The following is a 144179-nucleotide window of genomic DNA, read 5'->3' as shown; positions in this document are numbered from 1 at the left end:
TACTTTTTAAACAACTAGAAAATCAGAGTCCTGAATTTTTAAATTATCCTAGATCTAACAAGTCTCAGGATAGACTTTCTCTCTGTTTTTCTATCATAATGTATTATAAGGTATTTTATTAGGCCTTATGAGGCTATAAAAATATGTTTTTATCCCTCAAGGAATTTATAATCTAAGAGGGAAGATGTGTCATTATAATGTGGAGTAGGAAATCATACATACCCCCTGTGGTTAGAGAGAAAACACTCGGGGAGTTCAGACCGGGTAGCGACATTTCCTACCCGAAGGATGGGGTGGGTGTGTCACTACAGTCACTTGCAAGAGGAATCAGCTGGAGTTAATGTAAGAAAAATAGCTAATTATGGAAGGAAGGAGTCACTGAGTCCTTTTCCTTTCAGTCACCAATGCAAATTTTGAATAAGAACCACCCTGTCCAGCCTCTCTCAAACCTTCGGCAAAGGAGGTCAAAAAAATGGGACTAGAAAACGTGTGGGCTGACCAAGGATGCTGGCACATAGGCACTGAGCTCTCCCAGGACCTGGACCAAACCAAACTTCAGGGGTGAAAGTCCTGAGAAAGGTGACAGCTTAACGACTTCACAGAACACCAAATAGAAGTCTCAGAATTTTACACGAAGTTCATGCACCGTCACAGTGAGAGGTTCTGTAAGTGGACGTGCTCTGGGTACAGGCTTTATTATTACTAACGAATATTTTGTTTGACTTTTTAAAGGGCACTAAAGAAGTCAGTCACAGAGCCCGAATTAGAAAGAACTCTTGGTTCTCAGTCCTATGTTTAGACTTATACTTAGAAGGTTTCCTTGCACACAGAGATACTCATGAAGTTGAAGTTTTTCCAAATTTTAAAATGACCCAGGTAGACTCTGACCATAACAATAACAGCTTCCTTCTACTCAGCACCTGCTCTGCTCCACGCACTATTAAGCACCACGCAAATACTATTTTTAACTCTTATAACAGTGCAACGCAGGCATTTGGGTCCACATTTTTTCGGATGAGAAAATAGAGGGTTAAAGCTTTTACTTAACATCACGTGGCTTGTAAACTAGAATTCATGCCCAAATAGACCTGCTACGCTGTGACTTTGCTACCAAGTTGATCAGTACGCATTTACGGAGGTTCTACTATGTTGAAAGCACTTGGAAAGTCATACACACTCTACCGGCAAATCTTTTGCTGCAGTGTAAGCTCTGCTTGCTCCTCGGTTTAGAGCCTCACCTACTGGGTCTGTGGGCCGGATGAGGCCAGGCTGTGCTGGGCACTGGCAGCGACTCATACCTGGGTTGGCTTCCAACACAACGAGGAAAGAGAGCCGCGCTCTTTCCTGTTATTCTCAGCCTGAACATAGAGGTGATGCTTATTTGTATTAACGGTAAGAACTAACATTTACTGAGTGTCTGCCATGTGTCAATATTGTTTCAGGGACTTATGCATTTAATTTTCACAAGAATTTCGTGTGGTAGGTATTAATGTGTCCCCCCGCCCCCATTCACATGAGGACACTGCAGTATAGAGAGGTCTAGTAGCTGGACTAAGACCACACACCAGGTAAGGTAGAGTAGCATTTGAATCCGATAGCCTGGTTCTAGGAACGGGGCTATGAATCACTGCTCTCCTTGTCTTTGCAAAAGAAATCTGGGTGGAGGCAGTGAGGCCCTTCGAGGATAAATCGTTATTAAAGAGACCAGGTACATTGACCTTGGCATTCCAATGCCTGAGGCACACAGAACTTTTACTTCCCTTCCATTTTCTGTCTTTTCCTGCATTGTTTAATTTCTTTCTCAAATTTACACAAATTACACATCAATACTTTGCTGTAAGTATTCATTGTTAGAAAAGTACCTAAAGAATTCATGGTCCCTCTGCTTCCCTTCTGCCTCCGTCTCTACCCTCGACCTCACCCAGAGGTGAGGCTCCATCAGAACTTTCTCCAGGAACACATGGATGTACTTATTCAGGTACACACTTTGGTTTCTCTTTTGGTGTGTTTACATTAGCATAAACGTAATAAAGCAACATGCGTATAGGGTCACTCACTTTTGTAAGAGTCCCAGCCTACCGCGTGGGAACATATTCATCTTCCTCATTCATTTTGACTGCTCTGCATATCCAAATATAGAGGTACCATAATTTATTTAACTATATATGTCTCTTTATCAGAGAAAGCTGAAATAAACACACTTGTGTAACTCTTCTGTGTGTGTCTATAATAATCATTCTTTTGAATAGACACTTAGGAGTAGAATTGCTGGGTCTAGGAATGCAATTGCAAATTTTAATTGAAACCACTACTTACCCACCAAATCGGCAGCAGCAATGCGTGTGTCTGAATGCCTACTTCCCCATATGCCAACACCTGATATTTTCTATTTTTTATATTTTACTCATCTGATGGCCAATAACATACAATTTTTACATGATTTTTATCAAGCTATCTTTTCAGATGTTATTGGCTATTTTTTTTTCTATCTTTGCATCTTTGGCCCATTTTTCTATTGGTTTGTTTACTCTTTCTTATTCCCGGAAGCTTTTATATTTTGCAGCTATTAAATGTGTATTTATGAATACACTGCTAACGTTTCTTCCCATCAGTTGCTGGCCTTTTAATTTTTTTCGGTTTTATTGAAGTATAAATGACAACTAAAATTGTAAGATATTTAAAGTGTATTTTAATTTTGTATGTACATAAATACACACTTTTCTTACTTTTTATACAGAAGTTTCTATACCGTCCAATCCATCAATCTTTTCTTGGAAAATGTTGGGGTTGTTTGTTGCTTAGAAGACCCTTCACTACCCCCAAATTATTTAAAAAATTCTATTTTCTTCCAATATTTGTACAAGTCACTTTCTCTTCCCATTTACAGATAGATTTTTTTTTAGTGATGTCAGGAGCCATCTCACGTAGCCTTATAGTCTTTAGAAAGCAATGCGAGCTTTCCCTTCTGACCTCAGCACTCCGGAGCTCGTGGTGGGGCTGAGGCTCTCAATCTACGTGCACATGGCAAGTCCCTCTTCTGCCGCAGGCCAAGATTTCAGCTCTTCCAAAATCAGCAAGTAAAACAGAGCGGTACGTGGCTTGGTTTTTCTCACGTTATTTGAGCATTACAGTGTGCCAATCACTGCTTTCTGGAAGTAGTTGGAAATACTTTCCAGTAGAAATTGTTCTCCTTTGATCTGGGGGCTGTGGGAAGGGTCATGTCTCAGGGCAGCTGTCACGGTTAAACTGATCTGAGGATGGGTTCCTGGAAATGACTTGATAATGATTTCAAGGGGAAATTGGGCCCGGGGCCTGAGGCTGGTGGGGGTACTCCACAGTGTTAGCACTGGAGGTCATCTTCTTCAGCCAGTTCAATGCCATTAATTCTATATGTCTATATGTCTAGAATTACAAACGAGGATACTGGGGTAAGAAAGCATCACTTGTCTAAGGTCACCTAGCTAGAAGGACAATGAGTAAACTAATATTGTACAGATGACGTGATGTGACAGTGAGCTTCGTTAGGGCTAGTAACAAACTCTGCATCTTTCTGTGCTGACCCTTCAGCACTTCTGACATTCGGGAAATATTTTAGCCTTTGAGGTTGTTTAGAATGCCATCCCCAAATGAAAGAATAACTATAACCCTGTACATGCACCCTCTAATTCATTCCTGTGATGGAAAAGTCTTCACTTTCCCCACACCCTGAACGACCACAGATCTCTGAGGTCCTACCTTCCATCAAAATTGTGTTGCTTTTTCTCATTGCAAAACACTTCCCCCAGCATCACCTCATTTGGTTCTTACTTGAATTTGCCTCAAAAAAATTTAAGTAAGTGAATAAATACACAAACATCCCTGAGGATTTGGGGTATCATGAGAACATACACTGATCACCACATAGGGCCGCTTTCCCATCTCCCCACCACCTTAGACCTTTCCTGACGCAGTATTCTCTCTCCTAGGGTGGCTTGTTGCTTCTCTCAGTGAAACCTTAAGGCAGTGCCTGGAGCACTGCAGGAAATCAATAAACTTTAAAAAACATGTGTTTGCCCTTTTATAGATGTGTTTATTTATTTATTTATTTATGAAGAGGTGATATTTCTACAAAAGGGTATACTGGAGAAGGTTACCCTCGACCTCATCCCCTGACCACCCCGTTGCCCTCCCACAGGGCTACTCCTGGCCAGCACCTAACAGCTGGTTCAGAAGCATCACGTGACTGGCTGTGTCCCAGCTACGGATTCCAGGAAACTCGTCAGTCTCTGCCCCTGGAAGCCCCAGCGTGGCTTTTGGGAGGTAATCAATGTTTAATTGAGTGTTTTTCAAACTTAAAAAAAAAAATCACAACCAACAGTAAGACCCGTACTTAAATAACACACACACACATTTTAAATAGCAGATACATTTCAGCAAACCATACTTACTCTTGCTATATAAGGTATACCCTCATATTTTCAGTTCTGTTTCATTTTTTGACAACCCACTAAACATGCACATAATATATTTTCTCTCTCTAACTCAATTCAATTTAATAATGTCTTATTTTTCTCTTTGTAAAAGTTAGAGAGACTTTGCTTAGACATGGGCTGATCCCTCAAGTTCGCCGGAGCTCCCCGGCCTTGCCCCCACCCCCGCATGATAAAGGAATTTAAATAAAAGGGCAAAACACAAGGGCCAAGAGGAGAAAATAGCAACAGCATTTGAAGGCTGGACAGCAGATGGGTAAGTGATAACAGATTCGGCCGAAGCCTTTCCCTGGGAAAAGCCCAGAAGCCGAATGTTTCCTGCAGGGAATCTGAGAAAGACGCCGGAAACGGAGGTCGCGCTGCCAGTGAGAGAAGGGCTGGAATCCGGCCCGGGCTCCCTCAGCAAGACCGAGCTTGGAAGCTGCATTTGCCAAGAGAGGGCGACTTTCCCAACAGGGAACCTTCTACGCAGGTTGAGGGAGGGGCATGACGTGGCTTAGACTCTTTTATATGGAGATGCCCAGAGATTCTCTCTGTTTTCCGTCCACTTCTCCTTCCTGCCTGCACCACACGACCTCTCCCGGGCTGGGGCTCTCTCTGGTTCCGCGGGGCTGCCTCTCAGCTTCCTGCCGGTTCTGCACACGTGCTGGCTCCGGCTGCCTCTGCCAGGCCTCACCAGCACTCTCTGCACCCGCTTTCTGTCTCTCAGAAACGGGGAGGTAGCTTTTGTTAGCTAAAGGCTCTTGTTTGCATTGTGCTCTTTTTTTTTTTTTAACTTTGTTATTATTATTACTATCAGTATTTTTCATTTAATGAGGATTTTGAAAGGAGATCAGGCAAAAGCATGTGCTCATAACTGACCGGATATTTGCAGGTAAATCTTTCGTTGGTTAATATCTGTACATACATGTGCAGGTTACAAAGCACAGTGGTAACCGGCGCCCTGACCTGAGAATTAGCGCTTGGACAATTCCCGCGAAGCTCCCTGATGCCGCTCCTCACATGCTTCTCTCCCTCCTTCATCCCAGAGGCAGCCGCTCTCCTAGATTGTGTTCACTGTACTTTCACTTTTCTTTTTTTTTTTATGGCTTTATCACAACTGTATATTTTTTTTGCTAATTTGGAGGTTTTAGAAACATTGAATCATATCGAATCTCTTGCAACTTACTTTTTTTCATCAAACATTTTTGCTTCTAAAATCGTCTCTGTTGATGTGAGTGGCTGTATTCTTTTATTTTCGCTGCTGTGTAGTGGGGCTACGCCGCCATTTATTTATCCACTTCCCTGATATGCGATCATCCCAAATGTTTCTTTTTTGTCTTTTTTTCTCTTTTCATTTTTTTAAATGAATAATGTTTCTACGAACATTCTTCTACATACTTTCTGATACAGATATGCAAGAATTTCTCTGGCTTAGGAGTGAAATTACTGAGTTTTACGATATTCACAGGTTCAGCCTTAACAAGATAATGCCAAATTGTTTTCCAAAAGTTTTTTGCCCTTTTATACTTGTAAAAAAAATGAGTACCCATTTTTCCATATTCTTGATAAAACTTTGCATAGCCAGCCCTCCTCTTTTTGCTGAGGAAGATTGGCCCTGAGCTAACATCTGTGCCCATCTTCCTCTACTTTTTATGTGGGATGCCTACCAAAGCATGGCTTGATAAGTGGTGCGTAGGTCCGTGCCTGGGATCTGGACCATCGAACCCTGGGCTGCTGAAGTGGAGTGCATGAACTTAACTGCTACGCCACCCGGCCAGCCCCATGGAAAGTGTTTTTAGATAAGATTAATAATTAAACCAGGGGCCATCCCCATGGCTGCAGAACTAGAATGACCTGCATCTAGGATACACAACTATGCACTGGGGCTTTGGGGAAAAAAAAAAAAGAGAAAGATTGGCACAGATGTTAGCTCAGGGCCGATCTTCACAAACACACACACACACACACACAAAAGCATTTAAATCAGTGAACTTTGAGCAAGCAGATTGCCCTCCATGATGTGAGTGGGCCTCGTCCAATCAGTTAAAGGCCTGAGTAGAACAAAAAGGCCATCCTCCGCAGGCAAGAGTGAGTCCTCCAGCTGACTGTCTTTGGACGTCATCTGCACTGTTGGCTTTCCTGGGCCTCCAGCTTGCCGATGGCAGATTTTGGACTTGCCAGCCTCCATAACTGCGTGAGTCAATTCCTGATAATAACTCCCTTTCTCTCTCATATATCACACATCCTATTGGTTCTCTTTCTCTGGAGAACCCTGACTGACACATTCGTCTTTCAGATTTTCCTTGTATAGTATCTCACGTAAGTCCTCCAGGGACTGAGGATTCAGAAGGGCTTGTTCACAAAGCAGCAGAGATTGTAGAGAGCGGAAGGCAAACATTTTAGAGAGAAGACAGCCATGGGTGGCAAATTAAGTCTTTGGAATAAGTGACAATGCATGGGAACTAGGAAGTTTGTATGATGAGAATCACATGATATTACACTAAATTACTCTTCTTCACACTGGAAATTGTAAACTTGAGGAGAGCATGGAAAAATTCCAGTGAATATGTGATCTAGATGCTGCGTGCAGCCTCTCCTGGTCCCTTCAGGAAAGAGCTCCTATCTGCCTCTTTTGGTCACGTCTAGAAGCCACAGGAATGGGGACTCCCCACTCAGCACAGGGCCTGCGGTGCACCAGGGCCGGGGTCTACCAGGCTCTTCAAACCTTCAAGTTCAGGCCTGTTAATCGCTGTGATGTTGTGGAAGAGAACGTCCTTCTTTGTACTTTCCTAAACATAGCGCTCCAGGGGGTTGCATCCCTGCTTATGCTTCTCAGGGTAGAGGAGGCCACTTTCTGGTCCTCCACCTCACAGCTACGGGCAATGACTGTCCCCTTTCTCGGTTCGTCTGCAGCAAGGCTGCAACTAGCATCTCCTCTTCAATCAGGACTCATCCATCTGGGAAACGTGGCTCATTACGATCCCCGTCAGCCACACTGGTGAGTAAATGGCTTGTCTTTTAGAGTGCCTAAGGGGCTCTCTTGACCCCCAATTTTTCCTGCATAGTCTATCACAGTGCCTGAAATTCCCACCATTAGTAATCACTTTTGGTGACAGCAAGAAAAATTCCTTCCTGGTCTCTATTTCCCAAGCCGATCATGTCAGATGGAGGGGGAGGAATGAATGAGGGATGGTGTTTGATTATACTTAATTATCTTACTTCCTCCTGCGGCCCATTCAGAGAAGGAAGAAACTTATTGTTTGACTCAATTGCTTTGTTCCCTTTTGTTAAAAAAGCTTAGTAATTCTTGTTGATAAAGATGGTGATGTTTTATCTAGGTGTTTCGGGTATTAAAAAGTCATCTATCGTTCATATTCTTATAGCAATACATTTTGCTAATAATACTTCTCATTCTATGCAAGTGTATAGTGCCATCAGCAATATTGTATAAAACCTCTAAATCAGGATAATGCAGTTCTTATGTCCCAATGGGACTTACGCATGAAGATTGCTTTAAGAAGCGTCAGGTGGGCATCTTCTCTTGCGCACATGCAGTTGCTCCCGCATCATCAGCATCATCTCAGTGCCCTTCCTGCTGCTTTGCTGCTGGGCAGTTATCTTCAGGGCTAAGGTAAGGTTAAGCCAGTATTAAAATGCAAAAGAGGAATAATCAAGTTATTATCAATTACTAAAGCCTTAGAAGTAAGTAGGTTTATCAGATTTAATCAGGAAGCAATCAGGAGTCTAGGTAATTGAGATCCAAGAAGGAAACACTTTGCTAGGAAATGGAATCAAAGGAGGTGGAGAAGACTCAAGGCCTGGAGTTCTCCAGGGAGGACAGATAGGGCGATGCCCCGCAGGAAGCCTCTGGGGAGCCCGGGCGGCATGAGCACCTGGACCCTAAGTGGGGTTTCTGCTGGGCAAGAGATTCCAGAATGCTGGAGGAGATGGAGGTAGACCCTGAACTGGGAACAACAAGAGTGACTTTCTTTCTTGTTCCGCGTGGGACCTGAATCTTCATTAACTTCATGCAGGAGTACTCTGGAAGCAAGAGCAGTGATTGCCTTAGAACTGTGAACTTGGTTCTGAAAATCCTTTTGCTGTCTGGGGTAGGGAGTAGGAGAGCAAGAAGAGCCAGTATAGGCACTATAGGTGAAGACAGAAGATATGCATTCTTTTTAAAGGGTTTAAGTTGGAGGTTTCTGAGACAGAGTAGAAAAGAAAATGAGAAGTAGAAATAAGGTGGTGGAAAGGAAGGAGACAGACATGATAATGCTAACGGCCAGGGGTCTTTTTGAATGGTTGAGAGGGAGAGGGAGAGAAAGAGAGCGAGAGAGACTCATTACCATAGGCCTGAAGAGCTCAGATAAAATCCCAGCCGCTGAGAAACTTCTCAGGTACACACACAAAATGGAAGTCTTAGAAACTACGCATTTGTCTGAATGGAAGACCAGCTGACATGATGGTCCTCTGACTGAATGAAAGCCCTGTAGGGCGTTTTGTGGTGTCACCAGCCCAGCAAGGCAATAAGCAGCGATCTATTTGATGTTCTCTATTTCTGACTTATCTAGTTCAATGATAAGAGATCTCTTCATGGAAAAATAATATTGTGGCTGAGAATACATCTCAAAAACATTTTACTAATTTCATACAACTTCTAAGTGAATTTCCCCAATCTATACACGTGAAGAATAAGAGGTATGGGATTAAGCTACTTTAATCTGTTGCATTTAATGGTGATTTAACTGACTCAGCCACCTCGTAGTGGATGTGTTTCTTTGTTTTATGCCCTTCCCCATTTTAGCACTAATAAAAATTTCAGAATAGTTCAGGAAGGTATTCTATTCCTCTTAATTTGGAGTTATGAACACTAATTACAGCTATTATCCTGCATATGTCATACCCTCATACCTAATGATACAATTACCTTTTATAGAACATTCCATCAAGGAAAGCTCAACACCTGGAGAGCCAAAACACAGAATTGGCTAAATTAAATGTGCACGGGAAGATCTAACCACAAGGAGACTCTGGAATGGTCTATACCAGAAAAGGATTAACCCCCGCTCCTACCCCACAAAAAAAACATGGTAAATGTGCCCTTCAAAAGTTGGCATAACCAATTTAGTATAGTCAGGAAATAGCTTAGACTTAGAATCACAGAGAATCCAGAAACTAGAGGTAGAAATAACTTAGAGTCAGAAAGGGAGAAAGAGCTTGGGAGGATATTTGGTGCAGCTGCGTGGCTGTATGAATATGAGATATTAATATTTATACTTGGAGGTGAAGAGACTGAGTCCTGGGGCCACCCAGCTAGCCAGTGGCTAAGGGAGGATTAGATCCTATGTTCCCAGCTTTGGTACATGTTATCTAGAGTTAATAAAAAATTTTTAAAAATTGTTTTATGATATTTTAGAAGAGCAGAGCCAAAACCCCAATGTATTAAATGAAATAGTTCAGAAGGGAGATTCAAGGAAAGAACAATTATTCTTATCAAAGGAATAACTTAGGGATTTATGGCTATATGACCTAGTTCAGGAGACATTGAAATAAGAAGAGTTTTCTTCAATTAAGGTGTGGGAAGGGTAGGAAGGAAGTACTTTTTAAAACAACTTTCTATGATCTGTGTTCATCCTTCAAATTTTTCTTCTATGTTATTTCGCCTAACCACAAATAGCTTTATAAAAGCACAGTGGAGTTCTTCACTAATGGATGAAACAGTTTGGCATTTCTTTCTCTCTTACAACCACATCACCCCTGAAAGTTTCCCTAGGCCATTGAGAGAAAGTGTGTTTCCCTTTTTCCATATAGCACAGATATATTTAATATAAATCTACTATCTGTTATCTGTTTTAAAATATCACTGATGTTCAACAGGAGGAAAGAGTTTTGAACACAATGACAAATTCTCTTTTCTGTTATACTGTGATGGAAAGATCAAATTTCTTCCTTGCTTAAAATAAATTTTAATATATTAATCAAAAGTAGTTGGATAATTTTTCTCTTTGTTTTAAAGTGAATTTCGTATTTCCCTTTTCCTTTTGTAAGCTTTGGAGTGAACTTTCCTAAGAATTACTGTGAACAGGACAAGATAATGTACAAAACTTGTATCTTCACAACTCAAAAGATTGAAATTGACCAAATGTTATCAGACTCAGAAGACGTGAAATGCTCTTTGGACAAACAGAAGCAAAGGGAGTTGTAGGACTTGAAGCAACCGCAAAGATCGTCTCTGCCCTTCCATAGAATTCTAACTCGACCTGAGGCTTTTCGATTTAAATGTAGAAAAATACATGCTACTCTGAGAATATTTGCTTCAATTTCCAGTTGGAAATGAAGTACCTAAGCCATTTTTAAGGGTTTGAAGGAAATAAAAACTGCTCATCCGTGGAAATTTTAGTGGACTAATAGAGTATCTTCACGAATAAGTTACATTTGCTGCCTATTTAAGATGTCTTTGAAAGAAGATGATGGCTAAGAAAAATTTTCTTCTCTTCAAATGACTTTAATTAATTTTAGATTGACTTGAATAAGAGTGTTGCCTCATATGATAGAAGATGAAAGAAAACCAGAATCTGGTTCCTGATAAAAATCCCAGACATCGGTTAATATAGCTTGCATTATTCCATTGTTTACATTTAAATTCACAAAACGTTTCTTTCAATTTTTATGTCATTTCATTTCAAGGCACCTCTCTTCTTGATAACCTCATCTTGGCGAGGTAGGATGTATATTATTTCATCCATTGTATAGACGGAAAAACTAAGCTACAGAGATGTCAGGTGATTTGCTGGAACTGATTCTAGATTATAATGTTCTCTTTTTCCTAACACACGATGTCTTTCTATTGAGTGGTTTTCAAACTGGGTCCATGGAGGTCACAGGCTAACCTAATATACACATATAAATATGTATAAATACACACTCTTGATCTTTTGGATGACTACTTTATAACTGAACATTCTCATAAGGTTTCAGCACCCAAAATTGCATTGGTATTTTTGTTTTCATTTGTGCCAAGAGAAAGCCAAAGGATTTTAAGGCTTGTTGTCAGAACAAAGGCTTGTGATGGTTGAATCAGAGGCAAGCACAGGGAGAACTGAGTCAGCACAAGGTCAGAACTGTCAGAGCTATGCCAAATTCAAACAAGCCTGCATTATAAGAATCTGTACCACATGCATTTTTGTTGCTGATGTACTGAGCCGCTTATAATTAACAGCAAGCACGGAAGTAACAGTAAACAATGAAAAGGTATTCTTATTGTGGTTTCAGTAACAATTGGATTAAAAACTGATTTAACACAGATTTTAATAAAACAACAAAGCTAATTTATTTATTTATTTTTCATTTTACTCTTTATTTTTTTATTGCAGTAACATTGGATTATAACATTATATAGCTTTCAGATGTACATCATAATATATTTTGAATTCTGTGTAGATTACATCATGTTCACCACCCAAAAACTAATTATAGTTCATCACCTCACAGGTGAGCCCAATCACCCCTTTTGCCCTCCCCCTCCTCACTTCCCCTATAGTAACCACCAATCCAATCTCCAATGCTATGTGTTTGTTTGTCGTTGTTTTTATCTTCCACTTATGAGTGAGATCATATGGTATTTGACTATCTCCCTCTGACTTATTTCACTTAGCATAATACCCTCAAGCTCCATCCAGGTTGTCACAAATGGCCGGATTTCATCATTTCTTATGGCTCAGTAGTATTCCATTATGTATATATACCACATCTTCTTTATCCATTTGTCCCTTGATGGGCACCTAGCTTGCTTCCAAGTCTTGGCTATTGTGAATAATGCTGCAATGAACATAAGGGTGCATGTATCTTTATGCATTTGTGTTTTCAAGTTCTTTGAATAAATACCTAGCAGTGGAATAGCTGGATCATATGGTAGATCTATTCTTAATTTTCTGAGAATACTCCATGCTGCTTTCCATAGTGGCTGCACCAGTTTGCACTCCCACCAGCAGTGTACAAGGGTTCTCTTCTCTCCAACACTTGTTTCCTGTCTCGTTAATTATCACCATTCTGACCGGAGTGAGGTGATACCTCATTGTAGTTTTGATTTGCATTTCCCTGGTAGCTAATGATGTTGAGCATCTTTTCATATGCCTGTTGGCCATCTGTATATCTTCTTTGGAGAAATCTCTGTTCAGATCTTTTGCCCATTTTTAAATTGGGCTGTTAGTTTTTTTGTTGTTGAGCTGTATGAGTTCTTTGTATATTTTGGATATTAACCCCTTATCTGATATATGGTTTGCAAATACCTTCTCCTAATTGTTAGGTTGTCTTTTCGTTTTGTTGATGGTTTCCTTTGCTGTGCAGAAGCTTTTTAGTCTGATGTAGTCCCATTTGTTCATTTTTCCTTTTGTTTCCCTTGCCTGGTCAGACATGGTACTTGAAACTATGCTGCTAAGACCGATGTCAAAGAGCGTACTGCTTATGTTTTCTTCTAGAAGTTTCATGGTTTCAGGTCTTACATTCATGTCTCTAATCCATTTTGAGTAGATTTTTGTGCATGGTGTAAGGGAATGGTCTACTTTCGTTCTTTTGCATGTGGCTGTCCATTTTTCCCAACACCATTTATTGAAGAGACTCGCCTTTCTCCACTGTATGCTCTTGGCTCCCTTGTCGAATATTAGCTGTCCGTAAACGTGTGGGTTTATTTCTGGGCTCTCGATTCTGTTCCATTGATCTGTGTGTCTGTTTTTGTGCCAGTACCATGCTGTTTTGGTTACTATGGCTTTGTAGTATATTTTGAAATCAGGGAGTGTGATACCTCCAGCTAGCAAAGCTAAATTTAAGTTGAATGAAGTGGATTTATGTAATTATTAAGAGACAATGAATTAAAATTGACATTTGAGGAGTGAGCACTGGCATGTATTAAGAGAGATTATTCTGAACTAGACAATAAAGCCTTGATGTTTTTAAACACAATTTTGCATATTCTACTTTTGTGAACAAGTATCTTCTGTATTGGTGTCTTGAAATTAAAATACAAATACAGATTGAAACTAGAAATGGCCAAGAGGGACAATGTTTCTGTTATTAACTTCAATGTTCTTGATTTATTTTCAGCAAACTACATATATTACATTAAATTAATATTTGAAAATTGACACACTGCACAAGTGGAACTCTTATGAAATAAATCAACCATATTTTTGTCTTGCATTGTTCCTTAAAGTATATTCGGTGGGGATGAACTTTTCCTTCTACGAGATGATGCATGAGGCCAGGGCTAGCCCCATAGCATATCATAGTCTACCGATTCACTCAAAGGTAATAAAAAGTCCTCTGCCATTTTGAGTTGCAAACACAGTCTCAATTTTATATTTAAAATGGTCTAGTTCAATATATTAGGTGGCACGTCAATCAGAAGTCAAAAGTGAGACCTCTAGTCAGTATATACAACACACACACAAACACAGACACACAGACACACAGGCACAGACACACACACAGCTACAGGTGGTAGACATGAAAGCCAGCATGGGGCAGGAGGAGAGGGCAAGTTCTTTACTCCTTCCCTTCCCCCTTTCCCACAGCTTCTAGTGGCCTCAGGACTGGCATGAGAAAGGATGAGGAAGAGGGGGCCCAGGAAAGTTCTTACTTGTCTGGTAGCTTTCTGTCATAAACTTGCTTTGGGATCTTGGAGCCTAGAAGAAATTTAACATGATCCTCTTGGCTCCCCCAGGACTCTTTGAGGCCTCCCCTCGGGCTCCTCCTTGGCCTGGACGATGTGCCTCTCCTTTTCCCTTGGTTCTACAAAGGTCCACTCTACACACTCTCATTGCTGGAGTACGCTTGCCCTCCCAGTTGGTTCTCCTGAACCGTGAATTAAAATGCCTTCAGTTCTGCTCCTACTCCCTCATGACCCACATCTATTCCATGGGAAAACTTATGTTCTCTTTATCCCACAGTAAGTGTGCTAATGGTTGTCACACCAGACATGCGAGCAGCTTTTGCCAAAGCAATGCTTCTTGACCTTTTTATGTAAGGCACACATGGAAAAGGATAATATTTATGTGGACTGCTGGGGTAAATTGGAAGGGATTTAGGGGTGTTATTTTAAGACAAATAGAATTCAGGCAGATGGCAAGTGCCTAAATTGTATAAGTTCTTGTAAATTATTTTTTAAAATATTGCGAAAACTTCTACTTACTCCATGAAGATAAATTTTGAATATCAACTTTAAATTTGGCAGTTCCTGATAAGGAATTTTAATGAGGATCTCTTAAAGTCCTTGAAGGACAGCTTTGAGGAGAAAATGAATGAATAGGTAATAACAAATTTCAGAAGAGAGTGGATTGCTTCTCTCATTAATGGAAATTCTTTTCTCATCATCAACTGGATTTTGGGTGATTCAGTCTCTTTATTGTATCTTAAGGGTACAATCATTCTTTACGCTTTCTTTTCTTTCTTCCACTGTTGAAATTTCAATTGGAATTCAAATCCAACTAAACATTTTCACATCAATTATTTCAAATTTATAATGATGTTGTTCTATTATACTTTATAATATTTCCTAAAGGATTCAGTTATCTTATTAACTAAATATTAGTAGAGAAACTTTTAATCTCATTTTCAAAGGTTCTTCAAAATTTCACAGACTCATCGCAATTTTTTGATTAAGTTCATTCAAGTGGTCAAAAAATATCAGTTAATAAAATTTTTATTGTTTTAAACCTATAATTATTCTTTCATATATCTACAGAATGAAAGCCATTCTTAGATTAATTTTTTTCTTTTAGCTCGTAAACTCTTGAAAAATGCCTCTTCTGCACAGCCGAAGCTCGTCAGCCCGAGACAGCAGAGGGTGTCTGACTTTATTCTTCACTTGAAGTTGAGATCAGACGAAACATTAAAAGTTTGGATTCATTAGATTCTCCATTTTGGTAACATTCAATGTGAAATTTGATCTACTGGCAAACTTTTCTTTCTTTCTTTCTTTTTTTTTTGAGGAAGATTAGTCCCGAGCTAACTGCCAATCCTCCTGTTTTTGCTGAGGAAGACTGGCTCTAAGCTAACATCCATGCGTATCTTTCTCTACTTTATACATTGGACACCTACCACAGCATGGCTTTTGCCAAGTGGTGCCATGTCCACATCTGGGATCTGTACTAGTGAACCCTGGGCCACTGAGAAGTGAAACGTGAGCACTTAACCACTGCACCACTGGGCTGGCCCCTACAGGCAAACTTTTATATATGAGAAGTTCTCTGTGAGTCAAACAATGCATTATTCAAGCCTCAGGTTTTTTAGCTCTTGATGTGGAACGGGCTTGTCATGGCAGCCACATCATCAGTGCGCAAATTCACCCAGCGTTTGTGTAACACCTTATTTCCTTCGAGTGTTCATTCGCCACTTTGATACCTTCTCCTCAGTTGTTTGTTTTGACTCCTCTTTGCAGAACAAATAATATTCTTTCAAACATGGCTCCTCAGGGACTCATGCTTTTAACTATTTACAGTTACTAATGTCTGTAAAGCTATCAATTCACAATAACATCTTTGATTTTATAATCTTCTGGATAAATGTGGCTTTTGTTTCACTTGATATGATGCTATTTTGTTGATTAATGGTATTATTTGAAAGGAGCTTCTTTTTATTTCTTATGTTTAACTGGCTCCAAATGTAGAATTAACACATTCCAAAAACTTATTAAAATGAGAAATTCTGCAAATTGGGTGAGACAGTTAATTGATTTTAGTAATTAATAGCCTGCTCTTAGGATTAGCCTACTAAATTTAGTAGAATTATCTTACTAAATCTGAACAGACAATGTTGTAATGTAACTGATCACGTAAAAGAGTTTGTTTCTTATTTGACACTTGCAGTGGCTTAAAAATGCCATTTTTTCTTCTTTGGATGGATATTTTCTGTTAAGATATCAAAGCAGTTTGTCTCAATCGCTTCATTTGAGAACTTTTCCATTTCAATAAGATATTTAGGCTGAGGAAGAGAAGAACTGTTGGATCACATACATACACCCTTTAACCTTGACCTTGCTAAAATGCTGGCAAAATGCAGGAATATTCGTCTTCTAACTCACATGGTTGAGGTATGCTGCAGCCGATGGCATGATTGCATGCTGATGAAACCTTGGTGAATTATCCTTCTTAATCACAACGTTATCCTGCAAAGCAATGGCTAAATGAATGAGATCAATAATCACTCCTTTATTGATCAGCTCAATAGTCATAGAATCCTTTCGGAGTTTTGTTCTCCTCTGTACAACTCTCAACTTTATTGGTATAGTTATTACCTGTTTTTTTCCCCTGAAATTTATGTCATATATAAATTCTTCTTTTTCTTTTTATCATTAGATCAACCACATTTGGTATTATTTTGATTCCATGAAGACTTCCTTAGTGTTGTGTCAAAAAGATTATAATTCCATGACAGTCCAAGAGAAATGAAATTAATAAGGAGTCAAGAAATGATCCATGTACTACAGTAACAGTGGTCATTTTTCTGTATCCAAGGCTTACCCTAAGTAAAGACTTAGGAACATTAGCTGGAATCACCTTGTTCTTAAATACCATAGTTGAAGATATCTAAATTATGAGTAATTTTTCCCTAAAGTGTACATCAGGATTCTGATAAACTGGTAGATTACTTCAAAAGAAATCCTATAGTTTGGAAGGGGTATTTTCTCACGGTTGTCTTTGGATCTTGTGTTGAATTTGGCATTGCTTGCAAGTGCTGCAATTTATTTGCTTATAATTTCTCAGAGGGGAGCAAATGCAATGATGATGGCCTCTAATATGACTTGAATAATTCCTGCTCAAATCTGTGATTAATTATTTTTATAAGCGTAAAGATGTTCTAGAATCTCCTGGACCATATGGTAAGAAGGCTGAGCCTAAAGGTGGTACATAATATTTTTAGAGTATCATACTTCAGACTCATTGGGATCTCACAGTTCTCTGTAACAGTTTTTTTTTTTTAAGATTTTAATTTTCCTTTTTCTCCCAAAGCCCACCAGTACATAGTTGTGTATTTTCAGTTGTGGGTCCTTCTAGTCGTGGCATGTGGGATGCCGCCTCAGCATGGCTTGATGAGCGGTGCCATGTCTGTACACAGGATTCAAACTGACAAAACCCTGGGCCACCGCAGCGGAGTGCGTGAACTTAACCACTCGGCCACAGGGCCGGCCCGTCTCTGTAAGGTTGTTAGCTAGCATCCAAGAATTCTGTTTCTTGTCAGCTCTAGAAGCAGGGACAATCTGACTCTCAACTTCTGCCTTTAGCACTGTAGACAGCAGTTTACATGCCGTTTATCCGGGTGATGCAATTTGGGGGGTTTGAAGCTCATTATTAACCATTATGCAAGCCATGCTTTGAAAACTGTTTATTTCAGCATTTTGGATTTTTGTTGTATTCCTGGATCACTCTAATAAGAACAGCCATGATATTGAATCAAAAAGTTATAACTTTCACAAATAAGAGGATTTGTCTTCGTTAATATTTGCCAAAAACTTGAGGTTCACTGGTTCTAGTAGCTTTGCACTATATGAATAAAGTTTTCCAGAAATGGCTGGATGCCTTGAGAATGAGGAGCCTTAAGAAGCTGCTCCAATGACTCCACAGCAATTAAAGCACAGCTAGGGTGATGTCTGACAACATCTCTGTTCAGTCTTTCTGGAGGATTGGAACTGTTTCAGTCCAGTTTCTCTGAAGCAGATATGGCATAAATTGCCTCTTGTCAGCCTTGACAGGGCCATTTTGTGGACCTTGAGGGAATGTGTTGCCCATCAAGCATATGTAATGAGGACACAAAGCACGACAGATGAGCCTATTCTGGCCTGGGAGCCAGAGCCACACTAGCTGCTGGTCAGAAGCTCAGTGGCGTTATGTCCCCTTGATGGGCAAGTGTCAGATCAAGGTACTCCAGACAAGGTGTAGGGCTAAGGCATAGGTGCAGTCTTCTCCGTACACGACAGGAAACTGAGTGCAGAAGCAGCTGTGGACCAGCAACCTGCCGTGTAATGCACTGGATGGTCTTGCACTCATGGACCTCAGCAGGCCGGCAGGCTCCACATACCTGCACACCTTGTTTGTTTGTTTTTATCTTGAAATTTTGAACTTCTGATTTGTTATGTTCTTTCATATCTATTAGGTCACGTTAATTCTATTTAATTTGTGCTGGAGTGTTGTATTCTAGTATTTTTTGTTTCCTGGATTTTTTTCTTTTTCTTTTTTTCTTTTTTTCCTCTCTTCTCCTGGTTCTTTGATACCATCTTGTTCCGTTAGGGCCCTTATCTTCAGCTGCTTTCTTCCTCTATTTGCAAAGCCTCCAAGGACCACCACTTGAAGATTCCTTCCTTTCTCCCGCAGGCAGCACCTTCCTGAGAGCCTCCTCAGGTCCCATACACATGGTGACCCCTTTCCTTTAATCCCCCAGTAGCCAGGGCTCTGATCCACCAGGTCTCACACCATCTCTGGGTAATTCTCCTTGAGGGAAGGACTCTCCCTCTGGGGTGTCCTCTTTGGTGTTGGCCGTGCTCCAGCACCACTGTAGCTCCAACCCGCTGCATTGACTTCTAGACCCTGCAAGCCCTGCAATCTGAGTGCAGCACCAGGCTCCAGAACAACCCCCCGGTCTCTGGTGTTTCATTCCTCACATGTGTAAATTGAAGACATTTGTGGTATTTTCTGTCTTCTAATTGTGCAGTAGGCATAAGGGCTATGGGTGATTTTATTTGCTTTCCTTGTTGATCTGTATGATTTTTGTAAGTTGTGTGAGAGAGATTCAGTTTTATGTGACTGTCATTATCCTATGGAAACTCAAAAGCCTCAATTATCTTTGAGAAGAAAAGTAACCGTAATCTAGAAAGATCAATTGTTAAGAACGTATGTTATCTCAAACCACTTTTATACCCTTTTATATCAATATCATTCTCTGAAAACCTTCAGAGAAAAATAGTCATTTCAACATGAGTGGATCAAAACAGCCTGTTTTGTAGTTGCTTTCAAGTGTCACTTTCTTCACCCTCTGTCTTACACATACCTTTTAATTTGGATTTAATCTATAAAATGCTGAAAATAACCTGGTGTTAATTGGCTGTGATACAGTATTTAACAAATTTTGGGGTCATTTGTTTGGAGAAAATCAGAATTGGAATTCATAGAGCTTTGTTAATTGCTGACCGCCCTTGCAGAAAGAAAAGGGACAGGGACCATCACAAATGTTGCTTTTCTTCTGGTAGCCTAGGAGATGAAAATCCTATTTACACTAGAACCATAGAACTCTATGAGTTCATATGTTTGAATTATTTCAGCCTGCATTTTTACTTCCAATGTAACCTCAGGTTCAATACTTTTTCCTTGGAAAATGCAATTTTAAAGATATTACTATAGCTAGGCATTATATTTTTCAAATCTAATTCCATACTCAGTGTATGCTAAAGATCTACTGATATTGAGGGAATTTAATTTTGAGCTTATTCAGGGTCTTTTTCAAAACCTATTGTTCACTGAAAGAAAATATTGCTTGAGTCTAACTGAAATAAAAAGATGCTTCAAATGTATTTAGCTTTTTAAAAACTATCCTAATGTATCTTTAACCTTAAAAATAATTTTAATATTTAGATTGGTTTTGTTCAGAGATTATTTTCATAGAGCGCAACTATGCCAATTATTCTCTAGTGCTTTTTGTAATCATTTAACACATTAAAAAACATTCAGAACGAAATCACTATAATCAAATGTTCCATTTATACTGATCTTCTCCTCCAAGAAAATTAGCATTTCTGTGTCATAGAAGAAGCTGTCTGATATACTCTCATAAACACCCAACATTCCAATCAATAGAAAACTATTGACTCATATTATATGTAAGGTGCTGCAAAGGATGGAAAGACAAATGCAACGTATGTCCTACCTTTGAGGGGCTGATAGTTTAAAAGGAGATAATCAAGGACTTAAATAGTTAAAAACGTGTGAATATGAATCTTACCATAATAAAGGGAGAAATAATATATTAAGGAAGGACAAAAGAGATACCAATCATTTCTGAGACGGAAAATTAGGAGATTAGGAAAGCATTTAAAAAAGGTAAGCAGTATAGAGTAACAACTAGTAAGGAGTCAGACATATGATTTAATACTTAATGTTTGCAAGATGAATAATAGTAATAGTGAAACATGTATTGAATGTTTACTACTTTTTAGGCCCCTTGCTAAATGCTGCACATGTATTATCTGCTGTAGTCCTGTTATCAATTGTTGAGATTGTTATTATAATCTCAAATTTACAGATGAGAAAACTGAAGGTTGGAGAAGTTAAGCAACTTGTTCAGGGTCACACAGAAAGCAAGATTTGAAGCCAGGAGCTGGGCTTTTAACTGCTCTAATCTACTGCCTTCCTATTATAAGTGTAGACAAGTTGGCCTCTTTGAACTCCAATTTCCTCAATTTTAAAGTGAGGATAAGAACACTCGCCTCACTGGTTTGTTAAAGATTGAGCAAAATAATCTTTAGAAAACCGCTAGTCTGGTACATGGAATAATTGCTCAAAAATGTTGGTAAAAGTATTATTGACAGCTTAGGAAAGACTAAAATTTGAGATGAAGCTTGAAGAACATGTGAAGTGCAGGTCGGAAGCGAGCTCAGTGAAAAAGATGGAAGAACACAAAACAAAGACTGAAGAAGAACCAATATGGGGCTGGAGCACAGGTATGATGAGAGATTGCTAAATTGATACCTTCCTGAGTAAAGTCTTGTGTCTGTTTGGAATATTTATCTTTCAAGTGTTCAAAACACCGACTCAACTGACAAAGTAAAAATTAATAAGTTAAATGGTCCTGGGGGAGATCCTCTGGATACAGGTTCAGCTTGATCTAGGACTCAAACACCATCTCCAATCTAATCTTTCAGCTTTGCTTTCTCTGTATGTGCTCTGTGTGCAGCTGGCTCTCTTGACTGGACAATGACAGAGCTGCAGCAGTCCTAAGCCACTTATTGTCATAGCACCAAGCCCAGCAGAAAAGAGTCCGGCAGATGCAGCCGAAGTCTTGAGGTTCCTCTTGGTTTGACCAGATTTAGTTTCCTGGTTTACTTTCTTTAGTTTTTCTCAAAGCTAATGGGATTGTCAGAGGAATGGAATATTCAGAGTCCACTTCTGTAATTGGGAGCAGAGTAAATCTCAGCAAACCAGATGACTAAAAATAGGGGATGGATTGTCGCTCAAAAGAGAATGAGGTACTCTTACGAGGGATGAGGAAGAATGGTTGCAAGTTGCCCTTATAGGTCTTTAGTCAAAGGCTGATAGTGCATTTGACAATAAAGAATCGTTGAAGATGGTTTTAATTTTATTATTTTTATTTTTTAAAATGGAGGAGTGATATGGTTGGAGGCTCTGTGAAGTGATCTGCTAACAGTGTGAGGATGTGTTTAATGGAAGAAGCCTGGAGAACTGGAACTTGGAAGCTATTGAAATATGGGTAAGAGATAATGAGACCTAGCATGGTAACAGTGAATGTGAAACAGATACTCCAGAGGCTGAGACCAGAAAGCTTGACAAGGGATTGGATGCAGTGCATCTGGTAACGTACATGAAATAATTATGGATAATCTGTTGGAGTTAGATTCTAAAGCTAAAGACAGACTTTGGGGAACTAACTAAATTGAGGTTGCAAGATAAAAAAGAAGAGCTTGAGAAGGAGGAGCCAGAGAAAAAAAGAAGAGAATCAAAAGCCAATCATTTTAAAATTAGGAGAATGGGATCTGGAATCAGTCTTGGACTCAAATACTGGCGCTACCACTTACTTATGACCTCAGGAAAATTATTTCTTCTCTTTTTGCTTTGGCTTTAACCACAACTCAGGGACAATGATAGCACTTAGTTCACAGAGTGCTGAGATTAAATGAGATCATATATGCAAAGTGGCTATGGAGATGCATTGAGTAGAAACTGCTCAAATGTGTTAGCTGTCAAAATAAACATGCAGTAGAAAGTTTTAGAAAGGGAATTATCCATACTATCAACTACTAGAAAAATATGAAAAAAAAAAATGTCCCTTGGTGATTTATAGACCTTGTGATTTTTAACAGGACAATTTTTAACAGGGTTAAGGTCATACTGACGATAGGTTAGGGTGTTTTGAAAAATAGAAACTATAAATTGTGGATTAATGAAGTTTTTAGCAAAAGGTAAAAATTAAGTATGAGGAGCTGACGTGAATTCATAATAACAGCTTAAGTATTACAAATTAATTGTAATTTCAATTGTAATTTCAGTAGCAATTTGTATAATAATTGCAGTATAATGGCTACCGATGTGCATTATAAAACTACTTTGGGTCAATATAATTTAATAATAAAATAGAATGAAATAACAGTTGATACAGAATCTGTAAGTCAGTGTTTGCAGTGTGAAACTTGGGCAGAAATGCAGATTCAAAGGCACTAACCGAGAAATGTTGAATCAGAATCTCGGGGGGTAGGACCTGGAAATCTGTATTTTGAATAAGGCGTTTTCCAGATTCTTCTTATGCACAATAGGTTTTGAGACCCTCTCCTCTAATGCAGTATGATTGTGCTTCACATAAAGTAACTGAAAAATAAATCTAGTGAGTGAATGCCTTCAAAGAACTCCCACCCAGAGGGCACTCCTTCATTAAGAAGTTGTCATTAAACTCAGAGGACCACCAGCCCCAGAAGCTCCTAGAAGAGCAAAATGTTGACTTCAGGTCTATATCTTGGAACGGTATAGGACTTTTATTATCCAACTTATATAAAATATCCTACTCCGACCATGATACTGCCAGCGACCATATTTTGAGCCTTCACAGGGCTATTAAACACTTCACATGCATTATATCGCTGAATCATCTATACAAGCCCATAAAAAATGATCAGTTTTTGGAAGTGGAAACAGAGGATTTGGAAATTAAAGCTTAAGAATTTTATTTCCTTGCCCAAGATCTCATAGCTGGTAGGTGGTGGAACCCAGAGCCATCTCACTCCAGAGCCCAAAGTCTGACCCACAGTGCTGTACTACCTTGCATTCTGTCAAAAACAGCAGAGCTGGAGTCCAGAAGAGCAACAACACTGCCAAGCAAATAAGTCACTAAAGCAGAGAGAATTTCCACATAAAGGAGATTTTGCAACACTTTTGATAAAACGGACCTTTGGGGGATTTTTTTCCATCAAAAATATAAATAAAGCTGTCTTCATTCCTCGTTGAGGCTACCAGAACTGACCATTTTGATTAAATTCCAAAATTGCTACTGTGTGACAATAGGGGAATGTTAATTTGTATAAAGGGGATCAATAAATAACGTAAGATAGAAAATATATTGCCATAAATCATTTCTACTTCCTTTTTCTGCCTACACTATTTTATTAAGGGAGAATTTACATAAAATAAAATGCACAAGTCTTAAGTGTACTACTCAATTAATTTTGGCAAATTTCATGCCTATGTAACTATTACCTAGATCAGGATTTAGGATATTTCTATTAGTCTAGAAAATTCCCTGGGGCTGCCTTTAAGTCATTCTACACTCCTTTAGAGGCAACTGCTATTCTGATTTCTTCATCTTAGCTTAATTTTGTATATTCTTGAAATTCATATAAATGGAATAATCAGTAGTATTCTTTTCCATCTGTCTTCTTTTGCAGAACATAATGTTCTTGAAATTGGCCCATGTTGTTGTGTGTATCAGAAGTAAATTCCTTTTTAAAGCTGGGTACTATTTTACTGTATATATACCAAAGTTTGTTCATTCATTCTCCAGTTTTTGATTGCTCTGAATGTAGTTGCTGTGAATCTTTGTGTATGAATCTTTTTTGTAGAAATACATTTTCATTTTACTTAGGTAAATGCCTAAGAGGGCAATTGCTGGATCGTATGGTAGATATATGTTTAATTTTATGTCATGGCTAAACACATCTCCAAAGTGGTTGCTCATTTTACACTCCCACCAGCAATAACGAGAGTTGCACTTGCTCCACACGCTCACCAATATATATTATTGAAAGTCCTTTTAATTTTATCCATTCTAGTGTGTGTGAAAAGTAATATCTCATATGCTTTTAATTTGTATCTCTTTGATGGGCAATGATGTGCATCTTTTTGTGTGATTATTGGCCATTCGTTAATCCTTTAATTTTTTTTTTAGAGAAGGGTCTGGTCAAGGCATTTGCCCATTTTTAAATTTAGTTTTTTTCCCTATTAACTTGCAATTGTTCTTCATATATTCTGGATGAAAAAAATATATGTATGATATTCCTCAGTATGCATCCTGTATTTTAATTTTCTTTATCAGTGTCTCCTGAAAAGTCAAAAATTTTAATCTGATGAAGTTGAATTTATTGATTTTTTTCATGGATAATACTTTTGGTTTCTTGCCTAAACATTCTTTGCTACATAAGGTAATTAGGACTTTCTCTTATAGATTCTCCCATAAGTTTAATAGTTTTAGTTTTTATATTTAGGCCTATAATCTGTTCCTAATTAATTTTTTACTTTGGTGTGAGGAAAATGGCATAGTTTATTTTTTCCCACATTGATATCCAGTCGTTTCAGCACTATTTACTTAGAAGACTATCCTTTCCTCCATTGAATTATGTTGTTGACTTTATCCAAAATCATTTCACCATCTGTGTGTGGGTCTACTTCTGGAGTCTCTATTCTATTGATCTACACATATGTTTTTAAGCTAATGCAAAACTTTCTTGATTACTGTGAGTTTAGAGTAAGTCTTGAAATAAGGTAGTATAAGTTCTCTAAATTTGTCCTTCTTTATTGAAGGTGTTTAGCTATTTAAGATCTTTTTAATTTTCATAAAAATCACCTTATCAATTTCTACAAAAAAGTTTATTGGAGTTTTCATTGGTATTGCATTGAATCTATAGATAATTTTGGGGCGAATGGATATATTGCCAATATCCAGTCTTCCAATTTATGGGTATGGCATAACTCTCCATTTATTTAGATATCCTTTAATTTCTCTTGGTGCATGTAGTTTTCAGTTTAGTGGACTTGCATATTCTTCATAAAGTATATTTCTGAATATCTTATGTTATTGGATGCCATTATAGGGTTTTAAAACATTTTACTTAACAATTACTTATTTCATGAATATAAAATCAAATTTTTGTGTATTTCCCTTTTATCCTGTGATCTTGCTAAATTCACTCATTAATTCTAGCAGTTTTTGGCAGGTTTTTGGGGACGTTCTACATAGAACTCAAGCTGTCTGCTATCCCTTCTATTATTTCTGATATTGGTAATTTGTATTTTCTCTTTTTATATCTTGAATAAATTGCTAGGAGTTTATCAGTTTTACTAATCTTTTCAAAGAATCAACATTGCTATAGACACATTCCGTAAATTTGATATGTTCTGTTCTCATTATCACTAAGTTTGAAATCTTTTCTAATTTCCCTTGTGACTTACATTTTGACCCATGGGTTATTTGGAAATGTGTTTTAAAATGTCTAAATAGAGGAGAGGTGTCAAGATGGTGGCATAGGCAGACTCTGATCTCACCTCCTCCCATGGACACAACAAATTTACAACTACTCTGGGAACAATTGCCTCTGAGAGAGAACTGAAAATTGGATAAAAAGAACCCCCACAACAAGGGACAGTTGTGACTTAGGTGGAAGAGGCAGAAATTCCTTTCTGGAGAGAAAAAATGCCACCTTCACAAGCTGTGGTGCTTCGTGGCCAGCAAAGAGCAAACCTAAGGTACACAGCCTTCCCTGGAGGAGAGGGGGACCTAAGCAGGGGAGCATTACTGCTATAAGCATCCTTTGTACTCAGCACAACTGAGACAAGTGTCATAATATCTGGCTTTGCTGGCTACTAACAACAATGGGGAATTACCCCCAGAAAAGCTATTGGACATAAGAGAAAGAAAGCCAGCTGTTAAAGGACCCATGCACAAATTCACCTATTTTGGAAGGCAACCTAAAATGACCAGAAAGAAAGGTGCAGTGTCCTTTGTTGGAAAGAGACTCACCTGATAGGCTCTAGGTGCATTTCAGTGAGAGGTGAGACCTCTCCAGGGACTGAGACGTTGGCAGCAGCTGTTATTGTGACCTAGTACAGGTGTGCTGACACAGACGCTGGCAGACACCATTGGAGTTCTTCCCCTGGCCTGTTAGTCCAGGGTCTGCCCCACCCACTAGAGCACGGATTTAATCCAGCTCAATCAGGGAAGGCAGCCTGCCCTATGGACTGGCCCCACCCAACAGTAAGCCCTCAGATAACTTGTGGGCCTGCCTAGGTTGGGTGCCTTGATCCTCTACAGCCGGGTGAGTGGTTCTGCCTCTGCAGGACAGGGTGTGTGTGAGGAGTGGATGGAGTGTGTGGGGTGTTGGTGGAGTGTGTGGGGTCTCTACAGTAGGGCAACTGTGCCCACTTCAGGGGGTCAGGGTACGTGCACAGGGCAGGACTGTGTTGACAGTGTGTGTGGCCCTGTGGGTAGTGGGGCTTGTCAGCTGCAGAAGACTTGTGCTTCTCAAACAGTCACATAGAGGATTAGCCCCATGTTCCAAGCCTGAAACAATTGGGCACTCCAGTGCCTGGGGCCAGGAACACTCAGTTGGAATCCTGAGAGAACTGACAAGAGCCTTGCAGGATGGAGGCCTACAGCAATTGTAAGCCCCTGAGCCTAGCAACCAGCCACACTGAGGGCCTACTCACTTAACAGAAAAACTGCAACAGGAATGTGCTATTAGACCTTGTAGCCAACTTTGCTGGGGCTCCCCACACCTGATAAAGTGACTGAAGGGTCCATAGCAGCCACACACAGCTTAGCATTACAACCAGCCTTCCAGGGGGACAGCCTAGTCTCTCCATGTGCCTGCAGCAAGAGTAACTCTGCCACAGCAGAAGGACACATGTAGCCAACACAGGGGTCACTCCTGGAACATTTGGAACTGGTGACAAGAGGGAAGAACACTGCTGGGCCTCAAAAGGTGTATCCTACATATGCCCACTTCTCCAAGATCCAGAGACCTAATACACAGACATAAGCACAGAGAAAGAGGCAAAATGAGGAGGCAAAGAAATACATTCTAAGTAAGAGAATAGGACAAAACCCCAGAAAAAGAACTAAATGAAATAGAAGTAAACGATCTACCTGACAAAGAGTTCAAACAAAAAGGCATAAGGATGCTCATTGGTCTTGAGAGAAGAATGGATGAACTCAGTGAGAATGTCAAAAAAAGAATTGGAAAATAAAAAAAGAACCAATCAGAGATGAAGAATACAATACTGGAAATGAAAAAATTCACTAGAGGGACTCAATGGCAGAGTAGATGATACAGAATAATGGATCAGTGAGCTGGATGAAAGACTAGAGGAAATCACCCAAGCTGAACAGATAAAAGAAAAAAGAATTAAAAAGAATGAGGACGGCCTAAGGGACCTCCCAGACAACATCAAACACACTAACATCTGTATTATAGGAGTCCCAGAAGGAGAAGAGAGAGACAAAGGGGCCGAGAATCTATTTGAAGAAATAATAGCTGAAAACTTACCTAACCCAAGGAAGGAAACAGGCATCCAGATACAAGAAGCACAGAGAGCACCAAAGAGGCCCACACCAAGACACGTTATAATTAAAATGTCAAGAATTAAAGATAAAGAGAATCCTAAAAGCTGCGAGAGAAAGGCAACAAGTTACATACAAAGGAAACACCATAAGGCTATCAGCTGGCTTTTCAGCAGAAAATTTACAGGCTAGAAGGGAGTGGCACAATATAGTTAAAGTGCTGAAAGGAAAAAACCAACAGCCAAGAATACTCTGCCTGGCAAGGTTATTATTCAGAATGGAAGGAGAGAGAAAAGTTTCCTAGACAAGAAAAAGTTAAAGGAGTTTATCACCAAGAAATCAGCCTTACAAGAAATGCTAAAGGGACTTATTTAAGTGGGAAGAGAATAAGGAATAAGAAAATTGTTAAAAAAAAAAAAAAGCAATAAAATCACTGGTAAAGGCAAAATACAGTAAAGGTAGCAGATCAACTACCTATGAAGATAATATGAAGGAAAAAAGACAAAAGTACTAAAATTACCTATTTCCATGATAAGAGGATGATGGATACACACACACAATGCTCTGCATTGCTTCAAGTTAGCACTAAAAATGACTGAAAAGCAGACATCTTGGTAGACAGAAAGGAAAAGCAAGGACCTGAGTGACTCTTGACGTGGATAATCAAAATTTTAAATAAGAGAAAATCTAAAACTCATTAACCCTAACCACAGAATCGAAGACATAGAGGAAAATTTGAAACTAACTAAAATCGTGTCTAAAAATCAAAGTGTACAATGTTTTACATAGTGAGACTACGTAAGATAGCCTTTTTCTTTAGAGTATGTACCATTTATACTTTTACTATGTGCCAGGGGCTTTGCATTTATTTTCTCATTTAAGCCTTGTAGTGGTTTTGCAAGGTTTATCCACATTTTTATAGAGGACAAATAGACTCAGAGAGATTAAATGGTCTCCCCAATGTAAAACAGCTAGTGAGACACCAAGCAAGAATTTTAAAGAACAATCTCACTCCACAATGTGCTCTCTTTCCACCATACTGTAGATTTTACAGGCCGAAGACAAAATGTTCTCCTTCAGATAATGCCCTGAAATTTTGAAAATGGAAAGTAATCAAAGAACTACCTCCATACAAGGTTAGCAAAGTAGAATTTGTTCCCAGAGCCAAGGATTAGTTGAGCAAGGATATGAAATATTCCCTTGTACTTTGAAACAACGTCATCACATATTGTACCATAATTTCAATCAGGAAGTTTCATCAATGTTTATTAATCAAAAGTTTTAAGGATTAATACTTACATTGAAAGAAATGTTTTCCCAACTTGCATATTAAATTTCAAGATGACCTATACTCTTTACAAGCGTTTTACATTCAAGAAATTTTTTATTTTATTTTTTAAACTACTTTATTGAGGTGTGATTGACATACAAAAAACTGTACATATTTAATGTACATATTAATTTGATGAATTTGGAGATAAGTATACACTCATGAAACCATCACCACCATCTATGCCATAAACCTATCCATCACTTCTAAAAGTTTCCTATCACTTTCTTACTTATTATTTTTTCTTTGTGATAAGAATGCTTAAGATCTACCCTCTTAGCACATTTTTCAGTATAGAATACAGTATTGTTAACTATAGGCATTATGCCACACAGTAGATCTTTAGCTCTTATTTATCTTGTATAACTGAAACTTTATATACTTTGACTAATAGCTCCCTGTTTTCCCTATCCTCCAGCCCCTAGCAATCACCATTCTACTCTGTTTCTATGAGTTTGACTATTTTAAATTCCACATATAGTGGTATCAAGTACTATTTGTCCTTTTGTGTCTGGCTTACTTCACTTAGCATAACATCCCCTACGTTTGTCCATGCTGTCACAAATGGCATGATTCCTTCCATTTTAAGGCTGAATAATATTGCATTGTATGGATATACCACATTTTCTTTATCCACTCATCTGTTGATAGACATTTAGGTTGCTTCCATGTCTTGGCTATTGTGAATCATGCTGCAATGAACATAGGGATGCAGACATCTCTTTGAGATCTAAATTTCAACTCCTTTGGATATGTATACCCAGAAGTGGGATTGCTGGGTCATACAGTAGTTCTATTTTTAATTTTTTGAGGAGCCTCCATCCTATTTTTTATAGTGGCTGCACAAATTTACATTTCCACCAACAGTGCACAAATCTTCCCTTTTCTCCACATCCTTGCCAAAACTTTATATCTCGTCTTTTATGATAGTCGTTCTAATAAGTTTGAGGCAGTATCTCTTGTGGCTTTGATTTGTATTTCCCTGATGACTAGTGACGTCGATCACCTGTTCATGCAGCTGTTGGCCACTTTGGAGAAGTGTTGTATGTCTTCTTTGGAGAAATGTCTATCGATGTCCTTTACTCATTTTTCAGTTGGGTTATTTGCTTTATTTCTTTTTTTGCTATTGAGGTGTATGAATTCTTTATATATTTTGGATATTAACTCCTTATCAGATATATGATTTACAAATATTTTCTCCATTCTGTTGGTTGCCTTTTCATTTTGTTGTTGATTTCCTTTGCTGTACAGAAGCTTTTTAATTTGATGTAGTCCTACTTGTTTACATTTAGTCTTTGCTTTCGGTATCAAATCCAAACAACCAGTGCTGAGGCTGATATCACGCAGCTTACCGCCTATGTTTTCTTTGAGGAGTTTTACAGTTTCAGGTTTTATGTTCACATCTTTAATTCACTTTGAGTTGATTTTTGTGTATGGTGTAAGAGAGGAGTCTAGTTTTATTCTTTTGTATGTGGCTGTTTAGTTTTTCCAACACCACGTAGTGAAGAGACTATCTGCTATAAAGAGATTTTCCTCATTCTGTATTGTGGACTCTTTTGTCATAAATTAATGACCATAAATGCAAGAGGTTATTTCTGGGGATTTTATTCTGTTCATTGATCTATATATTTATTTTTATGCTAATACAATACTGTTTTGATTACTATAGCTTTATAATATAGTTTGAAATCAGAAAGCGTGATACCTCCAGCTTTGTTATTTTATCTCAAGATTGCTTTGGCTATTCAGGGTCTTTTGTGGTTCCATACAAATTTTAGGATCATTTGTTCTATTTTTGTGAAAAATATCATTGAAATTTTGATAGGGATTGTATTGAATCCATAGGTTGCTTTGAGGAGTATGGACATTTGGACAATATTAATTCTTCTAATCCATGAGTATGGAATTTATTTGTGTTTTCTTCAATTTCTTTCATCTGTGTCTTAGAGTTTTCAGTGTACAGATTTTTCATCTTCTTGGTTAATTTTTTTTTCCGGAATATTTTATTCTTTTTGATGTATTGTAAATAGGATTGTTTTCTTAATTTCTCTTTCTGACAGTACATTCTGTAGTACAACTGACTTTTGTATACTGATTCTGTATCCTGCACTTTACTGAATTCGTTCAGTAGGTCTAGGAGTTTTTTGGTGAGTCTTTAGGGTTTTCTGTATATAATATCATGTCATTTGTAAATAGAGACAATCCTACTTCTTCTTTTTTGATTTACATGACTTTTATTTCTTTTTCCTGCCTAATCACTCTGGCTAGGAATTCCAGTACTATGTCGAATAAAAGTGGTGAGAGTGGGCATCCTTGTCTTGTTCCTAATCTTAGAGGAAAGTCTTTCAGCTTTTCACCATTGAGCATGATGTTAGCTGTGGACTTGTCATATATGACCTTTATTATGTTGAGGTACATTCCCTCTACACCCCGTTTGTTGAGAGTTCTTATCATGAAATGATGTTGGATTTTGTCAAATGCGTTTTCTGCATCTAATGAGACGGTCGTATGAATTTTATCCTTCATTTTGTTAATGTGGCATATCACACTGATTGATTTACAGTGTTGAACCATCCTTGAGATAAATCCCACTTGATCATGGTGTACAATCCTTTTAATGTGTTGCAGAATTTGATTTGCTAATATTTTGTTGAGGATTTTTGCATCTGTGTTCATCAGGAATATTGGCCTGTAATTTTCTTTTCTTGCAATGTCCTTGTCTGGTTTTGGTATCAGAGTAATTCTGGCCTCATAAAATGAGTTCAAAAGTGGTCCTCCTCTTCTATTTTTTGAAGAGCTTGAGAAGGATTAGTATGAATTTTCCTTTAAATGTTTGACAGAATTCACCAGTGAAGCCACCTGGTCCTGGACTTCCGTTTGTTTGGGAGGATTTGAATTACTGATTCAGTCTTCTTACTAGTAATTGGTCTGTTCAGATTTTCTATTCCTTCATGATTCAGTCTTGGTACACTTTATGTTTCTAGCAGTTTATCCATTTCTTCTAGATTGTCCAATTTGTTGGCATATAATTGTTCATAGCAGTCTCTTATGATCCTTTGTATTTCCATGGTATCGGTTGTAAAATCTCCCCTTTCATTTCTTTTTCTTTTTGACTCCCCCGCTTGTGAGCTCCACACTCTTAGTGAAGCAGTGAAGGCCACTGAACCCCGAGTGCCCCACCAGGCGCTAACCTCCTAACACATAGCGTGAACTTTTTTTTAGATTGGCCCTGAGCTAACATCTGTTGTCAATCTTCCTCTTTTTTTCCCCCACAGCCCCAGTACATAGTTGTGTATCCTAGTTGTAGGTCCTTCTAGTTTTGCGATGTGGGATGCTGCCACAGCGTGGCTCGCTGAGCAGCATGTAGGTCTGTGCCAAGGATCTGAATCTGAGAACCCAGGGCTGCAGAAGTGGAGCTTGTGGACTTAACCACTTGGCCACAGGGCCAGCTCATCCTCTTTCATTTCTGATTTTATTCATTTGAACCCTCTCTCTTTTTTTCTTGGTGGGTCCAGCTAAAGTTTTGTCTATTGTGTTTATCTTTTCAAAAAACCAACTCTTAGTTTCATTGTCCTTTTCTATTGTCTTTTTAGTCTCTATTTTGTTTATTTTTCCTCTGATCTTTGTTATTTTCTCTCTTCTTCTAACTTTCGGCTTAGTTGGTTGTTCATTTTCTAGTTCCTTGAGGTGTAAAGTTAGGTTGTTTATTTGAGATCTTGCTTATTTCTTAATGTAGGCATTTATTGTTATGAACTTCTCTCTTAGAACTGTTTTTGCTGCACCCCTTTTGTTTTGTTTTCCCACCTGGGCTCTGCTGCTAGTTTCTCACCTTTGGTTCATGGAACCAAAGAGATGATGCTTACGAATTTCTGGATTTTCTCCACCCTGGACATCCTCATCGTGGAGGCCAATCTAGAGCTATGTGCTCGGTGTGAAGGCTGCTTGCCATCCAGGTGCTTTGTGACACAGCCCTCAATAGAGCAACTGACTTCTAGTTTTAACAAATGGGTTGATAGAAGTGTAATTTTAAGAGCTAAGAGAAATCATCTTAGGAAAGAAACAGTGATTTTTTAGGAACACATCTTCATTATTTGGTTATGGAGAAGAAATCCCTGAGTATAGTGTGGATGCCTTGTAACAAGAAAAAAGGATTGAGAATGAGCAATGGGGGAAGAAAATAGGAGGAGATTAAAGAAGAGGACAGAATACCATGGAAGGAGGCTGAAGCTCAAGTGGGTGAGATGACTGATGAGAATCCCCCAGTGGGGGAAATTCTGCCAGACTTTTGAGAACAGGGTTTGCTAGTGTTCAGCTTTATGATTGCTGCATAGTTGTCATAGATTGGGTTTCCCAGATCTAGATCTTGAGGTAAGACTTGAAGTGCAAGTAGTTTATTTGAGGTGAAAGAAACGCCAGAGGAGAATAGGGAGATCCTTATCTTCTGCTTTTGGATATATACCACATCTTGAAGGAGACTGAACTGACTCTGGAGGGTGTCATTCCCAGGCTGATGTGTTGGCTGTGCCTTTGAGGACATTCAGATATTTTCTCAAGTTGGCAAATTCTCGATTGTGCCATGTAGGAGGTTTGAAGGCTGTGGGTCCATTATTGCCTTCTTCGTGATAAAAAAATTTCTGAGACAGAGATTCCCATGTAGGAAATTTATTGAGAAGTGCCCTTAGGATCAACACTTGTGGGAGCAGTAGGATTAGGAAGGTGGATGAGGTAAACATCCATGCAATGGCAACCAAGTCCTCAGCCAATCCTGCAGGGAATTCACACTAGCAAGGTGCTTCAGAGTTGGTTCACACTGAGCAGTTGGGGAATGCAGGCTGTCTCTGGGGAAGAGAGCAAAACGCCTTGGGCAGGCTTTTAAGGTTGAGGACAAGGCTCAGAGAGGGACTTAGCTGAAAGCTGTCAGCTGCTAACAGTCTCCGCAGCTGGGAGAATGAATGCCTCAGCCCTGAAAGGGAGAGGAAAAAGGCTAATAAAACTACTCAGCTGCAATCTCCTGCTATCCTTCCGAAGAGGACAGAATGGCTAGGTGGAGCCATGGGCTCAGAGTCTGGAACCTTGAGCTATAGAGAGTGCAGCCTCCAGTCACAGAGGATTTTTCCCAGCCCTTGAAAATTAATGAAGTTTGCTTAGCTGGATTTTGAAATTGCTTGGGACAGGTAAGTCTTTTCTTCCTTCCATTTTCTCTCTTTTGGAATAGAAATATCCATAACAATTATCCTATGCCTTTTCCATCATTACATTTTGGGAGCAGATAATTTGACTTCTATCTTCACAGGTCTGCAATCGGAGAGGAATTTTGGTCAATCATACCCAGAGTCTCACCCATGCCTTATTTGAAATGTGTGAGATTTGGGGCTTTTGAGATGCTAATATTTAGATGAGATTTGGGACCATAGAGTTGATGCTGTAATGGCTTAGGACCTTTAGGAATGTTAGGATGGGTGAAGATATTTTGTATGTGCAATGCACACGAATCTTTGGGGGCTTGAGGGTAGACTATGGTAGGTTGAAGAATGGTCCCTCAAAATGTCCACATTCTAATCCTCAAAATCAGTGAATATCTCACTTAACTTACTAAATGAGACTTTTAGATGTGAGTAAGTTAAGGATCTTGATATGGGAGGAATGTGCTGCATTGTGTGGATGGGCCCTATGTAATCACACGGGTCTTAAAAGCAGAGAACTTTTCCTAGCTGTGGTCAGAGGGAGATGAGACTACAGAAGAATGGCCAGAGGGATGCAATGTTGCAGGTTTTATGGTGGAGGAAGGGAGTCATGAGCCAAGGAACGTGGGCGGCCTCTAGATGCTGGAAAAGGAAAGGGAACAGATTCTCTCCTAGAAACTCTAGAAAGGACAGTGCTGTGACCCTGATTTTAGTGCAGTGAGATTTGTGTCAGACTTCTTACCTGGAGAACTAGGAGATGATACATTTGTGTTGTTTTAAGCCAATAGGTTTGTGGTATTGCTATAGCAGCAACAGGAGACAAATTCAGATTTTAGTAATTTGGCCTCTCTCACAGTCAGATCCTGGGCCTGAATTTCAGCACAGTTTGCTCACTAGGGGAGGTGGTTTCTTCACATGTGTCCACAGAGGCCCCTAGCTTTTATACGGTGCCCCGAATTGGTAGGTAGCTCACCTGAACTTGTCATTTTCTTCCTTCAGCACTTAAACGGCACTTAACAAAAACCAACGACCTCTACAGGTCTTAAAATCACCATTGGCCTGGGTTTACAAAATACTAGAGATAATGTAGAAGCCAGTGAATTCCCATCTACCCGTATTCCATCCCAATCTACACAGGTGAGTTTGGTAATTAGGATTCCATACCACGCCAGGTTTTACCACGAGGAAGAAGTCTTTGCTGCCATTTGGTCAGCGAGTCAACCCATCAGAATCTCATTCTGAGGATCTGCTTCCTAGGACCTCTCCTGGCATCGTCTTAGTTCAGTTTCCCAAGAAGAGAACACTAACATAAGAATTTGGGTGCAAGTAGATTATTTGGTAAGTGAAAAAAAAAAAATAGTAGGAGGGAACAGAAACAGGGAAGGGAAAGCAGCCAATATACAAAGTGCTCATGCAATGCATAGCTGATCAAGAAAACTTAGGTCCTGTTCATGCACCATTTTATAAGAAGTGCTGTTTCTCTGGTCCATCTATTCTGCTCATTGGAATGTTGATGGCACCTGCCTTGTTCAGTTACATCTGCTGTGGGAGACCTTAGTGGCGTCCACCAAACTAAGTGTTTCCAACTCATCTTGCTGGATACAGAGAAAGATTTCACTTTTTAGTTACCTTGTGCTTGGGTGGGGCCGTGTGACTAGTTCTGGACAACGATTTGTGAGTGGAACAGATAGAAATGCTGTGTGTCAGTTCTAGGCTGAAGCATTTAATTGCTACAGTGTGCCTTGGTTTATCACAGTGGTGTGCTGATAAACTGACTCTCTGAAAAAACAAAATAAAAAAAATTCAGCTCTGATTTACAGCATTTGCCAAAATATATTGCATAAGCACTCCCACCATGGTCAATTCCAGCCCTTACTATGATGTCCCTGAACAAGGAGTTGAGAAGAGAAGCACATAGTCAGCTCACATGAGGCAGTATGAGCTGGCTCCTTCACACTACTGGTTTGTTACCACCCCACTTATCACCAGCAACTGGGTCCTGTTGCCATGCACTGGAAAGTGAACCAATTCTAGAATCTTCTTCCTAGGATCACTTCTGGTATCAGGTCTTATTTGATTAACTTTAGGACATTTTATTTGATTAACTTTAGGAAATTTTTGAGACAATTAATTTAAAAATGCATATGTAGCAAGTGAATTATAAATAATAAACTTGGTTGTGGTGGCTTTGGTGTGATTATGGCACTATTTTTGTGTCTGGATTCATAGTTCCCAGCAGTTCGGGGCCTAGTCTCTCTCATTCTTTCATTCAAAATATATTAAGCACCTACTAATCTTCAGATACTAGAGAGAAAACAGTCATTTCTGAAGAGCTCAAGAAATGTGACATGTTGTGATGGAGAAATAGACTAAGTGTTTGGGGATCGCAGAAAATCAAACACTGAATTCTGTTTCAGGAAAGACGAGAGAGCTGAGTAGATGTTGTCAAGAAGTGGATGCGGAAGAGCTAATGGGACAGCCTGAGTCCCACCTGAAAAATCTTTCCCTTGCACCAGACTCTCCCTGTCCTTGCACCACCTTAAAAATTCCCAGTTCAACTTGCTGTGGGATAGGAGGGGAGGGGGTTTCACGTAACCACCCAGCTGTCAGACACCTCTCTGTGCTGTGCTCCTCTTCACCATTCCAGCTCCTCCCGGGGACCCCTGTTCTCTTTGGAAATGGTGTTGCTGCCTCCTCAGGGCTTCCCTCAGGCATGAAGTGAATGTGCTGATGGCCTGCCTCCTTTTTGTCCCTAATGCTTTCATTCTCTTCAGTTCTAAATGACAAGGCTGTACTGGCATATCAGGCTTTGCTGAATGGTTGGAGGTTACGAGGACAATTGAGGTGTAAGAGAGTAATTTTAAATTATAAGCTTGGTGACTCTTTCTGCTGTCCAAGGGAAAAGGGAAAACGGAATGACCTCCTTCACTCACAAGTGCACCACTTGTGGGCACATCCTAGGATTCTCTTACATCCACCTTCATGTCACCTCATGTTCCAATCTCCTTAGGGAGAATCTCTATCCAATTTGGGGAATCAGTTCCTCCTATTCACAAGGGATTTCATTTTTCTGCCAAACACACACTCACAGTAATGCTCCGCTGTTAAGACTTTTTTTCTTTACCACTTCATCTCCAATTCAAGAAGCACTAGGCTAGTCTGAGTTTAATGCATCAGGAAAGAGATGGGTTAGGAAAAAACAGGAAAAGGAGTTTTACTTAGGCTTGGGTTCTAAAAGTCTTGACCCTGAAGGAAAGAGAAAGGGCCCCAGCCATAAGCAAGAGAGTTGGAAGACCTTGAGATGATCAGGTAAGGCTTCCCACCTCAAAGGCTAAACTGTCCTGCCTTGGGAGAAGAAGGAGGGTCAGAGGAAAAGGGTAGATGCTGCTAAATGTCAGATAATGGAGTCCTGAACCGTCCCCCTACTCCTAACCCCACAGTGGGAAGTCCAGGCTCAGGCGGAAGGTAGAACACCCACATTTGCTCGTGGAGTCCAGGAGCAGAAGAGACAGACCTGAGCCCCCTTTCTGAGAAGAGCCCTAGGAAGGATGGAAAGATTTTTGAGAAGAGACAGCTGGAAGTGTGTCTAGGAAGAACAGGCCCAATCACGCGCTGGAGCTGCCAAGTGTTTCTTATGTTTATAATCTCTTGTGTTAATTTCTCCTTTTCTTAACAAGCAAATTGCAGAGATGCTTATTTTTGTGTGCAAAATAATTGCTTGTTTTGTGTGTAACTCTCTTCCTTGGAAGAAGATACAGTTTCAAAAATTCCTAATTCAGTTGTAGGGACAATACATACACATTTGGAGTAATGAGAAATGATATAAAGAAAGCACCATCACACAAGTTCAAAAGAAAATTTCATCAACGATATATGTAAAGCTCTTAATTCTCTAGGTTATTATCTGTAAAGCTGAATTTTAATTCCTTTTGGGAAAGAAAATAAATCTGTTGTTTAATTCTTGGAGGAAACAGAGATGATCTCATATTTTACTCTAAGCTTGCAAATTGGCACTTAGCTAAAATTTGAGAGAAAAGAGAAGAAACTCCTAATGATTTCTTTCTATAGCAATTTCTAATTTTTCTCTGCCTCCACTCACCTGCTATCTAAAAGGAGAAGTATTCCTTTGAAGTATATTATCCCAACTTTTTGTTATGTTGTTATGGGTGAGTGGATAACGACTATTCACAAATGTCAACTACGACGTGGTTTCCTCTTTTTGCTTCCTTTCTTGCTTGGAAACAGAGGTCTATGAGAATTGTGCAACGTGGTTGTGCAACATACACTACCACTGCATGAATTTCGAGATTTAGAATCATTTTTGTCTGTTTTCACACTCAAAACAAGGCAATCAGTCAAATCAGAACTTTTATAGCCTATTTAAAACTCTTTCCACTTCTTTCACATGGCCTAATCCCAAATGACCCAAAGACATTCATTTTCCAGTTATATCTACCTAGTGTGGGACTAACATTGTCACTGACCAGAGACATGGAAACTTTTATGGAGGTGTTTCCTGATTGACTAATGGCCTGTAGAGCCCGGAAGGAAAGGTCCTGTTTATGCACAAATGACGAGAACCCATAGTCTCTGTCTTCAAGGAGCTTATGGTCTAGCAAGACCAAATCTACATGCCCAAAGCACTTTGGGAGAAATTACACGTTGTTTTTTCCTAAATGCTAAGTGAAATTGCAGAGCAAATAAGAGCTGAAGGAGCAGAGAATAAGAGTACTTTGAATAGGGGTAATTTTAGGAGGCTTTCTCTGAGCACTTTGGCAAAAATAATTTTTAAACATTTCTACCACCCGTATGCTCCAGAGGGTATTTGAGTTGTCTCAAGGAGAATGTATAGTCCCTTTTGAGAGGCTTCATTCTCTGGTAGAACATTGTTTACTTAAGATTGGACTGCTAAGATTGGAAGACTGGATCTGATCCAAGTGAAATAACACCCTGCGTTTTTGTAAGGTTGTGACTTGAGTGGTTGAATTATACATATGTAACTTTCGAGACAGTTAATACCTGTGAGTCCTCTCCAAGTTGGCAGTTTCCCTTGCCTCATCTCTGTGTGGAGACAATCCAGGTCTGTGCACGTTCTGTGGCTAAGTTTTTACAGCGTCGGTTGCTCTTCAAGCTAGATGAAAATAGGTGAAGATGGTGTGATTGTGATTGTCTTTTCCTGAGGGCTGTACATCCTGTGTTATGGCTAATAAACCACCTAGTGGGTCCATTTTCTTGGGAATATAATATAATGGTTAAGAGTGTGTGTCTCAGTTCTGACCCTAAAGAAGTTAGTTCAGCACTCTGAACTTTGATTTCCACACAACAATTGGGAAAATAAGAGTATATACCTCTGTATAAGTTGTTGTATGGATGAAATGAAAGAATTCATAAAAGCACTTAGCAAAATTCCTGGCATATAATTAGTGCTCAAAAATTTTGTTATTATTGATGGGAGAATACCACGACTCTCACCCTGGGCATGTATGCTTCTGATCCTTTCTTCATGCTGTTCCTCCTGTCTGGAGCATCCTCACTTGCTCTTAGCTCACTTAACATTCTAGGCATTCAAATATCTACTCAAGTTCCATTGTGAATTTTTTATCAGCTGCTTTAGCCTGATTTCTTCTTTGTCTAACCTCGGACTGCATTTTCAATGCCAAGTGTGGCAGTTAAATGCAAGGCCTCTGAAGCCACACTACCTGGGTTTGAATCTTGGCTCTCCACTTCCTGGCTAGATGGTCTTGGGTAATTTAATTAACTTTTCTGTGTCTCTTCTGTTAACACCCATAGGGGTGTTGGGGTGATAAATTGAACCACACAAAGGGATTAGAACAATGTCTCATAAATAGTAATCACTAAATATATGTTAACTATAATCATTACCTTACATTATTGTACCAACTTGTTCTTTAATTGGTTCATATACTAGTTTCTGCTTCATCAATTATATCATCAGCTTCTTGAGATCAAGAACCATTGCTCAGGTAACATCACAGCAATGGGTACAAAGTAGAGTTCAATATTTGTTGACTGAGTGAAGTCAAACAAAGTTATATGTAAATTATTTAGAATGAGGGAAGAAAAAGAGAAACACCCCCATACTGAACACCACATGTGTGCATCACATACGTTATATCAATTCATCTTCATAGCACCCTTGTGTGAGGAAGGGTTTTCTTCTACATAAATAGAGTTTGCATGAAAATGAAATAATATTACATGTAAAGTGATCATCATAATGCTTGGCACATGGACGGCTCAATGAATATAACACTTATTAAATATCAGCAGAAAGGAAGAGGCCAAAATTTTCACCTCATTTTACACATAAAGCAACTGAGGCTCATAGAAGTTAAATCAATGACCTGAGATCAAACAGCTAGTAAGTAATGCAACCAGGGATGAAATCATGTCTTTGGTTTTACTACCTCTATTAGACCCCAAACTGTAAAACATTTCTTTGAAAAAAGGCTTTGAGTTTATGGTGATGGAGTGGGGCTCTTAAGAAATCTGTCCTGGATAAATGAGTTTAATTTTCTACTGTCGTAAGATGATCTATAGACAAGGAGCTGAATATTGGATGGATGGTAGGGTCAGAGAAAAGAGCAATGAATTAGGATCCAGAATCTAGTCATGACCTTGGCTTTGCCTTTCTATAACTGTTTGTGACTGAACTCCCTGGGCCAAAGCTTCCATCTGTAAGGGAGAAGAGTGAATTAGAAGAGAAAGGATCTCTCGGCTCCCTCTTAACACCTGACATTCAAAATTATGAACTTAGAGGATCTTAAGACATGGCACTCAATCATCTAAGAAAAAAATTTTTGATCTGCACAGTCAGAGTAGAACTTCTTCCTCTTTTCATGAAGAAGCTGAAAAATACTCTTTGAACTCATACATGTTTGAATGAGGTATTTTTTGTCAGGGTGATTGCTGATTCTGCCACGCTGTCCTTAGCTGCACGGATACAGAAACACTGAACTCATTCCTCATTAATGGTGAGGAGACCATTGAGGGACAGGTATCTATCTACTTTGCTTCCAAAAAGACAGAGTAAACACCATCTTCCAACCCGTTTCTGGGGTTTTCTCATCTAATCATATCAAGACATTAGTAATGTCACATAAGATTCCAAGAAATACCTGTTATCTCAGAAAAAGTGAGATGGGGACTCTGTAATGCCGTATGTCTGAAAGATGGAAAATAATGTTTATCAAGGAGATATTTTTATATATAGATACATGACATTTGGTGTATTTTTCTAGATGTTTGGAGTGGAGGAATAATGCTAAGTAGAGTAAAATATTCCCAAATGATGACCAATGATTTTGTATCAAAGTCACCGGAGAGAGCTATAATGAAGGAAAACATCTTGCTTTTAACTTGAAGGCAAATTGAACCTGTGATTTGCATTTTTGTGGCGTCCCTAGAACACCATTTACTAATTGTACTTGTGGGAGTAGATTGTAATAATGAATCCCTAAACTCTGAACGCAACAGAGAATGAAATTGCCCTGAACTAAATGTGAGATGTAGAAAGTGCCTTATTGAGAAGAGTATCTCTGCGTGTGCTCCCTGTGCATGCCTTCTGTGAAGACTGGCAAATAAACCCTGGTAAACCATTTGGCAATAGAAATGATTCAGACGGAAGTAAGAAAAAACAGGAGTAGACTAAGCCTATTATACTGCAACTTAATTGGTCTAATCCAAAGAAACAAGCCACTAATATGACTCCACAGAGCAGCAGCATTAAATGTTATTCAAAGTTGTTCCAATTGGTCTATTAAACCTGTAACTCCTAGGAAACTTGGATCGAATAGATGAGAATTAATAATGATAAAAAGGGAAAATCAGATCAAACAGAAACATCAAAAGTAGTGAGGTTGGCTGCAGTCTGAGTCACTTGGATACACTTTTGCTCCATGGATTTCAAGCTTAAAGCAAGTTCGACTTGGAAAGCCCTGGCACGATACCAGCTGGTGACCACTAAACGTGGACAGAGGGTGCCCAATGTGCAACCACCTGTGGGGACCATGACAGGCCTTCTAGTTCGGCTACATCCACTTGGCAGATATAGTTTTTCCTTTCAAGGGAGATTAGCAGAAGGGATAAGGGCAAAAAGGCCAAAACTTTCCATTTTTAGATCTACCCCAATCCGCCCCCCCATGTATATATACAAATGTGCTCTTTTCTTGATGTTCCTCTATTCCAGGTTTGTGCTAAGAAAATGCCTTCAACAAACAAAGTGGCTCCAGTGGGTTTCCAGTCCCTGGGGAGAGGGGAGAAAGAGAGAAAAGAATCACTTTCTTAAGGGGAAAAGTACAGCAGCCATGCCATTCTGAGGATTTACTACAGGATTAAATAAACTTCTCCACTTGAGGGGGACATGTTTGTGCTGAAGGAATAACATATTATTACTTTTTTTGGAGGTAAGTTTAGATTTCTTATTAATAAATCAAGTTTTTGTCTTATTTGGGGCTTAGTATGTGCTCTGAAATGTACTAGACCTTTCCGGAGCAGGACAAGGACGCATGCACGATTCCTGCACCCAGGAATAGCGTAGCTGAACACACTAAACTGGTGGGAAATAAAGCCGGATGCTAATTTGTGAGGTACAGATGGAAATACTTCCATGCAGTTAGAGCATTCAATTCGGGGTGAGCAGACAGGGCAGATTTTTACGGAAGAGTGGTGACTTGTGTTGGACTTCAAGTGTCATTTCAAGAAATGTACCAAGAAATATACAGTAACAGGAAAACGCAGTAACATTGTCTCATATTTGCTATTTCCTGATTCCAGGTCTTAGCTCATGACATTCTTTCTCACCTGGGTTATTGCTCGCGCCATGGCAATCAATCACTCCTTTCAAAATCTGGCTCAGAACACACCTCCACAGGCAATCCATCCTGCTACTCCCTTTGTACTTGATCGTTTTCAATCATTCCATCTGACTGTGCTATTTATCATTTTAATTGTTCTTAGTCATTGGCTCGGTGCACTGATTTGGTTGAACTTCAGCTACTAATGAGTGAAAAATGGAGCTTCTTGTTCATTCAATGTTATTTGTTGTTCTTTTCCTTTTATGATTTCAGCACCCGGTACAAGTTTCTGCATCTAGAAGGTTGCTTGTTTCATGGGAATTTATTTTTCTGAACTTTAAGAATGCGGTGGAGTTCAGAAAACCTCTTCTATCTCCTCACAGTTTCCTCCACTCTTGCCTTTTTTTTTCTTTTTTAAAAAAATGAGGACTTGTTTTCTGTGTTTTTCCTGCTCAGTTCCTTTCTCTTGCTTTGGTCTAGACTTTCACTTTCCTTTGTCCCTGCTGTCCCTAACTTGCTCTATATTTTAAAATCTGCTTTTTTTGAATTGTAATTTTCATATAATAAATCGCAAAATTAGATAGTTTTGACAAATTCATGCAGTATTGTAACTATTATCATAATCATGATTCAGAACATTCTATCACCACAAAAGTTCCCTCATGTCTCTTTGAAGGGACACGTCCCCTCCCCACCCAGCAATCTTTTACATGATTCTGTCACCACAGTTTTGTCTTTTCCAAAATTTTATACAGATGGAATTGGACGGTATGTAGCCATCCTTATGTTAAAGTTCTTGCTCTTTGCCTGTGTCTATTGCCTCTCTCTGAAAGAGAGAAAATGGTGAGGTAGTAGAAGAAAGCTGAAATTGAACCCGTTGCCCAGGATTACCTCTGGGCTGCCACGGGAATTCAATCAGGCCCCGTTCAGACCCAACAGCCTCATCACTAATCAATCAATCAATCAAAAAATTTGAGCAACTACTATTAATAATTATAAACAAGTGAAAGAGAGCCTGGGGATCCACAAATGAGTAAAATATGTTTCCTGCCTTCTAGCGCTTGCTGCTGGTAGGAGAGGTAAGACAAGAGCAGAACAGACTCTAATGTATCCTAAAGGAGAGGAAAGAGTACAGAAAAAGCATTCTGATTCGCTGGAGGAAGAGAGCATATTTCACTAGAGGAGTGGGAAAATATTTTTAAAAAGAGGTATCTTTGATCTTGATCTTGAAAAATGAGCGAGATTTCAAAAGGAGGTGATGGTGGGTGGTATTTCAGGGGGAGACAATAACATAGGTGTGGAACACAGAATAATGGTCTCCCAAAATGTGAATATGTTACCATATACGGCAAAATGTATTTTGCAGATGTGATTAAATTAAGGATCTTGGAATAGGGAGATTTTCCTGGGCAGGCCCAGCTACTCACAAGGGTCCTTATAAGAGGGATGCAGGAGGGTCAGGGTCACAGAAGGAGATGTGATGACAGAAGCATGGGGGGTTGGGGAGAGAGAGAGAGAGAGAGAGGCAGACAGACAGGAAGCTGTTATGTGACTGGCCTTGAAGATGGAGGAAGGAACCATGAGCCAAGGAATGCAGGTGGCCACCAGGAGCCGGAAAAGGCAAGGGAACAGATTCTCCCCTGGCCCTCCTGAAGGAAGGCAGCTCTGAGAACACATCGCTTTAGCCTGTGAGACCCATTTCTGACTTGTCACCTCCAGAACTGTAAGATAATAAATTTGAGTTTTTAGGCCTCTAAGTGGCAATATTCTTTTTTAGGTTCCTAAGTGGTAACAATAGCATTTGGAAACTAATACAATGAGAAAATACAGCTTTTTAGGAAATAGTAAGTAGTCCGTTTGGATGTAGCCTAAGGTATTTGTGGGGTAGGAGTGGGAAATAGGGCCGAATCTGAAGGCCGGGAAAGCAGCAGGCCTCCTGGCATGTAGTGACCACTCATAAATATTTGCTAAATGCATATATTGCCTATCTTAGGGCTTGAGTTTTGTCCCCCACCCCAATTCATATATTGAAGTCCTAACGCCTTGTACCTCAGAAGGTGACCTTCCTTGGACATAGGATTATTGCAGATGTAATTAGTTAAGATGAGGTTGTACTGTGGTAGGGTAGCCCCTAATCCAACAGAACTGGTGTCCTTATACAAAGGGGAAATTTGGACGCAGACTCATACACAAGGAGAACACCATAGAAAGATGCGGGCAGAGGTCAGGGTATTGCTTCTACAAGCCCAGGAACATTGAAGATGGCCAGCAAGCCAGCAGGAGCTAGGGAAGAAGCCTGGAACAGATTCTCCCTCACAGCCCTCAGAGGGAAGCCACCCTAATGACACCTTGGTCTCAGACTTCTAGCCTCTGGAACCGGGAGACAATGAATGTCAGCTGTTTAAGCTGCTCATTTCATGGTACTCTGTTATGGCGGCCCTGCAAAGGAATCCACATCTATTTAGGAAAAAGTGGGGAGGCATGCAAGGGGCCAAAACTGTGACTTTGGATAGCGATGGGGGTGGGCTGCAGAGTGGGAAGAGTCATGAGGCCCAATGAGAAGGCAACAGCATGTAGACAACTTAGAGTGAGCAGAGCAGTGCGTTTTGGTGATTAAAATTTCCAAAAGTCATGACACGCAATGCTTAAGGGGACAACAAGGCAGAAGATTTGAAATCACGGCTGTCCTGGAAAACCCAATCTGTGTCAGCAGTTCCCAAGTGTATTATACAGCACACCAGTCCCACAGAATGCTCTGAAAGAAAAACATTTTTCCAGTCAAATAAATTAGCAAAACTCAATACTTTTGACTATCAAGGGTTCTGAGAAATCTTGTGAAAAAGAATCAGTCAGCTTTGTATAATTCAGCCCTTTTCACACTTACAAGAGCATGCCACCTTTTTTTCATAGAACTCCTATTCATATCCAGGGAACATTCTTGGGACATCTTTCTCCAGGTGTGTCTCATTCTTTCAGACCTGTGCTGTCCAATACAGTATTGGTAGCCACATGTGGCTGCTGAGTTTTAGCAACTGTGGCTAGTCTGAATTGAGATGTGCTGTGAGTATAATATTCACTATATTTCAAAGGTTTAGTATGAAAAAAGAAGAAATTGTATTAATTTTTATAATGATTACCATATTAAAATAACAATACTTCGGACATACTAGGTTAAATAAAATATGTTATGAAAATCAGTTTCCCCTTATTCTTTTAAATTTTTTGTGACTACTAGAAGTTTAAACTTGCGTATGTGGCCAAAATTGTATTTCTGTGGAACACACTGCTCTCGACTATCCTGTTTGCTTAGCTCCCTGAGTCCCAGTTTCCATGAGCAATATGAAGATACCTACGCAGCCAAAGGGTGGCATCACAGGAGAGGAATCCCAAGCTTAGGAAAACCAATCTTCTACAATGATCTGTTAGCATGCCTACCCTGTGCTCCAAAGGGTGCATTATCCTTTTTATACTGGACAGTAAGCATATCTACCCTTTGCTTCTGGAAGAAGACACTGTCTCTATTTTCTAAGACTGTAAGTAAACCTGCCCTTTGCTCTGAATGGAGATGCTCACTCTATCTTTGCAATACAAATATCCTTGAAAAGATAATTTGGAACACGGGGCAGTCAGTGCCTCACCTGCAAGATGGGAGATAATTCTTATGTCTCTGCACAACAGGTCCTTCTCCAAGACTTTGTGACTAAGAAAAGATGTAGAAATGAAGACTACTCCTTGACTTTCCAAACTGGGCTTAAGAGATTAAAGATGACGAAAACCCTTAAATGGATATTCGGGAAAGAATCTCGTTCCCCAGTGTATAGGAGAATGTCAGAGTCTAGAAGGGGTTATGTTCTTCCTGCCACGTTTTTGTCCTCCTGGATGTTGTCTCAAGAGCTAGATGATAATCTTTAGCACTTGGTCAAGCTTCCTGGACTGCTCTGATGTGTGTGTCAGAGCCTGATGAGAGAGCTCGAGCATGCACAGGACCTGGCACTCCTACCTTTGGCCTTGGATGGTACCATGCCTTAATCACATGCCATAATCACTTTTTTCCTTGCATAAAAATAAAATACAATATAGTAGTAATAAAGCACTACATATGTAGAACATTTATCATCAAATATCTAAGCGCAATATTTATAGAACTTATATGGTCAAATATATAATATCCACCTTCAAAAATTCTTAGGGTAGAGGGACAGCCCTGTGGCCGAGTGGTTAAGTTCACGCACTCCACTTCGGCAGCCTGGGGTTTCACTGGTTCAGATCCTGGGCATGGACCTACACACCGCTCAACTAGGATATACAACTATGTACTGGGGCTTTGGGGAGAAAAAAAAAGAGAAAGATGTTAGCTCAGGGCCAATCTTCCTCACCAAAAAGCATATCTTAAAAAAAAAAAAAAATTCTTAGGGTAGCAGACACTAAATCCAACAATAGTACCATTGTGTAAAATGCCTTCTGCAATTATCTTCCGAATTTTCAGAATCTTGTTTTGGTTATTCACAATGGTGGAAATTTTTCTCCCTTGACAAATGGTTAGATTTCTGTAAAAAGTCATTCAGAGCAAAGAGCTGTGAACACGTTGGGTAATACTGTAGGGTATTACTACTTTTTAAAATAAGGGAAGTTTGATTTTAAGATTCTGTCTTATTGCTTAGAGCAGCTCATGAAGTAGTTTTAAGGCAATTTCAAAAGAGGAGTTCCAAAATTATTTTGAGTAAAGGCAGCATTTCCTGAATAAATAAACACCTTTATAAAGTGACTGATTTGAAAGTGTATGCTCTTTCTGGTTGCAGAAATGATAGTAATGATGTTTTTAAATCCTTCTTTATTTAACAGCCATGCCCTATTCCTTTGTGAATGTATTAATAACAATAGCTGGTAATTATGGATTACTTACACCGAGCTAAATACATTATATGTATTAACTGTCACAACAACCCTATTTACAGGGAGGAAACTGAGGCACAGAAAAGTTTAGTAACTTGTGCAAGATCACCTAGCTAATTTGTAGCAGACTCAGAATTTGAACAAGGGTATATTTTGCATATATACTATTTCATTGAGCCAAACAAAAGTGGCAAAGTTTGAAATATGCATAATTACATGTCAACTTCCGTATTCTCAAGAACATTTAACCAAAGGTTTGTACTTCTTGCGCTGAAAAGAGAAAGTCCTTTTACGGACTTTTATACTCTGTACTATATATATGGATTCCATTCGGTTTCAATAGCTCATTTTCCTATTCAACATAGCTCTTGAGTTCAAAAAGAATGTGAAAATCTCATGAGAGATGTAAATCTGGTTTCGCCTTTAAGTGTATTTTCAATCTGTTATATTTATATATTCAAAATAATAGACAAAAAGGAGATCTAAAGAAGCCTTTGAATTCTATTAAACCATGCATAAAAATAAAAAACCCTGCATACTCCTAAGAAGGAAATAAACCGCTTCGAAATCAAGGAGCTAAGTACCAGTTTTATTACATATTCTTTATAGGCTGCTTTGTGTAGAAATTTCTACTTATCGCAAAATTGTAATTGACATCATTCTTTGAAGTCTTAGAAATAGAATATGCATGTTTGTTCCTGATTTTGAAAAGCAGTATAAAAATGTATACCTGAAGAATAGCCTGGAAATAAGATTCATTCATTCGTTCAGATTTTTAATTCAATAAATAGTTATTTAGGGCATCCCATATGCATGGTGCAATGCTGGGGGATGCAGAGGATAAAAAGATGCCCGAGACAAGGTGCCTGCCTTCACAGTTTGCGATCCAGTTGAGGAAATAGAACATGTGCACAATTAACTAGAGTCCAAGGCAGTATGTGATCCCAGGAAATCCATTTCAGTTCAACCAACTTCACCGAGCACTTCTCACTTCTCTGTGTTTCCCTAGGCACTGAGGATACAAATATGAATAAAAAACTTGTTGTAATCTAGAAAATGTCGTGGAATAAAGTTGGTCTTTATGAGGAATGACCGTGAGCATTTAAAGCTTGAGGAAGAAGTAAGTTTCTTGTCATCAGAGGTGTGTTCATAGGCTGGTGGTGATGTATTGGGGACAGACAAAGGGAGCTAAAACAGACTGATTGGTTGCAGTATTTGACCATTACATTCCTTCAAATCTTGAGATTCTGTGACTCTGTGACTTTAGCTTCTGTGTGCTTCTTTCAGAGGTAGATAGATGTTTCAGAAATTTTCAAGTCATCACGTGTCTGCAGTTGCCTCTCCAGGTTTAGATGGAGTCTTCGTACCACGGAGGAGTTGAAAGGTTCCTTCAGAAGGACTAATCAGTGTTTTTAAACAGAGAAAGTCTCATCAGCCCGGAAAACACTGTTGTCGTGTATTCTTTTCTTTTCTTTCTCTTAAGCCTTATTGAAGGAGCATGTTTCTTCACTTAAAAAACTTTGACATAATCACAAAGGTTGATCAAAATTCAGTACACAGTATTTGGCCCTTTGAAAAATGGCTTCCCACAGTTTGTCCAAAATCAAAGCTTTTTTCTTTGAAAGGTTTTGACTCACTTCAAATAGGTGCAGCGAGCTTTACTTGGGGGCAACTGATTGGACTTATCAAAAATGAAGGGAAAATGGGGATCTGTCACAGCAAGAGCACGACGTGGTTACGATGCTCATTTCTAAGATACATTTTGAAGTATTGTCTTCTAGGGTGGCCTGTTCTCTTATTTTGGTTTAAAAGCTTGAGAGTAATGAAAATAAAGTATTCCCACATCCGAAATAGCAATGTAAATTTCCATTTTGCCTTTTTCCTATAGAGTTAACCATAAGTAATTGGATTTTTTAAAAAGTCTTTGAGATGTGGAATTTTCATTGTTAAATTTTACTTCTTAGTCTTTCTCCTAAAGGCTTCTCTTACAAAATCTTATCCCAGAAGCAAGAAGACTTTTCCAGTGATTCTCAAACTGTCACTGCCCGGGTTTCTAATGAGGAGTTTGGTCCGGTCGTGATCCCTCACCCAGGCATCTACTACAACAGACAATGTGAATCTGGTGGCAGACGAAGGGGTCTGGATGAGTCGGAGTTACAGGAAGAAATCAACCCCGTGTCTGAGTCATCTTTATCATGGTCTATGTGGATAGAACCCGAGGGCAATCTGAATGGCAACTTGGGTTGGCTTGGCTGCTTACAGACAGAAGATTAGAATGGGAAAAATGTTGGAGAGCTTGATTGCTTTTGTAAAGTGGGTTTGAAAGTTTGTTGCTGTTTTAAACTAATTTTTAAAAAAGCAGTATGTGGTTGTGACTAAGACTATAGATTGATAACCAGATTGGTTGAGTTCATATCCAGAACCTACTGCTTACTAGCTTTTTATTTCCTTTATAGACAAATTTCTTAACCATTCTGTGCCTCAGTTTCCTCAACTTTAAATTGGGGATAATATTATTACCTCAGTAGTTGTAAGGATTGAATGAGTAATACATTAAAGCGCTTTGACCAGTGCCCAGTATAGTAAGCACTCAATAAATTCTCAGCCCCATGAGGTAGGTGTAGGTGTGAGGGTTAATTTTATGTGTCAACTTGACTGGCTAAACGATGCCCAGATAGCTGGTAAACATTATTTCTGGACGTGTTTGTGAGGATGTTTCTCAAAGAGATTAGCATTTGAATCAGTTGACTGAGTAAGAAGATGCCCTCACCAATGCGGGTGGACATCATCCAGTCATTGAGGGCCTGAGTAGAACAGAAAGGCAGAGGATGGGAGAATTCGCTCTCTGCTTGAGCTGGGATGTCCGTCTTCTCCTGCCCTCAGATGCCAGCACTCCGGTTCTTGGGCCTTCATACTGGGACTTGCACTGACTTCATCAGCTCCTGGTTCTCAAGCCTGCACGTTTGGACTGGAACTGCACCACCGCCTTTCCTGGGCCTCCAGCTTGCAGTCTTCTCAGCCTCCATGATCGCATGAGCCAACCTTTCATAATAAATCTCTTTGTGTATATCTGTGTATATCCTATTGGTTCTGTTTCTCTAGAGAACCTTGACTAGTGTTAATATCAAAATCCCTACTTTAGGGTCCAGGCCTTGGGTGTAGTGGTTGAGTTCAGCATGCTTCACTTCTGCATCCCAGGTTCGCGGGTTTGGATCCCAAGTGCAGACCTACACCACTAATCAACCATGCTGTGGCAGTGACCAATGTACAAAGTAGAGGAAGATTGGCACAGATGTTAGCTCAGGGTGACTCTTCCTCAAGCAAAAAAAAATGAAGATTGGCAACAGATGTTAGCTCAGGGAGAATCTTCCTCAGCAAAAAAAAAAAGCTGTCTCCTAAAAAAAGAAAAAAATCCCGACTTTATAGATGAAGAAGTTAAGGCACAAAACAGTGAAGCAATTTGCCCAAGAGCACACAGCTGGTAAGTGGCAGAGCTGGGGTTTGAACCCAGGCTCTGTGGCTTGAGATTGTGTACAATGACTCTAGTTATATATGAGAAATTTTGGTTAAATTTTAGTGGCACTGTCAAGATTAGGTCTCAGTTTGTTAAAATATTGAACACTACATAAGAAAAATGCCTTTAAAAATCACTATTGCTAATAAAAACATGGTTAAGCCATTAAGCCTCAAGAGAAAAAGAACAAAATTTTCCTACAACTATGTAACTGAGTAGTACTTTAACAGATAAAGGGAGAATGTTGTTGTTAAGGCCATATTGAGAAGAAATTTGAACCAGTGGGTAAAGATGAGTGGCTTATTGTACAGCTCACTCACTTAGGAACACTAATCCAATAAAATTGAATAAATTCCTTCCATTATTTTTCTTGGCCCACAGGGAAGTCAATAAAAACTAAAGTACGATAGAGTCACATTAGGTCAGATTCAACTAAGAGCAGGGGTCTTGAGGAAACGGAATTTTTGCAAAGGTCTTTTTAGCTTCTCTGGGCTGGAGAGAGTTGTTTCCACTGACTTGACCGTCTATAAGTTCCAGCTGGACGTATTTGCTTCCTGAAGCACATGACCATGACACAGGACAGTGGGAAATTGCCATTCTGACATTGCAGTAAAGCCCAGTGATTTAAGGGCACTCTGGTGGAGTCCAGGGGGTTCATAATCCGGGTCTGCCTCTTCCTTGCTACATGACATTGGACAAGTTACTTAATGACTCTGTACTTCATTTTCTTCATGTACAAAAGGGAGATAGCAACACTCACCTCATGGGGTTATTGGGAGGATTAAATGAGATGACAGGAGTAAATCTTAGATGGAGGAGCAGCACGGAGAGAAAATGTTGGAAAGGCCAGCTCTTGCTAATGCCACTGCTGGTGGCCCACAGACTGGCCTTGTTCCCTTGGCTGGTCTATCCACCGGTGATGAACGTGCATGCATCTTTACTTTAATCACAGTGCGTGTAGTAGAGGAAAACCTCAGTTTAAGCATCGGGAGGCTAATCACACCTACTAATGAATACAATTTTAAATCACTTTGATTTTGTAAGGAAAACGTAAATAAAAATAATACCATCATATTTTAAGAACTGAGTAAAGAGAAAACGACAGTGTTTACACAAAACCCCAGTTAACTCCCAATCTCAAACCTTTCAGGATATCTTCTAGGTCAGTTCAAGTTCAGTCTTATTTCTAATAGCTTCTGAATCGATCATATGATGCGCTCATCACTGATAAATTCTGACAATATGCCTCGTGTGTCCTAGGTCAGTCTCTTAACATTTCTGAGTCTCACTTTTCTCGTTTATAAAGCCAAAGTACACTTTGCCCTGCCTGGTCCACTGGATAGCTGGAAAGGAGGTGAGATCTATATCTAAAAGAAGCCCACGACACCTAAAGTATCAAGCTATTACATGTTGGGCAAAATATGGCACTACTCTAAGAATGATTCTTAGGTGTTATAATATCCTCAGGTTTAAAAAAGCAAATTGATCTAGTCCCCTAAAACTAAAAGGACAGAAAAATAGACTAACATCTTAAGAGATTTTCAAGTCTTGAAATGAAAAGATACGCTGATTAAACTAGATATGTAAATTCCGGTGAATATTTCCGCTAGAGAGGGTGTTACCACTCCCCAGTTTTTAAGGCCATCACTCTGCTAAACAGTGGATGCAGAAGGCTGCTAAGAACTTCAGTTTCTAATGGGAATTCCAGGCTTCTAAGCCAACTAGGGGAGAGAGGAGTCCTGGCCAGGAAGGCTTTTAGGGTCTGCTACACCATAGTAGATGGGTAGCCCCCTTCTCTGACTGTGTGTCCTGAATTCCTCTTCTTAGGGGCCGGACCCTGGACAGGTAGGACATATCTGGCTGCAGCTGCTGCCTCTATCTTTACATTCACAATGTAAGAGAGCACATTGACCCAGCAACTCTTCTTTAAGAATTGGTCCTACAGAGATACTTGCCTGCACTGATATACAAATTTACCATGCGACTTTGCTTGTAATACTGATAGCTAAAAATTGGAAACAGTCTAAAGGCCCATTGGTCTGGAGTTCTTTAAATGAATTATGGTGCATTCAATCTATGGAATATTTATTCTATTCAAAGCATTAAAAAATCAGGAACCAGCCTGGTGGCATAGTGGTTAAGTTTGCACACTCTGCTTTGGCGGCTCAGGGTTCACAGGTTCAGATCCTGGGTGTGGACCTACACACTGCTCATCAAGCCACACTGTGGTGGCATCCCATATACGAAGTAGAGGAAGACTGGCACAGATGTTAGCTCAGAGACAATCTTCCTCAGGCAAAAAGAGGAAGATTGGCAACAGAGGTTAGCCCAGGGCCAATCTTCTTCACCAAAAAAGAAAAAAAGAAGAAGAAGAAGTAGATTTCCGTGTAAGGACATGGAGTGGTGTTCGTGATGTATTAAGTGAAAACAGATCTATGCTACAGTATATGCTATATGATCTCACTTTTGGAAAGAAATATAAAGATCTTTCTCCCTCTCTTTATCCATATGTAAACACGTAAAAATATGTAAAAGCACAGAGAAAAATGTTTGTGAAAATGTATGTCAGATGTTAACGGTGGTTTCTTCTGGAAGTAGGACTTGGGAGAGAGGACAATTAATTTTTTACTTCATGCATTTCTGAATTGTTTGGAATTGTTTTTCAACAGTAAGTGAGTGTTACTTTTCAATTAGGAAGAAACTTTAAATGCACACACCCACACACCCAGACACACAAACTAAAGTCCAGGTGAATGCTGAAATCTCTCTCTTTAGCACCTTCTTATTCCTTCCTCCCCGTTAACCTTACCTTTCCTGAACAGTCCAAGCTCAGCTCTGGACTATGCCTGTCAGTTCAAGGTCTAACATTCAACGAACCAGGATGATCTTCTAAATGCAGGCTGGTGTGGGGGAACGCGCCCAGCTCCCTCGCTCGTGGACAGGGTTCATTAGTAGGAGTTTGTGTAGTGGTCTTTGTGAGCCCACCCCAAGCTACTGCCAACTCATCTGGTATTTATTACTTCAGCATTCTATTCAGAATCCGTTGCACCTGCTGAGATTCTGCTTTTAATTTTCTGCTGTTATATGTGTCTCTTCAAATTGAAATTTTGCTACTGAGTTGAATTTTATATTTCTTAACTAAAAAGGCAATGTTTGTATATTTTTTTCCTAAAATTTTCTTTGTAGCAACATGTTCTCTTGGTCCAGATGATCAACGACACCGATCTATAAGTCTTGTTAAATTGGTTGAGCATCTGTTGAAACTGGAACAACTGTTATCTTTATTGGACTGTCGCCCATCCTGGACAGCCATGTGACAACCGCGTGTAGCACATTGAAAGCTGCGCTACCAAATATGCTCACAGTCTGCCTTCATCTCTTTCCATTTCAATGCAGGTCTTAAAATTTTCTCATCATAAATGAGTGCCTTTTGGGTCTGGAATCAAGAGACTTCCTGGCATTTAAATGAATAATGGCATGAACTCCTGATGTTTGTAAGGAATACATTTTATAATGTGGTAATTCCCAAACATCATGACAGCAAACAGTTTCCCCCACAAGATGCAATAAGGCATCAGAAAAAAAATTTTAATAATTCATTCAAATTTCTAATAACTTTATAAATATAAAAAATTATAACTAATTCTATAAATTTTATGAATGCTGAAGTTATGTTTGAATCTTTGAACTTCTTTCTTTAGGGAGGTTTTTGTTTTTGTTGTTTGTTTTTGATTGTTGTGCATTTTTCTCATTCCCCAAAAGTCCCCACATGCAAGAAGACAGGTAGACAATGAGACCAGCTGGAGATGTGGGTACTCAGCAGATGGCTGGGCCCACTCACTGGGGAGGAGCCTCACTCCCACATGAGCCTCATAGTACCTTCACGCAAATTTGCAACCTTAACAAGATCACAACCTATCATGGGAATCAGAGTCCCCAATAAATGGTTTAACCATGAAGGTTAAATTTGTGCATGCTAAAGTCCACCATATTTAGGGTGAATTAGCCAACACTAATCAGCCTTTCTGTTTGTTGCTATTTGGCACTTTGTGGAAGGAAGGCGAGCCGCCATTATGCAGTTTCATCCCTGCCTAGTTCCTTCAGTCTCCAAGTTGCCTGTCCAAACCTTTCCATGCAGCTTAGTGGAAAAGGGTACAAGTGGGACAACGTCTTTCCTTTGATTCAGAGATATCATGTTTCTATTGGAAAGAGCACTGGATTTGGAGTCTGGATATCTCCCATTTCTAAGCTATGATCTCGATCAGGCCACTTAGTCTCCCTGGTCTACTGTTTCTCCATTGCAACAGGACCTGTTAGGGCAGGAAAGATCTATAAAGCTCTTAAGCTTCAGATTTCAATGTCCCCCTGCCTATTTGATAATTCCACTTGAGTATCCTTTGCATATCCATAAAACGTCTCAAAGATAACATGTCAAAACAGAACTCGTAACTTTCCCCATCAGATTTGTTCCTATCTTGGTCTTTATCTATTTCAGTTAAGAGTTTCACCACGTATCCAGTTTTTCAGGACAGAAACCTAGGAGTCACATGTCACCAAGATGGCCGTGTAGGAGACCCCAGCCTCCGTCCGCCAACAAAGATCAACAGTTAGACAGCTATCCACAAACAAGAAGAGCTCTGAGAGTCTGCTTAAGAAACTTCAGCAAAACAGTGGAACAAAAAGCCTGAGAATAACTGCACAAAAAGAGAAGGAAGAACAGCTTCATTCTGATTGTTTCTTCAAATGTGCAGACATCTATGCAAGGCTGCAAGGATCATAAAGAATCAAGGAAGGGGCTGGCCCCGTGGCCGAGTGGTTAAGTTCGCGCGCTCCGCTGCAGGCGGCCCAGTGTTTCGTCGGTTCGAGTCCTGGGCGCGGACATGGCACTGCTCGTCAGACCACGCTGAGGCAGCGTCCCACATGCCACAACTAGAGGAACCCACAACGAAGAATACACAACTATGTACCGGGGGGCTTTGGGGAGAAAAAGGAAAAAATAAAATCTTAAAAAAAAAAAAAAAAAAGAATCAAGGAAACACGACTCCACCGAGGGCCACAGCGAATACAGTAACTGATGCCCCAAAACATGGAGATCCAGAAACTACCTGACAAAGAATTCGAAATAATTGTGCTAAATAGGCTAGGAAAGCTATAAGAGAACACACATAAACAATTTAATGACAATCTATGGAATGGGAAAAAATATTTTCAAGCCGTGTATTTGATAAGGTGTTAATATCCAAAATATACGAAGAATGCATGCAAGTCAATAGAAAAAGACCCACAAGTAATCCAATTAAAAAATGGGAAAAGGACACAAATAGACATTTTTCCAAAGAAGATATGTGAATGACAAACAGGTACATGAAAAGGTGCTCAACATATCTAATCATAAGGGAAATACAAATCAAAAGCACAATGAGATATAATCTCATGCCTGTTAGAATGGCTATCCTCAAAAAGACAAGTGAAAACAAATTCTAGTGGGAATCTACCGTATGATGCTATAAGGAATGACCACATGATCCAGCAATTCTACTTCTGGGAATATATCCAAAGGAAGTGAGGGCACTGTGTTGAAGAGATACCTGCACCCTCCTGTTCACTGCACCATTACTGACAATGGCCAAGACATGAAAACCTAAGTGTCCATCATGGATGAATGGATAAAGAAAATGTGGTATATATACACACTGGAATATTATTCAGCCATAAAAAAGAATGAAATTCTGCCATTTGCAACAACATGGATGAACATGGAGGGGATCACGCTAAATGAAATAAGTCAGATAGAGAAAGACAAATATGGTACAATCTCATGTATGTATGGAATCTAAAAACATCAAACTTGTAGAAACAGAGAGCATAATGTTGGTTGCCAGGGGCTGGGGGGTAGGGGAAATGGGGAGATGTTAGTCAGAGGGTAAAAACGTTCTGTCATAAGATGAATAAATTCCAGGGATCCAATATACAGCATGGTGAATATAGTTAACGATACTGTGTTACGTACTTGAAAGCTGCTGTTAGAGTAGAGATTTAGTATTCTCACTGTAACAACAACAAAATGATAATTATTTGAGGTGAAAGATATATTAACTAACCCTATTGTGGTAAGCATTTCACAATGTATACATGGGGCAAGTCATCACATTGTATGCCTTAAATGTCCACAGTGTTATTTGTCAATTATATCTCAATAAAGCTGGAAAAAAAACCCATCTGTTAATCCAATCCATCTGTTAATCTTATCAACTTTATCTCCAAAGTGCATCTGATCACTTTTCATTTCATTGTCTTCACTTCTCATCATCTCCAGTGCTATCACTGTTTTGTTAGCCTTTGCTTTATTCCATTGGCAAGGGAGGGATTTCCACTGAAATTATCTTACGTATTTATTAACTGATTTATCTGTAGGTTTCCCGAGGGTGAGGGTTTTGTTTAGTTCATCATCGTATCCCTGGTACCTACAGAAGTGCCTGGCACGTAGAGGGTGCTCAATAAATGTGTGTGGAACAGAAGAACACAACTTACGTGCCTTTAAATCTCTGTTTAAACACTTCAGTCGGATACTCTCTGACAGCCTGGCATGATCTTGGGAACTCAAGGATTCAGGGATGCAAGTCTAAGAAAATAACCTTTTCTATCATTCTCCAAATAGCCCCACTCCCCAAAGCTGACTCCTTTATCAGTGGCTTTTTGAGGGCTAAACAAGTATTTACTTCGATGAGCCTCACTATTGGTTCTTTCAATATGAGAACAATCCTGTCCTGGCATCACTCTTGTTTTTACATTGTAGGAATGCTGACAGTCCCTTCTGGATTGCTCATGCTCCTCTAGGATCCTGAAGTGACATCTAACTGGAAAGGAGGGCTGACTGTCAGTTGCTTCTCAATATCTCCTCCCCTTTGCTGCATCCGGATATGAAACCAACTACATCAATCTCCACTGGAATATAAACTGCTCACTCTCCATTGGCTTTCAGAATTAGCTATAGCATCTCACTCTCAGAGAGCTGGAATCAGCCTAAATTTATTAAGAGACCACACAGGGTTCTGAGTGGTGCTTCAGCAAAGCTATGAGCAAAGAGTTGAGAGAAGAAAGAAAGAAGATGATTTGTCATAGAGCTGAATTCGCTTTGGGAGGAAAAACTGGTTTCCCTCAAGAAGTTGAGAGCTCTTCAACAAGCCTTAGGCCCACTGCTGACGGCTTGGCTTTCCGGTGTAGTTTTCTTTATGAAAACACATTCAAAGTGGTAGACGCCCTCCCAGTAACCACAGTGGCCTTAACAAATAAGGAAACAATTATTTCAACTTTCAAATTTTCCTTTGTTAAGCAAGAAAGGGTGACAGAAGAAATTAATGTTGAAATTCTATTTTACTCCCAAAGGTTATAGGTATTTTATTTTATTTTCACATTCTTAGATTTTCTTGCCTGAAGCAATGGTATATTATGATCATTTAATTTCAAAAGTGTAAGAGAAACGGCCCCCAGACATCCCCACCAGTACTAGGACACGATGTGTACACCCCTTTTATAATAACATCTGTTTAGCATTTAATACTTCCCTTGTAATCATCTTAAATTCCTATACAGTGTTGACCTGGTGCCAAGTCAAGCATAAATATAAATTTATAGACGAAAAATTAAAGCAGAGATTATAAAAATTGCCAATTACGAATAGGCAAAACCTGACCTAAGGGAGTAAAATTATTGGACCACTTTTGTGTCTATAGTGTTGTTACTGAAGAAAGACAATTTTGGCTTAACAACTGACATGTTTAGAATTCAACCCGTAGTCAAGTCAGTTGCGTGGTGATTAAAATAGATTAATACTTCAGTGTTGACTGGGTTTGGACTTAACCCAAACTAAAACAAACAACAAACAAAACAAACAAATAACTGACTTAATGTCTGGCTGTATTGGTTTTCTATTGTTGCTATAAGACGTTTCCACAAGCTTGGCTGCTTAAGACAAAACACATTTATTATCTCTCAGCTTTGTAAGCCAGAAGTCCAGATGGGTCTGAGTGCGTGCTCTGTTCCGGGTTAGACAAGGTGAAATTAAGATGGTGGCCTGCCTGGGCCCTTACCTAGAGACTCTGGGGGAGAATTCATGTCCAGGCTCATTTGGTTGGTGGCAGAATTGAGTTCTTTGAAGTTGCAGGGCTGAGGTCCCTGTTTCTTTGCTGGTTTCAGCCAGGTGCCTCCTCCAGCTCCTTGAGGTTGCCTGTGTTCCTCATCATGTTGCGTCTTTCTTCTCAGCTTTTCAATGTCTTTGACTCCCCTTCTGCCTCATCTCTTCACCTGCCACCCCTGGAAAAAGTATTGTGCTTTTAGGGGCTCATGTAATTAGATTGGGCCCAACTGTATAATCTAGAAAAATCTCTCTCTCTCTCGTTAGGTCCATAAGCTTAATTACATCTGCAAAGTCCCTTTTGCCATGTTCATGGATTTCAGGTGTTAGGCTGTGGATATCTTTGTGGAACCATTTTGCACGTACACTGGCTTATAAAGCCCCACCTGATGTGGGATCTGCCTCATCTCTTGTTCTGGTATGTTGCATTCATACTAGCCTTCTTTCTGTTTCTTGAATATGCCATGCCTCTTCTTTCCTCGGGAACTTTGCACTTGCTGAGCCTTTTGCTGGGAATGCTCTGCCCCCAGATCTTCAAAAAGCTGCTTCTTTCTCCTCATTTGGGTCTGAGTGTCAGCGTCACCTCCTCCGAGAGGCCATCCCTGGTCCTCCTTGTAAAGTTCCCTCTCAGTCCTTTAGTCACTCCCTCCCATTTTTACATTATTTTATTTTCTTTATAAGTTATCTTTATTATTTGTTTGTCTACCTGTTTATGGTCTGCCTCCACCCACATGATTTAAGCAGGTCTGACTGAATTAGACCAATCAGACTTCTGGGAAAACCTGCTAACAAAACTGTCATCCAAGTCTATGCTCCAACTATATATGCTGAAGATGAAATTGAATGTTTTTACACAAGTATCCAAAAAGAAATGAATCACATGCCAAAACAAGACATGCCGATAATTATAGGCTACTGGAACGCAAAAGTAGGAGATAAAACAGAATTAAATGTCATCAGAAAATGTGGACTAGGGGTTAGAAACAAGGCAGGAGATCAGCTCATGGATTTCTGTGAAGCCAATAATCTGTCCATTGCAAATACGTGGTTCAAGCAACTGAAGAGATGACTATATGCATGGCTATCACCGATGCCAGTACGGAAATCAAATAGACTATGTAATTGGAAGCTCTATGTGTCTCTTACCCTCTGTGGTCCAGCAGCTATCTGAGACAAAAGGCGGAAATGCAAGAGGGATGAATGAAAACATACAATGCCTCTTAAGCTCTTAGGTCAGAACTCACCTCCTATAATTTCCGCCTACGTTCCATTGGCAGAAGTTCATGGTCAAGCCCTGTATCAATGGAACTGGAAGCCTACTCTACCACAGTGGGCGGGGGGGTGAATATTGATTGTACAATAGTCCACACTATCATATCCATCTATCTATTGTGTAAAATGAAAGATAACTGTATTGTACATAGCTTTCTACAATTTTTGTTGTCTTAGGATGATGCATCTGCAGAAATTCCTCTTCCTATGTCTGCTTCAACAAATATTTACGTCCTCTCAGCCTTAGCAGTTTGATTGGCCAGAAGGTGAAGGCAAAGCCTATAAAAACTTTACAATTAAAACTTTTAGACCTGATTTTTTTTAACTATTATTTTTGTCTCTAAAAAACATATTCCTGGTGGAAAGACTTGATGATTTCTAGCAAAACAGTTAATCTCAAAGCAAATGTGGCAACTCAAAAAGAATAGTTTAGGATTTCTTTCAGATGGATCTGACTCAGATCTTCTCCCCAGAAGGCAAAAAATGTTTCTTTCCTTAGAATGATTTTTATGTCTAAGAGAATCAAGGTGGTGAAGGCATATGGGGATTGGTCGGTGAAAGCATTTTTGGGTAGTGGTATTATCTGGTTTCTTGCAGCAACAGCACTTATGCTTTTGAAATACAACCAGTACAGCACAAAATACGGATTGCCTTGAAGGCTCGTGGGAAGAGTATCTCATTGATTGAAAGCAAAATAAAATTGATACTTAACGGTCACACACAGAAATGGGTTAGAAAACAAAACAAAACATCCTGACCTCATGCCATCCTCTGCCCCCTGACTCCCCTCACCCTTCCTTAAAGTGCTTCCCTGTCAGTTCAGGCCTGAGCTAGGGCTCTGGTTTATCATCTCGGGGTCTCTCTCAGCAGAATCAGATCTGTCACATGGTGGGACTCAGGATTCATTTTGCAGCCAAAACCCATTTCTTGCCTGTCCAGGATGACCTCCATGTTTTTGAGGATTCCAGATCCTAGCATTCTCTCTTCTTTCTCCCCTTCTCTAGAGCAACCAGCTTAGCCCAGCCTGTCCAGTTGGGCTTCTTTGTGGACTTCGTGCTGGTGACCCACCTCTCTGGTTTACGGTCTATTGTGCTTAATCTCTTGTCAGTTCCTTATTTGGAGCTTGGGACTTGCTGCCCATGTAACCCTGGGTGAATGAACTAATCTTCCGTCCTTTTCTACTCAGCTGCTCTGCCATACCAGCAAAGTGAACACCCATCCACTGCTCCGCTCACCCTATAGGTGCCTGACATGTGCCATCTAACGGCCAGCAGGTGTTAGCCTTTGTAAGGAGGTTAGCTCTCCTATTGCTATCATACTGACTCCAGCTTTCTCGTTCCTCCCCGATCGATCTACCTGCATAAGGAGGGCTGAAATCTCCTGTAAGCAGGGTATCCTATACACTGGGTCCTCAGTTAAATTTGTATTGAAACAACGACTAGACGAATGAAGTTAGCCTGGCACTGTGCAGCCTCCTATGTAGAAAACTAGATATCGATTGTATTTCTTTCTAAATTATCTTAGTTTTTCTTTTGAGAAAATGAGAATTATCCTAGGATTTGCATTTGAAAGGTAGTTATTTAGATCAACAAGTCTCAATAGTGGAATCTTACATCTTTATATTTGACTCAACAGCTCTTTTTAACACAATATTAAAATTTGTCATCAGTCTTACAGTGATCTTTGAAATGTTCACTTCCCATAAATGTGCCATTGCTTATATTGATTATTATTATTGTTGTCTCTTTATTAATTGAAATAATAAGATATCTTGGATATAGGCATGGATTGGGCAACGTTAATGAAGTAGTAGTCAAACTTGTAAATTCCGTTCTGCAAAGTTCAAATTTCTTTCTAGATGAACATAACATATCAAAGATCTGAAGATCTTGTGCCAGGTGAACCTATAAAAAGGGATGTCTTTGAAGATCTGGGAAAAAAAGGTGAAAGAAAAATACCAGAGGGCCTCTAAATTTCCATGGCCGTAGGTGTCACCCAGTTCTGCATCCATCAGGAGCTAGGAATTGGCCAAACAAACAAGCGTAAAGCCCATGCCTAACCCAGTGATGGGCCATTGTGACTGGACTTCTCTAAATGTCTCGGGATTCCAATAGAATTTGGTTCTTGCTTTTCGGTGCCTTCCATGAATCCATAATCTTGGGGCCTAGCAAAATGAGGTGGCTAAAGTCTGCTGATAGTTGCTCATTTCAGTATGTCATGGCCCCTCTGTCAAGGGTAGCAACAAGCTTTCGGAACCAGAGCCGTGGAGAGGTTCCTGCCTCCACAGCAACGGCTTGGAAAGGCAGGCAAGGAATGGATTGTGCTGTATTCTCAGTTCTGCCTGCTTTATGCCTTTAAATAGGCTTCTGTTTTTAAAAGAATTGACTCTCATAGATGCTTTATGTTTAATTGGCCTCATAGAGGTTAGGAAGGACTTTGGGAATCCCTGAGAGCTCTGAGAGTGCCAAGTTTTTACCAAGAACCTAGATCTAGCCTGGGGCCTGTCTGGAGCAAGTTTCCCCAGGATCCCAAGGTAATTCAGTTATGACCTAGATTTGTTTATTATTCTATACCTTTCTTCCCAATCTGAATAAGTTTTATGGATCTGTTTTCTCTCAGGGGGAAAATTATGCTAAAAAGGTTATCACCTCTGCTTTTAATCTTGCAATGTGGAAAAACCATAAATGCCTCAAATCCCATAAAACTGTAAGAAAATTAAATTTCCGTAAAAATTATTATGACTTTTCCAGACCTATTTATAGCCTCATATGTATTATCTCTGATCCAAAAAACAAAGAGACCAAAAACACACAAACAAAAAACCCTGAGAGGTAGGTATTCTTCCTTTTTTACTAGATGAAGAAATAGAGACTTGAGGAAGTTTAAGCAGACGGCCTAACATCACAGAGCTAAGTAACAGATCTGAACAGCTTCTCCCTCATCCGAAGAACGCGCGCTCCCCCTGAACGGTAGAAACGCACATTAGGAGTGACTATTAACCAGCTCCGTAGAGCTTCCTTGGTGACATTAATGAAGTAATATTAAAGCTCATTTAATTAATCGTTTCCTAATAACAATTATAAATCAATTCTCTGCCCAAGGATATTTAATAAATTGAGTTTTCTTTGTAATGGAAAAGTTGGTATATATATATATATATATATATATATATGTATATATATGAAACAGAAAATGGGACATATGACATTATATATTCTAGAAGGGAGCTTTATCAGTCATTTGACTAAATGGGAAGAAAACAGATGAAATATTTTTCTAAAGAACAATTACAATGGCCCTGCTATGAACCCCCCAAGAAATTCTCATATAAGAAATACCATTATCCCTCTCTGGGCTACCAGATACATAGAATTTTGGAAACTGCAATAAATTTTAGGCCATGATTTATTATTGCTATAGGCCAAGAAAACACATTTTTGGGCTTTGTAGTGAGATCATATTAATAAAAACTATTACTTTTAGTCTGAATTCTCTAGGGAGCACAGTAATTTCTGAAATAGTAAGTAAAAAAGAACATATGCAGGAGAAATTAAGTGAACTATGTGTTATTAGCAAAAAAACGATTGAGGTTCCAAATTTAGTTGAGTGTCAATTACCAAGTGTCTCTAGATAAACTGCAACTTTCTTATTGTTCTTAAAAAACAAACGAACAAAATAGATAAATGCACATGAAGTAAATTTCAAGAGAAACAGCAGTGTGTGATTATTACATTTTTAGACAGTTTGGAGAAGTGATCCCAACAAAGGTGATACAACTTACTCAAGTTATTTTCTTCCAGCGGCTTGTGTTTTTTGTTCTAACAGTGTCTTTTAAAGAGCAAGCATTCAAAATTATGATTAAGTCAAATGTATTAATTTTTTCTTTTATAGATTGTGCTTTGGGGGTTTTAAACTATGAAATCTTTGCCCAAAACAAGGCAAATCACTAGATGATTTTTGAGTGTTAAAGCGCTTAGGAGGCAATTTTCCATAAGTCTCTCACATTTCGGCACATTTTTGGGAGCAGGGGCACTAAGTGCTCGATTGCTCTAGATTCTCTTTTCAAGGATGTTTGCATAGCAAATAGTCTTGGAAGGTAGAGATGTGTCTCCCACTGGAGCAAAAGTCAGGTTTGTTTACTGACAATGTTTTTCTCCAGGACAAAGTTTGGGCATGTTTACTTCTAGCCAGTTATAAAAGATTAGGATTCCCTAAGTTCAGGTTTCCATATAATGCAAACCCACTTCATGCTCCTGGCCCTCTTTGAAACACTCCTGTAGGACTTGGGAAGCAAAAGAAACTGATGCTAACAGGAAGCTTATGGTTCTTGCTCTGCAGTGAGTATTAAAGCCTTTTGCCTCTGATGGAGGAGTCTTGTGTCTTGTGCCAGCCCCCATGAAACAGACAGGCTAAGTTGTTAACTTACAAATAGGCTAAAATCTCATAACTTTCACAATTCTTGATAAAACCAACCTTATATTTCTGGGATAAACCCCACTGGTTATGATTAATTATCTTTTTTATATAGTGTTGGATCCAATTTGCCAAAAATTTTGAAAAGAATTTTTGAAACTATGTCTATGAAGAACTCGAAACTCTAGCTCTGCAGAAGTGATCTGATAAGATTGAGTGCAAGTACCCAAGGTTAAGATCGAGGGAGCACTGGGATCCCAATAACAGACTCAGGGCAGGGAAGGGCGCCCTGCTTTATTTAATTATATTCCGCGATAACTGGAGACTGACCACGATCAAGCTACCCGCAGTATCTCGTGGGAAAGGATATGCTAACAATTGACTTCCTGGCTTCTCCCCTAATGTCGTCATTAACCAATAACAAACGAACTTTTCAAATTCCTTTTCTCTGGAATATTGACAAAAGTCTCATTCAAGTATTCCTTTTGTCTCTATTTTTTATCATTGAATTTTAGTTAATACCCCCCAGATGATACAATTGGGATTCTGATATTTGCTGCACCAAGGACAACTTACAAAATAACTGTCCCCTTTTTCAGCTCTTTTCTTTAACGGTCACGTGAACTTGAGCGTTGGTACAAAGGACCTGACGTGTCTTTACCAGGAGGGAAAGTGTCCTGATTTCTTGTTTGTTTGCTTGTTTTTGTGTGTTGAATCTCTCATTTATTCCCTGCTTTTACTATTAAAAATTGTAAATCTAAGAAAACTTGAAAGGATTTTAGATTGAACATCCATATACTCATCACATAGATTCTATGATTGTTAACTTTTTCTACATTTGCTTCATCACGTATCTTTCTATCTTAATTTTTACACATTTTAAAGTAAGTTGTAGACTTCCTTTAAGTACGTGCTACTTACATTGGTACGCTTGACCCACGTTCTGTTCAGCATGCATATAACTAAAGTTTAATATTAGTTCTGTTTGTAGTTTTTAAAGTAAAATTTACATACAATAAAATGCACAAACTTTTACTCTATCATCCTATGATTTTTGACGTACTATACACCTATGTAACCCAGACCACTATCAAGATAAAGAGCATTTCTGTCACTCCAGAAGCATCTCTCTTGTTCCTTCCTAGTTACTTTCCCACTGCCATGCCAGAAACAACTAAAGTTTTGATTTTTTTCCATCATAATTTCGTTTTGCCTGCTCTGGAGCTTCATGTAATAGGTATCAGATGGTAAAAACATTTCTTTTTGCTCAAGCTTCTTTTATTCCGTATAATTTTTTTGAGATCCATCTCTGTTCTTCCACGTAGCAGTTCGTGTCTTTTTATTGTGGAGTCGCACATCACTGGACGCATGTGCTACACTTTGTTGATCCATTCTCACATTAAGGAACACCCAGGAATGTTCTTAGTTTTAGACCATTATGAACATTCTTGTACAAGTGCTTTTGTGGACATGTGTTTTCCTTTCCCTTAGATAAATACCTCAGAGAGAAGTGCTTGATTATATGGTAGATGTGTTTATAAGAAACTACCAGACTTTTCTGCAAAGGGTTGTGCATATATTTATGATTTCAAAAGAAATGCAGGAAAGAGCCCCTGCTGATGAGTTCTTTTTACTGGAGGGAGGAGGGGTGAGGGTGCTGGGGCGGTGCATGTGCCTCAGGGTATGGTCTCTTGAGTTAGAGTCTGTTTCCCTGTCCCGTCCCGGACTGCTCTTTTTAAACCTTCCTTATTTAGCTATAACCACGGAGTGCTTGAGATCTAGAAGGGGGAGAAAGGAGGAAATGTGTGAGGCTCAGCCAATCCATCTGCACCTGCTGTTACATGCTTTGTTTTTTTTTTTTGAGGAAGATTAGCCCTGAGCTAACATCTGCTGTCAATCCTCCTCTTTTTTGCTGAGGAAGACTGGCCCTGAACTAACATCCGTGCCCATCTTCCTCTACTTTATATGTGGGACGCCTACCACAGCATGGCTTGTGGTATGGACAAGTGGTGCCATGTCCGCACCCGGGATCCGAACCGGTGAACACCAGGCCACCAAAGCAGAATGTGCACACTTAACGACTGCGCCACCGGGCCAGCTCGTGTTACCTGCTTTATATCCCAATTAGATTCTAGTTCCACCTAATTTTTTTCTAGCCCTGTCCTAGTATGCTCTGAATTGCCTCCCCCAACCTCCAGTTTTTAAAAAATTCATGGCTGCACAGGAGCAGGGCATATAGTCCAGCCAGGGCTGTGTAGTGGGAAAAGAGCACACCGAACCCTAAATCCTCCCCTGCTCCCCCTCTCCCCCCACCAGTGTGCCTGGCCCTCTTCCTCTCTCAGTTGCTAGTCCCCTTCCACCCCCCAGGCCCTTCTCCACACTGGGACCTAACCAGATTCTGTTGGCTCAAGAATTTCCCGGAATTTTAACATTAGTTAGATCCACCAACTTCTGCAGTTTCAAGGTGGCTTCTGAGGTGTGTTCAGGCGAGCAAGGGAGCAACTACTCTAATTTTTCATCATTTCAGGAGCTAGAACAAATACATGTGTATGTATTTTAAGTCAGACTTATTGAGATATAATTTATGTAATATATATTTATATAGTTTAGTGTAACCACTCTTTTCAGGTGTACAATTTGATTCAAAGTTTTTGGCCAACATAAGTCTTGTAACCAGTATCACAATGAAGATATGGAACAGTTATCACCCCCAAAATTTCCCTCTTACCCCTTTATATTCAACTTTCCCCCCAGCTGCCACCTCCCACAGCCTCTGATCTGATTTCTGTCCCCATAGCTTTGGGTTTTCTAGAGTGTTGTACAAATGAAATCATACAGGATATAGCATTTTGTGTCTGACTTCTTTCACTTATCATGATGCTTTTGGAATTTATCCATGCTGTTATGTGTATTGGTAGCTCATGGAACCAATATTTTTAATATGAGAAATTATCTCAAAGAGTTAACAGGCAACATGGTAAAGTGTTCTCCAGAGAAATATTTTCTTGAACTAATTCCAGGGGGCATCAGTTCTATAAAGTAAGATTCTCACCCCATCTCAACTATTTTCCAATCCATTAATAGCATGTAAATTATCTTACTTCAAATCCTTAAAAATGTTTTTTTTCCCCATTTTTAAAATGAAAGCTCTGAACTTGAAGCTCACTGTTTTGCAGAAAAGCAAGCTTTGATTAAATAAGTTTGGAAATGCTTCATGCTATAGTCCCCTCCTGAAGCTTCACATTAGCATATCTAAGGTTCAGAAAATGTCTGGATTAAAGAAATCTGGTTAATGTTGTTTAAGGCAGGGTTTTCAAATTATTTAGACTATGGAAAAGCACTAACAGAACTTTCTGTGATTATAGAATTATTCTCTATCTGTGATGTCCAGTATAGGAGCTAGTAGCCACTTGTGGCCATTGAACACTTGAAGTACCACTGAGGAATTGAATTTTAAATTTAATTTAATTTTTAATTTAAATAGCTACATGTGACTAACGGCTTTGTTTGTATTGGACATGCAAGTATAGAGTCTTTTAAAATTTTCTCTGCATGATGCTTCTTTTTGCAGTGTCACTGGGGTATTATCCCATGCAGGATGAACTCCTTAATTTGCAGGGTCTGAGGTAAAATGAAAATGTGAGCTCCCTTGTTCAAAAAGCAGGAAAATTGCCATTAAAGGTGCCAAAGTAGAGAGCGTTTTCCCTATCTTCTGTGGTCTCTTTATTGACCTGTCATGAGAGTTTCTTATTTGCTATTTGATGTCGTTCTAGGTAAAGTTAAAACTGTAAATTATTAGCTTGAATTTTACCATTCATCTTTATATTGTGCGACATCGGAGTAAAATAGAAATATAAGAACATTTAACTTTTATGTGGAGTCTCCCAAATGGCACAATTCATAATTCATGGCTTCTACAAACATTTGTCTTTTTTCCAACCAAAACAGTGGAAATGCTGCACAAAACTTAGTTGGCTGTTTTTCTTTCACTTCTTGACACATGCACGTTCTACCAATGCTCGCCACCTTAGGCTTGCTGACGGCTGGGGAAGGACGAAAAGGAAAAGGAATTATGAGTTTCCTGATCCTCCCCTTTCCTTCTGTGTCATCACTTCTGGCATAAGTGATCAGCTGATACAGGGAAGTAACATGGATGGAAAAAGACATGATCGGGTTCCTTGATCGTGTGTGTGTTTCCAGGAGTGTTATTGCCTTCTTTCTGTGTTCAAAGTAAGCTCTGGTTCAAATGGAAAGCAAGGTCTTTCAGGGCTGCCAGACCCCCACTTACTCAGATGTAGCCATGATGTGGTTACCTCGTACTTCCTCTCTTTGCATCTTGCTGAACTCCCATGCACTGTAGCTCCACCAGAATTCTGTGCTCATGGGGCATTGTGAATGCTATATGCAAACGAAGTGCCAGTGAGTAGGGTGGACATCTCTGCTGACATGCATGCCATTGTCCCCTCGGACTTCACATACAAAACCCAAGTTCAAAGATAAAATTATTAAGACTTTTAAGATGGCAACAGCAGAATGTTCCAGCAAGTGCAGGGCCTTTCTGAACATGATGCCCCGTGCAGCTATCCAGGTTGCAGACCCATGAAGCCAGCCTCGATCCATTGGAACACATTTTATAAATATTACTCTAACCCAGTATAAGGTTTCCTCCTCTGTAAAGTGAAGATAGTAACATTATCCACTTCGTAGGTTGTTATGGGAATTAAATGAGTTAATATGTGTATTACTCAGCAGTTGTTCAAACAATGCTGTGTAACAAACAACTCCAAAATCAGGGGCTTGCAGCCGCAAGTGTTTTCTCTCACTTATAGTCCTGTGGGTAGGCTGGGTAGGCTGGATCAGTTTCAGGCTCAGGTCAGCCTGCTTGGGGTTTGGGTCTGGGTCTGCTCCCCAATTCTCCACGTTCTCTTGGAAGCAGCAGCCCTCAGGGCATGTTCTCCTCATGGCGGATCATAGGAGCACAGAGAGGGGCAAACCACACAGCCCCCTGAGAGCTACTGGGTACTTTATACCCTCAGGCATTCCATTGGTCAAAGCAAGTCAAATGGCCTAAGTCAGCGGGCAGGGATGTCTGCTCCACCACAGGGGAGCAGGGCATGAATGTTTGCTGAATCATAATCCAATCCAGCATTGTGCTACTCTTTGGACTCAATTTGCCAATTTGTCTTTCTGATTCTATATCCTGTGTGGAGCTATGAAAAAAAGGAATTTGAAGTTGCTGCCAAGTTTTCTGAATCTAGACTCTACTAGAAGATTGTGTGTTTGTGGGTCTATAGTACAAAACACTGGGAGGACCTCATTGGAGAGCTGGCTGACTCATCACATGCCCTGATTGCTCCACAGTACAGAATCGAAGGGGTCCTGGGAGGCAGGGAGGAAGACCCTGTGGTGGTCTTGGGTGCTGGACCTGAGAGTGGTCACGACCAGGCTCAACAGGGAGCCTTGGAACTGGCTTCTGGGGATGCTGAGAGCACAAGAGCAGCAGTCAGACTCAGGGTCCTGAGACTTCGCCCCCTGCCCCCCAGCACTCCACAAGAACCACAGACACTGATACAGCAGCTTCTCTGTGCAGCACTTAGGCTGGGCCCGAGAAGACTTTGCTGTCGAGATGCCTCTAGGCACACCACGACAGGAGTCGCCAAGAGATATGTCAGCCTTTCTTTTTTTTTATGTATTCTAAAAACAGGGTAGAGTTTTTTGCTTGATTTTTATTTATTATAATAAATGCTATAAAAAGCGGGGAAGGTAATGATCGTCTGCGTTGTCTTTGAAGAGATGTGAACTTTTCAATTCCAAAACTCCTGGAGGAGGGTTTGCTCTTACAATAGTAACTCTTTTCGGCTCTTGGTTTTCTAGGAGAGGAGAAATCTAAGGCAAGAGGGTCACGTGGTTCACATGCTTCATTGTATGTCGTTAGACCCGGAGCATAGGTGTCCGTGATTTATAAATAGCTAAATTGTCACACAAACGTCTCTCAAGCTTTAGCATCTTTTCATAGATGAAATCGTTGCTTCTCAAAGAGCAACAAAAGATCCTCAGAAATGAGACAACTATCTGCCCAGCTATAAAATATACGCCCCTTCTCCCCAATCCTGTGAAACCCAAGACTACAGCTTGCACCCCGAGGAGGTAGGAATACCATTCTGTTGTCACCCCACAGTTTAACTGTGGCAGCTGCCAGAGATGCTAATCTGGAGCTGATGTGCTGCTGGTGTCCAAAGGCATAATTACAAGCGGGTTGTTTAATATGTTGTTCTAAGTGGTGGCTCCGTCTCTGGACTGGAGCACAGCAGTCTGTGTCATTCATTCTGTGGCTGTGGGTTTCGGCATTTGAGCTAACCTGGTCCTGAGAACAGAGGTCCTTCATTGGAAAGGGCTTCCGTAGATCTGTGAAGCCACTAAATGTGTTTGCAAAATTAGGGCACAAATGCATACGAGAATTTTTCTAGGACGTGTGTCCACGGCTTTTAACAGATTCTCAAAGGAGTTCATGACACAGAAAGCTGTAGAGCTACTAATTTAGAACATTGTTTATAAGGAAAATGGCCTTTCAGATCCAGAAAAACAACTTACAAACAAACTTTTGGAAGCCAGCCTGTTGGGAAGTTGAGGGCTACAAATATGTCTTTAAATGATGACTCATACTAAAATACGATTTTATGAAATTTTCAGTACATGCTTGCGTTGATTTTGCTCTCAGTCCGAGCTGATCTTAAAGTGGTCTTACACTTCTTACCCACTCTCCTCTTCCCTGAAATTACCCAAGGGACCAGGGGCTCCAATAGCAGATATTTCTATGAAACGGTTTATCTAGGCTTTCGTATTTTTAAATTTGCATGTAAAATATATCTAAGTCCCTAAAGGCCCTTTGCTCTGCAGAATCAACGGGTCAGAGGCAAGAGAAAGAGAGCACAAGGCTGTGGTTGAACGTGAAAAATAGAAGTTTGGGGCTGAGGACACCCTATAAGAGAATGACACTGTTGATCCTTAGGGACTTGTAAATAATTCTGAATACATGCAGCCCTGACCCAAGGCTTTTTAAAGTTCAGAAACTGAGGGCTAATTTTATGTGTCCTTGCTGAATTTTCACATGGTCCATAGTGCCTGCTTCCAGCTGGAACCGGACGTGGAAATACTTATACTGGAATAACATTTAGGAAGGGAGCCCCTGGGAGGTTTCCGATCAAGCAGGAACCGGGAAAAACTGAAACACACGGGAGACCGCCTCATTGATTATTTTCATCTTTTCTTCTCCCTCATCCTAAGAAAATCTCTGGGCTGACAAGGCTCTGTACACAAGAGACGTGGTGTGAGACATAACCGCTTCAGAGCTCCCTGGAAATCCAGACTTTAAAGAGGCTAACAGTAAAGCCAGTTTGTATGCCCGTGAATTCCTCAAGAAACCATCCTTCCCACAATGTTGGTATCACAGCAGGCTGCCATATTTTTGCATTAACTTGTTTTTCTCGATTTCTGGCAAATGAACTAGGTGAACTTTCTTAGAAGGAGCAGCCTCCTAATTCTAGTCAGATTGTTCCTAGTTGCTCTCAAAAAGCAGTTTATGTATTTATTTTTGCATAGCATCTACTAAGATTACTAAGAAGCATAACACATACAAATCAAAATTTGAATAATGATTTTACATAACCCAGAGTAGACTTCTATATTGTATTTTATCCATGTATTGTCCACTATAGCCAATAATATCTTAAAGGTCTATCTGTGGTGTCAAAATGGTGGCTCTGCCTGCATGTGTAGGAGCAACAAGTTTTAACAGGAGCAATGGGAGCAAAGAAGACAGATCTGGTTGTTGGACCACTGAGCTCTTTGCTTCTGTACTTACCTGGCAGGAGTGGTGGGTCACTTCAGCAATGTCTCCACAGACCCAGGTCACATGAAAAATGACAGATGTGCCCCTTTCCCAGCTCTGAAGTCTACTGTGAATTGAAATCAGTTTTGTTTTCAGCTAAAGCGGGTAGGGCAAGTCTATATTGTGCATTTTGCTTATGCGTCGTGCTGTGCTGTTTATTGAGTACAAAACCAATTGACCACATTTTCACATTCTGTAGCAAAATTGTACTTTGAAAATATAGCGCTTCTAAGAAAAGAAATAGGAAGAGGAGGATGTTCCCATGATTTTCAACAAAAGAGAACTCTCACATCTTAGCCAAATTGGGAAATGATTTTTCATACCTTCATTTTCCTAACAGATACTAAAATTAACCAAAAAGACTTTCTCAGTGATCTCAGATAAACAAGCTGAATGTTCTTTCTTGAATGTTCCAAAGTTGAACTATTATATCATATTATGAGTTCCTCATGGGCAAACACTGTATCTTATTTATCTTCACGTTACTGTGCTTTTTCCTTCCTTTTCTTAATTCCTCAGAGCCTGGCATCATGACTGGCGCATAGGACAAGCTCCATAAATGTTGATTTCCTTGGCTCAGTTTGGTCCAATGGAGTACAGAATTCTAGGGTTTAGGCCCAAATTTCAAGCATGAACATCTTTGGGCAAAATTGTTACATAGAAAAATGTGCCTCCAGAATCCATCTACCCTTCCTCTCACTGCGTGCCTCACATGTGCCGGTGTAATTTTGCTCTTCTCTAGTCGAGATGATAGATTTCTACTGTGACACTGTCACCAGGACTATTTCTCTTAATTAAAGTGTTTCTTGATAAAATAAGAGCAGGTCATGTAATACATTGGGGGAGAGCTCCACATAGTTTATTTGCTTTGAGCCCCTGGGAATGACCCTTGTGGTAACAGGAGAGACGTTTCAGGGTGTGCTCCCCTGGCAAAGCCTCTCTGATCACAAATCCCATCAAGCAGGAAATATCCCTAGCTTCTTAAGTTTTAACGACTGCAGAGGAAGCAGCATAGTATCCCCCTGAGACAACACGGTCTTTCCCTTCAGTTTGCAGATGGGAAAATTGAAAAATAGAGCAGAAACCACTGCTCAATTTGACATAATGAGTTAGGGTCGGAGTTGGAAATAAAAGCAAGGAACTGGTCTAGATTTTCCATTGTGTTAATACTTTATTTACCCAAAGATGTATAAATTAACTTGATCTACAACTCTGACTCTTTCTTTAGAAAGCGGTAATTATATTTCCCCAAACTGTGATTAATACACGTAATAAACTGAAATTCTCCCCATGGTATCCAGGCATATCCAGATTTCTGGGTCGGTATGTATTGTGCTCATAAAGTTCAATAAACCTTTTTTATGCTATTTTGAAATAATTCAAATACAGTGACAATTCTTTCTTTTTGAGGGAAATCATATTTGCTGTGGAGTAAATTTGGATAAAGTATTCTTCCCCCGCATGTCTGTCATTTCAGCTAGATGTTGAAGATTGGATAATAAAATTTTGATTTCACTGTGGCATTAATATAATATCTATATAGGAAGTTTTCTTGATTTTTAAAAGCTATTTCAAGGGTATATTTTTGCAACAAACCACAATTTTTGTTGGATTCTTTCTGTTCTAGCTCTTCCTCAAAAGTAGAGAGTAGGACGAAAACAACTAAGTCATTTTTAAGTCTTCAGCTTTGAGAGGCAAGCAGCCTTCTTTGTAAACAAACTATCTTATTAATTAGGCTTTATCAAATTTATGTAGTAAAATTTATTTAACAGTGTGATCTGAGGCACAGCAATATTCTGATCGTATTTTTAGTTTCTGAAATAAAACATAGAACAGACTTCCATTCCACATGGGAATGGCAACTGTTTAGAGGGATATGTTGACTATTTTGGGCAAGGAGAGTACGGTTTTGAGATCTGCATTAATAATAGAAATAGCTGGGTCAGCTTTAACACCCTTTGTTTGTGACTCTTTCTGCATGCTCTTGTCATACAGTGTAAGCCGGCAGTTTTGGCCACTTAATGATTGGAAATATAGAATAGAAAACATAGCTTTCTTTAGAGTCTTGTCAGATGGAAATTCCAAGTGAGGTCCCTGATAGTTTAGTTAAAAAATCATACCCAGTAATTATAGCACATTTTAGAATAGATAACTTCTAAGACAAATTCCCACGTGCTTGGAGGTTAAATCCATACCTGAAGACTGATAGAGTCATCACTGAGGTTGGCTATTTTATGCCCCAGGCAATGGTTGGCGCTTCAGTTTTACACAGCTTTCGGAAGTGCCAAGTTGCGCTTTTGGAGTGCGTGGGACCTCTGGGAAATTAGGACATTCATCTCTCTTTAACCTTAGGCTTTAGTTAGAAAACCGCTTGCGTTCTACGTCCCATAGGATTCTGTATTAATGAACCCCATATGTGCCAGCCTGCATGTGACTTCAAAAGCAGGCGGGAAAAGAATGGCTGCTGCTGGTGAATGCGCTCTTAGTGAGCTGGAAATGGCATGATTTTTGTATGCCACAAATACAGCGCTGTTTCTAATTGACTTAATGCTGGTTGGTGGTCCTCAATATCCGTGTGGTTATCCAAACTTTATGGTTTCTGTGCTAAGACACTAGGGGAACACAAAAGTGAGGAAGAACATTTATGTGGAATGTCTATATCATAATAAATCTCCCAAGTAGCCTATCTAACAATTGTTGTCTTACTTTTTGTAATACTTAAAAAAATTAAGTATGATGTAACATCCATTGTCAGCAAATAGACTGGAGGTACTGCCTCTGTTAACTCTTTATTTGGAAAATTATGAAGCCTATGTTGGACATTAAGACATGTGTTTTTAAAAAATTGAATTCTGGTGTGTTTATCATTTAGAGAATAAGCTTTCAGTGTCATCTACACTTGAAGTGACAGAGAGCACTTTATTTTGGTACATATCCTTGAAAGGTATGGGTCTCAGCATTAAGCTTACTAAATTTCATGAGCAGATAATCTGTATGGCAAAGTATTCTAATAAACCTGGCACTCAAATTTTCATTAACACTGACAACCTTTCTATTTAAACCCTTGGTTGGACACAGAATCTTGTTCATTCTTGTGTAGAAGGAGCAGCAGAAAGAGAGAGCTTTATCAAAATATTTAATTACCTTTTCAAGCCAGAGATGGCATGAATGAACCAGTAACGTGGTTAGTTTCTAGGTGTTCAGATAAATGAAAGTTTACTGTGCAAGAAATGAGTGCCTATCTGAATAATCCAGGGTAATCTTCCTATTTTAAGGACAACAGATTAATTAATAACCTTAATTCCATCTGCAACCTTACTTCCTCTCCACAATGTAATTAAAAGAGTCTTTAAAAGTGAAAGAGGGAGGCAGGTGAGGAGGTCAGAGTGCATTCATGTGAGCACTTGACCAGCCACTGCTGGCTTTAAAGAAGGGGCTGCAAGACAAGGAATGTGGGTGCCTTCTCGAAGCTGAAAAGGGCAAGGAAATGCATTCTCCCCTACAGCCTCCAGAGAGGGACACCGCCCTGCCAGTCCCCAGATTTTAGCCCAGTGAAACCTGTTTTGAACTTCTGGTCTACAGAATTGTAAGATAATAAACTTGTGTTGTTCTAAGCAAAAAAAAAAAAAAAAAAAAGAAAAAAGAAAAAAAAAGAAAGAAAGAAAAAAGAAAAAAAAAGAAAGAAAGAAAAAAGAAAAAAGAAAAAGACAAGGAAAGAATTGAGTGCCCTTTATTGCATGGAGTAGATAAGCTTCTACTTTTCTACTCTGCAGTTCAGGGCTAAAAAGGCAATGGCTGCTGAGGCCGTCACCATGTCACCTGTGTTACGATGAGCCGCCTGAGTCAGGGTGGACTCCTGCCCCATCAGGGAACACAGACACGCATTGATCTTTGTGGCTTTGTGTATAGGGGTGGGGGCATTGAATGTCCTCTTACTTCCCACAATCTGTGAATAATTGTCTTTCTCTTGGCTTTTCAATGTTCGTGTCCACTGGATTATTTTTTTCCTTAGCCTACATACATTCCTAATATCCACTTTTCTAAAAATAAATGTCTACTCTAAAATCAAAATTTTAATTATTAGTATATTTCCTAACTTTCACAAATGAAAATGTTGACGCTCAACTTTAGTGAGATTACAAGAACTTGGTTTCATTAATTCTGTAAGAAAGCTACACCAAAGGGAGAGTTGGGAATAAGAATTTATAGCGAATACCAAATAAAGAGGAAGGCAAAATAAAAAATAAAAGCTTTTAATTATTCAAATAGCAATAATTATTATAATAATCTATGTGTCATCATTCCTTAAAAAATACATGTCTATCTACCCATTGTAATGATTTGATTATTTGAGCATACAACCTTGCTTTTAATATATATATACTATGCAAATATGAAAAAAGTCCTTTGGCTATAATTTATTTAAACTGCAATATATTTATTCAAGTCAAATTACTCTCAGCTCATTGTGAACATGTTATTTTTATTTAGTAAAACAAACCGAAGGAAGAAAAAAGCAGTCAAGTTTCAGAAATTCAGAATCTGCAAGAGGGATTAGAATGCAATGGTTCATCTGTGTGCTTTAACTTATGCAAGAGCATCTGCATGGAATGCAGGCTCAGTAAAGTACACTCAGAACGCTGAGCATGCCCGGGAACCCCACGTGGGAAATGGAGACGTCGGAACGTTGCGAGGCCCGGGGGTGAAGGTGGGGCTCCTTCTGTAGGGAATTGTTCCTCTGTTCCTGTCCTGAGAACTTAATTCTGGGCAGGAAATAACTTTAGGAGCAATCCCTGAGAAAGGAATGGGGGAGTTTTTCTCCCTAGGGTAGAAATAGTTTGTCTCAGACTACAAGTCTGGAGTAATATGGACTGGATTTTGAGGAGGGGGGAGATGACAAATATTTATAGATAACGTATTAGGAGTGAAGAATTATTCTAAGTGCTCTCCATGTATTCGTTTATTTAATTCTCACAACAACATGAACGTCGTACTGTTATTAGCACCACCATTTTCTTTTGTGTCGGGGGAGAAGATTGGCCCTGAGATAACGTCTGTTACTAATCTTCCTCTTTTTGCTTAAAGAAGACGGTCCCTGAGCTAACATTCATACCAATCTTCCTCCCCTCTGTATGTGGGAGGCCGCCACAGCACAGCTCAATGAGCGGTGTGTAGGTCCATGCCTGGGATCCAAACCGCTGAACTCCGGGCCACTGAAGCGGAGCATGCAAACTTAACCACTAGGCCACCAGCCAGCCCTTAGCACCCCCATGTTACAGATGAGGAACAGAGAGGTAAAGTAAATTGCCCGAGGTTACACAGCTATTAAGTGGCAGAAGCAGGGTCAAACCCTGGCAGTCTGGCTCTGCAGATGTGCAGGTCGCCACCCCGTGAAACTGCCCACCCTTGAGAGGGGCCTGGTAAATCGGTCAGGCTTAGATTAGGCTGCAGAAAGCAGCAGCATAGGTTAGTATGCTGACTATTATGACTATGATGCAATGTTGTTTCTATTATCTTTCTCTCTCACGGTTCCTTTAGACTTTATTCAGTGGGAGAAATCTCCTAAGCCTGGACGAAAACTTTGCAAGCTCACGATGTTTCTGTTTAGTCTTAGATCATAAACCGCCAAACAGGGAAGATAGAGTCAAAACATAGGCTTGGTTTGAATTAAATCAAAACTCTGATCTTGATATAAGTTCAGTTCTTCTTCCCACTTCCCCGGACAGGAAGGGCAGTGGGCAGAGGTGGGTGGCGAGGTTGACTGCTCTCTTTCTCCCTCTGCATCCCCCAGAGCCAGCCTGTGAAGACAGGAGGACCATGGGCAGGTCGGGGCTTGCTGCAACCGATAGCACCCTAAGCTGCCTTCTGCTCCGGGCTGGGCAGGGTTCAAGATGATGTTTGCTCTTGTGGATAATTTTCGTGGCCTCCTCTGCCTGCAGCTCCCTTTCCTAGAAGGATACAGCTCTCTTCCGGTGGTCACCTGGAACCCTCCCTGAACCCCCTAAGCAATCTCTTCCAGCCTCTTCCTGCTGGGGTCCCTGCGCTTCTCCCAGTGGCCTTTGTGGAGCAGGTCCGAGACAGTCCACTCCACCTGACTCCTGCGCGGCCTTCTCTGGACCCCAGGAAGCACCCTGCACCCCTCGCCCTAACAAGTCTGAGTGCAGGCCCATCTCAGCCCATGGCACCCTCTCAGGTCCCTCAGTGTTCATCAGCTACTCTCATCCTCTAGTCCCAGACAGCAGTCAGTCCCTGGTCCACTCTGCCCCCCAGCGCTAGGGGTAATGGTCTAGGGGTTTTGTCTTGTTCTCTGCTTCATCCCCAGCACCTAGAGTAGGTGATCTTGTTGCCTAATAAATATTTGCTGAATTAATGAATGAAATCGTCATAGTGCTTTCTTTATTAAAAACCCCTAAAGCCATTTCCTCAAATTTGGCAACCTACCCTTGGGATATTTATCAAGATTTCTTTTATTTAAATTCTTCGCTGTGTGTCTTTGACAAAAAACGCATTTCTTACAATCTACTGTTTCGCTTCATCTAGTGACGATGTTTTAATCAAAATGTCAACTGTGTGAGTACTATGTCCAGTTTTGAGTAAAATGAGAAAGGAAACAGAAGAGTTTTGCCTTTTTTTGAGGGCAGGATGACAAATAATGAGATTATCAGATCTTTAAACACAGATGTGTTGGCTCCAAATTTAACTTCACTGTCTTCAGCTCCTAGTCCGTCAGTTACGCTAGCATTTCCTGTTGTGGCACGAGGTCACCCAATTCTCACTTCTAGGTTTGTAGGACAACCTGGTTGCTCTTTCTTGAAAAACAATCTGTCTTTAAAAGTACATGGAAGCGCATCTTATAATTGAATAACCAGGAGATGTAAAGAAACCAGAAGAAGAGCCACCAACGTGTTCACTGCCCGGAGAGGCCCTCAGTTTACCTTTCGTTGAATCATCTACATAATTTTTATCTCCACAACAAGGATCCCAGTAGATATACTCTTGGTAATATGATTTTTTTCACTCTAAATATGTCACAAACATGTGTGTCCTCTGTATGTCTGCAAAGGAAACCCAGCTTTTCTTTCTAGGAACGGGAGGTTTTGTTGTGAGTTCCTCAGATTAGCACCCTGCTCCCTGTGGACGCTCAGGGGACGCGCGTTGGCTGAACCACGTTCAACAGCTGCTTTGTTTTTCTACAACAACATGAAACGTTTGAAACAAACTTGCCAGTCACTGTAACGGTTAACACTCCCTATGCAGTACTCTGGCCTCTGTGGAAACATGTGAACCTTGTGGATCCTACACTGGGGCAGACTGATTCTTCAGTGACTTCCCATGGAACTCGTCTCAAACACTGTCATCCGAAATTCATTAGTTCTCTGTATAACTGTGTCCCAAACAACAAGGGTTTATACTCTACAATTTCTCTTGGAATGCTTCAACGCTCAAAGTTCCCTGGAAGTTTAATGTCTTCTAATTCTTCAGTCCTATACCTATGTAATATACCTTCACGGTTTGCCAGGCCATGGGGACTTCTGGTTGCAGTTATTTCACTAGACTCGTGAGGAATATTCTGTCACCTGCCACTTTGCTTGCAGTTCAGAGTAAGAAACATAAATCCATTTTTCCATCAACAATACCAAGAGGTACCACTGCTCATCACGTTAGTGTACGTGGAAGCCTATCTTCCTCAAGCGAAGCCAGAACAAAACAAACAAAACAACCACAGCAGCAATTTGTCCCCTCTCCTAGTGTGCTTGGTTGTCCCAAATCGTTGAGGATCTACCATTAAATAATTCATGTACTTTCTCACTTGTTGGCTCAGCATTCTATCATCCTTCCCATGTGACAGGCTTATCTTCTCACTCTTCTCAAAATAGACCACATGACTCGGAAATTAAATACACACTCTTATAAGAAGATGATGACTTACATTGCATCACTAGGTAATCATGGAAAAGTAGAAAACACTACAAGAAATGTGAAAAATGAGTTCACTAATTCTAGAAGTCTTTGTTTATTCCTAATCATTGGATCCAGGCCACATATTTTTGAAAATGTACCTTTATCTACATCTTCTTAATTCACAAATTCTGAATATTTCCTTCTGTATTTCACTAGCCTAAAAATCCCTCAAGTAAATGCTCAGTGGAAACTACATGCACTGTTCAGGCACCGAATAATGGAAATTTTATTACAATCACAATTTAATATCTCATGCTTTTTTTTTTTTGGTGACGAAAACTGGCCCTGAGCTAACATCTGTTGCCAATCTTCCTCTTTTTTCTTGAGGAAGATTGTCCCTGAGCTAACATCTGTGCCAATCTTCCTCTATTTTTTTGTATGTGGGACCTGCCACAGCATGGATTGATGAGTGGTGTGTAGGTTTGCACCAGGGATCTGAACCCGTGAACCTGGGGCCACCAAAACAGAGTATATGAACCTAACCACTACGCCATGGGGCCAACTCCAACACCCCATGCATTTTAATTGCTTCCACAGTTCACAGAAACAATGCAGACATACACATGTGTCCAAACCCTGAAAACTTTAGAAGAGTCCCCCTCTTTGCTATCTGAAGGTACCATGGTTGCCACAGAAAGGAGAAAGAAAGCCTGGCACTACCAGGACTCAAAGTTCCTTTTCATGATACTCGTTGCTGACATTCTTCTGCCTGCAGTGTCAGATTGCTATCAACAAACGTGAATTGCCAGAACAAGGGTGCATAGAAAACTTTTGCAGTACACAGGCCAGAGAACACACCAGTTTCTATAGGCAAGGTGTGAAGTTATCAAGAGTCATGAAGGCAAGCCTGGGTCAAAGCACAGCATGCCAGCTCACCTGGAAGATGTGAGAATGTTTGAGATTTGACTAGTTGGGCTGCGGAGACGATTTAGAGATCTAAGCTTAGGAGGGAATGGAAGGGTTACGGAAGGGTCATGATATGCAAACTAGAGTCAGTGTCCAGAGCTCCAGGCGGGGCACTGACACAGGAAGAAGTCCAACTCAAGCACAAGGCTTGGGCCAGAGAGGAGCTCGAGAAAAATACAAGGGAGCCGAGCTCAGAAAAAATGCAGTGGAACTGGGCAAAGAGATAATAATCTACCCGAATCCATAATCCGGACCACTGACATTCGAAAAGGGAAACTTTTGCCTTCTGGTTCCTTTTGCAGCAGCCTTGCCCTTCTGGGCAGGTACAGGCAAGATTTACAGATGCTCATCGTAAGTTCTGATTTGTGTTCTTCCTAAAAGACTTTTGAAAAACTGCAATGGCTCATATTTTTAAGTGGATAGCCAAAGCTTTTCCCATTTAAATAATTGCAATGGATGCAATTCTCTATGCATTGCAAATATTGACATTTTAAAATAAAAATTGTTGCATCACACTTTCAAATGCAGCCAGTGGAATCTAAACAACTCAACAAATTGATGTTGACCGTAACCCATTTTAAGAATACGTGACTGTTTTCTGCTCTAACTGTCAGAAATTTTGTATTGTTCCTTTTCCTCATTGGACATATATTTTCCGTTCAACTGCCACCAAGGAATTTCATTCAATGTGTTTTATGTTTGAAAGTCTTTTTCTTAATTACTCCATCATACTCCTCTGCAGATATATGTATATAACATAAACTGAGATTAAACGTTTTAAAATTTCATTAGACTTGATAATGTTTTCTGAGTTGGATTATAATTATAATTATTTTTAGCACAAAATTGATCATAAAATAAACACATACACATTTCAATAATTATTAACTACGGTAAAATTTATCAGAATAGATCCCTTAACTAGATGAACGTCCTCTCTGAAGAGTTCATGTATTTTTGGATATCCTTATTGCTCAAATAAGACAGGGTTCAGTATCAATTCTATTGCAATATTCTGTTTTGTAAGCATTCAGAAACTTTCTCCAAGTAAATAAATAGACGGAAATGAGGAATTTTATGTATCATTGTCAAACAAATTTTTAAAAATTCTTTTGACTTCTATGACAAAAATCACATATTAATCTGCTAACAAAAATACTTTTAAACAATCTATCATCTCACCACTTCGTCAGGCCCTTCTTAAATTTTGTTGAGAAAAAAATACTATTGACTCCCAAAAATATTTGTAACCTAATTCTTGGAGTCATTCCTTTTCTCAACACTGGCATCACTATTTCCAGGTGACCCTTTAACACCATGGAGCAGTACAACGTATTAACACTAGGGATGGGTGAGAAGCGTGTCTTTGATAAAGTGGGGAAAGAGCAATTATGAAAGTGGAAGGGAGAATCTGATTGCTTCTCCATCAGAAGAGGATTCTCAAGCAGACCAGCTGTAGGAAAAATTACGTATGAAAGTGGAAGATCTGGAATTGATTACCTTAAACCTTTCTGGACTGCCAGAAAGACAAATAAGTGGGTCTTAGAGCAAGCTAAGCCTGAACTGTCACTGGAGACAAAGATGATAAAACCGAAGCTGTCCTACTTTGGGCACTTTGGGCAAAGAAGGCAGCATTCTTTGGAAAAGATGATAATGCTGGGAAAAGTAGAAGGCAGCAGGAAAGGAGGAAGACCAAGTATGGGAGGGATTGACTCCATAACGGAAGCCATAGGCACGAGTCTGCAGGAGCTGAGCAGGACTTGTGGGGACAGGACCTTGTGGACAGCATCATTCATAGGCGTTCCAGGAATCGGAGCCGACTTGATGGCACATAACAGCAACAAAACTATCCATGGCCACGAATGTTTTGGAAAGCCTTCTCACATCCCCAGGGGCTTCAGTATTCCAATTGTTTGCCTACAATAGAGGGCAAGGTCCTCTGGGGGAGCCCTTGACTTGCTACCACTCCAGTCTTATCTCCAGATAAATTCTCTTGCAATACTACTTGAATCTCAGGCTAGAGTAAAATCCTTCCCTTAACCAAGATAGAACTTTGAAACTTCTGTCAAGTTGGCAGCTGAAGTTCTTCCAGAAGTTTAGCTGAGAGGCCACTATCTTCCCATAGTCAGTCTATTACAGAGTGTCTTCTCTGCTAACAAATCAGTGACGAATTCCATTGGGATCAAACATAAGTTTTCTTTCTTTCTTTTTTCTTTTCTGGGGAAGATTAGCCCTGAGCTGACATGCCGCTGCCAATCCTCCTGTTTTTTGCTGGGGAAGATTGGCCCTGAGCTAACATCCGTGCCCATCTACTTCTACTTTATATGTGGGACACCTGCCACAACATAGCTTGATAAGCAGTGTGTAGGTCTGCACCTGGGATCCAAACCAGCAAACCCCAGGCCACTAAAGGGGAGCACGTGAACTTAACTGCCATGCCACCGGGCTGGCCTCAAACATAAGTTTCAAACAAATGACCAAATAATAAAAAGAAATTGACCTATGGGAGCCAAATTTCATCAAGAGTGCAAAAATCCCCAAGAGTGGTTCTGTCTAACTTAGAAATTTCTTTCATTATTTTTAGGAACTCAGTCCCAAACCCTCCTATGGCTCTACACTCTTTTTGTGGCAGTAGCTGGTCAGGTGCAACTTATTTAATGTCTAACAATATTTGTACAATAGTGGAGCTCAGAAACTCTTAGGTAGAGCTTTTGAAAACAAATATAAATTGGATTTAATATAACTTTCTAGAAGTAAAATCATACACTGAAAACTAAAAACATTGAAGTAGGGACATAAAATGGTTCTATTCCAGCATTTATGGATTCCATTTGGTATTGCACATCCACTCTCTCCTTCTTCCAGATGAGGTGGGCTTCTGGCTTCTGAGGTTCTCCAAAGTGCTCTGAGTGAGATCTAAGAAGGTCCAGATTGTGTTTATTGTTGCCGTGTTGGACTTAGGTGCCCCTGCATTGTGTCACACTCTTCAGTATTGACCAAGATGTGCAGGAAGATAACTTAGAATATAGAAGCTTCAAATGCCCGCAATCCAGTGGGGCTTAGAAGACATGTAGTCTAACCTCTGTGTGCCCTCCTTCTACTTTACAGGCAAAAAACACTGAGGAGGTGACAGGACTGCCTCTAGACTGCAAAGCAAGGAGAAAGCAGATCCAGGAGCGATTGCCTGGACATTATTTGGTCTTTCAATCAGCAAATCTGGGTAGGAAAAGAGAACCACTCTAGGATTTCAATCAAGATGAGAATTCATACAGGTTATTAGGTGCTTACAGAATTATTACAAGTGCTGAGGGAGCGAAGGTCAGGGAAAATTTCCACCAGCTTCCAGGGAATCAGAAAGTTGCAGAAAACTACCAACAACGATTTTAGCGGATGGCAGCATTAAAGCAGGTGAGTTATAGGAGAATGGCTGAGGCCCGTTCAAAATCTCATATCTACTGTCTGCCAAAGCTCTTATGTCTGTCTGCCAGTGCCAGAAAGAAATACTATTGTTTCGGACTCTCTTTCGCTTTCTAAATTTAACACGCAGGCCTCTCATCAGCAAAACCTAATGAAGAACGCTGTTGTCAAGGGATTCTGAGAAATGCAGTTTCTAGGTTTCCAATATTTTCAATACAGGGCAAACAAGAAGAATTGTCAACAGAAAATCTAGCACGATCACGTCGCTGTGAAATTGCAGTCTACTTGAGTCACTTTCATCTTTTGGGATGAGCATGTGAGCCACTGAGCCATTTATCTCTCAAATTCATTACTATGGGTTGTTGTACATGGATGATGGTAGGGGGTGGGTTGTGAGAAGGGGAAATTGGAGAGAAGATTGAGGGTTAGGGCAACAGTGGAATTGTCCAAGGTTCTTGTCTCGAAGGATCATAAATATATTTCTAGAAATATAAAGAGATAGAGGCAATTATATTTACCAGAACTCTTCTCACAAAGAGTGTGTGACTAAGCCAAAATCCTTGTAGGTAAGAGGAGCTTTGGGAGGTAATATCCTAAAGGGACTGCTAAGTTTCTGCTAAGATAGATAGACAGAGTCAAAATCACCAACCAAAGACCAGTGGGAACACACCAGTATTCACAAATTTATTTGTTAGTTAAGTCTATTAGCTTCATGCAGCAGGCGAGACCGTAGCCAGGGGAACTTTGGATGTCTTAGTAAAGAATACTTGAGAGGGGCTTCTTACAGGGTTTGGGCCTGTGGTGGGTGGTTCTGAAAGGAGCTTAGGGAATCCAGGGTCACTTTATGCACGGATGCTGTTAAGAAATATGGGCAGTTTGCTGATTGGTTGTCTCAAAAATTTTGGTCCAGAGGCAGCAAGATCAGAATGGAACTAAAATTGTCATTGATAAGGAAGCATAAATTACTCAAATTGGGATGTTAGTAATTTTTGCGGTAGCGGTTCAGCCTTGCCTATGTTCTGTTAGAAACTTTTTTTCTCCTGTTAGTAACGTTGATTATGTTGGCCTTGTTTGTATCCTGTTGGAAGCATCGAATTTTGTTAGGAACATTGCAGTCTGATTGCCCGCCACCCAGATTCTCATTTCTCCAGTAGTTAACTGTCCAGATTTTGCTTTGCTAAGTAGGTTTGCAGGTTTGGAACCAGAGCTGAACTGCTCAGAAAGCAGATGGACCGCTAGCTCTCGCTGTCCTTCCTCCTGGCATCCACATTAATGCCGAACAAATATTTAAGCGAGTCAATTGAGGAGCACCAAAATGTTAGACCTGCCTGGGGCACTCTACACACCCAACCCATTTATGGGGAGGGATGGGGTTTATTAGAAACTATATACAATTTGCTTTCAGTTTTATCAGCAACGCCTCCAACTGATTCTTTTAAAATTCTATGATAGGGAAACCAATAAATGAGATGCAGGTGTCGATGGATGTGCCCCTTTTCCCCTTTTGCCCACCCTCCAGCCCCCTTCCCCTCTGGTAACCACTAATCTGTTTTCTTTATCCATGTGTTTGTTTATCTTTCACAAAAGAGAGAAATCATGCAGTATTTGTCTTTCTCTGTCTGGCTTATTTTGCTTAACATAATACCCTCAACGTCCATCCATGTTGTTGCAAATGGAACGATTTTGTCTTTTTTTATGGCTGAGTAGTTTTCTATCGTATATAAATATACCACATCTTCTTTATCCAATCATAAGTTGATAGGCACTTGGGTTGCTTCCACATCTTGGCTATTGTGAATAATACTGCAACGGACATAGCAGTGCATAAATCTCTTTGGATTATTGATTTCGAGATTTTTGGATAAATACCCAGTAGTGAGGTAGCTATATTGTATGGTGTTTTCTATTTTTAACTTTTTGAGGAATCTCCATACTGTTTTCCATAGTGGCTACACCAGTTCACATTCCCACCAGCAGTGTATGAGGGTTCTCTTTTCTCCACAACTTCTCCAGCATTTGTTATTTTTTGTCTTGGTGATTATAGCCATTCTGACAGGTATAAGGTAATATCTCATTGCAGTTTTGATTTACATTTCCCTCATGGTTAGTGACATTGAACATCTTTTCATGTGTCTGTTGGCCATCTATAAATCTTTGGAGAAATGTCTGTTCATATCCTCTGCCCATGTTTTGATCGGGTCGTTTGCTTTTTTGTTACTGAGTTGTATGAGTTACGGTCACCTTTTAAATAAAACTGTCGTTGTTCTTTATGACCATATCCCTCCTGTGAGAGAAATGCTCTGTGCACTTGGCGGGGTCCGGTGGAGGGACTGGGGTGGAGGCAAGTCCATAAGAACAGTGGTTGGAGAGGGGTATGAATAGAGTGGCAGAACCAGGACCAAAAAAGCTGCATCTGTCCTTTTCTGGGCTCTGCGGCATAGAGCTGGAAGTAAGCCTTTCACGTATGCCCACTCCATTTTCACAGGAGGCAAAAATCAGAAGAGCGGGACGAGCCATGGGAACTAATTAAGATTGGAGTTGCACACGATGTTGACTTAGGGACCCTGCAGGCGAGTTTGCCTTTCCCCCCAGTGGAGGAGGAAGCTGTGCAGTGTAGGGGGCTGGTGTTTTTATTTGTTGAGGTTCAACTTTGTGAAAATAAGGATACCTACAACAGGGTGCTTTGTGTTAATTCCTGACTCAAAAATTAAGCTGCATTTGAGGAGCGAGTTTCTGTACTTTCTTGAGGAGAGCAGAGGAAGAGGGTAATTACATCTTAACAGGACTGACATTCATTTTCAATAACATGTTGTTGTTCACTAAGTCGTCATCAAATAGAACAATTGCAGGGAATGTGTTGTTCTTGCGTGAAATTTCAGTAACACTAGCCTTGCTGCCGTGATTACATTCATTACGTCCTAGCGTGGGTGCCCTGCCGCAATCACAAGGGGATATAAACAAGAACAAGACCCACCCAGCAGAACACCGAGCTGTGCAAACAGAGGCTCTACTTTACCATTTCCCACGAAAAGTCAGGTCTTGCTGAGGTGGAAAAAGAATGAACTTTCGAGCAAATGAACATCTGATAAACCCTCTCCTTTGCCATTGACTTGCTCTCTGCTCTGTTCTACAGGGAATGCAGAGAACTTCTCTGAGTCTTAATTTCCTCATCTGTGAAGGGGCAGTAATAATGCTTACATCATGGGTTTTAAATGTATAGACACAAATCCTGTGTGTAAACGTGTAACGATTTCTTTAGAACTAAATTCACCTTATTCATGAGCCCAGATTTGTGCTTTGTGGCAAAAACCATGTAGCCAAGCAAGTTCAGTCTTTGGTTTTAAAACAGTTTCTTTCAAATGGTTATGCAATCAATGTAGGATTTAAATTGGTTTGCTTCAAAAGTCATACTTCCCCTTAAGGCGCCTTCTCTTCTCTTCTCCTACCCTCTTCTTTCCCTGGGGCATCAGAGGCAAGAAAATCTCATGTAACATTCATGGCGGTGCAGACACTGAGTCCATCTGCATCCTCAGGGTCTTCCTTGACCTCCCTGGAGATGTCTTATGGCTCTTTGTCTTTTGCCTCTATCCCCACTCGTTTCTGTCCATATAATGTGACATCTGTTCTGGTAGCATGCATATGGCACAATTATTTTGCCCACAGTGATATAGTTCCTTTTGCTGGTTGGGGCCACCCTGGCTTTCTTTGCTGATCCCTCAAGATGCAGCTTCATCCTCCAGCAAACCTTGTCTAAGGGCTGTCCACTCGTAGCCTCTGCTCCAGGAAGCCCTCCCTTGCCTCTGCTACTCCAAGGCAGGCGCTCTCTTCTTAGCTACCTTCTTCACTCATTGTTGAGGACTACGGAAACATTCTGAGGCTGAGGCCGCTAAGACATGGTGCATCCTTTTCTCACTTGGCCTTGGCTTAAAGCTTGGGTCCTGTACCTTAACACCAAATGGCTTGAATAAGACCATCAAGTTGAGGCCCTTGTGTTGGATGGCATGGTATAGAGGACAGAGCGTGAGGATCGAACCCAAGCCACCTGGGTTCCCAGCTTTACCACTTGCTAGATGTGATCCTGGGGAACTAAAATGAGAAATATCAATCTCTCTATGTCTCTGCTGCTTCTTCAGTAAACCAGATAAAATAGTGCCTGCTTTTTGGTGTTCTAAGGGTTAAATTAGGCAGTGAAGGCAAAGCATCTGGTATAGTAGATGATCAATAAACGTTTATTTGCTTTTTCTCTCTATTCCTATTGAGGCATGAAAAATTGCAGAATGTTCACATCCTGGCAGTTGGGGTTACTCCAGGGCTCCTGGAAGCATTTGTTTTTCCTTATTGGTTTTATTTCAGCTTTTAAGGAAAAGAATTCAGAATATGTTAATGAAATTGAAGACACATGCCATCCTCACCCTGAGTAATGAAATCAAAACCTCTTGATGGAGCCAACGACATCTTTGAATATGCATGCTGAAAAGTATCCTATTAAAGAACTGAAAATTACTGAATTAATAACTTGTTGGAAGACTGTGAGATCTGAAGAAAAGAGGATGGGAAGATGAAAACACAGTTCTGGTTATAAGCTGAATCAGTAATTTATGTAATGATTTGGGACTAGTCCCTACACCTTGAACCTCCATATTTTTATCTTCTATCAGCAGGGCAAATTAAAAACAACTTCTAAAATATCAGGCTGGAAGTACTTAAAATAGTACCTGTTTTTTAAAGTTATTGCGTGTATGTATATTTATTTGTAGCACTATTCCATGTAGGCAGTAGACGTGTTTTTACTTTCTTATTGTGAAAGTAGAGTTTATTTAATGAACGTTCTGGGACGTGTCTCCTCCTGCGGGTATGCAGGGCTTCTCTGGGGTGTAGGAGTAGAGTAGGATTGTTGGGATATAGGGCATAGGCATGTCTGAGCACCTCTGTTGTAGGGCAATCACGTAGAAATAATTTGACTTTAGTAAACTTAAATTCAGCAATCATGCTAAACTTTTATTAATTCTAATGATAAATATAACTAATGTTTTCCAGAAATATTTACGTACATGACCCTTCCTAGGCATAAGGACGGTTGCATTTCTATCTTTTCAATCCTTATATATTTTATTTTTTTCTCTAAGGAATTCAGTAAAATGTTCATCAGAAATGGTTATTACCTTCTTAAACAGTGGAAATGCTTTTATTATATCACTTTTAAGTATCAGTATTCCTCTTCCTGCTCCTCCTTTGCCTGGTAAATCTTTTCCCATCGTTTTATTTTTGACTTTTCCATGTCCTTATGTTTTAAACATGTCTTCTTTAAACAATGTATAGCTGGACTCTTATTTTCAAGTGTGACAATCTTTTCCTTTTAACTAGTTTAATCAGTTTATGCTGCCTATAATTATACTGCCATAACTCTAATTATGGACATATTTGGATTTACTTCTATCCTCTTATTTTCCATTTTGGATTTTCTATCTGCCCTACTTTTTCTGTGTTTCTGTCTTTTTGCTTTGAGTTTAGTCTTTTGGATTGAGGATTTTTATTTTCCTTTTTGATTCATCCTACTTGGAATTCATTGGATTTTCTCAACCTGAGGATTGACTTCTTTCATCAATTTAGGAAAATTTTCAGTTATTTTCTATTTCAGTATTGACTATCCCCTATTTTCTTTATTTTCTCCTTTTGGAAATCTGGCAAGATATAAATTGGACCTTTTTCACTCTAGCCCCTGTCTTCTTTTATTTCTCTTTGCTATTTTCCATCTTGTAGTCCCTTAGTGCTGCATTTTATGTAATTTCTTCACTTCTGTCTTCCAGTTCACTAGTACTCTCTGTAGCTGGTTCTATTTGCTATTTAATTTGTCACACTGAATTTTAATTTAAATTATAGTGTTTTTTAATTTCAAGAAATTCTCTTTGTTTTTAATTTTTCAAATCTTTCTTAACAATTTTGATAGTCTCTTTTTCTTAATAATACTTCCAATTTCTTGTTTTATTTATTTGAACATATTAAATATACGTATTTAAGAGTCTTTATCTGATAATTCCAAAATCTGCATTCTTGGAGGGCCTACATCTGTAGTTTGCTGTTTAAGCTGACACTTGCTTGGGAAAATTTGTTTCTTCAAGTGTTTAATGAGTTCTTATTTTGAGCCCTTGTTCCTTGGGATTTCATTAGTGGGGATTATTTGAGGCTTGTGTTTGAAGCACATTCTCCTCAAGAGGGCTTGTGTTTGCTTTTGCCAGGCACCTGGGAACACTATCAGCTTGGAGTGCCTCTAAATTCCACTCTTGACCTGCGGTTTTGGGAGCCACAAAGGCAAAGCAGTTTCAGACCCAAACCTGCTGGGAGTAGAAGTTAGAGATTTGAAGGGAAGACGTCATCTGCTTTCTCTTCAGAGCCAATGAAGAGACAGGAAAACTGTCTCCCCCTGCTGGGTGACTATTTTCCTCTGAGGGACCGTGTCCCTTGGCAGAGTGGGTTTTTTTTTTTGCTGAGCCACCGGTGTTATTATCTTTTGGGCTTTCTGCCTTTAAGTGGAGGTCTCTGACCCAAATCCCCAGCTCTTTCCCCTCATGCCCCAGCTTTCTTTTCCATCTCAGGGGCAAGTAGCCCATTAAAACCCTAGCACTGGACCATGAAGGATCACCAGATCCTCACAAAGCCATGCCTATCCCTGTGGCTTCTTTCTTTCTTGTGGCTTCTGGCTTCTAAAATGTCTCCAATGTAGTCACAACTCAGCCAGGCATTAAAACGTTTGTTATTCATCATTTTAATATGAGCTGTACTGGGAAGGCTTCTCTTATAACCTAGTCCACAGTATTGCTGGAAAATGAAGTCTAGACTTATTAACGTGGATTTGTAAAGAGATTCCTATGGCAGGTCAACATGCCACAAATAAAGGCACTTAAAAGATGTTTGAAATAAATAGCAAATTTCAAAAGCGATACCAAGCTATAAGTGGAATGTCATCATTTGGATTTGTGTTTATTTAAAAAATTATTTTTCTTTTTAAATACCACCTAGATAATTATTTTATAAACACTAACATGTCGCATGTTTATGTGACCACTTTTTCCACTACAGCAATTTGGCTAACCAACTAAATATTTTTTTAGAACACTACTTTATGTTACAATTACTGCAGTATCGAGAGTCCAAAATGCTTCCCAATGAGCCTTGCCTCTTGGTGTTCATGTCTTCGTATAGTCCCCTTCCACACTGAACAGGCCGACCTTTGAAACCAATAGGATGTGATGGAAATTACGTTGTGGGACGTCGCCTTGAGGTCATAAAAAACTTGGGGCTTCTCTCTTGATCTGGATCATTTGCTGGGTTAAGCAAGTAACCATGTCCTGAGGGCAGTCGAAGAGCCCTATGGAGAAGTCTCCATCAACAGCCAGCCCCGACTGGCCTGCCATGTAAATGAGCCGTCTTGGAAGCAGCTCCTCCAGCTCCATCAAGCCCTCAGACGATTGCAGCCGTGGACGGCATCTCGACTATAACCTCACGAGAGACTCCTAGCTGGAACCACCCGGCTCAGCTGCTCCTGAATTCCTCACCCGCAGAAACCATGTGAGCTAATAAATGTTTATTGCTGTTGAAAGCTGCTAAATTTGGGAGTACTTTGTTATTGTAGCAATAGATAAATAATACAATTACTATACAAGTTAGATATGCTGCTATTTTCACTTGGTTGAAATTTTATGATGTCTCTCTGTTTTTTTAAGTACCAACGGGTGATCTCATCAGGACATCTATTAGAATAATGAGATCCATGTGAGGACTGAACTCAGCTTAGAAACTCTTGCTGCTACACGCAGTTTTCACCAAACACTGGCAAGAGTAACACAGCTCTGGAGATCGGGAGATGTCTGTGTACGCTGATGGCTGACTCAAGCAATAGCAAGTGTCTGCACCGTTTATATACAAAAGCTCTTACCCGCAGACTAGCAGATTCACACACACACGCACACAGACAACAGTTCTTCTGGAGGGTTTGTGTATGTGATTACCTGTTACTCCACAGAACATATCTCCAAAGGTATGGATTCCGTCACTTATTTCGCATCTAACCCTTTTATGTACCCTATAACACATAATGAGGAGACTCTAGAAAAGACTGTAGGTTTGACATTTTTCTCTCTTTTATCAATCTTCGCATCACTCAAACTTTTTACTCCAAACCCTTTTACTCCCTTCATAGCTCACCCCTTCTTGTACTGCCCTCTTTAACTCCTTCTCTGTTCACCTACTAAGAAATCTACTTTCAGGGAAAACCTCTATTAGCGATGGGCTGGATGTTAATTCCTCCAGCTTTCTAGCGTTTCTCTCATCCTGCTGCCCACATAAACCCTTCCCTCTAGCCAAAATATCCCCTTTTTGTGCCTCGCATAGTTGTGCATCTGATGGTTTCACTCACATTTCTTCCCACAAGAGAACCTTTCCTCCTGGCTCACCCATGTCTTTTTACCCTTCAAAGACCAGCTCTGAAGCATGTCCTCCATGCAGGCTTCCATCACTGTCCTGGCGACCTCTGTCTTCCCTTTCTAAACTGCTAGAGCAGTCTTTTGTATCACCTCTTGGGCCCCTGGGACTTACAGCTATCTTTTCACTAATATTTGTGCCTGATCAACAACACTGTCCCTCACCACCCCACCCCACGCACACAGACAAGCCTCACTTCCCCTCTGTCCATACAGCTTTTAAGTTCTTTGAAGGCAGGAATGCTGTCATCTTTGTCTTCTCCATCAATCTCAGCACAGTTCATTCTTTGTATCTAGTCCTTGCTCAGGGGAGAATGACCCAGGTGGAAGAGAGAAACACCTCTCAGGACAAGATGGGCCACAGGATGTATAGTGGGCAAGGCCCTCAAGGGGGCAGTAAAGGACTAGCTGTTTAATAACCACCAGCAGAAGTAATTAATATTTGGTCCTTAAAGGCGTGTCAGACAATCCCCAGGTGGCAGGGGTGGGGGGCTGGGGAAGTTAAATAGAGAAGGTGGGGAGGAGACAAGAAGAATTGTTTGGAATTCAGTCTAAATAGGATCAGGAACCTGGAACGGAAACCAACCATGTGATCACCAGGAAATCAGGAAAAACCAGGAAGTCTGTACAAAGAAAGGCATGAAGGTCTCAAAACACACATATAAGAGAAAGAATTGGGGTTGGTCAAGAGACAAGGTCCAGGCCAGTTTCACGTTTTGACAAGAAAGAGAGGTAGGGCCAAAGTGTGGGAAACCTACAGGTACACTATGGAGCAGGAGGGCAGGCAACCAGCTACGGTCTGGGTCAAATTATTCTAAAACTTGGCTAAATTTTTGAAAATTGCATTGCAATTTATTTATGAATATAAGGCACAATCCTAAGTAAAATATTAGCAAACAGAATTCAGCAACACCTTAAAAAAATAATGATAATACAACATGACCAAGTGGGGTTTATTACAAAAATATATAAAAATATTTAATATTAAGAAATATATTTATCATAAGGAGAACTAATATTATATATAAAAAATATTATACAATCTTCTCCATAGATTTTTAAATGGCTTAACAAAATCCAACACCCATTCTTGATAACACTTAATATAATGAAAAATTACTTAACATGATAATATCTTAATATAGGAAGTATTATCTGATACAATTGCAATAAGTAGAAAAATTAGAGCCATGAAATTTGGAGAATAAAATTATTACTATTTTTAGATATTTTGATGATGAAGTTGACAATTCTGAAAGGTTCAACTGAAAAAGTACTACAAGAAATAAGAGACTTCAATAAGAAATTGTGGAATACAATTAATATGCAGAAATTAACTTCCTTCAGAAATACAAGCAACAAATAACTCAAAGATATAATGAAAGAAAATCTCACCTACAATAGCAACAAGATGATAAAACACTTAGAAACAAACTTGATGAGAAATATATAAAACCTTTATAAGGAAAACATTAAAACATTCCTGAAACACACACACGTGCACACAGGCAAGATTTTTCATATGTTGTGATTTTGAATAGAAAGATTCTAAATTGTTAAGATTTCAGTTCTGCCTAAGGCAATTTTTAAATTTAATGTGGTTCCCAATAAAATATTGAGAATTTTTTCCCTTTGACTTGCCTTTCTCCTGACCTCTAGCAAACCAAGTTTGTCTTCACAAAGAAGATAACGGCTTCTCGATTTTTCCTCTCTCTCCACTGAATCAGAACTTGGGCTAATGAGAGCACGAGGCCAAGAAGCTTGGCACATCCCTAGTGAAGGATGAAAAAAAAAAAGAAGAGAGAGGCAGAGAGAGAGAGGAAGAGAAGGAATGAGGAAGGAAAGAACACACAGGTTTTAAAGTTCACATAAAAAATGAAACAAGAAAAAATAGCCAGAAAATCTCTTAGAAGAGCAGTGTGGGTATCAGATACTAAATAATATGATGAAGCCTCCATAATTACCCCAGTGTGGTGTGTAAATAGGATAGTACCTAAACTAGAATAGAAAATCTGTGAATAGACCCAAATACGTAAAAAGAATTTAGTATGTAATAAAGATGGTACATAAAATCAGTGTGATAATGATGAGCTTTTAAACAAAAGTTGAGACACTTGGCTGGAGTTTGGTACAGCCAGAAGTCTCTGGGAGGTTACTTTTTAAATTTTAAAAATTATTTTATTGAGGTCATAATAGTTCATAACATTGTGAAATTTCAGTTGTACATTATAACTTGTCAGTCACCATATAAATGTGCCCCTTTACCCCCATGCCCTTCCCCTCCTCCCCTTCCCCTCTAGTAACCACTAATCTGTTCTCTTTGTCCATGTGTTTGTTTATCTTCCAAATATGAGTGAAATCATGCAGTGTTTGTCTTTCTGTGTCTGGCTTATTTTGCTTAACATAATACCCTAAAGGTCTGTCCACGTTGTTGCAAACAGGACAATTTTGTCTTTTTTATGGCTGAGTAGTATTCCATTGTATATGTATCTACCACATGAGAAGTTACTTTTTAAAGTGACATTTATTGGGAGCAAAATGGCGGGGTGAGCTGACCTAGGATTCTCTCCCCTCCAAAATACAACAAAGGATTGGAAAAACTGAATTTCAGAGAATAAATCTAATGCCAACACGTTAGAGACCTACAATACCAAGAAGGTGGAGAACATAAATCTTGTTGACGGCCTTGGAGGTGCTGGAACGGGTAGGAGAGAAGTCGCTCCATCCCCTAGAGTCTGCGATCCCTGCTGTGTGGGCCTGGGAAGGAGCGGGGGAGGGGCCGTGCGACCGGGGGATCATCCAAGACTCCCACCGCTGGTTCAGTGGAAATGCGCTGACAGGGGAAAGCATCCATGCGTGGGGACCCCATAAACCCAGGGCCTCAGGAGACCAGAGAACAGAACTGATCTGAATCCAGATTGGCACACGAGAATAGCAGCCCCTCCCTCACGGAAAAGCGCCCTGGGTGCTGCCATCTTGCCTGAAGGTGGAGAGCTCAAAACACGTGGTTCTCGACCCCCCATCTAGTGGCAACAGGCTGTAACTGCAACCGAATTCTACCACCATGCGAAAAAACCCCTCCTCTACCACCCAGCAATTTATAAAAGCCCCAGACCAGAAGGAAAACAATAAAAACATAGAATTAAGTCCTGAGGACTTGGAATTAGGTAAACTAAGTGATAATGAGTTCAGAGCAGCTATAATCAAAAAACTCAATGAGGTAGAGAGAAAGCTAGAGAAACAAGCCAATGAGTTCTGGAGTTACTTCACAAAAGAGATTGAACTTATAAAGAAGAATCAAACAGAACTACTAGAGATGAAAAACACAATGGACCAGATAAAACAGAATAGGGATTCCCTGAATGCCCGTGTAAACACCATAGAAGAGCAAATTAACATAATTGAAGATAGACAGGCTGAATGGCTCCAGACAGAGGAAGAAAGAGAACTAAGAATTTAAAAAAAAACGAGGAAAATCTCCGAGAGATAGTGGATTCAATGAGGAGTAAGAACTTAAGGATCATAGGAATTCCCAAGAACGTGGAAAAGGAAAATGGAGCAGAAAGTGTGCTTAAAGAAAATATTGAAGAGAACTTCCCAAATCTAGGGATTGATGGAGAAATGTGTGTAGAGGAAGCTTTCAGATCTCCTAGATTTGTCAATGTAAAAAGACCTACTGCAAGGCACATAGTAGTACAATTGGCATGAAGGATAGATAAAGAAAGAATACTCAGGGAAGTAAGAAAAAAGAAGAGAATAACCTACAAAGGAGCCCCTATCAGACTTTCAGTGGATTTCTCTACAGAAACTGTACAAGCTAGGAGAGAATGGAGTGACATATTCAAAGCTTTAAGAGATAAAAATCTTCAGCCAAGAATACTCTATCCAGCAAGAATTTCCTTCAGATATGAGGGAGAAATTAAATCTTTTCCAGACAAACAAAAGTTAAGGGAATTTGTAACTAAAAGCCCTCCACTAAAAGAAATCCTCAAGAAGGCTCTCATACCTGAAAAAAGACAAAAGGGAGAAAGGGGTCACAATCCACAGACTAGAGAGACTGATGGATAGAACCAGAACAGGATAGCAAATATTCAACTATAGCATTAGGGTAAAGGTAAGGAAACTACCAAAGCAAGGACGATCTTCTCACTCTAACTACAAATTCATAACACGAGTTGGAATAAGAAATGAAAATAATTATTTAGGAGGGAAGAGCAGAGTGTCTAAATCAGTTTTGGCCAAGTAAGTAAGAGACCACCAGAGAATAGACTATATTATACACGAGATTCTAAATACAAACTTCAGGGTAGACACTAAAATAAAATACAGAACAGAGTCACAAATCATAAATAAGGAAAAATCTAAGAAACCCAGCATAAGAAATTGCAGTATTAAATGGGCAGGCTAAAGCACACAGGAAAAGAAATGCAGGAAAACAAGATAATGAGTGACAGATTGACAGCATTAAGTCCACATGCATCAATAATCACTCTCAATGTAAACGGATTGAACTCTCCAATAAAAAGACACAGAGTGGCAAAATGGATTAAAGAACAAGATCCAACAATTTGTTGCCTCCAAGAAACACACCTCAGCCCCAAGGACAAGCACAGGGTCAGAGTGAAGGGGTGGAGGACAATACTTCAAGCTAATAGCAAGCAAAAAAGGCAGGTGTTGCAATTCTTATATCAGACCAAGTGGATTTCAAAATAAGACAGGTAAAGAGAGACACAGAGGGACAATATATAATGATCAAAGGGACACTTCATCAAGAAGAAATAACGCTTATAAATATCTATGCACCCAACACAGGAGCACCAAGATTCATAAAGCAACTATTAACAGACCTAAAGGAAGATGTTAAAAACAACACAATAATAGTAGGGGACCTCAACACCCCACTCACATCAATGGACAGATCATCCAGACAGAAAACCAACAAGGAAATAGTGGAGCTAAATGAAAAACTAAAACAATTGGACTTAACAGACATATATAGATCACTTCACCCTAAAACAGCTGAATACACATTCTTCTCAAGTGCACATGGAACATTCTCAAGGATAGACCATATGTTGGGAAACAAGGCAAGCCTCTACAAATTTAAAAAAATTGAAATAATAACAAGCATCTTCTCTGATCATAATGCTATAAGGCTAGAAATTAATTACAAGAAAAAAGCTGAGAAAGGCACAAAGATGTGGAGACTAAACAACACACTACAGAACAAGCAATGGATCATTGAATAAATTAAAGAAGAAATAAAAAAATACCTGGAAACAAATGAAAATGATAGCATGCCATACCAACTCATATGGGATACAGCAAAAGCTGTATTAAGAGGAAAATTCATCGCGATACAGGCACATCTTAACAAACAAGAAAAATCCCAAATAAGCAATCTTAAAGTACACCTAACTGAACTAGAGAAAAAAGAACAAATAAAGCCCAAAGTCAGGAGAAGGAGAGAAATAATAAAAATCAGAGCAGAAATAAATACTATTTAAATGAAAAAGGCAGTAGAAAGGATCAATGAAACAAAGAGCTGGTTTTTTGAGAAGATAAATAAAATTGACAAACCCCTAGCCAGACTTACAAAGAAAAAAAGGGAGAAAGCTCAAGTAAACAAAATCAGAAATGAAAGAGGAGAAATAACAACAGACTCTGCAGAAATACAACGGATTATAAGAGAATACTATGAAAAACTATATGCCAACAGAATGGATAACCTAGAGGAAATGGATAAATTCTTGGACTCCTACAATCTCCCAAAGCTCGCTCAAGAAGAGGCAGACAATTTGAACAGATCAATCACAAGGAAAGAGATTGAAACAGCAATCAAAAACATCCAAAGAATAAAACCCCAGGACCAGATGGCTTTCCTGGGGAATTCTACCAAACTTTCAGAGAGGATTTAATACCTATCCTTTTCATGCTATTCCAAAAAATGAGGGAAGATGGAACACTTCCTAACACATTCTATGAGGCCAACATCACGCTGATACCAAAACCTGACAAGGACACCACGAATAAAGAGAACTACAGGCCAATATCACTGATGAACATAGATGCAAAAATTGTAAACAAAATTTTGGCCACCAGAATTCAGCAATTCATCAAAAGGATCATACATCATGATCAGGTGGGATTCATACCAGGGACACAGGGATGGTTCAACATCTGCAAATCAATCAACGTGATATACCACATCAGCAAAGTGAGGAGTAAAAACCACATGATCATCTCAATAGATGCAGAGAAAGCATTTGACGAGATCCAACAGCCATTTATGATAAAAACTCTGAACAAAATGGGCATAGAAGGGAACTACCTCAACATAATAAAGGCCATATATGACAAACCCATAGCCAACATCATACTCAATGGGCAAAAACTGAATGCCATCCCCCTGAAAACAGGAACGAGACAAGGATGCCCTCTATCACTGCTCTTATTTAACATAGTACTGGAGGTCCTGGCCAGAGCAATCAGGCAAGAAAAAGGAATAAAAGGAATCCAGATAGGGAGGGAAGAAGTGAAACTCTTGCTGTTTGCAGATGACATGATCTTATACATAGAAAACCCCAAAGAATCCATTGGAAAACTCTTAGAAGTAATCAACAACTACAGCAAAGTTGCAGGGTATAAAATCAATTTGCATAAATCAGTAGCATTTCTATACTCTAATAACGAACTAACAGAAAAAGATCTCAAGAACACAATACCATTCACAATTGCAACAAAAAGAATAAAATACCTTGGGGTAAATTTAGCTAAGGAAGTGAAGGACTTATATAATGAAAATTACAAGGCCTTTCTGAGAGAATTGGATGACGACATAAGGAGATGGAAAGACATTCCATGTACATGGATTGGAAGAATAAACATAGTTAAAATGTCCGTTCTACCTAAAGCAATCTACAGATTCAACGCCATCCCAATCAGAATCCCAATGACATTCTTTACAGAATTAGAACAAAGAATCCTGAAATTCATATGGGGCAACAAAAGACCCCTAATTTCTAAAGCAATCCTGAGAAAAAAGAACAAAACAGGAGGCATCACAATCCCTGACTTCAAAACATACTACAAAGCTACAGTAATCAAAACAGCATGGTACTGGTACAAAAACAGGTGCACAGATCAATGGAACAGAATTGAAAGCCCAGAAATAAAACCACACATCTATGGACAGCTTATCTTCAACAAAGGAGCTGAGTGCATACAATGGAGAAAAGAAATTCTTTTCAACAAATGGTGCTGGGAAAACTGGAAAGCCATATGTAAAAGAATGAAAATTGACCATTCTTTTTCACCATTCACCAAAATAAACTCAAAATGGATCAAAGACCTAAAGGTGAGGGGCTGGTCGCGTGGCGAGTGGTTGGGTTCGTACGTTCCGCTGCAGGCGGCCCAGTGTTTTGTTGGTTCGAATCCTGGGCGCAGACATGGCACTGCTCATTAGGCCACGCTGAGGCGGCGTCCCACGTGCCACAACTACAAGGACCCACAATGAAGAATGTACAACTATGTGCCGGGGGGCTTAGGGGAGAAAAAGGAAAAAATAAAATCTTTAAAAAAAAAAAAAAGACCTAAATGTGAGACCTGAAACCATAAGGCTTCTAGAAGAAAACGTAGGCAGTACACTCTTTGACATCAGTATTAAAAGGATCTTTCCGGACACCATGCCTTCTCAGAGAATGAAAACAATAGAAAGAATAAACAAATGGGACTTCATCAGACTAAAGAGCTTCTTCAAGGCAAATGAAAACAGGATTGAAACAGAAAAACAACTCACTAACTGGGAAAAAATATTTGCAAGTCATATATCTGACAAAGGCTTAATATCCATAATATATAAAGAACTCTCACAACTCAACAACAAACAATCAAACAACCCAATCAAAAAATGGGCCGGAGACATGAACAGACATTTCTCCAAATAAGATATACAGATGGCCAATAGGCACATGAAAAGATGCTCATCATCGCTGATCATCAGGGAAATGCAAATCAAAAGTACACTAAGATATCACCTTACACCCATTAGAATGACAAAAATATCTAAAACTAATAGTAACAAATGTTGGAGAGGTTGTGGAGAAAAAGGAACCCTCATACACTGCTGGTGGGAATGCAAACTAGTGCAGCCACTATGGAAAACAGAATGGAGATTCCTCAAAAAATTAAAAATAGAACTACCATACGATCCAGCCATCCCACTACTGGGTATTTATCCAAAGAGCTTGAAGTCAGCAATCCCAAAAGTCCTGTGCACCCCAATGTTCATTGCAGCACTGTTTACAATAGCCAAGACATGGACGCAACCTAATTGCCCATCAACAGATGAATGGATAAAGAAGATGTGGCACATATATACAATGGAATACTACTCAGCTGCAAAACAGAACAAAATCATTCCATTTGCAATAACATGGATGGACCTTGAGGGAATTATGTTAAGTGAAATAAGCCAGCTAGAGAAGGATAATCTGTGTATGACTCCACTCATATGAGGAATTTAAAAATGTGGACTAAGAACAGTTTAGTGGATACCAGGGGAAAGGTGGGGTGGGGGGTGGGCACAAAGGGTGAAGTGGTGCACCTACAACACGAATGACAAACATTAATGTACGACTGAAATTTCACAAGATTGTAACCTATCATTAACTCACTAAAAAAAATTATGGTACCAAAAAAATAAAATAAAATAAAGTGACATTTATTAAAATGTGTTTCTCAGACCATCTCTTTAGAAAACTCAGTTACATGTTGAAATATAGGTTCCAAGCCTCCATTTGAATCATCTACTGAATTAAAAATTTCTAAGTTATCTCCCAAGAACTTGCCTGTTACCAAGTTTCCCAGGTGATTCTGATGAATGCAAGTTTGAGAACCTCTCCTTTAAATCACCTCTCTGGGGTGATTTCATCCATTCTGCTAACTCAGCTCTCCCTGCCTTTTTTCCAGTTGAGTCTACAGCTCCTGCCACTATATCTGGGCAACTGAAGGCAAGTGAAAAGGACACTGAGGTCCCTACCTATTCTGTTTGACTGAACTATATAAAATCCTCTTTCAATCTCTTAGTTTAGCTGAGATAGACTAGAATTTCTTTAAAGAAACATTCAGCAGAAAATAAAACAAATGCAAAGTTACAGAAGGGGATTTGTTTTCCTAGTGCTGATTCTCATTCTCACTTCTCTGAAGTTAAGCCTCAAAATGAGTAGGGCTGGTAAAATGCAGTGTCATACCCCTGGAAATGCAGATGTTGCTCAAGGCTTGCTCCTGGTCCCTCTGCTCTTTTCCCAGGACTTCACATTTCTTTCCTATGTGGTAGATGACTCGTGAATTTGTATCTCCAGCCCAGATAGCTCCTCTGGTTCCAGAAGCATATGTACAGATGCTTGACCTATCCTCTAGGATATCCCTAATACATCTCAAACTCAACATTTTTAAAACAGAATTCTTTATCACCCACCCAGCACTATCCTCCCCACCCCACCCCAATCAGTCCCCTTTATGTGTTTCCTCTTTGGGGCAAGAGCACTACCATCCAACCAGTTAGGTAAGCCCCAAACCCTGGATTCGTTCTTAACATCATCCTTCCCTTCACTTCCCAAATTTAATCCATCTCAATGTCTTGTCAATTTTCCCCCTTAAATATCTCTCAAATTCATCTATTTATCTCTACTTCTGTAGTATCCCCAATCCACACTCCATAATCACAAGAGCCTCTCAACTTGTCTCCATGCTTCTGTTAAACAGCTGAGCTAAGCCAGATACAAACGGATGGTGTTCAGGGGGCGCCTCACCCTGGTTGGTAACGTTCTTTAGTTTCCTATTGCTATTGGGATAAAGACAGAAGACCCTTCGCACGCCCTGAGAGGTCCTGCAAGTGCTGCCCTCCTTATGCCTTCAAGTGCCTCTCTGATCCTTCCTTCATTCTCTTTCTTAGTGACACAGGTCTATTCTCAGGGCCTGCTACTAATCACACTCTCTCCCAACTCAGACCGTGTTCACACGTCGGTAGTCTCCCTTGAAATTCTCTTCACTCCCTTCTGACCTAGTTAACTCTTATTCATCCTTATTCATCCTTCGCATCTTAGCTCCATAGTCACGTCCCCAGGGAATCTTTCCCAGTTTCCTGACCAGGTTAAATTCCCCTTTTATACTCTCTCATTGCATTGTGTCCTCCTTCTCTAGCACTTATCACCCGTGGAATTTAGCATTTATTTCTATGGTTTTGTTTCTAATGACTGTCTCCACCACTAGAATGTAAGCTCGTGAGGACAGGGACCAAGGGCTTGGCTCGCCACTGCATCCCAGCGCCCGGCACAGGGACTGCCATGGAGGATGGGCTCCTCGAAAATACTGGTTGAATGAATGAATGGACTTATTCCCAGTTCCTTTAACTTCTTTAATGATGTCCAGAGTGGATGTTAGAGTGAATGTTGGGCAAAGATATTCAACAAGACAAATAATAACAGCCAATATTTATTGAGAGTATTTTATATACCTACATAGTACAGGCATACACATGACATGCATTATCTCAGTTTGCTTTTATACAACCTTAAAAACAATACCATAATTTTCCATATTTTAAAGATGAGGAAACAGAGCTAGAGACATTAAATAACTTGTCCAAAGTCATTCAGCTCTGAAGTGGCAGAGCTGAAATTTAATCCTAGGTCTTTTCTGATTCCACGGTCTGAGCTCTTAACCACTAAGATACCCTGCTTCAATCTTGCAGCTTGAGGTTTGTTTGGACTGACTTCCCTTTTATTTCTGGTGGAATTATGCCCTTCTAGAACCTTCTTACTTATTTCTCTTCTAGCTTTTGGGTTTCCAGAGCTTCTTCTGTGGTCCCAACTTGGCCCTACTTCTTTGCAGCTGCCTGGACCCTCTTACAACTCTGCCTTGTACCCTGGACTCTGACCTGCAGGAAGATGAAGGCCATTATTATCTGGCCTCCTCTGAGCCTTTGGCATCTTGCCCTTATCTTGTGGGTAATATCTTCACCTCTTCTGGGTAATTCTGGATTCCTGGAATCCAATCCCTCCTTCTAACCCATTTGTTTTTGATTCAATTTAAGTAAAGTCTAGTGCAGTAATCCCTCTGGTAGAGCCTGATTTCCTCTTACCCAGCATTTGAGCCCTGTCTCTGAGCAGCTGTGTAGCCTTGGTGGCAGACCCTTTCTTTCTCTGGAGCCTATCCTTTCGTAATCAATTCCCTCTGAAGATCTGAAGCAGATTCCCCATGTCTTCCTAATTTGAAGACTCACCTTGTTTTAGAAATGCCAACAAGGTTTCTACCATCTGAGGAAAGCTTCTAGATCTCAGTTTGTGTAGGGAACCGAGTTAACTAATGGACCCTATGTCCAATAACTTTGCTTTGAGATGACTTAATTTCAGAAAAAGCTGAGTCTATGTTTTATAGACTATAGTAAAGCTTTTGACTGTGTGGATCGTGAAAAGCCATGGCCCGCTTGTTGAAGATGTCGTTTACCTTCGTTCAGTCATCCATTTAAATGGAGACGGCAGCCAAGAAGTCAAGGGGAGGCTGAGAATTGGAATGGCAGCCATGAAAGAATTAGGAAGACCATCAAATGTAGGGAAGTGTCATTAGAGACTTAGGCCAAGATTATCCACACCTCGTATCCCCAGTTATCAAGTATGAGAGCGAAGGATGGATAGTGAAGAAGGCTGACAGGAAAAAAATTGCCCGATCTTGTGCTATAATATATTTAAAAAAACCTATGTAAATATATACAAGAAGGAAAGTCCTCTAAAATGTGAACTCTGAGCAGGTATAGTTAGAAGGACTGCAGAGATTCTACAATAGAGGTAAAACGGACAGTTTTGGCGTAAGGACAGAAACTTGGCTACAAATCATGCAGAATGTGGAACACTATAAAAAGGAAAAGCTCTAAAGAAAACCAGGTTCTAGTGCTAAAAAGAACAAGAACAGACAACTCTTGAAAGAAGAAATGCAAATGGGTAATAAAAAAGGGAAAAATTAAACCTTTTTAATAATAATTTTTACCAAATTATCAACAATTTGTAAAAAAAAATATGAAAATAAGGGGCTGCCTGGTGGTGTAGTGATTAGGTTCAGGTGCTCTGCTTTGGTGGCCCAGGGTTTGCAGGTTTGGATCCTGGGTGTGGACCTACACACCACTCATCAAGCCATGCTGTGGTGGCATCCCACATACAAAAAATGGAGGCGGATTGGCATGGATGTTAGCCCAGGGACAATCTTCCTCAAGGAAAACTGGCAAAAGATGTTAGCTCAGGGCCAATTTTCCTCACCAGAAAAAAAAAAAAGAAAGAAAAAAGAAAATAATCAGTTTTGCTCTTTAGGAGGTGAAATTCATGGTGGGAATTTAGCTCCTAGTGGGAGTTTAAATAGGCATCACTTTTCTGGAAAGCAATTTAGGAATGTGTGTTAATACCCTTAAACATGCTTATATTTTTTGACTGAGTAGATTTGGCATGAATTTATCTAAAAGAAAAAGATTATATATCAAAGTATGTATTGTTATTTATTTACAATAGTAAAAACCTGGAACTTGCTTAAAGGGGCAATAAAAATTATTAAATCTAATTATATTGCAAAAACATATTATACAGGAATTAAAAATTATGTTCTTCACAACTAGAAGGACCTACAACTAAGATATACAGCTATGTCCCAGGGGGGTTTGGGGAGATAAAGCAGGAAAAAAAGAAAGAAAGAACGAAAGAAAAAAAGATTGGCAACAGTTGTTAGCTCAGATGCCAATCTTTAAAAAAAATAAAAATTATGTTCTTCTTAATAAGGTGTGAAAATGTACCCAAAATATTATTTTTATAATAAAAATGGTACTCTACAAAAATATTCTGGTGGCCAAAATGGGCAGACTGGGAATATAGTAATAATAATAAAAAGTCTCTTCTAGAACTACTTTTGGGCAATAAATCTTCCAAGATTGCCTTCCCAGAGAGTGTTCTGATTGCCGGAGGAAAGTAGGGGGATCGTGCTGCTGGAATTAAGATTTAGAAAAGAATAAGATGCAGGAATGACAAGATTATTCAATAAAGGAGCCTCTCCAATAAAGCTTGATCTAGAATTGCTTCTTTAGGTAGATAAGACGAAGAGAACAGATTGGGGATACTCAAACTTTCATTTGTGAAAATGACTTTATTAATAAAGGCAACAACAAAGTAACGAAATCCCATATGATAGTAATTGTACTTCTAGTGTCAATTGACTTAGAAAATGCATGATGACAAACAGCTTCTTTGAATTCAGTAATGCTTTAAATGATTGGCATTTTGTCAATTCCAATAGCATCGGCATACATCTGAAAGATAGAGGCTTACATATGCATGAGACACTCTGCCTATTCAGCCTGTAATCAAAGCTTGGAATAGTATATGAATTCACAGATTCCTTACAAATAATTCTGTGGCCTTCTAGAAGGAATGAGAAACACATATATAAATTTGTGACAAGATAAACTGGAAATATGCTCTTTGCTCCCTTCTAGTAAGCACTTTAGATTCAAGAAAATTTCATCAGAGTTGGTGCATTGGAAGTGGTGTAATTTCTCATATCAGCAGAATATCAGGAGAACAAACTTTGGCAGCTAATATGGTAGTTATCATTTTAGTGGCTCCGTGGTTCTCTGTTCATGTAGGAATCAATGACATTGTTAGCTTCTGAGGAAGGGGAAAGGAGAATGTCAGATAGAGCCTTGGACTAAGAACTAATCTGAAGTGCTTAATGGATTTTATTTTTACTCACAGAAGGCACACTCATCTTAAACAAAGAGGCTTTTGATTTGTAAGAACAAGTATAAAAGAGAAGTGGTTATATTTTGAAATCCAGAGGGAACTGGAAAATTGAGCTAAATCTTGGAGGACAAAAGTACAGAGTTCATAAAAATTAAACTTAACATAGGAAGGAATGAAGGACATATGTGAGTAATTTCTAGTGCAGAAAGGTCAAGGGAAAAAACACCACCATCTCTTGTCTACAGGGAGGAGCCTAAAGAGAAAGAGAGAAGAAGTGTGTTTGTCTGCTTGGGCTGCAATAACAAAATACCACTGACTGGGGGCTTAAACAACAGACATTTATTTTCTCACAGTTATGGAAGCTGGAAATCTAAGATCAAGGTGCCAGCAGATCGGTTTCTGGTGCGACTCTCTTCCTGGCTTGCAGAGAGCTGCCTTCTCCCTGTGTGCTCATATGCCCTCTTCTTTGCACATGCAGAGAGAGAGAGAGAGAGAGAGATCTCTGGTATCTCTTCCTCTTCTTATAAGGACACCAGTCCTACTGGATTAGAGACCCACCCTTATGACCTCATTTAACCTTATTACCTCCTTACAGACCCTATTTCCAAATATAGTCACATTAAGGTTACAACTTCCACATATGAATTTTGATGGGACACAGTTCAGGCCAGACAAGAGGAGAAGAGAGAAAAGAATTAGGTGTAGATAGAGTTGCTCCATCTACCTCCTCAGATGATGATTCAAGGATGAAACTGAAGACTGAGATGGACCATGTGGGCAATCAATCAATCATGTCCACATGATGTAGCCTCAGGAAAATCTCTGGACACAGAGACTCTGGTGAGCCTCCCTGGTTGACAATACTCCATGCAAATTGTCTCACATCAACTCTGGGAAAGTAGCATGTACTGATGTGTAGGGAGAGAACAATGGAAGCTCCACAACTGGTACTTACGGAGTCCACTCTTCCCCTGGTTGATTTGAATCTGTATCCTCTCCTTGTAAGAAACCACAATTATAAGTCCAACTGCTTATGGTGAGTTTTGTGAGTCCTTCTAGCAAACTGTCAATCTCGAGGGTGCTTTTAGGAACTCTCTGAACTTCAGTTGGTGTCAGAAGAGAGGGTGGTCTATTGTGGAGACCGTGCTGTTCACTTTAACTTGTCACTTGTCTAAGGGGTGTAGAGGACACCAGAAGAAAGATATAGATTAGTGGTGGAGGGAGGATCTGTTGGATGACATATTCCTTCAAAATTTTAAGTCTCAAGGAGTTTTCTCTTGCGCTACCAAGAGTGTGTTAACTAGAATCCCAGTATTTGTCCCTCTGCCATTGTAAAGCTTCTGAAATCGCCCTCGTCCTTCAATAAAAAACAAAAATGAAAACAAAAACTTTTGTCTGTTTACGTAGTTGTTGCTAGCATTTGGTCAGAATGGGTCAGTTGGGTACGTCGGTCAAGGGAGAGCAAGGCCAGGTGCCCTCGATTACTTCTCAAGTTCTCCTGGTGGAGAGAGTGGAGATGCATTGGCTCTTTGAGGTGAAATATGATGCAGAAAATCACAAGTAGCAAGAGGGGGCAGTTATACTTCAGAAATGCGAGAAGAGACTCTTTGTCTCATTTTTAACTTTTATAATAAGATCAAAATAACGTCTTGAAGGTTCTAGTCTTAATTTATTACAAATTCCAAAATAATTTTAAAATTAATTTAAATCGATTCTTTTGCTCTTATTAGAATGTTAATATTTGTATATTTTTCTCTCTCTAAATTAATGGCCTAATTTTCATGTCCTTCCATATTCTAACAAGTTAAACATATTTCTCTCAGTCTTGCTAAATTAAGTCAATAGTATTAGCATCAGGCTAAATTATGAATTGTGATAGCATGTAGTTCTGGGTGAAAAGTCTACTTACTCATTTTCCCATGTATTAGTGAAAAACAATGGGAGATAGAAAATAATAAACAAAGACATATTATGCAAATAAAAATAAACATGAGTAAAAATATATGAAACATGATAACAGTGGATTGAAGATAAAGATTTAAGCAGACTTGCTAGATAACCTTTAGGATCAGGGAACGACAGTCAAAGCACAAGTAAACATACTCTGGAAGGTGACTATTTATCCTCTAGAGTCATTGGCCTTCATCCTTTCATTAACCCTTGTTGGAACACTCAAAGTTTGGCTAAATGCTGAGAGCATCAATGATTACTATCTATGAAAGACAAATGATGGTTACTAAATAATAATAAAAAGCCGATGTTCCCAAGTATTGTGCTATATGTTTTACAAGGATTATCTCATTAAATATTTATCAATTAAATTATTTAAATCAATCTAATGATAGAGCCTGCTTTCTTAACAATATGCTATATAGGTTCTTAGGATCATGAACAATATCTGATAATGGTATCATGATTTAATTTATAAATCTCTTTACTTTATTATCACATTCAATTTTTATAGCTAGTTGTAGAGACTGTCTCTCCCATAATTTTAGTCCCTGGCTTCAGAGATTTTGATTTTTGAGTGACTAGTCTAAGGTTGTAACTGGCAGAGGGTAACTTGAATCTATATCTTCAAAATCTATCTCAAGTGTCATTTTCATTGCACCATAGCTGTCTTTCCATGTGGCTAAAAGTCAGGACAATATTAATTGGTTTACAGTTAGTATAGGTGAAGCTCAGGATGTTTTAAGCATATAAGTCAATGAGCTAACAAGCCCCAAATGCCTAAGATTCCACTAGTTATTACTCCTTATACTTTCTGAATTTTTCTAATCTTCAGTTGGGTCCCCAGTGAAGAGTCAGTAGGAAAATGGAGACAACCACATAGACCAGGAATTGGTAAACCTCTTCTGTAATGGGCTGGCTAGTAAATATGTCTGGCTTTGTGGGCCATAAGGTCTCAATCTCCATTGCTACTCAGCTACTCAACTCTGCCGTTGTGGTGTGCAGCTGCATAGATATTATGCAAATGAATGGGCATGACTGTATTCCAAAAATACGATTTACAAAATTGATGAGCTGGCTGGGTTTGACTTGCATCATTTGCCAACCCCTCAGAGATAAGAGGCTGAAAATGAACTTTCACTGCAATTGTGGTTCTCAATCACTCACAACATATTCCTGAGAAATACAACTTTTTCTAGTTCTGTCATTTAAAGATTGCATTCAAAAAAATCTGAAATAGCCAAATTTTGTAAAATATAACTTCAAATGCTGGGGGAAAAGCATTCTACAAGTAGAGAGCTAAGTTACCTAGCTTTAAAATTGAATTCCTGCTATAGAATGTGCACCTAAAAATGAACTGGGACATATTACATTTATCCTACTTCTCTTTTGTTTTCTCCTGTGATTTAAATTTTTCTAATGCTTAAATTTGCTTTGGCTTGGCATGTTCTAAAGCTGACTTAGTAATCAACCATCCTCTGCTCATTTCAGTTCTAATCTGGCTCTTCATCAAGGCTCTGACAAGCCGCCCACATTATTTTTCAATAACTGCCTTCAAACTATCTTCCAGTTTTCAAATTCTCTCTTCCTTTCTCATTAAGGGCCACTTAAAGGGAGGATGCCCCGCTCTGCAGCCAGGGATATGGACTGCTACATCCCTCAAAAGACCATGTGTTGAGTGTGCTAGTATTTCTCTCTAATGTGTGGGTTTCCTCTACTGGACTGTGAGCTCCTTGAGGGGAGGATCCATTTCTGTCTTTATATGACAGAGTCCAGGTAGTCTTGAAGCCGGGTATCTCAGCATTATATTTAATAAGAACAGGATTCCCTTTTGACCTTGTTCCCAGCACAGACATGGATGAAGCTCATCAACTTGTTGTTTTCTTGCTTAATTGAGGGGTGACTCAAGTGTTGAGGATGTGTGAGTTTGTTTTGCAGAAGAAAAAAGAATGCCTTCAGAGAAGTTGTGATCACCACATGGCCGGCCCCCAGCAGCCATCTCAGATTGCCCAGGGGCTTATCTGGAGTGACCCCTTTGTTTCTCCGAAGCTCCTTGGCTCCTGCCAAGCCTCTTAGCTCTACAAATCCCCTCTGCTTTTTGCTCTGGTTAAGGTGGATTTGAGTGAACCCATGATCCCACCTTCTTGTCTTAGCCAACTTGAATGGGCCGTTCTCCATCTCCAAGCACCAACGTCTCAGTGTTTGTCTTGCTGCACACTGGGCACATGAACTTGAGATGAAGAGGTTCAGTATCAGTCTTACTCAATAAAGGTTTGTTTAATTTAGAGAGACCTTATTATCAAGGTTGAGTTTAATTTAGAGAGACCTTATTAGCAAGGTTTCTCTGATTATAAGGGAATCCAAAAGAAGAAATTACGGATAATTGCTTTTAAAAAAATAAACCAATACTTTAGTATGTGCTATGTTCTCAGTACAGGAAAATGAATGGGCCAATCAGGGCAGGTATAAGCTTCACTAACAGACATATAAGAGACAGGGACTCAACTCCACCCTCAAAAAATTCTTTAATGGAATTGGAGAGTCTAAGCCTACCAAAACGCTGAGAATAAAATATAAACACGGTGTGTTCCCAATAGTTCTTCCAGGATAATGTTTTTAGGCTAAAATAATGTGAAACATTATACTGCATCTTCAAGTTTCGCTGGACAATTTATGCTTATTAGGCCATTCAGCAAATATTTATTGAGAAGTACTATACTCTAGGGACTGTTTTAGGCACTGGGTCTACAGGTACAAAAGAGAAAATTACTTGCCCTCATAGATCTTACATTCTAGTAGGAAAGACAGACATTTAAAAAGGTAAATAAGGACAATACATCATGAAGGGTACCAGAATATGCCACCCTAAAGCGTGCCTGTTAGCCATATGGATTATTTAGAGCTGAAGGCCATTGAGAAGCAGCAGATGCAGGAAAAGCTCTAGAAAGGGGCAAGAAGTTTTCCTTTTGTAAAGGAAATTTACATTTGTAAAGTAATTTTCATTTGTAAAGACGCCTTCGTCTCTCAGAAGAGGAGGATTCTCAAGAACTCTTATCCCTGGATTAGAGTGTTGCCTCCAGACCGTTCTTTTTCTCTTATCCATAAAAACATCCCGCTTTAAATCTCATGTCATCAGGGTGCACCACCTATCACTCCTCCTTGATACATTGGTCTACCATTCCCTAGATCACTTCCTGTCGTCTCTTGACTACTTAACTTCTGGGTCATCATCTTCTCTTCGGCACTACTACTCACGTCTTAACTCTTGGTGATTTCAATACATGCAAAGATGTATACTTATCTCCAAACTCAAGTTGTATATATTAATTATATATAGCTTTCTTCATGTAAAAAAATTAATGCAAAAATTTTCTAATTTTTAATGTGCACATTTAAGGTGTTAATTGCTGCTACTCAAGGCAAAAATGCAGAAAGTGTTACAGAATTTTGGAAGAGATTTAACATAAAAAATGGCCATTGATATCATTGTAGAAGTTTGAAATGATGTATTTTCATCGTTTGTGGCAGAAAATTCTCCCTAACTTGATCCATGATTTTGAAGGATTTGAAGCTTCCAAGCAATATTTCTTTTAAAAGTAGCACAAGTTGTGTTGATCTAGCAAAGCAGGTGGATTTGAGGCGGTAGAAAATGAAGATGTTGAAGAGCTTGCAGTCTTACCCTGATGATCTAACTACAGAAGACTTGCAACAACTTGTTGCTGGTGGTCAAGTCGAGGTGGAGGATGGAGACGAAGATGAGTACAAAGCCCAGAAGACAGCTAAACAGTACTTCACAATTGTCAAGCGTATAAAGTATTTAAGAACGGTTGCAATGGATTGAAGATAACAACTCTAGTCTCAAATATAAAAGAATTGTCGTGTGTGGCATCCAGATAAATTTGGAAACATACCGGCATCTTCTCTTTGAAAGGAGGCGGCTAGAAAAGCAGCAGAAATTGCATTTCTTTTTTAATCCAGTACAGAAGGGACATGAAGAGGACAATGAGCCACACCCCTTCACATCTGGTGTTATCACTTTCTGGCTGATTTCTGATGACCCTCCTTCCACCACTTTGCAGCAACTCACAAGACCCAACCCTGCAGGGGCCCACTTCCACAAGCAAACTTCAGGCCTTTTTAAAGATAAAGTACCATATTAATTGTAGGATATATGTATGCTTCAACCATTTAACTTGTATAAAATGGTGATATACTTTTTATTAGGTTCCTATCATCTTTCTGTGTCACTGAGGAAGACTTTGAGTGTTACAACCTCATTTTCCCAAGATGCCCTGTGGTTTGTATTGCACTGTGATATTTAGGAATAACATGTCATGTTACAGCAAAGTGGGCATTGATAGGAAGCCCAGGAGAGAGGGTTGAAGTACAAATGTAGATTTGGTAGGCACGAGCATATTAATAGTAATAGAAACCAGGGAGCAGATGAACTTGCCCAAGGAAAGTGAACAGAACAACAAAAAGTTTGGGGGAGGAGGTAGGACCAACCTGGGGAACACAGACTTACTCCTACAGGCTGAGAAATAGGACTTACCGAGAAAACTGAGATGCAGCAGCCAGAGAGTTGGGGGAGCACAGAGCATGGTGTCGTAGAAGCCACTGTGGCCGTGTCGCTCAGTCTCTGATGGATGCTTTGTGACGTGCGCACATATCCTCTGCACTGCGGATGGCCTGAAATTGATTTTTCAATAACATCTCCCCATCATCATTCAACAACAGGATCTTTAAAGTTATTCCATATTTTAAAAACATAATCAGAAGACCCAGATAAAGATTCTCTGGCTACAGGTCAGACAAAAGCAGAGGCGAAGAAGGGAATGGAGAGGTCTGTGTGCTCAGAACGGGACCTCTGCAGCGTTGTGGTACGGCCAGAGCAGGACTCCCAGAGTGGGCACTCAACTGAGGAGCCTGAAGACTTCCAAATGGCACTGAAGTTTAAAGGGCAGAAATATTTTAAATCGTAGTTTTTCGTTTTGTTTTATTTTCAACTTTATTTGTGTAGAATTTCCATGAAATGAAATCCACCCATTTTGACGGTACAGTTTCATGACTTCCAACAAATGGTATAAGTACCATCACAATCAAGACAGAACATTTCCTTTAAGCTTGGGGGCCCTGGGGTCTCTGTGGCAATTGCTCAACTCTGTCCGTGTGAAAGCAGCCACGGACAGTGTATAAATGAATGGGTGTGGCTGTGTTCCAGGAAAACTTTATGTATAAAACAATTGGTTGGCATGTTGTGGAATCTGATCTGACCTCAGGGCTATAGTTTGCTGACCCTGAGCAAATGTGTAGTCAGACGCTTTTAATAAGAGGTCAATCTAATGCCCTCCCTCCAGTTTAAAATTTAATCTAGGAAAACAAGCAAGTAGGCAAAAAATCTGATCAAAGGTTTATAAGGGAAACAATAAGGAAACCTAACGGGATTGTCTAATGAACCCATGGTTCTTAGGGGTAAATGTGTTCACCAGGAAGAAGCTGGGAAACTATGAGGGTAGGAGCTGGAGAGGAAGAGCCCTAACAGAAGGTTGAAGAGGAAGCTCAGCCTGTGGAAAGTGCCAGAAAACTGAGGTGGAGAATTTGTTATTGGAGGCGGAGAGTCACTTTGGCTCAGATATGGACCCACTTCCCACTGGACAGAGCAGTGGCTTTGCAAATACCCACCTATTAAAGAATTTCTAAGCACTGAAAAAAAAGAACATTGTCATCCTTTTCCTACCTCCAGGTCCCCGTTACCACTAATCTACTTTTAATTAAAATATTTTAACTTGTTTCTTTTTTGAGGACGATTAGCCCTGAGCTAACATCCACTGCCAATCCTCCCCCTTTTGCTGAGGAAGACTGGCCTTGAGCTAACATCTGTGCCCAGCTTCCTTTACTTTATAGGTGGGACACCTGCCACAGCATGGCTTGACAAGTGGTGGCTTGACAAGGTCTGCACCTGGGATCTGAGTTGGTGAACCCCGGGCTGCCGAAGTGGAGCATGTGAACTTAACCACTGTGCCACTGAGCCGGCCCCTAATTTGTTTTTTTAAGAATGTCACATAGGGGCTGGCCCCGTGGCCAAGGGGTTAAGTTTGCACACTCCACTTCGGTGGCCCGGGGTTTCACTGGTTTGGGTCCTGAGCGCGGACATGGCATCACTCATCAGGCCATGTTGAGGTGGCGTCCCACATGCCACAACTAGAAGGACCCACAACTAAAATATACAACTATGTACCAGGGGGATTTGGGGAGAAGAAGGACAAAAAAAAGATTGGCAACAGATGTCAGCTCAGGTGCTAATCTTTAAAAAAGAAAATAATTTATAAATAAAATAATAAAATAAAAATAAAGTAATAAAAATATTTATTATTTTACATCTTATTTCTTTTGTTCAGCATAATGTTCTTGAAATTTTTCATTTCTGTGTATTTCTGAGATATGCCACAATTGTGTATTCATTAACCTGTTAATGGGCATTTGGAGTATTCCCAGTTTGGGGTTATGTTGAATAAAACTGAAACGAACATTTATGTGTGAGTCTTTGTGTGGACATAAGTTTTCATTTCACTTGGATGGATAACTAGGAATGGAATTTCTCATTTGTATGGTGATGTATGATGGTATGGAGATGTTTAACTTTATAGGATACCACTAAACTGTTTCCTAAAGGGGTTGTAGCCTTTTACGTTCCCACCAGCAAAGTATGAGAGGTGCAGTTGCTCCACATTCTTAGTATTGTCCAGTTTTAACTTTAGCCAGCCTAGTGGGAGAAGTGGTATATCACTGTGGTTTAATCTGCATTTTCCAAAAGGCTAATGATATTGAGCATCTTTCCATATGATTATTGGTCATTCAGATATCTTTTGTATCATTTCAATTCAAATCTTTAAAATTTTTAAATTGTATTGTTTGTGTTCTTATTATTGAGTTGTAAGATTTTTTTATGTGTTCCAGAAACAAGTTCTCTGCAGTTATGTGTACTGTGAATACTTTTTCCAGGGACTTGCATTTTCATTTTCTTAGTGTTTTCTTTTGAAGGTCAGAGGTTGTTGATTCATGAGAAGTTTTTGTATGAAGTCCAATTTATCAATTTATTTTTCTTTTAGGTTCATGCTTTTTGTTTCCTGTGTAAGAAATTTTTTCCAATTATAGGGTCATAAAATTTTCTCCTATTTCTTTTTTAGGAGTTTTATACCTTGAATTTTTATATTTAGGTCTATGATTCACTTTCAGTTAAGTTTTGGGTATAATGTCAAGTAAGGGGTGTTTTTTTTTTTTCTATACTGATATCCAGTTGCCTTTAAAAAATTATTCTTTCACATTAAATTGCCTTACATGTTTGTCTTAAATCAATTGATTGTATATTTGTGGGTCTATTTTTGGGTTTTCTAGTTGGCTCCATTGATCTATGTATCTACTTTCATGCCAATATCACACTATTTTGATTACTGTAGCTTCATAATAGCTCTTAAAATCAGGTAGTATAAGTCCACCAATGGTGGGTCACAACCTCCTCAGGAACATCCCAGGTATAATCTGCAATCAGCACCCCCTTACTCAGAGAGCAGGGAGAGACTGAAGAAAAAGGGCAGACCACTCCAAATTGGTAGGTGGAAGCTTTCTAAACAAGAGAACTTACTTATGAGGCTTGTCCTGGGCAGCTGCAAGACAAATAGTCTTCCTCACTTGCCTACCAAATCTTAAAATTTCTATAGGGTCCTTAACTGGGTTCAGTCATGTTCACAGAGGGCCTTACCTGGGTTCAGTTATGCACATGAGGGGGCCTTTACTGGGTTTCATCACGTACTCAGTCCAGATAGTCTCATTACCACCTACTATTTCAAAGCTGTATCCTCAGGGCAGCTTCTGGGAGTGGGGAAGGCAAGCCAGTGGTGGAGGGCACATTTCAAAGATGGAGGGTGTGGGGAGCCTCCAATTGCTCAAGGCCAGCTCTTGGTTCAATTGGCAGTCACGTCTTCTTGCTGACCTCCTCCAACAACCAAATATGTTCTTCTACAAAATTGTTTTGACTATTCTAGGTCCTTGCATTTCAATAAACATTTTAGAATCAAGCTGTCAATATTTACAAATAATTCTTGCTGGAATTTTCTTTGGGATTGCATTGAATATACAGGTTATAGATTGATTTGAGGAGAACTGACATTTTAGCAATATTGAGTCTTCCAATTCATGAACATGGTACACCTGTCCATTTACTCAGGTATTCTTTAATTTCTCTCAGCAGTGTTTGTAGGTTTTCTTGTACAGTTCTTATATATATTTTGATGAATTTACCCATCAGTATTTCATGTTTTCAGGTACTATTGTAAATGGTTTATTGCTAGTGTATAGTAATAATATTGATTCAGAAATGTTTCTCCACTATGGCTGGGGAAATTGAATGATTCCCACCTGGTGTTAACGGAGGAATTGTTTAGCCTATGGCTTCCCAGTATTAGTTCCGCCCCTCAAAGTGCTCTTACCCAAGCCTATGGAGTTCCCTCCATGCATGCAGACTGATTTTCAGCCAGAGACTCAAGGGGTCCCCTGGCAGATTACTGGAACTCTCTCTCTGTATATGTCCCTCCTCTTGGGTATTCTCCCCACAAATTCTAGCCACGTTGGCCTCCCAAAGTCCAATTTATCTCTCCTCAAATGTGACTGCTAGGCTCTGTTTGCATTTCCTGTCCCTGCAGCACAGTCCAGAAATTACCTCCAAGCAGCAGCCTGGGCGATGGTAAGTCTCACCTCATTTGTTTCCCTTCTCTTCTGGATCATGGGTCTAGATTGCCTGTTGTCCAATGTTCAAAAATAGTTTTCCTATGTTTTGCCCAGTTTTCTAATTGTTTACAGCAGAGAAGCAATCTTGAGCTATTGCTCTCTCATGGCTAAAATACCAAATCTTTTAGTTTTCCTTTACACTGTGGAATTTAAAAACATTTAATGTTAAAAGTTATAGACAAGCACTTTTCCAGCAGTAGAAAACCAAGAGAACTTAGTATCTAGCTATAAAGAGTGCGTAGTTAAAATAGGAAGCCACTAGATGATTTCATTGTTAATAATACCCACCTGGGGCTGGCCCAGTGGCATAGTGGTTGGGTTCTCACACTCAGCTTTAGCTGCCCGGGGTTCACGGGTTTGGATCCCAGGTGCGAACACACACACTGCTCATTGGGCCATGCTGTGGAAGCACCTCACATACAAAATATTTGAAGTTTGGCACAAATGTTAGCTCAGGGGCAATCTTTCTCAACCAAAAAGAGGAAGATTGGCAACAGATGTTACCTCAGCGCCAATCTTCCTCACCAAAAAAAATTAAATAAATAAAATAAATAATACCCACCTGTAAAAACAATAAAAAAAATGAAATTTACAAAGTTGATTTGAGGATGTACTCAATGCTCTACTTTATTAGTATGAATTTTGTCTAACTCACAGCCCTGCAAGTCCAGAGACTTATAGTTATCAGTGCCCAGAGTTTATGTGACTTGGAACAGTTGACATACTGATCTAATTCACGTGAGACTAATAGATAAGCAAGAATGCTAAATGCGTGCTCTGGATGAAAGTGCCTTTGGTTCAAATGCCATCTCCATGCCTTGTTAGTATTTCATTGGCAAAGCTTTTCTAATCTCTTTGAGTTTCCATTTCCCTATCTATAATATGGAGATAATAATGCCTATTTGCAGAATTGTTATGAGGATTACTTAAAATGACATAATAACAAGGGGCATGGCAGCATAGTGGTAAAAAGCAGGAATTCTGGAGCCAGACTCGTTTGACTTCAAATCCTGTCTCTACTATAGTCATGTGTCACTTACAACAGGGATATCTTCTGAGAAATGCATCATTAGGTGATTTTATCATTGTGTGAACATCATAGAGTGCACTTACACAAACCTAGACGGCACAGCCCACTATACACCTTGGCTATATGGTACTAACTTTATGGGACCACTGTCATGTAGGCAATCTGTCTTTGACTGAAACATCATTATGCTGGGCATGACTGTACTTACTAGCTGTGCGAACTTGGGTAAATTACTTAAATTTTCTAGGGCTCAGTTTATTCAGCTAGAAAGGGGGAGCAATAGTAGCCCCTATTTCGCTAAGTTGTTTTGAAGTGTAAACCAATCAACAGCTATAAAGTGCTTAGAACAGTGTACCTGGCACAGACTACGTTCTGTGTAAGCATAATTATGATGACATAAAGTGCCTAACCCAGTGTCCAATACATAGATGGTGCTTTTAAAAAATGGAAGTCTAGGGGCTGGCCCCGTGGCCGAGTGGTTAAGTTTGCGCGCTCCGCTGCAGGCGGCCCAGCGTTTAGTTGGTTTGAATCCTGGGCGCGGACGTGGCACTGCTCATCAGACCATGCTGAGGCAGCGTCCCACATGCCACAACTAGAAGAACCCACAACGAAGAATACACAACTATGTACCGGGGGGGCTTTGGGGAGAAAAAGGAAAAAATAAAATCTTTAAAAAAAAAAAAAATGGAAGTCTATCTATTGACTCAAGATCCGAAACTTATAATGAATTACCACAGTGATAGAGAAGATCATGGAGGAGGAGAGAGGAAAGGATGCAGATATTTTAGAAAATAAGAAGTTTTCTAAGTGATTCTTACAAAAACTCTCAATACCTTACTTCTCTAAAAACAACTGCCATGAAGCTATGGTCATTATCACTGATTGGGTTGGTGAATAGTATACAGTTAGTGGGCTTTGAGATCAGTAGACCAAGGTTGGGATCAGCTCGCTATTAGTAGCTCAAAAAGTGGTAGCTGTTACAATGAGAAAGGTGTCAAGGATACCTGAACAATCTAGCTGGTTCTTACTCTCTCATGGATAAACTACTAGAAATCAGCTTTAAACTTAGAAGGTTGCAAGGTGCGTTTGTCTTCAGAACATGAGACTTGTTTGGAAGAATTGAAGTTTGCACGCTCCCACTAGAATATAAGCCAGAAATTAGTGTCTGTTTTTTTCACTGTTGCATTTGCAGAACTTGAACAATGGCGGACACATAGTAGGTGTGCAACAGGTTATTTTGCATTAATGAATAAATGAACAAAAGGATACGGGCAGATTTTACTCTTGGGGTAGGTCAACTTCTTCCCTGAAAAATGGTTGAGTAGGCGCTGCCAGTGTGTGCCTTTTTGACTACAATTTTTCTTGCTTCCATTGCTTTCCTAGCTCTATTCTGATTGAGATATTCTTCCTTTAAATATTTTAATATATTCAGACTGATTACTATCTTAGTTGGCCTGGAATTTATGCAATATATTTAAGAAGAGTTTGCAAATGTGTACCATGATCAGTTATCAGTTAATTATATAATTGAATCCTCAGGGTGCAGACTAAATTGCAAATTTTTCAGAGGTACAACATGTAGGCAAAGTATCCTTAAACTCATTTGTAAAATGTTCCACCTTCAGCAGGGTAAACTGATTTTCTTTTCTGCTTGTACAATATTTGCATATGTTTGGTTATGCTTTGAAAAATATTCGTAAGTTTCTAAATGCAAACTCTTTCACGTTTTTTCTGAAACTTCCATGTACAAAATGGGCTACATTTTATCTTGCCGCTTTTAAATATATAACAAAATAAAAGTTTTTCATTTTAGGCATAGTAAACTTTGTAATAAAATTGTTACAAAGAAACCGATGTAAAGAAAACTTCCAGTTCAGATTTTCCAAGATAAAAATAAATGTGTAGGTAGAGAATTTATTATTAATTTTTAACTTTAAATGTCGTGAGATTGAGTTGGCCAATATCTCTTTATAGCAAGTTAACGTCCATAACAATGTGGGGAAGGGGAACCCGTTGTAACTCCATCATCAATGGCTAATACATGGTTGACACATGGCTGCCAGCAAGGCAATCAGAGAGAAGTGTAGCTATTGAAGGGGAGGTCCTGAAGCTTGCATAACCGATTCATGTTTATAATTCTATATTTGATACTGTTTATGGGAGCAATGAATCAAAGGAAAAACAATGTTACTTAAATTTGAAACTGCATGCGAATGGCTTTTCAGCATCAAGGTTGGATAATTCCCAAACAAGGAAATTCAGATTCTTAACTCTAGCAAAACTAACTTGGAAATGATTTTGTGATGTGTTGTGGAAGGGTGCACAGGCTGAAAAGGCTATTTGTGCTAACCATAAACGTCTCTTATGGCTACTCCCCAGACCTCTCCACACACATGGCCACATCAGATTGCCGCTGGTTTCTTCACAACGTAGTGGAAAGAGGGGTCATTTGGCGAATGATGAGTATTTGCTAAATGTTAAATATTTGCTGAATATTGAACCCAGTTACTCCTCCCAGGCTGGATTTAACAGATATTTATCAGGAGCCTACTGGAGGCAATGTGCTAAGGTCTGTGGCATAGAAAAGTGATGCAGACCCAGACACAGCCTCAAATAGCATGCCCTCTGATAAAAGTAGATGACATACATGCTCATCAAAACAATGACAAACTTTTATCTTTAGGTCATAAGTACAAGCGCCTGATCAGAAGTCGTGTGAGTTCTAAGTGGAGAGATTATTTTGAGTGAAATAGTGTAGAATCAGAAAAGAGCTCAAAGAAAGATGGCAAGGAGTGAAATTTGAAGAGGACTTAGAAAAATATCAGGAAGGGACAGCAGTCTTGCATGGTAGCTAACCCACCATTTTTCCCAGTCCTCTTCTGTCCTCTGCTTTCCATGCTAGTCTGAACACAATAATTAGCAGCCTCAGTTCCTCTTTTTCGAATCCTTTCCCCTTTCTCTGCTGTCCCATTGGCCTTTGAAGCCCCCAACCATTACAGTATGTACTACTTTTTGTATGCGTTTTTCACTCTGCATAATTATTTTGAGACTCATCCATGTAGGTATATGTATCAAGACTTCATTTTTAAAGTTGCTGAATAGTATTCTCTTGTATGGATGCACCCCAATTTGTTTATCCATTCACTTGTTGATGAACACTTGGGTTGTTTCTAATTTTGAGCTATTGAAAATAAAGCTGCTTTGAACATTCAAGTACAAGTCATTACTTGGTACTTGGCTTCATTGCTCTTGGGTACCCATCTAGAAGTGGAACAGCCGGATCCCGTGGTAGTGCATGGTTAACTGCATGGTTAAGAGGCTGCCAAACTGCTTTACATACTAGTCATACTATTTTACCTTCCCATCAGTTACATGTGAGAGTTCCATCTTCTCCACCAAAACTTGGTATGGTCAGCCTCTCCAATTCTAGCCGCTTGAATTGTGCGTAGCGATGTTGCATTATGGTTGTAATGTGTGTTTTCCAATTGCCAAGTGATGTTCCACACCTTTTCCTGTGCTTATTTGCTATCCACGCATCTTCTTTGGCGAAGTGTTTGCTCAAATATTTTGCCCTTTTTATTAATAAATCGTATTATTTTTGAGTTTTGAGAGTTCTTTATATATTCAGAATAGAAGTCCTTTGTTAGATATATTCTCTGCAAATATTTTATTCCAGTTTGCAGTTTACCTTTCATTTCTTTCAGTAATGTTTTGTGGTTTTCAGTGAACATGGCTTCCTCATCTTTTGTCAGATTTATCCCTAAGTTTTTAACAATTTTTTCTCCAATTGCACTACTCACATTTCGAATGCACGAGAGCCATATGTAGCTATTGGTTGCCTTACTGGGCAGCACAGAAATAAGACACTTCCATCATTGCAGAAATTGCTGTTGGACAGTGCTCCTCTGGAGGGTACACGTGTTTAAGAAAGTCTTCCGTGTATGTATTTGACAATCCACACACACCACTGAAAAAGTATCTATGACTACTTTGTGGCATTATTTAACATAGCTTGGTAAAAGATATTATACGAAATTAGATGTTTTTCAAACAAAACAAAAGCGAAACAAATCTGGAAAGTAGCCCAGTGTCAGTTTGCCTGTTTTGGAAGATTCAGTTACTTTTTAAATGTCTGTGTCTCCTTTGCTTAAGCAGAAAACCAGATGGACTTAAAAGTTTCCGGGGATTATTTGATAATCAGACTAGAAGGGACGATTCCTGCTTATGTTTTTAAAGTAGCTAACACAAGGTTATCAAACTGCAACACAGAACAGGCATAATGAGAAAAAGAATGACTAATTCAGCAAGTTTTTTTTTTGAGATATTGAGAATACTCACTTAAATTTTAAACTTAATGCTTTAAAGAATAATTCTCTGTGAAAAATTGCATATCTTTGTGATAACAAAAGACATGTGCACTTTTGGAATTTCTTACTAATTCTTTTTTTTTCTCTTTTTTTCGGAAGATTAGCCCTGAGCTAACATCTGCTGCCAATCCTCCTCTTTTTGCTGAGGAAGACTGGCCCTGAGCTAACATCCATGCCCATCTTCCTCCACTTTATACGTGGGGCGCCTGCCACAGCATGGCTTGCCAAGCCAGTGCGTAGGTCCACACCTGGGATCAAACCAGGGAACCCGGGGCCACCAAAGCAGAACATGCAAACTTAACTGCTGTGCCACCGGGTCAGCTCCTACTAATTCATTCTTTGCCTCTTACAACTCCAATATCTACTACCCTCTCTAGCATGTACAAGAGGAAAGGTCTGCCCTTGGATTGCTCATCTTCAAAAATCCTTTCTCAGGGAGTATCTCCCGGAGCTTTCCCCAGCACCTGCTTCTCTATTTACGTTTACCATGTTTAGTTAGATTTTAATAGATTGCAGCCAATAAGCAACAAACTCACTCACCCAGAATTTTCTTAAGACCCAAAGCTATGTCTTATGCAAAACTATCCAGCATTAACCATTATTAAGAGGTACCTTTAATAAGCTTCCATAATTGACTACCCTTGTGGTATTTTTGCCCTGTCAACTCAGTAGAGTGGACTTAGATTGTGAAAAACAGTTTTTCTCTATGACATCTCTCACATGGATGGCGCAATGGCACAGTCTGTATTCACACAAATGAATGGGTAAGTGACTGAAAAGATGAACAAAACACGAACCTGGTCAACTCAATGCTTCAGTCTGCTCCACAATATTTCCAGGCTCTAAATAAATGTCCACCAACGACAGAGAATTCACCATCTCCAGAGAAAACAGTTCACTTTTGCACACTCTACCTGCTGGAGGCAGCTCCTTGTGTGGACCTGGAATTACTGTCCTGCTTCCCGACGACAGGGTCCTAGTGCTGTTCTCCAGGCTCACAAAGGACAAATCCAACGCCGCCTGTCCCCAGACCCTTCAAATATTTGAAAATAAGCATGAAACACCTTGTGTACCATCTTTTTCATACACACACACACACACACACCACTACCAAAGCTTTTATTTCTTTTCGTTAAACTTTCAAGTTGTTTTCTTCCTTTCTTCAAATAATAGACTAGTTCTTCCACCATCCTCTGAACCCGGGTTTATTGTGAGTCTTGAAAATTGTGGTGTGCAGGGCTAACACACAATACTGGAAATGACTGAATGACAGCAGGTGAAGCTAGGATTATCGTCCCCTTCACTCTCAACTCTGCTTTTATAGTATACTGGCTCTTTTTTGAGATCATGCTAGCTTTTTTTGGCCCCCATATCAGTGGTTCTGACAGATATTTTCCAGAGAGTTCTGACCCATATTCTCCTGAGGTTGCCTATTATTCAGTTCTCACCAAAAGCACAAAACAGACTTACAGACTCACTCAGAGCCCTGTCAACTAAAACTCTCCCGCCTTCTTCACATGAACCGTGTTGAATCTGTGCCTCCCTCGTGTGTGTTTATTGAATTATAGAATTTGAGGGTCACTGAAGAAAATAGAAGTCCAGAAAGGGGAAGTGACCTGCTAATTGCCACACAGCTAGATATCAACAGAGCTGGGGCTAGAAGAGTGCCTTCCTGGTGCTGCGTCCTTTCCACATGCGCTGTCTGGCTGTATTTTGAACAGTGGGAGACCTACATTTGCTCTTATTACATTTTTTCTTGGGAAGTTTATCCTTACCAGAGTCATTTTGGTATGTTTTTTCATAACAGTAGTTAAATTTTTTGTCTTAGAATGTGCACGAAAATACTACCTCTTCTGAACCATGCTTTGTGGTTTGCAGTGCGTTGGTTATCCACCATCAATTGTTGTCTTGGGTTCCCTCCCAGCTCATCTGAACTGCAGATTTTATAAGAATTTCCTCTAAACCATCATTAAAACTACTGAACTAGATAGAATCAAAGACAGAGTCCTTCAGTGAGATTCTAGAAACCTTCATAGACACATCAATCCATTAATAACAATTGTCTGGATTTGGTCCACCAACCCATTATGAATCCTTCCCACACCCTCTCCCTTCAGCTCTACCTCCCTCATCACACCACCTCCACTATTACAAAGAGGATCTCAAGAATTTGTCAAGCATCCTGCTAGAATCCAGTGACACTGCCCACACTATTATACCAGCTTTACGGGCAAAAGGAAATTATGTTTTTCTGATGTTGTGGTCAATTATAGTAGTTAAAGGACTTTATCTAAAGCCTTGCTACTCAAAGTGTGGTCCTAAGACCAATGCTGTTAGCACCACTTGGGAAGGTGTTAGAAATACAGGATCTGATCTGAGGTCTCCAACCCAGAGGTACTGAATCCAGAATCTTCATTTCAACAAGATCCTGGGGTTGTCATGTTCATGTAAAAACCTGAAAAGCATTTCCCTAAAGTTGTTTTACATATAAAATAACTTCAGAACCAAGATACCATGCCTATTTTCTTTACTGTTACTTTTCTTGTACGACAACAAGAAACTACCATCAGGGACCGGCCTGGTGGTGCAGTAGTTAAGTTCGCATGTTCCACTTCAGCGGCCCGGGCTTTGCTGGTTGGGATCCTGGGTGCGGACCTTATTCTGCTTGCCAAGCCATCCTGAGGCAGGCGTCGTACATAAAGTAGAGGAAGATGGACATGAATGTTAGCTCAGGGCCACTCTTCCTCAGCAAAAAGAGGAGGATTGGCAGCAGATGTTAGCCCAGGGCTAATCTTCCTCAAAACAGAAAACACAGAAAGAAACTACCATCAAATTATTTCAAATGAAAAGTACTTATGAAAGTAATAATTGTAAAAAGCAGGATATAAAATTACATAGGTAGATAGAAATATATAATATAGAGGGCTAACCTCGTGGCTGAGTGGTTAAGTTCTCGTGCGTGGCTTCAGTGGCCCAGGGTTTTGCTGATTCGGATCCTGGGCGTGGACCTAGTACTGCTTATCAAGCTATGTTGAGGTGGTGGCCCACATAGCAGAGCTAGAAGGACCTACAACGAGAGTATACAGCTACGTACTGGGGGCCTTTGAGGAGAAGAAGGAGAAAAAAGATTGGCAACAGATGTTAGCTCAGGGCCAATCTTTTTTTTAAAAAAAGTAACAACAACAAAAAGAAATATACAATATAATAACTACTTTGTAACAACAAAAAATTCTAAAAAGATGGATACCAAATGTAACAAAATAAGTCTGGTTGTCTTTGGATACTAAAATGTGGTTTGCATGGTATCAGCCATGAACTGGTTAAACAGAAAGTCACGGAGGTTCCGCACAAGGAGGAAAGTAAGGGGTTAGTGGTATTAACATGAGAAGTCTGGAGGGCTCCCAATATTTGCCCAATGGTGGGAATCCTTTTACAGTTTAAGCTTCTGCTAGGAAGTGGCTCTTCCTATGAAACAACAGCTCATAGCATCCTATTCATCACTGCCTTGGAGAAGAAAGAATGACACATCCAGGGCAGAACTCGTGCTACTTAAAGCTATGAAGTTGGGCATTTTAGGAGAAGGTGTAGCTATTGCCCCAGGAACGATCAGCTAACCACCTGAGGGCAGAAATTTTGCAGAGTTTGTTGCGGGGACTCAAGACTTCTTATCCATGGTCTGATCAACTGCTGGCAAAGTGGACTGTATTCATGTCAGGTTATAAACAGAGGCTGACAATAAGTACACTGTCACAGTGAAGTGACCCGCCCCAGTTGAGACCAGGAGGAGATACAAGAAGATGAATAGAACCTGAACAAGAAGAATTTAGGCCAGATGAGGTTGTGCTCCTCTCATAATCAGCCACACAACCAGAATCTTACAATGTATCTTTTATCTTTTGTAAGTTCAAGTTAATGTACTGCTCTTATCCAAAGCCTGGATTACATCATGCTCAAGAAATTTTGCTTGTTTTGCTTTGTTTCCTAACGGTTCATGTTAAACAATACATAGACGAATTTGGGTAGACATCTGGCCTCGATTGTTTGTACCTGGCTGTGGCTGTTAAGACCCTGAATAAGCAAAACCAAGTAAGTGCCACCTCTGACAGAATTTTCTTTAACTATTTAACAAAGATTGTTAGATTTTGTCTCAAAAGAATATGAGTGAATTCCTGATTTTCTATTTTCACTTTTCTGAATATTCTATATCTTCTAAATGAGTTCTTATTGCTTTTACTTTATTATTCATTTATTTATCATAATCGTGGTAAGACGCTTAACATGAGATCTCCCCATCTAACACATCTTTAAGTGTACAATACCACATTGTTAGCTAGAAGCACCGTGTTGCACAGCAGATCTCTAGAACTTATTCACTTTGTGTAACTGAAACTTTGCATCCATTGAACAGCAACGCTCCGTTGCCTTCTCCCAAGTCCCCGGTAACTGCATTCTACTCTCTGCTTCCGTGAGTTTTACTATTTTAGATTCCTCATATAAGTGGCATCATGTATTGTTTGTCCTTCTGTGGCTGCTTATTTCACTTAGCATAGTGCCCTCCAGGTTCATCCATGTTCTCACTCATGGAAGTCTGTCCTTCTTTTTTATGATTGAATAAAATTCCGTTGTATTATATAGCACATTTTCTTTATCCATTCATCGGTGAGTGGACACTTAGGTCGTGTCCACATCTTGGCTGTCGTGAATAACGCTGCCGTGAACATGTGGGTGCAGATATGTCTTCGGGATCCTGAGTTCAACTCTTTTGGATGTATACCCAGAAGTGGGATGGCTGGAACATATGGTAATTTTGTTTTTAATTTTTTTTAACTTTTTATTAAGATTATGGTAGTTTACAACGTTGTGAATTTCAGTTGTACATTATTGTTAGTCATGTTGCAGGTGCACCACTTCACACTTTGTGCCCTCCCCCCACCCCCCACCCCTTTCCCCTGGTATGTTTTTAATTTTTTAAGGAACCTCCACACTGTTTTCCATAGTGGCTGCATCAATTTACATTCCCACCAACAGTGTACAAGAGTTCTAATGTCTCTACATTCTCACCAAGACTTGATCTTTTGTTTGTTTGAACAATCAATGGAACTTGATTTAAAAGTTTTGCCATAAAGGAACCTATAGATTAAAAGAAACTTAAGAGATATATTAACCAATTATAAGTAAGGACCTTATTTGGATCCTGATTCAAATAAACTATGAAAAATTAATAAAATACATGAAATATTTGAAAATTTTAACATTGATTTTTTTCATGATATTATGACATGTTAGTTTTTGCTGTAATATGGCTTTATGCTTATTTGTTAGTGAATATCATTAAAATGCATATACTGAAATATTGATGAATATCTAGGATCTGCTAGGAAATAATATGGGAAAGAAAGTGGGTAGAGACATAGATGATACAAGATTGCCCTCGAGTTGGTAAGTAATGAAGCTGGGTGATAGGTATTTGGGGATTCATTACACTCTTCTGTCTTATATATGTTTAAAATTTTCCATTAAAAACATTAAATAAAATCCTGCCATAAATTTTCATATCAATTGAATCCTTTTCAATTTTATCCTTTTTATTTGTTTTTTTTTCAATTATAACCATTATTTTTTCAAAAGTACAACTTGTTTTATCGGACTCACTCCCTTAGTAATTTGAATCCTGGCTTAACATCCCAGTGAATTTAGTCCTCTTGGCTTACAACACAAATATTTCGCCTTGGAAAATCCTTAATCAATCTTTTCCTTGATGCATTACAAAATACAAAAGATCTGTCCTGATTTTTCTGGTGGCTTTCCAGAGAACTAGCACAAGGCTCTTGCTGTGGAGCTCGTTATTCAGATGTTTACATCAACAGTTGCATCCTAAAATATTAACTTCTTTTGGGAGGTGTGCAGAGCTGAAATAAGTGTGCACCCTTATAAAACAAGGAGAAACAGTACTTTATCCCGAAAATTCTCTCTCACGACGTCCTTCTAACAACCTCTATTTTGCTTGCTGCCTTTGACCATTTTGAGCACTTTCCTTGGGAAAACTGCATAAACACTTTTGAGGTAAATTAAGACAACATTGTTTGTAGCCCACTGAGAGGCTGGCGTCACAAGAGGCAAAGACCTGGTGGCAGCCACCGCTTCAAGTTCAAGATCAGTGCCTACTTCTCCACCTGCAGGATCTACTTTTTCAGCCAAAGTCAGATATCTTTGTATCCCTTAAAGAATCTATAGGTGATTGACACCCTTCAGAATATCTGTTCAAATGACGTCTCAATCACTTCAAATATATGTTGGAAGAAGGTGAGAGGTAATTAGAAAGACTGTGGGAGATAGGAATGGAGAGTATTACTATAACATAATGTTTATCGTTTTATTTTAAGCTAATATGTTAGGTATTGAGGTCATCTTTCAAGATTGCACGAAATTTATTCTTGCATCTTGTTTCTTATTGCTAAGTGTTTCTGAATTTGTAAATGCCCTGTAGCTCCAAAGATGTCAGTCATCCCTGACCAAGAATTATTTGGAGATAGAAATTAATTCAGGTGGCAAAAACCTTTCCAATTATTTCTCAGTATAACAGTGAATATTCATTTTGTTACCAAATACCAAACTGTGCACTTTCTTTTTCTTAAAAAGAAAACAAAACTTAAACCAAAACCAAACAATAAGGGGCCTGCCCTGTGGCCAAGTGGTTAAATTTGTGTGCTCTGCTTCGGCGGCCTAGGGTTTAACCTGGTTAAACCCTGGTTTGGAGCCTGGGTGTGGACCTAGCACTGTTCATCAAGTCCTGCTGAGGCGGCATCCCACAGCACAACCAGAAGGGCCTGCAACTAGGATACACAGCTATGTAGTGGGGGGCTTTGGGGAGAAGAAGAAGAAAAACATTCTAAAAAAAAAGAAGATTGGCAACAGATCTTAGCTCAGGTGCCAATCTTTAAAAAAAAAACAAACCAATAAACCAAACAATAAAATGAAACTAATTATGAGTTTCAGGTATGTGAGTAGCAATTTTTAAAAATAAAAATATAATTAAGAATTCTTAGCCAAACAATAGAGACTAAAATAGACTGGAGAGAGACAGGTACTGAAATACATTTCTTTCACCTCCAGAAACGACAGGTTCAAAATTGCAGCATGATCATTAACTTTACCTATTTCTGGTCTTAGCTAGTCCTTTGAAATACCCATTTTGTTTGATGTGGGCTCCAAACATGTTTGGGCAACAAGCATGATACATGTTTACCCTAACATCACACCAACCTCACCGCCGCAAGCTGGAATAACCTTCAATGACCTAGTTCATTCACAAGGATGCTTCCTCTGGAGAGGGCTTGAATTATTCCATTGCCATCTGCACTCTCCATGTATCTGAGGACTCATTTAACACCACGTGAGCTTTATGTTGTGTTAAACATGATTTCTAAATAGGACACACAGATTTTTCTCCCAATCTTAATCTGTATCATGTTTCAGTTTGTGTGGACATCCTTGAAATTATTGATCTGGTGTTCCGGGTACCCTACGCCCTTGCTGAAGTTTGTGCTTATAAACTGTTTATTCTGTCCTGCGTGACTCTGATTTTGAAATTCCCCTTGGAAAGCTTTATTTATTTGGATTCCATGGTGCAGATCTGGTGGTCTTGAGGACTGGGTCTGCTCCTTCTCCTGTGAGGGTTGTGGAAAAGAAGACATCAGAATGCATTCTCTTCTTACAAGGCTCTCCATATTCATGTTGACTTTGGAGTGGCCAGGAAAACAAAACAAAAAACAGGAAAAAACTTGTCTCCTGGTTGGTTTTTGCTCATCTGTGACGCTCCTCTTTACACCCCATGTTGATGCATCAGAAATTGTCTGTAGTCAATAATCAGTTAGCTTGAAGAAGTCGATTGAGGAGACTCCCACCATCAAAACTTCTAGTCGAGGGGCCGGCCCCATGGCCAAGTGGTTAAGTTCACATGTTTGGCTTCAGCGGCCCAGGGTTTCGCCAGTTCGGATCCTGGGCGCGGACATGGCGCCACTCATCAGACCACGCTGAGGCGGCATCCCGCATGGCACAACCAGAAGGACCACAACTACAACATACAACTGTGTACTGGGGGGCTTCGGGGAGAAGAAGAAGAAAAAAGATTGGCAACAAATGTTAACTCAGATGCCAATCTTTAGGAAAAAACAAAAACTTCTAGTCAAGCTGGCAGTGTAAGGTGGGGTGTGATGCAGTGACAGTGGCCAAGGCTCATCCAGGCTTCTGGACACAAATGATGTCATAGGCATGAAGTACCCTGTGTCTACCCACCTGACTGTAAGAAAGGGTGGGGAGCCCTCCAGGGGCTCGTGGAAAGAGCTCACTGTGGGCCTCGCTGACTTCCACAATCACAGCAAGTAATGCTTTGCTGATGGGTATTCAAGACGTCATTCTCAAGCACTTGGTGCCCCTGTGACATGGTGTTTTGTAGGCTGCAACATTCATGTGTTTAAGCTCATCATAACATATTGCAGACAAGGTAGAAGTTATTTCTTTTTATTGTACAACTGAAATATTCGTATGGTTAAAAATTTTTAAACACCTCACAACAATATATAATGAAAAATGAGTTCTCCTTTTACTTCTGTAATTTTCCACATAATAAGCATAGATAGATAAAGGAATAGATATAGATATATCTGTAAATATATATAATAAAGCTTACTCATGCAAATGACTACTCTAAAATCATTAAAAAGAATTAAGTAGATCTCTAGATGCTGACATGTAAATTGTCTCTGAGAAATATTGGTACAATGTATAAATGCTTTGTCACCTAATTATTTTTTACAAATTCCTATGTATGAGTATACTCTAATTTATTCAACCAATTTTATTTTGATGAGCATTTAGGTATTCCCAATATTTTACAGTAAACGTCCTTGTACAATATCTTTGAAGGCCATGGAGTGGTGGTTTCCGGAAGCTGAATTCCTGGATGTAAGAGCAGAGCATTTTTTTTTTTAAAGATTTTATTTTTCCTTTTTCTCCCCAAAGCCCCCCAGTACATAGGTGTATATTCTTCGTTGTGGGTCCTTCTAGTTGTGGCATGTGGGACGCTGCCTCAGCATGGTTTGATGAGCAGTGCCATGTCCGCGCCCAGGATTCGAACCAACGAAACACTGGGCCGCCTGCAGCGGAGCGCACGAACTTAACCACTCGGCCACGGGGCCAGCCCCAAGAGCAGAGCATTTTTGACAGATGAGCCAATTTGCTCTCCAAAGAGATCCTACGAGCAGAGTATGAATAGGTCTCATGCTCTACATTCTTGCTGGCAATTGGTACTATCAAATGTTTTCATATTTGCTAATTAATAGGATAGCATCGCATTATTTACTGATATTTCTTAATTATGAATGACTTTGAAAAACGTTTCATATATGTAGACACCATTTGTATTTGCTTCCTGTGAACTCACTTATCTTTTGCCCATTTATCTTCTTGTTTATGTTGATTGACTTATAAAGCTCTATTTTTCATATGTTAAGGAAAGTTGCTGCAGTGAAGAAAATTAATACTAAATGTTTTTCCCCTTTGTGGTCAAACTTAGTTTACGGCTTTTTTTCCTTAATGGTCAAGCAGAAAATTTTAATTATTGTGTGGTCAAATTTGTCCATCATACCCTCTGCGGCCTCTAAGTTTTTGTGTTTTGCTCAGAAAGCCTTTCTCCAATCTGGCATTATGAAAATATTTGCCTGTTTTAATAATTTTATAACTTCATATTTCTACTTTAATATTTGAGTCATCTGGAAAATATTATGGTAAGAAGTGAGGATCAGTTTTATTTTTTCCAAATGGCTAGTCGTTGCTCTCACAACATTTACTGAATACTTTTTCTGTTGTACTACCGACATGAGACTCCAGGCTTGTCATATACCGAACTCAAAAATGAATTTGTCTTAATTTCTGAACTTTCTATTCTGTTCCTTTGATCAAATTAATTTTCATGAATTTGAGCAAAACATTTTCGAATACTTGAATGTCCTTTACATCTCTGGCTGCTTCACTCATCTATTATTGTGATACAATAAGTCAATGGCTTAAAACAGGAGTTTACTGATTGTCATGATTCTGTGGGTTGGCCATCTGGGAGGGCCTTCTGCTGGTCTTTGCTGGGATCACTCCTGTGGCTGCGGTCATCTGACAGCTGGACTGGGAGTTGAGAGTCCAGATGGATCACTCACATATCTGGCAATTGGTGCTGGCTGTTCACTGAGACACATGGTTCTCCTCTTATGGCTTTTCATTCCTTAGCAGGTTATCCTGGTCTTCCTCACATCCCGGTGGTCTAAAAGACTCAAGAAGGCAAACCCCAAAGCGTAAGCACTGATCAAGTCTCTGACCCCTCCCCTCGCCACATTTACTAATGTTCCCGTGGACAAAGCAAGTCATACGGCCCAGCTAGAGGCCAAGTTTGAAAGATATAGACTGCTCCATTGATGGTAGAAGTGGCTAAGAATTCATGGCCTTTTTAATCCACCACACTGTCTATTAACTCAATTTCGTTTCTATATTTTTATGTTTGTGCTTTCTTTCCGATATTCTTAGTTGGGATTAGTTGTGGTTTATATATTTCACTGTTTCAGAGATTTTCTCTCCAGAGAACTGTCTTGGATAAATTTATTAGGCCTAAAATTTTTCTTTGTGTGTGTATAAAATATAGATGTATTTTATTTATTATATATAATATATATTTGTAATCTGTATCACTGTCACCACAGGGGCTTATTGAAAATAATGATGATCTACTGAATCTAAATTAGTGAGAGCAGATCCTAGGAATCTGCATTTTAAACTCAAGTCTTGGTAAGTCCTTTTGCATAAACTCTGAGCTCCCTGGAGGTATCTTGCTCATCACAGCCTCTCTAGTCTTTCATATAGCGCCGAACAATAGAGTTGGGGCTCCAGATATCAGTATGGGATAAAGAAGTAAATGAATAAACAAGTTATGTATTACATGTACTTTACAATAGATGTGTTAGCCAAACAAGGTGACATTAGTAGTTAAGTTTGTTTTCTTTTGCACCATTGCCTAGTCTAGTGAAACAGTGCAACGTTCTATGAGGTCTTCTCATGAGTTTTGTCTCTGAGTCTTCCATCATCAGGATCCTAAGAAATACTTTCAATGAAACATAGGAAAATGTCTCAGGCAATGAAAACTCTGCACTGAAATCAATTGACTTGGAATGTTATTTACTACTTGGCTCCAGAAGTAGCATCACCTGCAATCCATTGTTGATAAACTCTGACAGATTTGGGTTTGGCAAATACCTTTCCCCTCAGTGGGAACAGAAGAATGTTAATTATAATAACCATAATGTTGTGACATACACTAGCAGTGGAGTCTCTCAGATGTGTGTGAGTCTCATTTCTGTCTCTTGCTACCTGAGACTCAGTACCTTTTCAGGAGCTGATATGATGATGATACAGTGAGATTAAACATGTAAATAATTAAGCAGGTGACATGTACTCATATTTTTTAAATTATAAATAATTTGAGAATAAAGTATGAATAAAGAAATAATTATGTCTGGGAGGCACTGTAGTTTCATAATTGTAGCTATAGGCAAAGATGATTGCAGTATAAGATATTAGATTAATTCGGTAGAAAAATATTTTAAAATTTGTAAGTATGACCTACATAACGAACACTTCGAAAAGTGAGTAAAAGACTAATAGAGTATAAATCCAAATTTACCAATCAAAATGTTTTAAATTAAAAAGATTCTTGGAATTAGCATGAGGTTCATTCCAAGAGACTGAGTGTGATCATGGAGGAAAGGAGGATGTTGCTTAACTTGGCAGAAGATCTTGTTCTCTTCAAAAAGAACAATCAGAACATCAATCAAAACAATTGATAGGATGTGCTGAAAGTTCAGGAGCATTGGACTACAGAAGTCTTATTAACTTGAGCAAACACAAGACAATGAAGACCTCGCAAAAGAGCTGAGAGAGACTTCAGAGACAAGCTCCACATCAACATGAAGATAAAATTCTGCTGTCCTTCTTTGTTTCAGTTTGGCTGGAAAGATGGTTCCCAGCTAATGTTACCATCTACAAAAAATATAAGAATCAAGTATAAAATTTGGGGATAACTTTGACGGATTGTGTGATGGAATGAGAACATCCGATACAACTGTGTATCTTTGGCCAAATCTGTCTAAGCTGTCTTCCTTGAAATTTAGCCTTCTGAATATCACATTTTCAAAATTTCATTGGATGTGCTTTGACCAATCTTACCTCACCATCAGATTTTAATGCCAAAGCAATTATGTAGAGCCCCCTATTTTTGTTTTTTTTTTTTTGAGGAAGATTAGCCCTGAGCCAACTACTGCCAATCTTCCTCTTTTTTGCTGAAGAAGCCTGGCCCTGAGCTAACATCCGTGCCCATCTTCCTCTGCTTTATACGTGGGACGCCTGCCACAGCATGGCTTTTGCCAGGCGGTGCCATGTCCACACCTGGGATCTGAACCAGTGAACCCCGGGCCGCTGAGAAGCAGAACGTGGGAACTTAACTGTTGCACCACCGGGCCGGCCCCTAGAGCCCCCTATTTGATTAAATAACCATTTTTCTTTTATTCTCTTAAGGAAAAATAAATATTTTTAGCTTTCAGTTGAATTCATACAGAGCCTAGATCCAGACAAACTTTTCTTCTTTCACCATGTAAATTTCCATTCTTTCAGAGAATACCAGATAGCAATATAGTGGTCACTCTTTCACATGTCTGCTATGTTCTGTAATGTTGTTTTGACTTTTCACCTTCCATTAACAGTCATTTTAGAAAGTACATCAATCCCTTGCGGAATATCCCTCACAGAGGGCTTATTTCCTCTCCCCACCCCCCAGGGTTTACATGCAAAAATGACTTGCAAGCCAAACATTGCAACAAATAAATATATCCTTTCAATAACAAAACATCAGATTTCTTTCTCAAACACACAGATTTTCCCCAGGCCTGAAATTCACCAACTTGATTACAATATCCATGGCGTCCTAATATTTGAGCCAGAGAGCACCTACCAAGATGCAAGGTTTCTTAGCACCACTGAATCCATACCTCCAGGTCCAGTTTATTCTAAATTAAGTTTTGACTTAGAAGAACACTTTTTTTTTTTCCTTTTTTTCCCCAAAGCCCCCCAGTACATAGTTGTATATTCTTCGTTGTGGGTCCTTCTAGTTGTGGCATGTGGGATGCTGCCTCAGCGTGGTTTGATGAGCAGTGCCATGTCCGCGCCCAGGATTCGAACCAACGAAACACTGGGCCGCCTGCAGCGGAGCGCGCGAACTTAACCACTCGACCACGGGGCCAGCCCCCAGAAGAACACTTTTTAATTCTCAGCGTCTGTAATCATGATAATTTATTTAAACACACATTATTTATAATTTTATAGTAATAATGTCACTTATGAGTACAAGCACCATATTAAATTCTTTACATATGTAATCTCACTTTTTATTGTCTTATCTTCTCTTATCTCAGCACTAAGCAGAGTACCATGCTGTTGAACGAAGGGATGCATGAGTGCGTGGATTAAGATGTATAAACTTGATTTCAGATTGTTTATATTTCTGAAGTTACAACCAAGAGCAGGTTCTTTTTCTTTTATTAACAGCAGGCACCATTCCATACCCTTTGCATTCATTATCTTACTTCATCCTCAGAACGACCTTTTTAGGTAGACACCATTCTCACGAGTCCTCTTCTAAGAATGAGGAAATAGAGACAGCATGGCTGTTGGGTTAAGCATTTGCCTGTGGTCATAATATTCAAGTGTGGTGAGACCAGCATTATGAACCCGTGCGGCCTGGCACCACAGAACACTACCCTGCCTCCCAGAGGCAACATGGATGGGCTTTGCACAAAGAACACAGCTCTCTGGTGCCAACACCTATCACCCACAGGCCCAGTGAGAAAGTAAGGTAAGACCCCCCAGCCCAGTCCTCTCCCTTCCAGGAGGGTTGACCATGTTACCAACAGACAGGAGGAGGGAGTGAGTTGAAGCGGCCCCTGAAAACTAGATCCTGGTCGGTCTGATCAGAAAATCAGTAGGCAGGAGTTGTAGAATCTGGTATATGCACGTGTGTTTTCTTTTCGTAGAATTGGAATCAGGCTACCCCAGAGAGAAAACACATCCAATTTTCATGGGCTTAATTGGGTAGAGTCCAGGCTCTTCGTAAGATGAGCTAGGCATTCAGAGACTGGACTGATCAGACACAAATACTTGCCAACCTTTTAAAAACATGCTACTACCTCATTCACACCCTGTCATTTTAAATATAGCATTGGATAATAAATTTAAACCACTGCGTTCGTCAAGTTGAATAAGCCTGATTCATATTTAAGGCCTGTAGCATCCACTAATTTAGGATACAGTCAGGGGAGAAAACTTCAATGTAAAGAGGTGGCTGACTGCAAGGAGGACCCAAGGTCCACAAAGGATTTTTCCCTTGATCCCCTCAGCAACATAATTCCTTTGTGTGTTGAATTACCCGAAACAGAAACCCTTCAGAAAGAGAAAAATACGAAGAAACTTCTTATATATGAGTTCTAAGTTAATTTGTCATTTGTTAATCAAAAGTCATTTATTTACATATTTTGAACTAATAATTCCACTTTTAGGACCTTCCAGGAACATCATTTAAAGAAATCACCAGGGTCATAAAGATTTGTGTTTGGTGTTATTCGCTGCAAGCACCATTTGTAACAGAAAATTTAATAATATGGAATATGTTAGTACATACAATCATTCATACAATGAAATATTCTACAGCTATTATAAATCATGTTATCAATGACTAATGACAATAGAAAGAGTTTCTGATATTACACTCAGGTAAAAAAAAGATATACAGCATGTTCTCAATTTTATAAAAGAAAACTATTTTGAATAAAAAAAGACTGAAAAGAAAATATATTAAAATGTAATATTGACTATCTCTAGATGATGGGCTTATGATGGGTGATTTGTATTTTCTTTATACTTTTCAGTCTTTCTCAATTTTTCTCTAATGACTATATATTATTTTTCACACTGAAAATATTCTTTAATATAACGGTTTCATGATGAGTTGCCAGCTGTACACTTCACAGAGGAAGGGGCGCAGTCAGCTATAAGGATATGAACCAGGCTTTGAGCGGTGTCTGGAAAAGGTATGGAGACTGTGTTCATTCTTTTGTGCTACAAATATATATGGGGCACCCACAGATTAAAATGTGGCCAGTAATGTGCGTTAGAAGGAAGTCAGATTAGCGTTTCTGTTGTTCCTACAATGTGAACATTAGCATCACTAAGTTTTCCCTGAGTGAGTCTTGCTTCATAAACCAGGAAAATAGTTTCTTATTTTATTTTTATACTTTATTATGTGGTTGATATATTAAACATTTATCCCTAAAAGTAATGCCAGATTCCTTTAATTATGGTGTTTTTTTGTTGTTGTTTTTTTTTTTTTACTCAGCAAGAACTGACTCATTGGAACTGAATATCCTGGACATCAATTACTAGAGGCAGAAATCAGTTGCGTCTTTAAAGACTTTATTGCAACTTCCATGCAATGAAGAAGGGAAGCTCCTACTGTACCTTCACAACCAAGCTTCCAGCAACATCAGCTGTATGATTCTCGTAACCGCTGGGCCTTACAACGTTGGCAAAGATTTTGGAAAGAAAATATTGTGAAAGCATTATAACCAGAAAAAAAAATGTACATATTGGATTGTAAGTCATGAAAAGTGTAGGAAACATTGCATTTTTGGAACTCCTGCATCTAACCAATGTAAACTTTGACTCTCAATTTTTTAGGCTCTATTCTAATGGCTCATAAATGCCATAGTTTCTCAAAGTGGCATTTCTGTTGGACCATGAATCTGCAAATGGATCATTGGGACAACTTGTTCTCTCGTGAGAAGGAGCTAGTATGTATGGACCAAGAGATAATTATGTAGGGTTATGATTTCCTATCTTTTAGAGATTCTGTTGATAAAAGCATATATCCAAGAAATAGCTCCTAAGATTTCATTCACAGTGATACATTTTCACAGACCCTTCTATAGGCTGTTACACGTGCCAGAGCTGGTTCACTGAAAAGAACTGTTTAAGAAGGTCTCCATGAATGGCACATTCAGTCGTATGTTATTATGCATTTGACAAATCCCCACACAAATGGCATAGGTTTTCAAGATAAACTTTGATTTTGTTATGGACCAGCTGTGGACCAGCCAACAGCCTTACCAGGAGTAAAACTACTTAAGATCACCCCCTTTCTAAATTATTGAAGCAAAACTCACAGAAACTCAAAAATGAACAACATGACATTGAACGTTTCATCTCTTGGTGTATCTAGCAGAGATTATAGCTTCTCTTTCCCCCAGGATGGAATTTATGGCCCTATAAGAACTACTATATACTGAGGGCCAGCCGCTTGCCAGAGTTTCCCTACACTAAACTCAGTACCGTATTTAGATTTTAATGAACTTGTCTCAAATCACACAACTACTAAGAGGAACCAACTCAAAATTCAGGCCTATTGACTTCAAAGTCTGTGTTCTTTCAAAAAACCAGCTTTATGATTTCGTATATACTACATCAGTATTCAGATACTTCCTATAAGATCACGGGGAGTGGAGGGAGGGTCACTTTTGACAGAACTAAAATCAAAGGTGTTGTTTGGTTTATTTTAGGGAGAAGGGATAAGCATTGGCTTAATTCCCTCAATTCTTGATGCTTTTATGGCAGTGGGAAAAAATGGTCTTAACGTAACATTCATGTTTGCATTAGTAATGTGAAATTTTTCTCAAATATTTGTTAAAGTCTGCAAGTAACATGCAGCCAATAAGTAAAACCAGCTGTTGAGAAGTTAATTGGGTTGTTTTCACAATACAGTGAAGTAGGTATTGCCATTAGCCTCATTTGACAGAAAAGGAAACTGAGGCAGAGAGTGGAGAAAGTGACTTAACTATAGCTAGTAACTGGTAGATCTGGGGCTGAACCTGCCCACTTTACTGGCTCCCACAGGTGATAACAATAAGCGACCCAAAGTTTTAATTGGGTGGAAAGTCTAACTTTCATGTGAACTTTAACAATATACTGTGCTAAAGAATTTATGCCACAGTACATGCTAAATATACAAGTGAATAAATTATGCATGCGAGCCTTTAATTCAGGCTACATGTAAATAATGATTGAAATATTGTATACTTACATAAATATCATGTGTTCCTGCTTTGAAAATATTTCAAAATTTATTATCTGAGTAAAAATAAGTATGTTGATTTAGTGATTTTGAATTTCTGGTATTTCTTATTCTCAGTTTTTTAAATTAATTCTGAATTTGTAGGTAGAGCGAAAACAGGTACGGCAGAAACAACATGCAGTGATTTTTGGGAAGCCTGGATTATGAATAATCAGAATCAGGTTAGATTAGATTCTGAGGACGCAGTGTGTGTGCATGTTGTCAATTGGTAGGAAAAGTAGAGAATATTTTCAGAAATGACCTAGAGGAGTATAAGGATAAAATTTCAAAAAAGAAGCAATCTCAAGTTCAAGCTGTGCTCAAGAAGAATAGTATTGACATCGAATACCAAATAGTGACTAATTCTCTATGATTTTGCTTGGTTCTGAAATGCATCACATGAAATTTTTTCACATAATTTGCTTTCCTGATTTGACTTTTTTTAAGATCAGTCTAAAAATCAATTTCTATGTTCTAGGCCAGATAAACTGACGGTGAGGGGAAGCTGTCCAGCCGTATTAAAGACAGCAGGAGGAGGTCAGCTGAGTGCTTACGCTGTCGGTACCATCAGCCTGCGTCTTTGGGACTCAGGATATCTGTGCTTTCTACACTAACCGTGTTCCCTCACAACTGAACTGGATGGAGAACGACTCCTTTAGAAGCCAGCTGACCAAAACTGCTGTAATGGAAGAGATAGAACAAAGTAGTAGTTCCTTTGGTTGTTGAAACCCATTCTCAGTCTTTTTTTCCACACCAACACACCAAGAGATATGACACATCTCACATTATCAGTAGGTCACCGTAACAGAGATCTCATGAGGGCTGAGGGGACCTGGTAGGTGCATAAAATCCCGGGGGGGGAAACATATGTGCTTTTAAAATCCCACAAAAGGGATTCAGATACACTGCCCAGCTCAGCTTTGAAAATATTCAGTGAGAAAGGGATTTCTAGGGAGCAAAATTTCATACGTTCAGTGAACATTCTATAAATATTCATCATAGATAATGATGGCAGATATTACTGCCACTAATAACACTCATTACATCCTCTAGATTATTTTAAAATTTAGTGCTATAATCATTCTGAAGAATTGTGCCCCTATTCTACATTAAAGACTATTTTTGCAAGGTTATGAGGGCCTTACAAAATAAGAACCTGTAAAACTATTAAATTATGATTTCTATTTCATCTTGTTGTATTCTGGCCTATACTAGAGATCTGGAGGCACAAATGGTGTTTTTCAATTATTTCACACGCACTACCAAGGGAAGTTGTCTTAGTCAGTTTAGGCCGCTCTGACAAGGTACCATAGACTCAGTGGCTTAAACAACAAACGTGTATTTCTCATAGATCTGGAGGCTGGGAAGTGCAAGATCATGGCGCTGGCAGATTTGGTGTCTGGTAAGCGCCCCTTCCTGGCCTGCAGATGGCTGCCTTCTTGCTGTTTCCTCACAAGGCAGAGAGAGGGCAGTGGCCTTCCTCTTCTTACAGGGACACTAATTCCATCATGGAGGCTCCCATGAGGTCCATCGTGGAATGTCATCTAAACCTAATTGTCTCTCGAAGGCCCCACCTCCAAATACTATCACCTTGGGGATTAGTGCTTCAACATATGCACTGGCGGAAGACACAAACATTCAGTCCACAGCAACAATAATACACAAAATTCAATAATAATAATAATAAATTATTTGCTTATAAAATGTCATGGATAAAGAAGCTTCTATTTGTAACTCTGTCATAGTTTCTCTTACCATTTGTGATAGGATTTTCCATAAGGCCTCAACCAGGGAATATGAAAGGGAAAAAAATTCCTAAAGAAAGATACTCAGAACTGAGAAACTAGGAGTCTTATTATTGTACATTCTGTAGTTTGAGTCTAACGAGGTCCCAGGTGTCTTTAGCAAAGTTCTACACTATGGAGGTGACTGCCTTTTCAGTGATGTCCTTTTGAGACTCAAGTAAGTAAATGACTTTAAGTCCATCTCAGATGGACTAGACAGGTTATATAATTCTGAAGAACTTTTTCGTATTAATTGGAATTCTCTCTCTCTTGTCCATTCTTCCTCCTTCCTTCCTTTCTTTCTTTTCTGTTCCTCTTTTTCCTTGCTTGTTTTTACTTTTTTGAGGAGATAATACAACGGATGAGTCCAGTGTAGATGAACAGCATTTCAACCACCTCCATGTTGAGTGAGACCATCTCTCTGGGATGAAATTGCCGTGGTATCCAGAGATATGTCAGCTAGTGACACTACATATTTTTTAGAAGGCAACACAAGGAAGTTACTTCAACTTAATTCTTTCATAAAAAGAATATTCCTATCTTCTTATTGCCTCAAATAGACCCTAAGCAGTTTTCATCAGGAAGAAGTAAAAATCAAATGATGGGAGCAATGAGACACGTGATTACGTGGCCTAAGGTTTTATAAACTAGGTAGAGCTTCCTAAACATGTCAATTAGTTCTCTCCCAACGGTAGTATAATGTTTAAGGTCATTTCAAATGCTCTTCAGGCTAAAATGAGGGTTAGAACAACAGAGAAAAATCTCATTGCTTCAATTGACTCGATATTTTAATGTCTCCATATAGAGGTGAAAAGATCATGCATATGTAATTTCGGGATTTCCTCAGGGACATTTTCTTCTTGGACTGATGTAAATCACTTAGACCACGGACAACAAACTTTCCTACATAAAACTTGAAAGACTTGGGGGGCGCACCATGGCCTAGAGGTTAAGTTCGGTGCACTCTGTGTCTGCGTATTCGGTTCCCAGGCACAGACCTACACCACCCATCAGCAGACACGCTGAGGTGGTGACCCACAT

General features: G+C 39.5%; 2 long non-coding RNA genes across 2 annotated transcripts; both read left to right on the top strand.

Moving 5' to 3' along the window:
* Positions 1–4670: 4670 nt before the first annotated feature.
* LOC138924852 (uncharacterized) lies at positions 4671–51278 on the top strand. The gene is made up of 3 exons (XR_011440170.1): positions 4671–4725; positions 42712–42928; positions 51095–51278. It is a non-coding gene; the product is annotated as an uncharacterized lncRNA (long non-coding RNA).
* Positions 51279–63456: 12178 nt separating this feature from the next.
* On the top strand, positions 63457–143058 carry LOC138924848 (uncharacterized). Its single transcript, XR_011440166.1, has 3 exons — positions 63457–63664; positions 139585–139841; positions 141833–143058. It is a non-coding gene; the product is annotated as an uncharacterized lncRNA (long non-coding RNA).
* The last annotated feature ends 1121 nt before the right edge of the window (positions 143059–144179 follow it).

Source organism: Equus caballus, chromosome 6 (assembly GCF_041296265.1).
Source record: "Equus caballus isolate H_3958 breed thoroughbred chromosome 6, TB-T2T, whole genome shotgun sequence".
In the NCBI taxonomy this organism is placed as follows: Eukaryota; Metazoa; Chordata; class Mammalia; order Perissodactyla; family Equidae; genus Equus; species Equus caballus.
Note: the sequence above shows the minus strand (reverse complement) of the source record. Positions and strands in the feature narration are given on the sequence as shown.